Here is a 144,179-nt window from a genome sequence, read left to right as displayed (position 1 = left end):
AGGATGTGTTTTTTAGGAAATATAGACGTTTGGTAGAAATCGCAAGGGTAGAAGTTTAAGCAGAACTGTGCGAGCCTTAGTTCATTTTTGGGATCCAGACTACCGGTGTTTTTCTTTTGGAAGCATAAACCTATGTCCCAATATAGGATGTTGACTGAGTTTCCAAGCAATTTGTATAGGATTTATTTTCCTTTGAGATTTGACAAGATCACCCCCGAACTGTCAAAACTGCTCAGAATTGCCAACTTGGAAAAGTTTTTGGAAAAAGAATGGTACCGGTCTGAAGTGGAGGATGTTAGAAATTGAACTAGAAAAAGGTCAGGATCAGAAATAGAGTATATTTGGCCTTGTGTTGTTCCTAGGCCAGACGAATGTAGTGAGTTTGGAGGCCGCTGTTGCTTATGTAGAGTATGAGAATACACAAATCAATCCAGTGGTTTTTAATTTAGTTGAAACTATCGTGACACTTAACCATTATAGGAAGACCGGAAAAGGAGTAATGAGATGCTGCATGCAGTTGTTGTATATCTAGATGGTTAGCCACATCGAAACAAAAAGGCCTATCTTTAATAATTTTTCGTGGTTCACCCAAAGACCCCTAAAGTTGGTAGAAGAAAAGAATGGGAAGATCTAGGCAACCAGGTTTGGGTTGACAAAGTAGAAGGTTTGCCTAATAGTGATTTCAGTGGAGAGCCCCGTGGGTCACTATAGTGGATGTCTTGGTGAGTTGTGGGCAAAGACGCTGGGTGCTTTTGGTAAGGATCACAAGTTATGAAAGTTATGCTCCTACCCTTGTGGTAAGGCAACTTGGGGGCATGCAATTTGTTCCAAGGACTATAGGAATTGCTCAATTCTTTGGTTTGTTCGAAGATCCCATTGCACAAGAAGTTGTGGAGATCATCAAACAAGATTGGAAGCATCTGGTTTTGGTTGAGATAGGAGGTTTAAAGGATCCAAGTGCAAGTGAAAGATATGCAAGATGGAGAGACTTAGCTGCTTCAGCTAATAGAAGCCAAATCTCCCCAAACTATAGAGGAGCCTATTAAGAGGAAAATGGTCAATAAGGAAGACTAGTGGAAAAGTTTCGGATAGAATTGAGCAAAAGTAGAAAGGATGAGCAAATACAATCTATTGATGCGAGGATAACAAAGCTTGAGTTAAAGCTAGGTGAAGAGAAGATTGCTAGGAAAGAAGTGAGAAGGAGCTAGGAGGGATGAGTTTGGAGTGGATGCAAAGTTGCTTTGAACTTGAAGCAATGGAGATTGACTTTAAAGATTGCCAAAGAAGCATAAAATATACCCAAGAAAAATCTGCACAAGTTCAATTCGAACGGATGGATAGGATTAGGAAGACCATTTGATGGAGATTGTAAAGGAAGAGAGTAAAAGGAAAGGTTTAAGGCTATTGAAGCAAAGTTAGCAGTTAAGAATGAGATAAAAGTTATGAGGATAAAACTTGACAAGGAGCGCGAAAAGGTGAAGTATTTAAGCTAGCAGCAATGGAAAAATACAAGGATCAAATAGACGCTAGCAATGCTGCTTTGAACAAAACCAATATGTTGCTCATAGAAAAGATGACCAAGACGAATGAGCAAATGGACAAAGTTGTTGCGCATGATCGGATTATTAGAATCCATGCATGAAAAGTGGGAGGGGACAGCATTCGCTAGCGCCGAAGCCTAGCTAAAACCGATGCCTTTCTAGGGAAGATTGAGAATCGCGGCTTTGCCTGTTTATCTTTGGCTAGAGAGTTTGTGGAGGAAAGGTAACAAACTTGTCAAGCATTAGGCATTGACCCATCTTCTTATGCAAAATCTGTCTCTTGGTGAACATGATTCAAACAAACGACTCGAAAGGCAGTACTCCTAGCAATGTAACAAGAGAGCCTATGTTTATAAGGTGGTGGCTGTTATTCGTTCACAAGAAGGCTGCATCCGTACCCAATATACAAAGCATTCTTATAACAATCATGCATTATGTCATGCATTTTCTTATACATCTATGCACGCATCAGACCTAGAAACATAGATCCTCCTTCTAGAATGCACAACACTCGATTAAAGAAAAGGATGGAAAATGAAGAAAGGTTACACCCAAAAGCTCAGTACCAAAGAAAGCTTCATGGAGTTTGGAATGATGTTGCGCACCTAATCGGTTTGCTCAAGCAAATGTTTTGAGACAATTTATTTATTTATTTATTTATTTTTTCCTTTAATGAGATCATGCATTTTCAAAAGTTCATCTTGATGTTTTTACACATCACTTTCCGTTTTCAAATCGGATCTTTCAAAACAAACATTTACACTTTACACTGAGAATGAATGGCCAAACTTAAGAAAACATAGTAGCTATAGAAGAGGAAGAAGTGGATGAAAATAGGACAACATGAACAAGCTTGGAAACCCGCCAGAGAGGAATTTGAAACCATAGATGCGGGCAATGAAAAAATAAGAGAAAAATTGAAGATATGGACTATGATCACTCCTAAAGAAGGAGAAGAGTTGATTACTTTGAGATTTTATGGATGTTTTTTGCCTGGTCCTACAAGGATGTGCCTAGTTTGTATATGGTACCACTAGTAGAAGGATGCAAATCGGTTAAGAAAGAGTAAAGGTAGAAATTGAAAAGCAGTGGAACACCGGTTTTCTAGAGGTAGTCAAATATCCACAATGGGTGTCCAATATAGTGGTATTACCCAAAAAGAAAGATAAAATCAAAGTTTGTCTACCACGCATAGATATGTTAGTTGACAATGCAGCATATATCTCCACATATTTTGATGGATTTCTAGGTTACAATCAGATAAAAATGGCGTAAAGGATAAGAAGAAGACAACACCATGGGGAAACTTTGTTATAAGGTCATGTCATTTGGGTTGAAGAATATTAGGGCCACCTGCCAAAAGGGCCATGGTAACTCTATTTCACGACATGATGCACAAAGAGATTGAAGTATAAGTGGATGACATGATTGCTAAACCTAGAGACGGAGAGAATCATGTCCAAATATTGAAGGAATTGTCTTGAAAGACCAAAGAAGTATAAGTTGAGGCTTGACCACACAAAATGTTCATTCGGGGTGAAATCTGGAAAGTTATTGGGATTTATGATGAGTGACGAAGGGGTAGAAGTGGATCCTGGTTAAGTAAAAGCTATTCAATCTATGCCACCTCTCAAGACTGAGAGTGATATAAGGAGGTTCTTGGGAAGGTTGAATTACATTGCTCGATTGATATCCCAATTTATGATCCCATTTTCAGTTGTTAAGGAAGAAGAATCTTGGAATTTGGAATAAGAGTGGAAAAAAGCTTTCGAGAAAATCAAGCAGTACCTACTAAATCTACCCCTATCTATCAAGCTGAATTGCAAAATGGCAAGTTATACTAGCTGAGTACAACATAGTATATATGATAAGGAAAGCCATGAATGTCATTGCCGATCACCTAGCTGACCATGCTAGAGAAGATTAAAAGTTAGATATGAATAGTTGAATATGATCAGTGAAAAGAGATTAGCTGCAATCTGTCATCATCAAAGATGGCCTAATCATATGATAAGAAGGTCCGATCTCGAGGATTCCATGAAGGAGATTTTGTACTGAATATAGCCTTTACCAGAAGAGGATCAAAGTAAAAGGACGCCAAACAATGAGGGCCTTTACATGTTAAAGAAAACATTCTCGAGAGGAGCTTTATTTGTTATCTAGGATGGATGGAGAAGATCTAGTTAAACTTATGAATGATGACTCTATAAAGAAATACTATGCTTCCCAGTCAATAAGAAAGGTTCGGCCATGAATTCTCTTTGCAAGGAACCTTTTTTTTTTTATATATATAAAACATATGATCTCAAAGCATTTGAAATCTTTTACTTAAAAGAATTGTTTTAACACATGACTAAAGAGATGACTCCATCAATTGGAGAGAATCAAATTAAATCTAAACTTGACATATTTTTTGCACACCACACTGGGGGCAAGAAATGCACATAGGGGTCCATAGTTAACCAAAGCCCAAAGATGTATCTGTTATGAGAATTGCTAATTGCATTGAAAGTTTTTATTTTTCATGAACAAAACCAAACCTTTTGAGTTTTCCTTTTAAAATAATAATAAAAGACAAATACTCAATGGAGCAAGAAAGGGCCCCATAAGGAACCAAAGATCTCTTCACTAAAAGAATAGGAAGTATAGCGCGTGGAGTATATTCTGGTTCGAAAAGGACAGAACAGACAAATAAATGGAAACAGGAGCTCAAAGAAGGCTACAACGAAAAAGGGGACCTATGTTTCCAAAATAGGCAACAAAAACATGCATATTATATTGTCATAAACATTAACCTGACAGGAAAGGTGTGGCGAAAGCCAAAATAGTTCCAAGTTTTTGGGAACCGCTGAGATACCGAATCTCAGGTCAAAAGAACTGCGAAGGTGAGTTGTGAACCAGCACTGCTTCATTCCTTGAGGTAAGATGATTTCTTTTGAGATTCAAAACGGGCAGGTCACCCGACATTGAGACCGCTTTTCAGAAAAAGCATGGAGTTTTTCTAAAAATCTTACAACGGGCAGGTCACCCGACATTGAGACCATTTTTTAGAAAAAAAAAAGCATGGAGTTTTTCTAAAAATTGTACAACGGGCAGGTCACCCGACATTGAGACCACTTTTAGAAAAAGCGTGGAGTTCTTTTTAAAATTGACCTTACCTCTGATAGCATAATGAATTGATAAATCACCTATAAATTCCTTTCAAGATAAAAACATAGATTATCCATCCTAACAATGTGCATTTTAAAATGAGAAAACTTCATTATCCCTTCACTCTCTAAAGAGTATATCGTTGGTGGTCCCATTTGAGCCGGAATGAATTTCTTCTTTATAAAAACCCGGACTAGGATCACACCCCACACTGTGGCAATAAATTATATTTCATGAAAAGTTTTACGTGATTTTAAAACGAGATGAGAGCCCGTAGATTTGAAAAGATAAGTTAAAGCATTTGACAAAAGCATGACAAAGAAGACAATGACAAGTCATACATTTTGAAAAAGCTACTTGTAAAAAGTCGAAGACTTCTTCTCAAAGATATGATAGGCAGCACGAGAAATGAATCCAGCATACGACTTCAAAAGCAAGCTCATATCAAGAGAGAGTTTCATGAAATAGAAGAAGATGATGGGGCCTATGTTTCAAAACCAGGTACAAATGCATGCATGGCATCTAATCATAAATCATTGCATATATGTTTTTTGGATCATTACAGGAGGAGACCTTAATGCATTCCAACAAAATTGGAGATGAAGAAAGAATCATTGAGTTGATTCTAGAACAACGAGAAGAGAAGATAATAATTTTCAAACCCTGCCATCAGGAAGAACGACATCGAGCAATCGGTTAAAGGGAATCGCCAGATGGGATTCCAGGTTGACCGATTTACAAAATAGATTTTTTGGTTTTTGATTAAAGGAGATCGCCATAAGGGATCTCATTATTTCAGCTTCGAATAAAAGGAATCGCCAGATGGGATTCCAAGTTGTTTGAGATCGCCAGAAGGGATCTCGTATTTCGATATTGGTTAAAGGAGGTCGCCAGAAGGGACCTCATATTTCATATTGAATAAAAGGAATCGCCAGATGGGATTCCAAGTTGTTTGAGATCGCCAGAAGGGATCTCGTATTTCGATATTGGTCAAAGGAGGTCGCCAGAAGGGACCTCGTATTTCAGCTTTGAATAAAAGGAATCGCCAGATGGGATTCCAAGTTGATGAAGGTCGTTAGATGGGACCTCATATTTCATGTTGGTTAAAAGGAATCGCCAGATGGGATTCCGAGTTGATTAAAGGAGATCGCCAGAAGGGATCTAGTGTTTCGCTATTTGGAGGTCGCCAGATGGGACCTCGTATTACATGTTGGTTAAAAGGAATCGCCAAATGGGATTCCAAGTTGTTTGGATAAAGGAGATCGCCAGAAGGGATCTTGTATTTCGATGAAGGTCGCCAGAAGGAACTTCATGTTTTAGCTTTGGTAAAAGGAATTGCCCGATGGGATTCCAAGTTATTTGAGATCGCCAGATGGGACCTCATATTTCATGTTGGTTAAAAGGAATCGCCAGATTGGGATTCCAAGTTGATTAAAGGAGATCGCCAGAAGGGATCTCGTGTCTCGCTATTTGGAGGTCGCTAGATGGGACCTCGTATTACATGTTGGTTAAAAGGAATCGCCAAATGGGATTCCAAGTTGTTTGGATAAAGGAGATCGCCAGAAGGGATCTTGTATTTCGATGAAGGTCGCCAGAAGGAACTTCGTGTTTTAGCTTTGGTAAAAGGAATTGCCCGATGGGATTCCAAGTTATTTGAGATCGCCAGAAAGGATCTCGTACTTCGACATTCATCAAGGAAGGTCGCTAGAAGGGACCTCGTATTGAAACTATTTCTTAGAAAAGCATGGAGTTTACTAAGAATTCTTCCCCTTGGGTAGGTCACCCATACAATGAGACCATTATTTTTCTTGGGTTCGTCACCCATACAATGAGACCATTATTTTTCTTGGGTAGGTCACCCATACAATGAGACCATTATTTTTCTTGGGTTCGTCACCCATACAATGAGACCATTATTTTTCTTGGGTAGGTCACCCATACAATGAGACCATTATTTTTCTTGGGTTCGTCACCCATACAATGAGACCATCATTTTTCTTGGGTTCGTCACCCATACAATGAGACCATTATTTTTCTTGGGTAGGTCACCCATACAATGAGACCATTATTTTTCTTGGGTTCGTCACCCATACAATGAGACCATTATTTTTCTTGGGTAGGTCACCCATACAATGAGACCATTATTTTTCTTGGGTTCGTCACCCATTTTTCTTGGGTTCGTCACCCATACAACGAGACCATTATTTTTCCTGGGTTAGTCACCCATACAATGAGACCATCATTTTTCTTGGGTTAGTCACCCATACAATGAGACCATCATTTTTCTTGGGTAGGTCACCCATACAATGAGACCATCATTTTTCCTGGGTAGGTCACCCATACAATGAGACCATTCTTCATCTTTTTTTACCTGGGTAGGTCACCCATAATAATGAGACCACTCTTTCCTTTTCCCATTTGGGCAGGTCACCCGTCATAATGAGACCACATACGTGTTTTTGTATTTGGTTATGGGTAAAGGAATCGCCAGATGAGATTCCAAGTTTTTGGGGTTAAAGGAGATCACCAGAAGGGATCTCGAGATGACTAAATTTTGATCATAGTTTTTGGGTTAAGGAGGATTGCTGTAAGGACAAAGTTTCAGAGCAATCGAGCTCCGACTAGATCAGTTTCGGGAGCTCAGTTTTGGTTTATCTTTATAAAACTTACTGCGCAGAACCTCTGCTCCGTAAGCTTTATAAAGAGGGGGCATCTGTTGTAACCTATTTTTGGGTCCCCAAATAAATGAAATAAAATAAATAGCCAAAGGAGGTTAGAAAAAATAACAGGAGGCAGAAGCGCTTAGAAAATGGTTGGAAAATTGGTCAATGAGGTTAAAAATACAAAGATTGGATTTTTGACAGTATATTCTTGAAGGAGGAAAAAACCTGTTGAGAAGGAAAATTTGAATTTTTAGGAGAAAAGCCCAAATTTGGATGTTTATGGACTTAATTGGATTTTTAAATGAATTTATAGGAGATTTGATTGTAAGAAAAATTGATTTTTAAGTCAATTTGGGTTTTAATTAGAAGAAATTTAAGTTCTGGGGCCAAAATATATTTTTTAGGAATTTATTAGGTCAAATCAGGGGCTTAATTGCATAAATATTGAAGTTTAAGGGCCAATTGGGGACTTAATTGAGAAAATTCGAAACCAGGGACCAAATTGGAAGAGGCGCGTAAATGGAGGGGCTGGAATTAATTGATTCAGGGGCCTAATTGAAGAAATTAGAAGTTTTTTGATCAATTAAGGGCTCAATTGCATAAATCAGAGGCCAAGGACTAAAGTGAAAAACGCGGCCAACAAGAGGGGCGGAGACCGAAATTGGCAGGGATGCAATTGAAGGAAAAAAAGATGATTGAGGGCTGATTTGAAATTTGGCGCGTTCTGGCGCCACATTTAAATGAAACGACGCGTTTTCTCCAAAACGACGTCGTTTCATACATTCAAAAAAAAAAAAAAAAAGAGCAGAACGGTGTCGTTTTGAACGACACTGTTCATCTTTCTTCTTCCCCCCCGAACATGCAGCGGGGAAGAAGGAAAAAGGGAAGCTTTTTTTTGAAATTTTTGCCGGCCACTCTCTCGCCCGGAGCCCACCGACCGGACACAATGGCTGACCACCCACCGCGCACCTGCCAGAAAGCCGGGGAGGGGGGCCGAGCGTTGGCAGTCGCGCCCAATGGCCGACCGGCCGGCTGCTCCCCATGCTCCACAGCGAAAAGCCACTCACTTGGCTCTATAAATAACAACCAACACAGCAGCAATGAGGAAAAGAGAAGAAAACAGACGGGAGAGAGAAGAAAACAGACGGGAGAGAGAAGAAAACAGACGGGAGAGGAAAGGAGAAAACGAAAAAAAAACAGAGGAGAGAGAGAGGAAGAGATAGAACGAAGGAGAGAGAAGGAAGAGAGGGGAATGAAAAAAACAGAGAAGAGGAACGGGAAGAGAGGAAGGACCAGCCCGAAAACAAAAAAAAAGCAAACCGAAAAAACGAAGAGAAAGGGAGGAACGGAGAGAACGAACCAAGCCGTCGGAAACAGCCGCTGCGCCGCCTGGAGTCGCTGTCCGTGAGCTACGACACCGCCTCCACCGCCAGAAACGCAGCAAGCCACCGCCTTCGCCTCCGCGCCAGGTAACTCTTCTTCCCCCTCATTTCCTGCATTTATTTTTCTTTTCTTCTCTGCATGCAGAACGAATAGCGTTCTGCATGCAGGGGTGGGGGGAAAATAATTCCCCCCGCCCGTTTTGATTGCTGGGCCAGGCGGATCCTGGCCCAGCCCAGTCTTCTGGGTCGGGTCTGGCCCAGAAGAGGATAATAGTTTTTTTTGGGCCGAGATCGGCCCAATCCATTTTGGGCCGAAATCGGCCCAACACATTTGGGGCTGAGTCCGGCCCAGTCGGTTGGGCCGGACCAGCCCAACCCATTTTATTTAATATTATATATATTATATTTTGTATTATTTATATATATATATATATATGAAAAAATTATAAAAATTATAGAAAAATATATGTGATTTTGTTGTAATTTTATTACTATATTTTGATTAATATCGGTTAGTTTTTTATACTGTTAAGATACAAAATCCGGTATTAAAATACCCGGTTTTCATCAAAACATCAAAGATTTTCAAAACAAAAAATGTCTTTTGCTTTCAAAAATTTTCTAAAAATATCTTTGAAAATATTGTTGATTTTTCTGCATTTATTTTATCAAAGTGGATTAATATTTGGTTGTATTTTTATACCGTAAGGATACAAACCCAGTATTAAAATACCCGATTTGCGTCAAAGCGTACAAAAAAATACATATTTAAAAAATGTTTTTGTTTTAAAATACGGCCTAGTCTCTCCAATATATATATATATAAATATTATAACATCATTTTTTCATATAACAAAGAAAATTTCAAAACAATATATGTATTAGCATGCATTTTGGCTTTAATAACCAGTTTATTCAAGCCATGAGAACTAGGCCAATATTTCAAAAATTCTAAAAAATCTTTTGGTTTTCTTTTAGTATGAGGGATTACGAATTTGTACATAAAACGTATTCTTGATATTAAAAAATATGTTTTTCTTACATAGACGTTAGAACGGTTAGGTTTTTACCCGATAAGATAAGGACCTCCTTATTGAGGAGGACTTGTCTTGAACCATAGACGGACCAACAACTAGGAAACACAACGAGACCTTGAATTTTATCAGACAAATAAACAATGCAGCTTACCTTAGGTAGGGCGTATTTGGGGTGCTAATACCTTCCCTTTACGCAACCAGTCCCCGTGCCCGATCTCTGAGACCAGTTAGGGTTCCTAGTGACCAAAAAACTAGGTGGCGACTCCCACACCATTTTTCACTGCTAAGAGACAATGAATTCCTTGTCTCCCCACATTGACTAGATATATATCCCCCCATCCCCCATTATTTATATTTTTTAGGGTGGACGATCGCCGCGACATCGCGCACGTGCGACAGTAGTGATGATGAATTTGATGCTTTATTTGAAACACCACCACCTCGCTTGAAGAGGCATCAAGTTTTTTGACAATTTAGGATGGAAAACTGACTAACACATATTGAGATAGATGTGCATCATATTAGAGATACTCAAGTGCATATAGTAGCTAATCAAGAGAATATGGACGATGACTTACATAACATCAAGACAATGATGGCCAATCTTCTCTCTCGTTATCCACCACCCTGGATGCATAGTTATAAAACCTGACCAGGTAGTTATCCCAGTAAAATGACTACGTCATGGGTCTGGTAGGTCAACTCAGGTCAACCCGGATCATCCCAGATCTAGAACCAAGACACATGTTAATATGGTTGTTTTGACATAAAATATCACATTAACATATATGCTAGCATAAGTAACAAGAAAATATTACATCAACATGTATATTAGCATAATTAATTAGCATCAATAGATTAGAAGGTGCATTTGTCTTCAAATAAACAAACCTTTAACATAATTTAAAGATATTAAAGATATGGATAATAAAATAACAAGTTGTTCTAGAGATAAATAATTTAAAATAATAGATATAAGGTGACAACATCCAAACTCCAGTTTGCATTAGAATCCATAAATCAACATCCTCAGTTGCATAAATAAAGCAAAAGATTTTATAATATATTGAACACTTAACACTAGTAGAATTTTAAAAAAGAATGGTAAAGTACAAGACCTCATTAGAATGACCACACTTTTCTAATACAACAACATCTTTACTCTGGTTGAATATAGGCATTGAGTTCTTCAGTGTCTATAGGAGCAAAATTTGAATCAAATACCAATGGAATTGAGCCAGCATTACTAATGTCTATTGAAACATCATCATGCTCCTATGTATCTTCATTATCACAGTCATCTTAATCTCATTTATATTTATAAAATCTATAATTGAAACATAATTAACCAATAAACATTACATATTAAACAATAATTTATTTTCAAACAAAGTTATAACTAAAGGATCAAATCTTCCATTACCTTCATTTAAAGTATCCTGAATAGTCATGGTTGATAAATCACAGTGAAAGATTTCTACTTCTTCGGTTGTTAAAGATGATGAATTATCTTCTCCTACCTAATTTTTAGTGTCATAAAATGCCTCAAAACTAATCGGATCATAAGTTTGTCCTTTTCAATAATTTCTACAAAATCAAAGTTAAGGTATATAATATAAATATTAATGATGCTACTTAATAATATAAATAACTTTTGAAGAATTAGAGAAAAGAAAATACTTTTGTTTTAATCTCAAATTATAGTGGACGTAAACTAGGTCATTAAGCCTATGATGCTCCAATCGATTTCTCTTCATAGAGTGGATGTGCTAAAAAATTCTCTAATTCCTCTCGCATCCTGAAGAACTACATGTTTGACTTAAAACTCATATTGCTAGCTTTTGGAGATTTGGGGCACAAGTTCCATACAACACCTAACATTCATCTATATATAAAATTAATAAGTAAGATTATGTTAAGATAATATTTTTAAATTACTTTGAATATAAAAATAATAATATACCTGGAGGTAAAAGGGTGTGATCATTTCTCGCAGACACTCTACCAAAGTCATGTTCTACATTCCTAAACAACTTCATTTCACTTGAAAGCTTGCTTAGCAGAATTGCATTTCCATTTGCGTACTTCTCAACAACATCTAGAAGTTCGCAAATGGTGTTTATATATCTATCCATTAGATTGATATCATATTGAAATCGAAGATTCAACCAAAATCCTGCTGCATAAAACTTCCTATACAATTATCCATCCCATATATTTGCTAATGATGTCTAAGAAAGGTTGCACCTTAGTCCTTTTCTTTTGAAATCTCCTCAACATTTGTTCCTTTGTAGAATGGATAGCCTCATATAAAAATCTCATAGCAGGTCTATCATCATTATCAATAATTCGTAGAACTTGAACTAATGGTTCGGTCATTCGTACAATTGATGCATATTCTTCCCAAAACGTAGAGTTCAACACACTATCAACAAACTCTTTTCCTTTGTTATCTTTAGCATAAGCAGAGGAGATCCATTCTCTAGATTTCACCATAGCTCTCAAATTATCTTTATCTATTAAAATGCTTTGCAAAGTAATGAAATTAGTAACAAAGCGAGTAGGAGCTGGCCAAAGTTTTTCTTTCCCTCCAGTGAACTTCCTCATCAAATGCAATGGATAACAATGATTATAACTATACTTTGTATTACTAGAAGCATGATAAACAACATAACAAACTGATTGTAGCTTACCAACATCTTGGAGTATCAAGTTGATGCAATGAGCAGCACAAGAAGATCAAAATATTAAAGGAAATGTTTCCACCAACAATTTGCTAGCAGCAACATAAATAGAAGCATTATCAGTTACCATATGCATATATTTTCAAGCCTAACAAATATAACAACCTCTCTAAACAACTTTTGCAACAACACAGCAGTCTTCAAAACCTCTAATGCATGTACTGTTTTTTTTTAAATAGTTCCTTTAAGACAATATGCTAGGAAATTAATTAAGTTCTTCTCTTTTGATTTGTCCATCCATCAACCATCAATGTGCAACCAGTCTTCTTCCAAGTTTCTCGATAACTCTCAACAAAAATCTTCACTTCATCAACCGTCTTTGCTAGATAATAACGAAGAGCATGAAAAATTGGTCCTTTATAACCAGGACCTATGGTTGTCATACCATCTATAGCATATTGATAGTAAACAAAGTTAGTAACATTGAATGACACATATGCATCAATCATCTATTTTACTATAGCAAGATCACATCGTTCGATAACTTCTTCTTTTTTCCAATAACTTTGGAGAGACTTGTAAGCACCATAAGTTGTTCTTGGAATAAAATATGCCTCTAATGTTGCATTTTCTTTCTGTTTTCCATAACTTGCAGTCAATTGTTTAACAACACTAGTGATTTTACTTTTTCCATTATTTGTAACCTTTGGTGGTAACATTTGCTTCTTACCATCGACTTCAGCATCATCATTATCATCGTCATCACCTTTGCAATCATCTTCTAATTGCCTAATCATCCTTTCTTTATTTAGCACTATATGGATTGAAATTTGCTTTTATTTCTCTAGCTCTCTTTTTCTTTTTAACATTCCCCTGAAGATTTAAAAGTATTTGATGACAAACATCCGGAGGACATTTGTGGCATTGTTCCACTTATCCTTTAGTTCCAGCTAAATATTGCTTGAATTGATTAATGCCTTCACCCGCAAAAACTTTGGCATAATATAAGCATACTAATTTGTTTTTCTTACATCCCACACTAAGTTCAGGAGCTTCTCTACAATGATCCTATGCCAAATCTGTTTTTCCTCTTATACCACTTGATGTTGACTTGGGAATTGAAGGTTCAGATGATTGAGCAGTTAAATGATCGTTATTTGGAGTGCTACCATGTTGAGAAGACATTTTAAGGACCTGTAATAAACCAAATCAAACTTAAGTTAAAAACCATGTTGAGAAGACATTTTATGTTTTTCATTTGTAACATAATACTCGGAGGAAATAATTAGTTGTCCTGCGAAGAAACATAATGTGGTAAAGAACATAATGAAATAATTAATTATTATTTCCCAAAATTGGTATATTTCTGAACCTCTAGATACACTCATATGTCTATATGTAGGGTGATTGCATATAAGTTCATTAAAGTCCATGACAAAAATGTAACAAGCCATAACCATATTGTATATATAAGGTGATTGCTAACTCAAGTTATTGATTTGGTACTATACTTGCTTGCCAGAAAATGGAAATAAATCGATATTAATCATGAAATAAATCATTAACAGAAACCAAAAAAATAAAAATAAATTGTTCATACTACTCCATCTTATTGATGGGAATGACTTCTAACCTGCATATATATGTAAGGACTCCTACTAAAATTATCTGAAAAATTATCAAGCTTATAGTAAAAAACTTAATAAAGTCAAAAAAACAATCATGAAATGCTTCTTAAATTAAATAAAATGGAGAAGAAAACTTAGGTAATAAATGTTCAATTCACTTTCAAGCTGACAATAAAGAATGAAAGCATTTCTATTCAATAATACTTTTGGCTCACAAATAAGCTAGCAACAATGATATGAGAATCAAATCTCCCCAATCACATGGTCGTATAAAATGCTCAGCACTCAAAAAGCAAATTTACATAATAATAAGTCTAGTAAACTTCTTGATTTAGTGCAACAAGATAATGTAAACAAAATGTAACAATTGAACTCACCTTTCCTTGGAAAGGATCCAGATCCTCTATCACCAATAACTCTTGGATTCCTAGGTCCAGTTACAACTCTGTTCAATTATGCAGGTGGACAACAAATTCACAATCCAACAAAAAAAATTAGAAAGCATCCCTCAAACAGATTGGAAAAGATACCAGAGGCAAGAAGATTATAAGCAATTGTAGCAAAAAATATAAAGAGCATTATTACCATTGGCATTATTACCATTGGCTAGAATGTATTTGGTTAAGACTTCATCCTCTTAAGCTATCCATCTCCCTTTCTTTAGCTCTACTTCAAAGAAATTAGGGCAGAGACTCAAAGAAAGAAATTAGGGTAAGGACTCCAAGAAACTGGTTGTTTAACTTTCCTTTTGTTGTCAGGGACTCAAAGGAAAATTGATATATATATATGTCGGATCTCGCTCGGGTTTGACCGTTTTTTTACTCTTGCCGGTTTTCCACCTTACCCGGATCGGTCCAGCCACCAGGTCGACCGGGTCCCGGGTTAACCCATCGGGCCAGTCTGGGTTTAATAATTGTGCCTAGATGTTGTATCACAAACATATGCATGTTTTTATGCTTTTATGTTTTTATTCCTTTATTTTGTAATGAATCTTGAATTATTTTTGGAGATTATATACGGTTTATTCTTTTTTATAATTTCCATTATATTTGTGCGTATCTTTTAATCTCTCTATATTATATTTTTGTTGATGCCAAAGGGGGACAAAATAGATATGAATTAAATCATTGCAAAAAGGGTGAATTGCAATTTAATAATATATACATATATTTAATAATACAATTTTATCTCATTCACTTAGATAATGCTAAATTGTTCAAATGTTTCCTAAATATTGCACTGCGAAAGATAGAGGGAGACATGTATTTCATTATAAGTTGCATATTAATTGTTATCATCAAAATGGGAGAGATTGTTGACCTTTAGGTCATACATTTATGTTTTTATATATTTTTTGATTATAACACTAACATGAAAATTGGACTAATAATATGTTTGGTTGAGAACAAGCTTTAAACAAGTTTTATACGAAGAACATATCAACAAGCATGACGGAAATCCAAGAAGGAAGCAATATGAAGACTTAGTTGAAGAATTCATTTTTATTGCTCAATGTAAATCTTTATATTCTACTTAATAGTACAAATTAAAATGAATACACACACTTCACTTTGCATGCATTTAAAATGATTGATAAAACGATTCTAAGAATTAATAAGGATTAAAATTTGAATTTTGCATGAAACAATTAACTATTTGGTAATACCAAATGAACCAGTCAATCACTTGTTCATTCGTGATGAATACCTAGAAATTTTACAGGAATCGATCAATCGATTGTCTTTACCAATCTAAACTGGACAATCATTTTAACTGTTAGATATCATATATCATATTCATATCATATATTTAAGAGAAAAAAACACTTTAAAATCATCAATCCTTAATCATTATCATATTTGATGCATTAAAACTTTCATAATCTTGCATAAGAGTATGCATTCTCATTCTTACAACACTTAAACACTTTCCAATCCATTAAGTGATATCTAGTGAGATATAAAGATCCTCGGATTTTCAATTGTAAAATCCATTATATTGAGAGTAATTCCGTGAAAATAAAATTACATTGTAAACCCTTGAGAGTTTGAAAAAAAAACTCTTGGTATTGGTGAGGTATTGTCACTAAGGAAAAATCTTGTAGAAAGAACATAAAGTGGTGTAAAGAGCTTGGTGTGGATTTATATAGTGACAATTATACCATTTGACTTGTACTAGTGAAGGAATACAATACTCAATTATGATTTGGTACTTAAGGTGTGGATGTAGACTTGTCAAACCACGTTAATAACCAAGTATGCAATTTATCTCCCTTATCTTTTATTTTAAGCACTTTAATTATATTGTTGGTTATTGTGTTTATTGTGTTTAATTGAATTAATTATTTATTAATATTAGTCTAACATGTAATTCTCCCCCTAGGTGTTATTATTGCCTTATACTCAATAAACACCATTAACAAAATTTTAATTGAACATTGAAAAACATTGTAGAAACAGACTCATTTGCACCCTTCGCTGGAACAATGTAGTTGCGTCTTTGTCCTTCCTAAAAAAAGTCAAATATCTTGGTATTGAAGGTATTTAGGTCTCTTCTCAAAACCTATTAGTCATTAAAGGATTGACCAGGGATATACATGTCTTTTTCTATTTTTTAAACATAGTAAAATAACTCAATTACCATCAAAGTCAAAAATTTTAAAACTGACAAACAATGGCATTTATGTCTTTTCACTTTTTGTAGCACAATAAAATTATTAATTTACCATAGAAATCAAAAAAGTTAAAACAAGTGTACAAGGGTCTGTTGGACTTTTCATAAAATTTTTTTTTGTTATTATAGGTTTTATGAAGGACAATTTGGTCTTTTTATATATATTAAATATTATTTTAATTGAAAAAGGTGTTGGTGCGTGTGACGCAAGCGCAAGCATATAAGGGGTGCTCATGCACTTAAGGAGGCACGTCCAACCCCTTTTAGCAGACAAGAATGCCCTTTCATCTTCTTGTTGGAAGCATTATCAAGTCTTCTTCTTATTGGTGCGACAATTTGTCACTACTAGGGCTTACTTTCTTCTTTTTTTCTTGTTTTTTGTCTCCCCCCTGAAATTATAACTTAGTCCTCTTTGTTGTTTGCATTTCAACTTCAGTCTTTATTTTTTTTCTTATTGTTTTTCTTAGCCCTTTTATAGAAGTTTTATTGGTTTTTAATTTCGTTTTTCAATCCCAATTTGTCATGTATTATTTTTCCAATTTGATTCTCACTGTTTTGATATTATTTTTCTTTGGAGGGTCTTTTGTTAAATTGATTTTTTTTTTTCAATTTTGATCCTTATTCTTTTGATTGTTTTTTTGTCCTTTCGTTAAATTGATTTTTTTTTTCAATTTCACCCTTTAATTAAAGATCAAATTTATTTTGTATTTCAATTTTGAACCTCATTCTTTTAATTAAAATTCTTTATTTTTTAATTTCATCTTTCAATATTTGATTGAATGGGAACCACGTTTCATGACTTTTTTTTTTTTTCAAATAGGGTGCTTCTGGTCTATTGATCGGGGTCACAGGTTTGAAAAGTAAACACGAGTAGACATTATATATATATGTGGGCTTTATGATTTTCATCAATTTCTTTTCTATCGGGTTATCCTGATCTCATGACTTGGACCACGGGTTTGATGGAATAGCCCGAGTTGGCTTAGCCCTGATTACTAGGGTTACAGATTTGTCATGCTAACTTATATTGACTTAGGCTAATTTTTTTAGGTCCTTTTTTTACCCAATTTCATCTTTCTATATTTAATAGGCTGAGAATTAAGCTACATTGTTTATCTTCTTTTAAAAAAATATTGTTTCACAGGTTATTGTGATCAATTTTTTTATTAGGTCCATCTACTATCATTATCTATTTTTTATCGTCTAATTAAAATAAAATCAACTTATTTGATTTAGTTAGGTCTATAATTCGAGTCACATATTTATCTTCATTCTTTGAAACACTTTTGCAGTACTTGAGCAACAACTTTCATGAAAAAACATTAGGCCCGCAGCATAGCGCTAATACAAAACTAGTCCTTGGTCTAATCAAGAGGGGATGGAGAATTTTTTGATAATTCCTTGTTTAATCAAGCTAGGGCTTTGGTGTTTAAATATAAACTATAGAGTAGTTATTTGACTCATGCTTTGCCGCACATCGAATAGTTTCTCTCTTAAAAAAAAATTATATATGCAGGCTTTTACGACATGTTTTCGTACATAAAAATCCAAGAGGAATTAAAAAAAAAAGTCTTTGCATACATATAATTAAATAAATTGAGAACTATTTATGCAAAAAAAGAATTATGAAGCTCGATCCCTACCCAACCAAAGTTAACTAGTCAAACATATAATCAGGGTCATGAACTCAATTAGGTTCAATAATTTTTTTTTATCTAAAATAGACACATATAAAATTGAGAAACAACCAAATATTAAGGCAAATGTAAAAAAATCAAACCAAAACAAATAAGTTATCTAATTAATAATCAACCAAATATTAAGTGATGAAATTAAAAAAAAAAAAAACAAGCATGAAAAATTTTAAAAATCCAATTGTAATGGATAAAAATGAAAAGAAAAAAAAGAAGGAAAAAAGGCTTAGGCTCTCAGGCCTGGATGGCCCAAACCTCCTAAGCCTCCAAAAAAGGCCCAGGCTCGGGGGCTTAGGATACCCATGTGTTTGGGCCTTATTTTTTTTTTAATTTTTCTTAAGGGGTGGATGATCATCCGCCTCTTATATAAAAAAACAAAAAAAAAACACAGCATACGACATATTGTCCGTTTTACCCAGATTCCAGCAAGCTCTAGTTGCTGAAAAATCCGTCTGATCTGAGCTGTTTTAGACCAAGAAAAAACCCATTTTTAACCATATTTCAACAAAAAAAAAATTATAAAAAAAGCACTTTAAACACCTTATAAAACATATACATATCCTTTAACAACATAAAAATTAGCTTTAAAGTCCACAATCAACTCGAAATCCAAATTTGTTTTGGGTTTCAAATCTACCATTTCAAACAAGTTTAAGGGGAAAAAAACACTTAAGATATACTCTCTACATCAAAAGGAACCTATTGACACTAAAATCATCCTTTTCCATGGCCGGAATCGGTCTTAACTAAGACTTTCTCTCTACCACCAGAATCCGGCTACTTTCTCTCTCCTCTCTCAAATCATTGACCATATAATAAGAAAAATAAAGTTTGGGATCATAATTGAATTTCATAAATCTTTAGAGACCAGAAGTTTATAATTTGAAAAGTTAAAGAACCAAAGTGAATGTTTAGCTCCAAGTTTAAAAAACCATTTTTTTTCTGTTTTTTTTAGTTTAGTCTTTAATTTTTGAATCTTGCCCTTAATAAATATGTTTTAATTGACCATCAATTTAGACAAATAAAGATATAATAAAATAAAATAAAAAAGAAAAATAAAATAAACTAAAAAAATCATTTTAGCAATGGTGATTTACATGGAATAATATTTTCCCGAAAACGTTTTAGAGTACATGTAATAATCACAATATACGACGCTCTTCTTTTATGTGCAAGAAAAAAGTCTAAACCGTTAAGATTTTGAAATTAAGATGTTTTTTTCGAAACAAGGACAAGGTGTTCAAGTACTCTTTTATCGGCAAGAAATGGGCAGTTGATGAAAAAGACTTCATGCAGAGGAATGGCTCCTTTTGGCTAGGGCCCTCATCATGTCATTTTGTCGTGTATGTCCTTACGAGGTGTGGCCTAGCTCCCCCCAACAAGAGGGTGTGTTCGGAGAATAGTTATTAAACCCGGTCCGGGGGTTGACCCGGTCAAGGGGCCGGGTCCCGGGTTTCATGGGTCAACCCGGGTCCACTCGGGTCAACCCGGATTAATCCGGAAAAATTAAAAAAAATGAAAGTTTTAATATTTCATATGAAAAAATCCATATAAATATAGATTATACATATTATGAAGTTTAAAAGAATATTTTAAAAAGTTTTTTATCCTACATTAAAAAGATATTATGTTAAGCTTTTAAGTTAAAGTGTTTAAACTAAAAAAGTTTTTTATCCCACATTGAAAAAACATAACTTTTTTCTTGGAAACATAGAGTATATATATTAATGAGTTTCAAATCCCACATTGAAAAGATAATATATTATCCTTTTAAGTTGAAGTATTTAAACCAAAAGGTTTTTTATCCCACATTGAAAAAACATGATTTTTTTCTTGGGAACATAGAGTATATAAACTAATGGGTTTCAAATCCCACATTGAAAAAACATGGTTTTTTTCATGGGAACATAGAGTATATATATGAAAGGGCTTCAAATCCCACATTGAAAAGATACCATGTTATCCTTTTAAGTTGAAGTATTTAAACTAAAAGGTTTTTTATCCCACATTGAAAAAACATGGTTTTTTTCATGGGAACATAGTGTATATATATGAAAGGGTTTCAAATCCCACATTGAAAAGATACTATGTTATTCTTTTAAGTTGAAGTATTTAAACCAAAAGGTTTTTTATCCCACGTTGAAAAAACATGGTTTTTTTCATGGGAACATAATGTATATATATATATATATGAAAGGGCTTCAAATCTCACATTGAAAAGATACTATGTTATCCTTTTAAGTTGAAATATTTAAACCAAAAGGTTTTTATCCCACATTGAAAAAACATGGTTTTTTTCATGGAAACATAGAGTATATATACTAATGGGTTTCAAATCCCACATTTGAAAAAAAAAAAAAAACCGGGTCTCGTCCGAGTTCGCCCGGGTCACCCAGGTTCCGGGTCGCCCGGGTTTGGCCGGGCTGTTGCCACAGCCGATCTTTTATTAAACCCGGACCGGTCCAGCCACCGGGTCGACCGGGTCCCGGGCCGGGCCGGGTTTAATAACTGTGGTTTGGAGGAGAGGTAGCTTGTGCTTTTTTTTTAGTAAAAAGCATGTTTTTATAGCTTTTGGAGGTGTGGTTTGTGCTTAAATGTATTGTACCTTTGAAAAAAAGCCACCACACCTCCAACCTAAACACCCTCGCACATAATTTGTTTCTTTCGATGATCCAGCTCTTATTATCAGCAATTGTCTGCAGTCATGTGTGTGTGTGTGTGTGTGTAGAGAGAGAGAGAGACACACGAGATGACATACTCGCACACTGTTGCGGGCTTATAAAATAACTATACTTGATAGTGTTATAATTATGAACCAGCGCTAGATAAGTAATAGAAACTAAATGTATGATGGAGCAAATATTTCATGACAGAAAAAAAAGTTGTGTTGGTGATCAACAACTTAGAGACTGAACAAAATGATTTGTAGCAATCTACAGTATTTTGTGAGAAAAGATATAGTGTTTTCGCCACATGATTTAGCTTTTTTGTTAATAAAAAGCAAAAAAAAATTACAAAGCTAAATTCTCTACCAACTTAATATTAAAAAAAAAACCAACAAAGATAATTTTGGAAGGAAAAAAACCCATAAGGAAAAACGTTGTAGCAATTGACAATGTTTTGTAAGGAAAACTACAGTGTTTTCCCTAATAAAATAAAATAAAAAACCATTTAGAGAAATATTGTAGCAATCCACAGTGTTTTGTGAGAAAAACTACAACGCTTTCCTCATATGATTTAGCTTTATTGTAATTATAATTCTTAACCACGCTCAATATTCAAAAAAAAAATCAACAAAGATAATTTTGGAAAAAATCATATGGGAAAACACTGCAACAATTCACAGTGTTTTTTAAAAAAACAATTACAAAGCTAAATTCTTAATTAGCTCAATATTAAAAAAAAATCGACATATAATTTTAGAAAAAAAAATAACAAAAAAAACACCAAAAAAGGGAAAAAAATCATGTTGGAAACACTATAACAATTCACAGTGTTTTGTGATGAAAGCTACAGTGCATCCCCACATGATTTAGCCTTATTCGTAATGACTTGTAATTGTAATTCTCAAATAACTCAATATTAAAAAAATAAAACTGACAAAGATAATTTGAAAAACATTATAAGAAAAAAAAATCGACGAAGATAATTTTGGAAAAAAATATTACAAAAAAAGAAAACACAAAAGAAATTGGAAAAAAACCATGTGAGGAAAAACTGTATCAATCCATAGTGTTTTGTAAGGAAAAACTTGTATTTACTTGTAATTGAAATTCTTAAGCAGCTTAATATTTAAAAAATAAAATTGACAAAGATAATTTCAAGGAAAAACATAACAAAATAGAAAAAAACCATGTGGAAAAAAACATTGTAGCAATCCACAGTAATTTGCGAAGAAAGTTACAGTGCTTTCCTCACATATTGTAACTGTAATTTTTACCAACTCAATATTAAAAAATAAGATAAAAAAAGATAATTTCGGAAAAAAATCATTAAAAAAAAACCATGCGGAGAAACACTGTAGCAATCAACAATGTTTTAAAGAAAAAAAATTACAAAACTAAATTCTTAATCAGCTCAATATTTAAAAAACAAATCGACAAATATAATTTTGAAAAATAAAAAAAGAAAAAAGAAAAACTATGTGGGAAAACACCGCAGCAATCCACACTATTTTAAAGAAAACAAATTACAAAGCAAAATTTTTAACCAGCTCAATATTAAAAAAATTGACTAATATAATTTTGAAAAATAAAAAAATAAAATAGAAAAACTATGTGGGAAAACATAATAGCAATGCACCGTATTTTACAGGACAAAAATTACAAAGCGAAATTTTTAACCAGCTCAATATTTAAAAAGTAAAATCAACAAAAATAATTTTGAAAAAAAAAAGAAATGCAATGTGGATTACTGTTATAATTAATAGTGCTTTTGGATGTGGGGGAACAATGATTCCCCCACACCATTTAGAAGTATGTATAATTTTGAAAAAAAAAAATAGAAAAACTATGTGGGAAAACACCGCAGCAATGCACAATATTTTAAAGAAAAAAAATTACAAAGCAAAATTTTTAACCAGCTCAATATTTAAAAAATAAAATCAACAAAAATAATTTTGGAAAAAAAATAAATGCAACAAAAACAAAACAGAGGAAAGTTGAAAAAAAAAGGAAAAGAAAAGGGGAAAGCTGGAAAAAAAATGAAAAAATGTAAAAAAAAAAAAAAAGAAGAGGAAAGCATTGTGGATTACTGTTGTAATCCACAGTGATTTTGGGTGTGGGGGAACAGTGATTCCCCCGCACCATTTAGATGTATGTATAATTTTAAAGGAATAAAATTACAAAGTGAAATTTTTAACCAGCTCAATATTTAAAAAATAAAATCAACAAAAATAATTTTGGAAAAAAAAATAAATGCAACAAAAAGAAACAGAGGAAAGTTGAAAAAAAAAGGGAAAGCTGGAAAAAAAAATGAAAAATGCAAAAAAAAAAAAAACAGAGAGAAATGCAATGTGGATTACTGTTGTAATCCACAGTGATTTTGGGTGTGGGGAACAGTGATTTCCCCATACTATTTAGATGTATGTATAATTTTTACCAGCTCAATATTTAAAAAATAAAATCAACAAAAATAATTTTAGAAAAAAAAGAAAAAAAATGCAACAAAAAAAACAAAGGAAAGTTGAAAAAAAAAAGAAAAAAAAAGGTAAACTAAAAAAAAATGCAAAAAAAAAAATGCACTATGGATTATTATTATAATCCACAGTGATTTTAGTGTGGGGTAACAGTGATTCTCCCACACCATTTAGAATATTGTTAATATATATGAACAGAGTATGTATATGAATTCATTTTCATGATTTTTTTTTTTTATGTTCGTTGGAAGTTTCATAAATCTTTATTGTGCCTCTTTATTTTACCCAATGAGGAGTAGTACTTTGTATAATTATTGAACGAAAAATGCATAGATCTGAAGCGATTGAGAGCCGAATCTATCGAATTAATCACTTTTTTTTTTATCAAATGTAAGAATATATTAAGATCAAAGGTAACAAAGCCACAAAAGTAGCAAACAGAAAAAGTATATACAAAGATGAGGGTAACCAGTACCCTAAACGAAAACGGGAACATGCTCCCATTGAAAAGAAACATAAAACAAACATCCCTAAGGCCAGAAGTAGCCACACATATAACAAACATGAGGGACTGAACCAGCCAATCCAATGTACTGCCAGGCAAGTCAATCTACTGCCAGCAGAGCAAAAAACAATCAGCCGAAATCCAACAAAAACATCCAGCTGCTCATCTCCCATGCCGAACCAAGTCAACAACATGAAGCCATCATAATTCAACAAACCACAGCTGCAAAGAACTCAACCCCAAGGGCCCATCAAAAACTCCCCCTGAAATAAGGACCCGCTAACTATGCGAAGCCAACAGAGGATAGACCATGCAGGGGCAAGATAAACGTGCATTCACATTAAACTACCCCAACCAATCCAATCAGAATGCAACATTGTAAGCCAGGGGATTTTTTTCATGAAAATACAATATAGTGTAAAATAGAATCTGAAATTTTCTGAAAACAGCCTCAACCGATTTCCTAGTGTTGTCAAAAATTCTCCTGTTTCTTTCCTCCCAGATCAAATACACAAGAACTGCAAGAGATACTCTTCTCATTTTTGGTTGTAGCCCTTTTTGGGTGTGTTGTAAAACCTGGGTAGCTCTGCTTAAGGAAGGCATATTGTGATGAATCTTGAGCCAGAGTCTGGTCTTTCTCCAAAGAGAAGACGACCAGTCACAATTGAAGAAGAGGTGAGCATGAGACTCATCAGCATTCTGACAAAGAGGGCATTTAGGATCAGGGGATATAAACGGAAGACGATCTCTCGTTCGCAGCTTGCCCAGCATTGCCAGCCATAGGGAGAAACTATGTCTTGGAAGGGACCACTGCTCCCAAACTACATTTGCCCAGTCGACAGACTCAGCTTTATGTCTGAAAAAATCATATGCATTGGCTGTAAAAGGACATTGATCTGAGTACCATCTTGAGAGCAGCTGTTGCAATTGAGCTACCCCTCCACAAAGGCTTAACATTCTGTTACGAAGGTAGAAGATTGACTTAAACAGAGGAGAGTCAGTTTTCTTGGCATCCAAGGACCAAATAGAATTAATCACTTGAATACATATGTGATGGCGTGAAATGCCCTGTAAAGTGGAAAATACAGATGGCGGTCCAAGCCTCATTTATATCTTCGTAGCTATAAAAATTTGATATGAAGAAACAACTGAGGTATTGGGATTCAATTTTTTTATATATAGTAGGGAAATTTGTTAAAGGAATCCGCATGTACAGAAAACCAAAGAGGCAGAAAGGGTCTCGAAAACTAAAACTAAATAAAGCAGAGGAAACTAAACTTTTTATTATTAATATTATTTTCCTATGAATTAAGTAATATAGTGGATAATTTTATACAACTTAGCATACAAAGATTTAAAAAAAAAAAACTCCAAACACAAAAAGACTTTGAAAACGAAAACGAAAACGAAAAAGACTTTGAAAACAATAAAAAAAACTAAAAACTAAAAAAAATTAAAACTCAAATCCCATACAGTTTTTTTTCCCATCTAATTGTTTCTAGCATCATTTTAACAATTAGAATCATTTTATTATATTATTATTTTCTACAATTAGGCTAGTTTTATGGAACCTACATCTCGCCAACACCCACAAAATTTGTGGTCATTATAATAACTAAAAATCTTAATTGGTTTTTAGATTTCTAAGTAAAAAGCTGGTTATATAATAAAAAAAATAATTATCACCATATAAATCTTATATAAAATAAGTTGTATTCTACTAGTTTTTAATGATAAAAATACACATATTGTGATTTTTTTGTAAAAATCTTGTGTGAACTTGTATGTTCATGAAAAGATGTCATGAATTCTAAGATAGTGATTTGGAATTAGGCCTAGCCACCAAGGCTAGTCCTCACTTTGAAAATATAGGCATTGAAAAGTCATAGAAAATTGAGGTTTGGTCAATCTCTTAGTCATGTTCTAAAATGGGTTTATGATCCAGCACCACACACAGTAGACCTTGGTGAGAATGCGTCAATGTAGCCTAACTCATGTTCACATCAAGAAAAATATTTAGACAATAAATTCATGCTAAAAAATCAAATTTAGAAAATTTATAGAACACACACATATAGAACATATATAGTCACCTTAAAGGTAACCTTACCGGTAGGACTGTAGTTAATGTTTTTTGGGATTTGCTAGAAAATACGTCAGCATTTACTAGGGTTGGTGTAGGTATTGTGGACTGCACAAAGGTTGTATTACACAAGGGGACCTGAGCCTATTCGTCCATCCTTTCCTTAGGCTGAATTGTTGCTTGAGTTTGAGTAAAAGTGACAGCTCAATTGAACAGGCCTTCATCAGAGGTATTCCTAAGCGTTTGTTCGAGTAAGCTGGCGATGCGAGTCATGCTAACCTTCATGAGGCCCAACTCTTCTTAGAAATGGGCTGATATGAGAGTTCTTCATCTTCTAAATTTCTCTATTGAAGTCTGGTATTGTAAACTCTGTAAATTTGAGCCTTTCAGGGATCTATATTTCAACCTTCGTATGTATGCATGAAATTTAAACATAAATGCATGTATGCTCATGAATGCAAGTGTATATACAGGTACCTTAAATATGGATTAACCTGCTCAAATAGCTAATCCATGACTTCTTTATGGGCAAAAGTCTGTAGTCTAATTAATCTTAAAAGATCTTTCCAAAGTTCTAATTTTGGTTAAATCCCATACACGTTGGAGAGTACAAAACAAAAAATATGGGTCTTAGCCCCTTTATAAAAATAGACAACAGTTTTTATATGCGGTAATTTCCTGGTCTTGGTCCATGGGTAATTCCTCCAGCTAGTTACATCATCTTAGATTCTTGCGCATATTCAGGAAAAGTCATGATCTTAGCTTAGAAAATCCAACGAAGTTTAGGATTACTGATAAGGTGGCACATACAACCTAAGTATAGTTTCTATTCATTAAATGAGCATATATAGGTTTTCATAAGTCACATAAGAAATTTAATTTTTCAAATCCCAATTCAAAGATTTCTCACTTGTATTTTTTGATCTTATGGCATTTTCTTTCCCATTTCACTAATGAAAATGGGTTCCTCGTGGAGTTTCCATCAAACTAATTATCAAGAAAGCAAATGCCTTAGTGTATGCTCTCATACGATCCCCCAACAATCTAGATCCATAATTCATTCGCCAATCGTACATCTTAATAATATCACAAACATCTTAAACCATTTTGATTTATATCAAAGTTACACCAATCATTCGCTCTTTAATCCTCGTTGTAAGTACACATACTAATCATACCTTCTTCTTTTTTGCTGACTCTTCTCTTAAATTATTAGTCCCTTCTACGCCTATATTCCTTTGCAATCCCTATGTTCCATTATTTGGCTAAAACAAGCCGACAACCTATTACTTCATCTTCTCGCATCCCAGACCATCTTAATAACCCATTTCCCTCTCTTTTCTATGATATAATTTTCATTTGTCTCTAAAAGTTCAAACTATCTTAATAGTTTTAGATCTTCTCAATATTTCTTTAACTCAATTATTCTACATTAGCACGCCCGATGCTATCTTGAAGGCTTAAAAATCCTTCTTTATGAACTGTCATAGCTACTCTCTTTTTTACTACTCTTTCATCATGATCTGGCTTTCCTAACTTCCAAACAAATAGAACATAATTTGTCCATCACAATAACTTATCTAGACATCGCATTTATACCTTTATTTGTGTCACCTTTAGACCACTTTACTAATGTTTTTGCCACCACTTGTATCATATATAAATATCACTCTTATCCTATATAAACTTCCTTGAAACAACAATCATCTACCCATCATACGTGTTGTTTTATCATCACCATTCATCTCCTCATTTATCTACTAACATCTTCTCTAATTATTCTATCGTAAGACATGTCCCTTATCTTAAACCATCTGACTTCCATTGACATCGTACCTTAATCTCCTATAATATCTTTTTTAATAGACCAGCCCTCTTCCTTGGATATATTGTATCCATTTGTGTTTATTTTCTTTTTGTCACTAACCCTTACTCTATTATCCTTATGACCTAATATGAACTTTTTATCCTTAATGACTTTTCCAAATATCTCCAACTACTTAACAATCTAGTTATTAATATCAACTAATACCATTATTCCCTGCTTCATAGAAGATTTGCTAACTATGTCGGTTCATATTAAGCCTTTCACTTTAACTCGGTATTGAATTTTAAAACATGTTATCTATATAGTTAGTTATCATATCATCTCGGCCATTCACATAAAGATTTATCACCATTATCAATAGTGACTTATATATACAGAGCATCTTTCAGTATTTTATTCAATTTTTCCTTTTATTTTCTTTATTTTTTTTCCATTCAACTGGTCCTCTCCATTTCACAATCGATCATTAATCAAATCAATTCAAACTCAACCATCCTTTACAAATATTCCCAACTCAAGTTAATCCTTATGGATACCCATAAATATGGTAATCCCTCATGGATGCCAATAACTCTAATTAACCCCTTTGGTTTCCAACCAATCCGGCAATTCCTTTATAGAATTTCATTTCATTCTTAGTTGCCAACCCATCACAATCCTTAATGACTTAAATATCCCTTATGGATGTCAATAACTCTAATAACCCTAGCTACCTTTTTATTTGCCAATCAGTCCATCTAATATTTAATTTCATTCTTTTCTTGCTTTTTCCCTTTCTACAATACTTTTGTTATCTGAACCCAGACTATACATGTAGAGAAGTTACAATTACAAAATGTTTAAGACTTTAAATATGCAATGAGGTGTCAAACACCTATCTAGAGCTTGTATGCCTAATGCTCTCTGAAGTTGTCTTGTCCCGACAACCTCTTTTGTACCAACAAGAATATCTTCATTATAACATATAAACCACCATAAAAACCTCATTCTAATTTATATTCAATTTATGTTTTTAAGTCAATTAACAAGTGGATTATCAGTGTTCCATGAAAAATCAAACTTATCAAAGTTAGTCATTCCTTAAGTTCCATCCTATCCTTTTTTTAAGAATCTATTTCTCATGCTTATTCACATAATACTTAACCCATCTAAACACACAATTATACCCCATATCAATCAAAGAATTAGAAAATGGCAAATCTTGATTGATTTGGTCTAACCAAACCATAACATGTTTTGGAATTTTGATCATAACTGGAACTGTAAAACACTGTTTAAGTGTGATTTATCTTTTTGTAAAGTTAAGATATAAAGATACAACTTTGATAAAGGGCGATGAACCCATTTCTATCATTTATACATCGAATAACACTTATTATAGTAGCATGTGGAATCTGTCTAACGGGATCCAATTTAAACCTTTCTTCAGTTTTTAACTCTTATATGGAGTTTCATAGCTCCAATTTAAGCAAAAACAGTTGCATTTAAAAGTTAACATCCCTAGCTACAACATTCATAAAGAAACATATTTATAGTTCTCTCATTTACTAGTTCTAATTCCAGTTGAAATTCAAATGGTAAAAATGTCTAGATTTCAATTTGACCTCTCTTTAGTTTTTAACTTATATCTGCAGTTTTATAACTCAAAATTAAGCAAGAGAAGTTTCATTTGAAATTTAACATCCTTAGTTACAACTTTCATCAAGAAACATATTTCAAATTCTCTTATTTACTAGCTCAAATTTTAACCGGAAGGCAGGAATTTCCATAACAACCAAACATATATATCTTCATTTCATTTGCTATTACAAAAATCAACAATTAATTTCAATTTCTCTTAAAATCCTTCAATAACCCTAATTTACAATCCTTTAAAATTAAATATTAAAACTTACTAGAATGAAATCGAAGTAAATCGGGCGACTTTAACAACTTTTTCTTATTGTGTTAATGTCAATTCCACTCCTCCAAACCAAATTTTCCACCTCCAATCTTCATTTTCTTCCAATTATTCTCTCTCTCTCTCTCTATTGTTTTTCTCTCTATGATTTCTTAAGCTTAGTGTTGGATGTTTGCGGTTTTAATCTCTCATTCACATCACAATTTCCATCAATTTCCATGGAATATGTTAACAAGAGAAGAAGAAGATGATGATAATTAGCCTTTTTGAACCTATAGGTCATTTTTTAGGGGGAAGAAGGATAAATTTATCCAAATTGACAATAATGCCCTTAATGAACGTATAAGTCATTTTTTAGTTATTTTACCTGATTGTCAATGTCTTTGTAAAGTTTTTCTAAATCTCGATTGGCATGAAATATTAACCCAAGATACAGTGACATGTTAGGAGGCTACTCATAAAATTTCAGTCCAATCCAACAGTCTGATTGGGAATTATGCATGATAGCGTAAAAATAGTCAGTATACAATTTTACATCAAAATCTGAATTTTCTTATTCAATCCTTGCTGGAATCATATCAATTATCTTACTAAGTCATCAAGACCATTTTCTTACTTCAAAATATATTGACCTTGTCTTTTCATCATTCATTTCTTTTACAGACTTACGATGGTTTTACAGTAACGTTACCGATATTTAACTAGGGTTTACACCAACACTTTTTGGTACAGTTCTTTCTTAACTTTTATTCCTTATTTTTATTATAATTCCTTGAATTAATTTTTCATTTTCAAAACATATTCATTTAAAGTTTCCTAATTTTTCTATCCGTTGAAACTCGTTATCAATTTCGTCGATGTTATGAATTTAAGCTAAAATTCATAGTTCTCACTTTAACTTTAACAATACCTTTAAATTTATTTATAGAGGTCATCCCCTTCATTACACATCATATTTATTTTTATTTCCATCATTTATTTATCTCTTTCCATCCCGAGTTTCTATTACTCGTCGACGTCTTATTACCTTTGGTCTTATATTTACTTCGAGGTTTACATAAATAGTTTGCAATTTGTAGTTATTAGCCATCAGAACACTTAGTGATGATACCAGCCTTCAGGATTTATTTGATTGATGTTCAAAACGATTAAAAGAAAAGGAATAGCATGAGCTTGTAAATAGAAAAAAATTAAATATGATAAAGCTAGTGTGAGACCAGATATCTAATCACCTGCTGCTTACACTACCAGAAATTCGCTAAATAGCAACGGATTTACCGACGGAATATTTCTGTCAGTAATTTGAGGTCGAAATTCCCGACGGACAATATTCCGTTCGTAATTCAGTCGGTAACTACCGACGGACAATTTTCATCGGTAGTTACCGACTGAATTACGGACGGAAACGTTTCCGTCGTAAAAAAAAAATGGGTCACTGACGTGGAGGTTTTGACGGGTTATTTTTTCAGACGGAATCACCGACGAATTCAAAAAGACAGCCCGTACAGCGACCGCCGTTTATATGGTCGATGGAATCACCGACGGATTTGAAATGGCAGATCCGTGCGGTGACATGTCGATTGTTCCGTCAGAATCATCGACGGAATATCTGTCGGTGAAACCATCGGTAAAAGTTAATATATGTCCACTCCACCGACCCTCTCTTCCCCTATTTCTCCTTCTTTTTCCTAATCTCAACTCTCCCCATCTGCAAACAACCAGCCCCCCTCCCCCCCAAACAAAAATCTCCCTCATATCAGCACAACAAGTTATATTTCTTGAAGTTTTGTGGTCACAGCATCCGTGTTCTGATTTACCGAAGGATTTTATCAAATTTTGTAAGTAATTCTTTCTTTTTAACTTTTAACATTTAATTAAATGTCAATTTTATCGTTTTTTTTTTATATGTATTTTGTTAGTAAATGTACATGTTTTATTGTTATTTCTCAAACAAACTTGTAGTATATGAATGTATAATTCTATACCTGTTATGGCTTGTTTTAGATTTTGTAAGATTGTATTTGTTTGTAAACTGTTAAAACTTTATGGAACTACCGAAGTACATGTGCTGTTTTGAAATAATTAATAGCTTACTTAATGGGTCCGTTTAAAGTTTTGTCAATGGTATTGCGGAGTGGTAATTTCTGTAAATTTATATATTTTAAGTTGTATGGACGTTAATAAATGATAATGAATATTTAATATTTTATGAGAAGTTGTGATTGGTTTGTTGGATAATCTCGAGGTAAAGTAATATTTTTGCAAGTTTATTTACCTAACTAAGTTAATTAATACATTATGTCATCATAATTTTATAGAGGTTCGATATAAATCATGGATGATCGTTAATGGATGTATCGAGATTCACCCCAAGGATTGCGGAGGATGGATTATTGTAACAGGGTTCAGGGTTTTATTAATTTTGCAACATCTATTCCTAGAAATTTTACTGGAGGCGGTATTAGGTGTCCATGCAGGAAGTGTCAAAATAAAAGGTATCTGCATCCAGATGTTGTAATGATGCATCTTCTACACAAAGGGTTTATGGAGAATTACCAGTGTTGGTATGCACATGGAGAAGTATTTGTTAGCGAGAGTGAGAGGAGAATGAAAGAAATGGTGGTTGGGTCTACTTCTAGTGCTAGCAACGTGCATGAAGCGGCAAATGACAACACTAATCCTTACAGAAATATGGTTATGGATGCAATAAGAATGAATCAAGGTAATGTCAGTCAATGTCCAATCGTAGAAGAAGAACCTAATAGAAATGCAGCTAGGTTTTTTGATTTGTTGAAAGATTCTGACGAACCATTATGGGATGGCTGCACAAACCACAGTAAATTATCGGCCGTAGCACAGATGTTCACCATCAAGTCAGATCACGGGTTGAGTGAGGCCGGGTATGACAAGATTATTGAATGGGCAAGAAGCATTTTACCTGAAGGGAACAGGCTGAAAGAGAACTTCTATGCTGCAAAGTCCATGATGAAACCCCTCGGTTTAGGATACCAAAAAATTGACATGTGCCCTAACTTCTGCATGTTATACTACCTTGAAAATGCTGAGATGACCGAGTGCATGACATGTGGGCATTCCCGTTACAAACCTAGAACTGGCAGGGGAAAGACTCTAGTGGCATATAAAAAACTTAGATACTTCCCGATCACACCTAGACTGCAGAGGTTATTCATGTCACCAAGGACTGCTGAGCACATGACATGGCACCAAGCACACCATGCGGTTGATGGAGTGATGGCTCATCCTTCTGACGGCGAAGCGTGGAAACGCTTTAACAGTGTTCATCCTCACTTTTCAGCTGAATCAAGGAATGTGCGTCTTGGGTTGTGTACAGACGGATTCAACCCATTTGGGTCATTTGCTGCTCCTTATTCTTGTTGGCCGGTCATACTCACAGTTTATAACTTGCCACCGGGAATGTGTATGAGGCCGGAGTTCATGTTTTTATCTACTGTCATACCCGGTCCAAGAAGCCCAGGGCGGAATATAGATGTTTGTCTTCGACCGTTGATTGATGAGTTGGCGCAGTTGTGGTCCTCCGGGGCTCTGACTTATGATATATCGAGGAAACAAAATTTCCTTATGAGGGCGGCTTTGATGTGGACTATCAATGATTTTCCAGCTTATGGAATGCTTTCTAGTTGGAGCACGCATGGGAAACTCACATGTCCATACTGCATGGAAAACAACAAGGCATTCACGCTAGCAAATGGAGGTAAAGCTTCTTTTTTTTACTGTCACCGTCGCTTCTTGCCACTTAATCACAGGTACAAAAAAAACAGAAAAGATTTTTTTGTTGGCAAAGTTGAAAAAGATGTTGCATCCCCGCGTCTTTCTAGCGAAGAATTGCATGATGTTGTCTCAGAGTACGGTGACATTGTGTTTGGCCTTCAATCAGGTAAGCAAAAGTTTCCTGGTTTTGGTTTGACCCATAATTGGGTAAAGTGAAGTATCTTTTTGGAGCTTTCTTATTGGAAGACCAATCTGCTCCGCCATAACCTTGACGTCATGCACATCGAAAAGAACATGTTTGAGAACATTTTCAACACCGTCATGGATGTGAAGGGGAAGACAAAGGACAACATCAAGGCTAGATTGGATATAGCTTTATATTGTAACCGTAAAAATATGGAGTTGGTTTATGATGAGTCACGGGTCGCAAAACCAAGAGCAAGCTTTGTGTTAGAGAAAAACGCACAACTGTTAGTCTACAAATGGCTTAAGAGTCTGTGTTTTCCGGATGGACATGCATCGAACATATCAAGGCTGGTTAATATAGAGGACTGCAGATTGTATGGAATGAAGAGTCATGACTGTCACGTGTTTATGCAAACACTCATCCCATTAGCTTTTCGTGATTTGTTGCCAAAGGGAATATAGGATGCACTCACGGAGATCAGTCATTTCTTCAGAGATATATGCTCCAGCAAGTTGAATGTTGATCACATTGAGAGGCTTCAAACGAATATCGTCGAGACACCATGCAAACTTGAGATGATATTCCCTCCATCATTTTTTGACTCAATGGAGCATCTCCCTATATATCTACCGTTCGAGGCAAAAGCTGGAGGACTGGTCCAATATAGATGGATGTACCCATTCGAACGGTTATATATTACAGTTGCAATGTAATTCATATATAAAAGTATTTTATATGTTTTTCTTAATTGAAAATACTTGATTAATATTTCAATGCAGGTACTTGTTTAATCTCAAGAAAAAGGTTAAGAACAAGGCGCATGTTGAGGCTTCGATATGTGAGGCCTATATTGTTGAGAAGATCTCAACATTTATCTCGTACTATTTTGAACCTCATCTGAAGGTTAAGAATCAATCGCGTTCCACGGCATGATGATGGCGGTGAAGTGCCTTCCAGTAGGAACTTGTCAATATTCTCCAATACTGGACGACCCACACCTAAAAATGCCGTAAGAGGAAGATATTTGTCGGAAATAGAGTTCAAACAAGCACACAACTATGTTCTATTTAACTGTGATGAGCTGAGACCTTTTATTCAGTAAGTTTATACTAATTAAACTTTGTTAGTAATATACTGTTAATTATATATTGTAATATCATACACTCATTATCACTTGCAGGCAACATCAACAATATTTGCTCTCCAATAACTCACAGTTGACCGAATCTCAGATCTTTCAATTACAAGATGAGCAGTTTGCCACGTGGTTCAGAACACATGTAAGCACTATCACAAACTCATTCTAACTTGCAAAATTACTGTACGTATGCATGTCATTACGAGATTCTCGTTCATTTACTGTTTATTGATGTACATTACATGCAAGGTTTATCAAATGGGAAGGAGTGCACCTAAGTCATTGTCTTCACTAAGCCTGGGGCCTGAAAGAAAATGTAAGTGCTACAACGGGTATTTTGTCAATGGATATGTTTTCCATACTGAAGAATACGGGCAAGGAAGAAAGACATACAACAGCGGTGTTTGTGTTAAGGGATCCACTAGTAGTGAGTTAGAAGTTGACTACTATGGTAGATTAGAAGAGGTTGTCGAACTGCAATATCATAACGAGCAGAATATAGTGTTTTTATTCAAATGCTATTGGTATGACACGACTGACAGAGGAATCAGAGTTGATCTGCACTATGGTCTGGTCGAAATCAACTCAAAAGCTAGACTCCGCAACATAAACGATGTCTTTGTTTTCGCAAAGCAATGTCAACAAATTTATTACACATACACCCCTTCATTTAGAAAGGATCGATCAAGAGTGGATTGGTTGTCCGTTTTAAAAACGAAACCCCGGGGTCGTGTCGAGGTTGTTCAGGATGAGAACGAAGACACAAGTGTGCGAGATGAAGTCTTTCAAGTTAGTGAGGTGGTTGAACCATATCGAGTTGATCCTTCGATTGAATTGGAAGAAAATTCAAATTTTCATGTTTTCGATGATAGTCTTGTTGATGTTGACGCAGAGGAGTTGAATTTTGTTTTGAGCTCTAGCGGACAAGCAAATATCGATGAAGAAGATGATATTTATATTGAAGATTGCGATGAAGGTGATGACAATTCAATTGATGACGAAGAAGAAGAAAATTCTGACTAACTACCAAAATGAAGCCCTATGTAAAACCCTTTTTTTCATGTTATTTAGATTATGGATGATATATTTTGAAACACAAAATATTTATTACTTGAAATAATTAGTTGAAATGCCACAATTACGAAATAATTACTTGAAATAATTATTGATCATGGATGATATATTTTGTAAAATGAAATAATTACTTGAAATGCCATCACATCACCGACGGCCACACCGACGGCCTTAAGTCCGTCGGCATTTCACAGTGAGGTCGGAAATAATTACTTGAAATGTCATCACATCACCGACGGCCTTAAGTCCGTCGGCATTTCACAAAGAGTTCGGAAATAATTACTTGAAATGCCATCACATCACCGACGGCCTCAAGTCTGTCGGCATTTCACAGAGAGTTCGAAAATAATTACTTGAAATGCCACATTCACCGACGTCCATACCGACGATTTATATCCATCGGTACGTTGTCGGCGGGTCAATTTTACCGACAAAATTCCTGACGGACCGCGCGAATTTCAAAGGGTTGTGCATTAAATGCATCTCTGACCGCGTCATATGGCCGACGGATTTACCGATGGACCATGAAAAATATGGAGGGTCATTGAAAAATTTGGTGCGAAATTCAAAATTTACCGACGGATTTTTAACACCTCACCGACGGAATAAATTAAAATAATAATTAATTTTATATCCGTCGGTAAAACTGCAATATAAGTTCCAGCGACCGCTCCTTCAGTTTATTTTTTCTTCTCCTCAGTTTTTCAACTTAAATTTCGATTCTTTTCCTCTCCGTTCTTCAAAACTGACACTTCAATTTCAATTTTGTGAATCTTCATCATCTTCATCAGTTTAAAAGGTATATGGTTCTTCTATTTCATTTTACTTTAAGGGTTTTTTTTGCTATTTTTTTTTTTTGTTATGTTTTTTGTTTTGGTGTATTTTTTGTAATGTAGATAAAGTCTATAGTTTTTTTTGCATAATTCATTGCTAAAGTCTATAGTTTTTTTTTTAATTTATTGAATATTTTTTATTGTTGTATTGGCATAATTATTATTAGTTAATTTGTTGAATATTTATTGTTAATGTTGAATTTACCATAGAATTAGTAATTGAATATGTTGGAATAATTATTAATTTTACTCTATTATTGCATGCTTTGTCTTTAATTTTTTCCATTTATTTTGATTCTTATTCTATAGTTTTTTTTTAATTTATTGTTTTGTTGTATTAGCATAATTATTGAATAATTTGTTGAATTGTAATGCTTAATGTTGAATTTACCTTAGGATTAGTAATTGTAGTATAGATTGGGTAAATTGGTTGTGGCTATTGTTAATATGTGCAGGTTTGTGGATTTGGGTAGTATCCGGTATAGGGGAGGTGCTGTCGAATTTTTTTTTTACATTTGAATTTAATTTTATAATTATTTGTATAAAATTATGTAGATGCGTAGAACGAAAACCAGAGCTGGTCGCTCAAGTATAGTCGCAGCTAGTTCGTCTAGCAGCGAGGATGATATTTCCTTAGGTGCCTCTCAAGAAGAGGCACCTACACCACCTGCGTCGTCAACCGAGGCTGCCTCTTCCAGCGGTACTTCACAGCGCAGAGGCGGCGTGCCTTCGCAGCGAAATCAATTTACCCGCAAGTACGAGGCACAGTGGAAGGACGACCTTTCAATGTAAGTTTGTTAAGGTTTTAGTTTTTTTAAAAAAATTACAACATAATTTATTAAGTAATCACTATTGAATTTATTTCATTTATTTTCAGGTTCACAAACATTGAAGCCGCCCGAGTAATATCATCGGCGTTTAAATCGTCGATGGAGATTCCATTGTTTCAATGGAGTCAGATATCCAAGCATCCTGAATGGATGCCTCAAATCAATGCATGGTTTAACAGGTTTGAGGTTGGTATTAATTTATAATTTTCAGCTTATTAATATAATTGTAAATAAATTATTATTTTTATTTAAACTTGTTTATTTATACACAGCACAAATTCTGCTGGGACAGTGAGCATAACACTGTTGTGAGGAGGGTGTGGGAAAATCACGCGGCAACTAGGTAAGATCGAAAACAATACAAGATTTTTTTTAGACAAAAATTTATGTTTCGAAATGTAATTTTTGGTTGCGTGAAGTAGGATGCGTGATTTTTGGTATGAAGCACAAAAAAAGGCAAAACAAACTGCGAGGGATAGGGGTTTCCAAGGCTGGAACGATGTTGCGGTTTGGAGGGATTTCAAACCGATATACATCCCGGAAGATATATGGTCGCACTATCTTGAGCACGTGACGTTTGAGCGGTTCACACGACGCTCACAGTCCGGTGCTGGCAACCGGAATCGGCCAATTCATGGCGGGGTGACAACGCATACTGGCGGCTCCGTTCCGTTTGCTGCACATGCAAAACGGATGGTAAGATTAATTTAAATGAAATATATCGTTAAATTCAGTTGTTGTTAATATATTTTTTTTCATTGTAGGCTGCGTCTCTTGGACGTGAGCCGAGCCCGATGGAGCTGTTTGTGGAGACGCACGTGCGGAGTCAAAACCGCCAGAAGGGGGCGCAACAGTTCGTTGATAACCATGCTCAACATTTCGTGGTATGTTTGTTCAACCATTTTATTTTGTAAGTTATTATGTTTATTGTATTGAATATGATGATTACTTTTTTTTTTTTTTTCAGGAGACCTATAATGATCGGTTGAGGGAGAGATACGGGGATGATATTTTGACCCATCCGGAATTTGATCCGGATTTGTGGATGGAGGTTGGCTCGTCAGGTGAACCCGATAAAAATCAGGTTTACGGGCTCTCCAACACTACGGCCGACAACTTGCGGTCGACCCGTAGTGTTTCAACTGTTGGGAGCTCCCAATCAATATCGAGCTCCCAATCTAAGGAGTTCGTAGCCTTACAGCAACACACGGATCAGCTCACCGAGAAATACGATAACCTATCAGCGGAGTACGCACAACTCAAAGCGTCTCATGCACAACAAAGAGCGGAACAAAGAGCGGAGTCTGAGCAAATCAAAGCATCTCAAGCACACCAAAAAGCAGAGTATGAACAACAAAAAGCGGCTTATGAACAGCTTCGCGAAATGATTATGAACATGGCAAATAGTGGAACATGTGCGTCTAATCTTTTTTGGCCGTATAACCACCAGCATCCTCCAGGATTTTCTCCTCCTCCACCAGCTCCACCTTTATATTAATTTGTAATAAACATTATTTACCTTTAAAACTTCATTTAATATTTTTCTTGAAACATATTCAGTTTGTAATGAATATTATTTAACTTTGTTTTTTTTTATGTTTAATATAAATTTTATTTGCATAATTGGTTTGTATTACAATTAATTTATATAGTTTTATATTATATATCCTAAATAATTTTTTAAAAACAAATTCAGAAAAAAACTATTACCAAGGATTTTACTGACGGATTAATTCGGTCGGTATTTTAAACACTCATCGACAGACTTACTGACGGAATTAATCCGTCGGCATTTAACAGTAGCTGCCACTAGTACCGACGAATTTACAGACGGATATATTCGGTCGGTATTTCATACACTCACCGACAGATTTACCAACGGTTAGTTTTCGTCGGTCAATCACAATATCACCGACGGCATACAAATCCGTCGGTATATTTCAAGCGGGAATCTTTTTTTTTTGGCGCGCAAATTCTGTCTGTAAAACTATCGGCAAATGATTTTTTTGTTTTTCTGACCGATATAGCGACGGAAGGGGGAATCACCGATGAAAGGAAAGCCGACGGACGTAATCCGTCGGTGATGACGTCGGTAAACAAATCACCGACGAACTTCTAATCACACTCCGATGGAATTTTTCCGTCGGCAAAACTGTGAAATCTTGTAGTGTTAGGTTGATCCCAACTTATGTTATTTGCCATTTGACTTGATAGAACCCTGAAGTCTACCTATTTACACAGCAAACATGTGTCAACGTGTTCACAACAAACCCAACTTTTTTTCTGATGCTTACTTCTTTCGGCTTCCCGGGTTGTATGTTTTATTGCAAATAGAAATCAAAGAATGAATGCTCCCAGAAAAAAGAGATATGAAGTAGCATAGCAGCATCCTACTCTACTCCAGAACTTGGAACTCGAGAATTCTACAATGTGAAGCTTGCAACATGTGTTCTCTATAGAGTTAGTTTTACGAATCCGTTCCACTTGATACTGCCAAATCATATGAAATTTCATTAGTCCCATCTCCAGGCCGTGAACATGTGTCTCAAGAGATTTTACACCACTTTGGGAGCTCATAATGAATCTCTAAATTCAGGAAAAGATGGACAATTGAAATCAGCGAATGACTTTTCACCAGTTCCCACTAAAGTGCTACATTTCCAAGAAAGCATTTGTAAACTATGGGGGCATGAAATAATTGAATATTGAAGGCAGGACTCCATAAAAAGTGGATGGATGGTGGAACGTTGACCCATGGCAAGGGTCTCTATTCAGTAAAGGGGAAGAGTTTACTGTTCTTATTGTCCAAACGTGACGAGAGCGCGTTTGTTTTTGTAGCAGCTTTCACGTTTTGAGCAGAACCACAGATTATATTGTTTGGTTACAAAAGAAAGCTGTGTTTTTATTAGTGGGATCCACCAATAAACTGAGGTCCAACTTTAGTTATTTGCAAGCATCTTTCACTAGCTTTTTTCTTTTTTTATTGCGGTTCACATGACTGTGCTGTATCCTTCTTGTTTTTTACTGTTGATAACCTAAACAGACGAAAATGACCTTCTTCTTCCTTCTCCTCGATTGAGTGACCAGAACAACAAATCAAGCTAGCATCAATAAACCAGAATACGAATCAAAGGTTTTAATGAATCTTCTGTACAAGTCATAAGCTGCATATGTTAAGCCATAAGTCCCAAACTTCTTTTATTACAAAAATCAAAAAAAAAAATCCTAGCATTCTTAATACCCCCAATAAAACCTTCGGCTTCCATAAAATCATATCTTAATTGCATAACTTTAAGCCAGAGGACACAAATTCAAAGCCGAAGGTGATACAAGAAACAGAATCAAATTTGCTCCAACGCCAAGGGAAATTGTCAAGAAATGCTACGCATGAAGAACATTCCTAAAAGAATGAATGAAAAAAATGAGATACCTTTGCATTGTCCAACCGTAATGAACAAGAACAATTTTCATAAAGAGCATGAAAGCAAAAAAAACAAAGCCACAAGCAATTTACAAAGAAAACAAGTATAAATTGTTCCAAATACACCTAATATAAGATTGTACTTACATGCCAGTAATTATGGTCAACTGTGAGCAACTTGGTGATAGAATAAGTACCAACACCAAGAACGATCATTGCATTGATGGTCTTATCAATTAACGTCTCGGATTCCAATTTCCTCTCCATCAATACCAGAACTTGAAGCTAAAGAGAACCCTTCAAAAGAAAACTACCTTCACTCCCTCCAAACCCACTCACCCGAGTAGCCAACTTTGTCCCTTCTCTCTTTGCTTGACTCTCTACTATCCCTTCATGCTGGTCTACATTGTCACCACTTTGTACTGGAATAACATTGAGCTCTTCTTAGACAATAGAATTCAAGTGCCAGCTCTGTTTGTTTCTGGAAAAAAATTGACTCTTTGGTAATTTTGGGTTGAGAAACTGAGGGTTTTGCAGGTTTTTTGAAATGGTTTTGTTGGTTTTTGAAAGAGGAAAGAGACCGTGAGGAGAAATGGTGTGTAAAGCAGCCATTTTTGGCTACTAAGTTGAGGTTGGGTGGGAGGAACTAAGTTGAGTTGACCAAGTTATCAATCTAACTGTTCGTTTCTCCAAGTTAGAGCGTGTGAAGGATTGAAATGGTTTTGTTGGTTTTTGAAAGAGGAAAGAGACCGTGAGGAGAAATGGTGTGTAAAGCAGCCATTTTTGGCTACTAAGTTGAGGTTGGGTGGGAGGAACTAAGTTGAGTTGACCAAGTTATCAATCTAACTGTTCGTTTCTCCAAGTTAGAGCGTGTGAAGGAAGTTAGGTTATAATGATAGGTTACTGATTTGGCATTTTATGGACTATCATATCATGTTTAGGCTTGCCTGTGTTTTACTTTGGTGTACAGCTGTAATGAGGTGTTGGTTGTGTATGGGTAGGGCATGGGGAGGTGATGAAATCCTATTTTGTGATTGACGTTCATGAATCTATCCTCAGCATGTAAGTAATGGGACAATAAAATCAATGACTAATTTTTTAATATACTGATAATCAAATACATATTAATAAAATTGTAAAATGAAAAATTAATATATGTTTTTTTGTTATTTTATTACTGATATTAATTTCAACTACAGTTTTAATCAAATATATATTTTAGTCTAACCACCCACAACAAAATAACTTTTTTAAACTTGGTTTTTTTTCAATCATAACCATAAAAGCTATCACAATATCAAATACACTATAAAAAAAGCCCTCCAACAGGAACATGAGGACCATGAACTGGACGATCAACCCTAAGATACACTCAGCCAAGCCAAAACCAATCATCCAACACATTATAGTCACCTAAAGCAACATAAAAATAAAATTGTTGGGCTCTTGAATAACTCGGTAAAACACACCTTCTCTTTCTTAGTAGTACTGTTGTTAATGATACATGAAAAAACTACACAGTAATATTAATTCCTTGGTCGATTCCAATCAGCTCCAGGTAGGCTTCACCTGACCCATATCAGATACTCGTGCCCCATCGGCTCCAGGTTGGCCTAGCCAAGCCCACCAACATTGGACAACACGGCCTTTGTCTGATTGACCTGATCCTCTTTCTCTGTCATTCTCGTCATTTTTATGGTGTTTTATACAATGTACACATTTTCATAAATATCTCTATAAATATATAAATATCTCTATATATTTATAAGATATTTAAATTAAATATCTTATAACTTATATATATATATATATATATATATTTCTTAAAATATTTATAGTAAGAAAGTCAATATAAATAGATAAATCTAAACTTCATGTCTTTAGACAGCACAAGACTCAACACAAGTCTAAAACAACACAAATCTAAAACAAGACTTAAGGAACATTTAAGACTAGAGAATACCATTTATTCTCTCTTTACATCCAAATACAACTCATTATCTCTGTCACCTATACAAATACTATATTAACTTAAACATCAAAGTGTTTTTTTTTTTCAGATGTTGTCGGGCCCCCGAAGTCCTCCAGATCCAGTTTTATCAACTCATAGAAAACATCCTCAATCTTTTTCCTGGGGATTTCTTTCAGCCTCATTATTGATGTCGTATATGGGAACTGACAAAAAGTTAGTTCATTCTTGTTTCTCAAAAGCTCTTTTCATAACTAACAAAACCCCAACACAGTAGTGGCTATGTCCATGGCTACACCCTATATTGCTATATCAGCGACTATATCTACATCTATGCCGATAACATGCCAACGTCTAAGCCAGTGGTTAGGCCTACAGTTACGCCCACGATTATGCCCCATGTGGCTATGCTAGCGGCTACTCCCTTAATGACCCCTATAGCTACTCTTATAATAACCCCACTCTTCATGGCTATGCTTGTGGTTATGCCTCATATCTACGTCTATAAACAACTTTTATAGTGGCTTGTATACATAAAAAGTAACATTACCCATCGTAAGTATTTTCTTCCCTACTCTTGCTAGGTCAAGTCTTCCATACATATTTGTTTGCAAGACTTTGGGGGCTCTGATGATACATGAAAAAACTACACATTAATATTAATTATTGGGTCAAGTCCAATCGGGCTCCGAGTAAGCTCCATTAGACCCATATCAGAAACTCGTGCCCCGTCAGCTCCAAGCGGGTCTAGCCGGGCCCACCAGCATCGGACAACCTGGTCATCGCCTAGCTCACCTGATCCTCTTTTTCTATCATTCTCATTGTTTCTATGGTGTTTTATACAATGTACACATCTCCATATATATATATATATATATATATATATATATAAAAAAAAAATTTTGATATTTATAGATATATTTATATAAAATATATTAAAAGTAAGATATTTCTTAAGATATTTATCTTAAAAAATTCTATATAAACAGATGTCTCTAAGAGCATAAAAAGGGCAGATCTTCCTAGACTTTATATCTCTAGACAACACAAGACTCAACACAAGTCTAAATACAAGACTTGAACAAGCTTAAGAAACATTTAAGTCTAAAAAATATTATTTATTCTCTCTCTACACACAAATACAACTCATTTTCTATCACTATATTGACTTACGTATTAAAGTATTTTTCTTGCAGGTGTCGCTAAGCCCACCAAGTCCTCTGGCTCTACTTTTATTAGCCCATAAAAAACACCCTCAATCTTTCTCTTATGGATTTTTTACAACCTCATCAACTACACCTCTCCCTAATTAGAAAGCAAACATGAATGAAAATCACAATGAAACTACCTAAATCCATAACCCAAAAGACATGTAAAAAATATAAACAACTATGAAATCTAGCTACATAAACTTCCTACAAAGTGAGTGAGGAAAGACCAAGAGTCCCATCAGATAAGACTAGAATTTAAACAACTCTATAACTCTTGAGATAGACCATTACAAATGACAGGTATAAAATCATGTTAAAAATGTCATGAATTGGAATTGAAGAAACACTGTAAGAAAATGAAAAGCAATGAAAAATGAAAAAATAAAAATGAAAAAGACTAGCAACTTGGCAATAGTAGGTTGAGAAGGGTTTTAAATGTATGGAGGAACCAAGCTAGAGTTTTGGGTGAAATTAAAAGTCTAATTGTACCTCATTATACTCAAGACTAAAGGACAATGCAAATTTAAGGTCAAACTAAATGATTATTGAGCGAAATTGCATAAAATTAAGTTTGAGGACTTAATTAGACTTTTAATAAGCCAATTTGATTTAATCATGAGCCTAATTAAGGATTAATTAATTTTAAGAATTAATTTGGGTCAAATAAAAAGAATTAATTAAGTGCAAAGACTTAATTAGATTTTTAATGGGTCAAATTAATTTTATCATGGACTTAATTGGTGAAACATTAAGTTTGAATGCCTAATTTGGACATAATTAAAAAAATAAAATTTTAGAGGATCAAGTTTAATTTTCACAAGCTCAATTGGGCGAAATCAGAGACAAAATTACAAGAAAATCAAAATTTTGAGGTCAATATGAGGTCAAATTGATAAATTTCAAAATCAATTATCACTTTGTAAAAACACAGAAATTTAAGGGTCCAATCAAAGAAGAACAAAAGTGAAATTGTAAGGAATCCAAAAGATTAGGGTTGATTGGGGATTTCATTACAAATTTCTAAAGATTTAGGGATCAAATTGAAAAATACTATAATTTCACTATTCATCATTTTCTTCTCATTTAAACAAGAGAAAAATTTGACCAGGTATCCACCTTTTAGCCCTAATTTCACCCTCATCCCTTCAACATACCATATAATTGTATGCCAACTTATACCCTAATATTTTTACTTCACTTAAGCCATAATTTCAGCTCTTATTATTTTAAAAACACCTGTCAATTATCTTCCAAAAACACTACCTAGCACTGTTTTGCGAGGAAAAACAGTCTTGTGTCTTTTTTATTAGTTGCAGAGCAGGAGAAGTTTTTGTCCTTAGCTTTAATGAAAGGATGAAATTTATTCTTCAGCATCAAGCATCGAGATCCCATTAAACCATGAACTCTAAAACCTTCCCATTTCTCCCGTAAATATCTTACAAAACCCTAACCCAAAAAACTGGGGGAGGACTACCATAAACACTATCCCATAGCCAGGACTGCATCAGCCTTCTCCTTAATTTTTCCAGCACCCAGAAACAACACCACGCCACTAGCAACAAACACCAGCCGCTTCGCTATTCCAGTTCAAACCAAGCCCAGCTCTTCTTTTCTATTTCCTCAGTAGCCATAAACACAACATCAGTTGGCCATTTAGATCACCTCGCCTGCAGCTTTGTTCCTGGAGAAGAAGATTGGAACACAAAAAAATCTTAACCGAGAGCAACAACAGAGGAAACGGTTATAAGCTACCATCTCTTTACAATCCAAAGACCAGGTTCAGAAACCCAGCAGCACGATTTTCCACTTTTTCCTTCCTTTTTGCTGAAATCAATGTTTTCTACCTCTCCCTCACCTCTTTTAAATGGCAGTCCCTGCAACAAAGTTCCAGAGGTTCCAGCACTGACATCTCCTCCACCAGCTCACATCCATCGGACAGCAGCTTCTTCTTTTCTACGCCAGGAACGGCTGCACTGTTGTCTTCTCAGCCATATATATAGCTCTGCACCAGCGTAGCTTCTCCACAGCAAACAACAGCACAGCCTCCAGCTGCAACTTACCTCCCTTGTTCCAGTAGAGCAACACTAGCATCACAACACAGCACCAGGATCCATATTTTCCTTCTATTCACAGCGACTAAACAGCAACCGATCTCTCCACACCTTCAGCTCCTCTGTCCATAACAACCATGGCAGCACCAGTTGTGGCTGAGAAATCATAGCAGCCTTTAATCCAGCACTACCAGCAACAGCAACATCTAATAAGCTACTTCCAGCACAGCAGACTCAAAGTTCCAGCAGAGCAGTAACACCAACAGGAGTTTCAACACTTTATTTTCTTCATAGTCCAACAACCCATCACATCTTCTCCAGATCCAGAAGTGTGAGCCTCCAGCAGCGTCAGCAGCAGCTCAGATCATCCTCCAGCAAGTCTTCAGCAGCTGAACCGTGAATCTCCACAACCCAGCCCCTGTAGCCGATTGTCCTTCACGCTGACAACCTCTCCAGTAGCAGCAGCGAACCTCTCTAGCAGTAGCAGTTTAAGGAAGAAGCAACTACAACAGATTCATTTCAGGCTGAGAGTAGCAGTTTGAGGGACTCCACCTTTACTGTCAAAGCTGAGGAAGCCTGCCATTTTTTGCAGCAAGATCCACATTTGTTTTTGCAGGTATAAACGTCTCCATCTCTTTCCCTTTGATCATGCATTTCGGTTGTATAAAATTTGAAACATGGGGTAGCTTTCTGCCATAAGTTGTTTTTGGATTTATGATCTTCAATATTTGGGGTTAGACAATAAAACATGCATAGTTAGGATTAAACATTTTTTTTTTGTGGATGATTCTGATGACCTTCCGGACTTTGTGTTTAAATATAGTATTCATTGTGTATGTTGGACAGTAGACAGAGCTTATTTGTATAAGCTCAAACATGGATTGTGTTGTGATTAGAGCATGAGTATATACCTCATTGCTTGGTTTTAATTAAGGATTGTGTGCTTCTCCTCTTCAATGATGCTGAGCCATGACAATTGCTAGAGGGTAATTAATTTAGGTCTTCGTATTTTAAACGAGTGCACCATTGCATGATAAGCCGAATTCTAATCGTGGGCTAAAATGCATTGTTTTAATTTGGTCTTGCTGGATCTTTTTATGTATTTAAAAGATGGGCTTCATATATATAGCATGGAGGTTTATTTTCATATTTAGCCCAAATTTTCCCTTAATTCAAATACCCAAAATCTTAGAATTTTCTTAGAATTTTTTTTTTCTAAATCAAATTTGACAAGTATCTCAAAAATAAATTATATTTGTATATAAGTATATTAAAAAATCACAAAAATAGTCTTTTTATTCTTACATGAATTTTTAGATTTAGTAACCAATTTAAACCATGAAAACTTGACCTATATTTTAAAAATATAAAAAAACATTATTTTGTTTATCTCAATATCAAGGATTATAAACTTATACATAAAACGTATTCCTGATATTAAAAGAAAAAAAAATAAAAAAAATATGTTTTGGTTCTAAAATGGCTAGGTTTTAACCTGATAAGATAATAATTTTTTTACTAAAGAAGATTTTTTAAAAATATTAAACAAATCAACAACTAGAAAACATAACAATACCTTAGTTTATATCAGACAAACAAACAATGCAGCTTAACTTAGGTAATGTATAATAGGGTAATACGTCCTCTCTATACACAATTAATCCTTTTATCTAGACTCTAAAACCAGTTAGGGTTCCTAACAATCAAAATACTTAGTGGCAACTCCATGCTTTTTTTATTGATAAGAAACAAAAATTCTTTATTCTTTTCCCCATCACCAACGAGGTACCGCTCCGAGAAAATGATCATCACGACGCTCCATATGTGTGATATTTTTTTATATTTTTTTGGTTTCCTTCGTTTTTTTAGTTGCTTGGTTACTCTAAACAACCCCACTTGGCATTTGCTGTCAATTTAATTTGATGAAATTAAATGCTCCAATTCTTTTTTTAACTTAAGTCTCAATTTTTCTATCAAATTATGTTATTTTAGGTTCAAACTTAAATGTGAATCAATATTTTTATTTTATTTTTCTCAATCATGCCAAGTGTTTTTGGAGATGTAGATGATTTTTATGTTGAAAATATCTCTTTTTCACATTTTTAATTTGCTCATTTAATTGCATTATAAAAAATATGTAGATAATGATATCATGTTACCTACAAGAAGTTTATGCTAATATGTTGAGAGATATCACATTTATTTTTTTTAGATTTAATGAAATTAGAGAAGAAAGATAGATATTAAAAAAAAATTAAGATTAAGAGCTTATATTAATTGATAAAAAAAAATAACTAATGGAAAAAATTAAATGCCACTAAAGTATTAATGGACCAAACCATATAATACTCCTTTGTGTTTTTTTTTTTTGTTTTTTTTTTTATTATAGTTCTTGTTTTATTAAGAAGGTATCGAGTTGTGTGGTGAAAACTTTGTTGTTGTACTATGGACATAGATTCGCATGGTTTTCATTTTTTTCTTCGAAATTTTTTCATTCTAATAACCAAATAATTTTTTTTTATTTACTCCCACATTTCTTTCATTCAGAAATGAGCTTAATAATCTATTTATATTTGCTTTTTATAGGCTTATTACTATGGAAAAAAAAATCTTTGTATTAGATTGATGCTTTATGTTACAAAATAAAAAAAAAATTATAGAGAAAAATTAAGACTTGAGGGACCAAATTTGACATTGAGCAACACGTTTTTTTTTTTTTTTTACATTGTTGATGCCACACATTTTTGTTGATTTTAGCTTGCGAATATTTTCATTTTCATTTTATGTCCTTTTAGTTTTTGTAGTTTTTTATTTGATCTAAAACTTTATTTTGTTCATTTTCAAATCCATAGGTTTGAGAGAAAACAAAGCCACTGCAAAACAGCGAAGGGAAGAGAAAGTTGATGTTTGACTACTTTCAATGATGAAACAAAACGTTCTTGGTGTTAAAGAGTTTCTTTTGATGAGATGATAGTTCTATTTAGGCGTTTCTTTGCCCTTTATGCTAGAAAAAATAGATAGAGTTCATAAATATTTTTTCTCGACTTGATTTTGTATTTATCGATCAATTGAGGGTGTTTTGAGTTAAGAGATTGATTTTTTGAGATTATTAGGGTATTTATTAGGTCTTTTAGGTGAACATAGATTTAAAATTGTTTTTTCTTATTCAAAAGTAACCCAACTCTATTTTTCAACTACCTCTTCGATGGTCAGGAACTGGGCTTTCAAACGACGTATCATTTATTACTATAGGTGATGCATCATCTATTTTGTTAATCCTTGAGCCAATGAAAAAATAAAAAATCCAGGTGTGCGGGATTGTCTTTCCAGACCCAAGTGCATGGCATTTTTCATTTTAGGGGCTACCGGTTTAAATTTTTAGTCTTCTCTATTTTAGTTCATATACCATTAAATACAACAAATTTCCTTACTAAATGCCTAGGTATAATTTATATCAATGTCTCTTCTCCTCCCCTGGGCCTTTTCTTTCATTTGTCACAATTCTAATAGCCGGCAAAACTCTTAAAAACCTAATAAAAAAAGCTTAATAAATTTAATTTTTTTTCTTTGATTTTATTTGATTGATTGCTTGTGAATATCTATTTTGTGTTTCCTATGGATTCTAAAATAAAAAAAAATTGATACAAGTAAGACCATTAATAGGGTAACGAGTTTCATGGGTTCACTAGGATTTCTCATTTTGATCCCAAATCTGATTATCTAATTATTTTTAAAAAATAAGGTGAAGCGATACCTGTCTTCAAATATTAATTTTTTTAAATCAAACCAAGTCTTGAAATTTTTTAATTGAAAATAATTAATTAAAAATATATTTGGGACTTTATTTAATAAAGCATAACTCAATTTTTCTTTCTTTCTTAATAAGATTAATATATATTTTTTACAAACGCCCTTTTTTTACAATCCTTCATGATTTTTTTTCTTAATTTTTTATTTTGTCATGACCCATTTTTTACTCCTAATTATTATATTTAATTTTATTTTTATGATGATATATATATATGTGTATATATATATATATATAAAAGTGACGCAACCATATTATTCGATAGTTTCACCCATATTTAGATGGTGTTTTGCCTATGTTTTATATATAAAATGCCTTGATATTTTTTGTTTTATGTTTTGAAGGCACTTTTGGATGAAAGATGCAAAAATGAGTAAATTGGAGATAATTGGCAGATTTGACCTTCAGTCGATGTTTTGTGCAGAGCGTGAGCTCTAGAGGTTGAAATGAAGTGATTCTAGTGGCATTAAAAAGCTAACATCCATACCTTTTTGTACATCTAAGGCAAGAAAATAAAATAAGAAAAAGCATGGAAATCGCAGCTTTCAAAGTCAAATCTCGCAATCTGCCAGTGTTGACCTTCAGCCATTCCGACTTGAATATCTGGAGCTACAGAAGTCCAATTGATGCAAACTCAATGTTTTTGGATTCCTGACTCAACATCCTATAAATTCTCCAAATTTCAACCAACAAATATGTCATATGAGGGAGATATGATTTTTCAAAGATGACAACTGAATTCTGCCAGCAAACAGGTTTCGTGAAGAAACAAGTCCAAATTACGTTCCGAAGCATCTAAACCGATATCCAAGTTTTTTTTCAGCAATTTAGCTCCTCAAAGCTTGAAGATTTCATACAAGGCTATTTCTCCTTTTTTAGGAAAATAGTTATTGAAGTATTTAAATGTAAACAGTCTACTTAAGGGAGAACTATTTTGTAAAATAGAGACTAGGGTTTCCTAGGATATAAAAAGAATGAGAGAAGAGAAGGGGGGCAACCAGCCAAGAGGAGAAAAACGCCCCCCTCTAAGAAACTCGAATTTATGCATTATTCCTTCTTTTTAATTAGGTGTTCAACAAACATGCAAGGCTAAACACTTTTTCTTGGTTGCAAGGACACGGAAACCTTCGGATTTCAAGAACTATGAGATTTATTTTACCTTTTCTTTTCAGTTTATATGATGAATATGTTTGTTCTCCTATGCTTATTTTTCCTATGATTGTTTATTTTAATTGCTAGAGCGGACTCTAAGTTATTATTGTAGACAATCTATTGCTAAGTTTGATATCAAAACCGGAGTTGTGGTATATGAACTTGTGAAGCAACTGAGTTTAATAATTGTGGCGGATCTACGTTATTAATCTTAGGGAGAACATTCAATCAAATCAAACATAGACTGCGAACAGTTATGTTTTCTTAATTAATCAACTTATCTAGTTCTTAAGACTGCCATTGAATTAAATTACTAGTGCGGACACTGTGGTTGTTTGATGGTTAGGGTTAGTTATACGGCGGATCCGTTAACTAACCAATGTTAAGAAGAGATAAATATTCAGAATATAAATTGATGTTTCGTTTCCATGATCAGTTCTGATTTCTGTAGGTGGATGTGTGCTTGCGACCAAGGTTTGTTCTCTTGATAATTTTCTGATTTTATTAAATTTTGTTTGATAGTTTTCTATTTTCTTTTGCTTTAGCCTATATAACGTCCAAACCCCCCCCCCAAATTGCATATCATCTAGCATTAAATCCTGACTTGAACCTTCCTCGTGGGATCGACCCCTTGCTTGCTCTATATTATCTTGTGTGTTGTGTTTGAAGCTAGGGTAATTAATTTGTGTGACCGCGACATCGCAACAAATTTTAGCGTCGTTGTCGGGAAAGTAATTTCAGTTGATTCTTGTGCTATTATTTTTATTTTCTGTGATTGTTGTTTCTTTTTCTGAAAAAAAAAAAAGAATTTTTGCTTGCTGCGGTATTGTTCATTACGGCAGCGGTACTGTTCAAAATAGATTTTTTGGTGGAATTAGGTATCAGCCTTTTGTTTTCTAAAGGGAAACGACGTTCTAAACAGGACTAATGGTATACCACTAGCCCCACCCTATCGAGGCCAAATTCCGCTCTTTTCTAGGGTTTTTAGGCAGTTTTAGTTTTCTACTATAGGATTTTCGTACAATTTACATTGTTTTTGATCTGTTGTGTGGTTGGTTTCTTTTGAGTTTTCTTGATGATTTATGCCAGTAACCCGTTTTACTAACCAAAGTCAAGTGCAGTTGGATCTCGAAATAGAAAAAACTTTACGCAGGTTACGAAATGAAGCTCGTCTCAACACCATGGTTGTTGCACGACAACAAACACTCAAGGAGCTTGCTGGTCCTAACGTGGAAAATCAGCCATTGTGCATAAACATCGACAATAATGTAAACTTTGAGCTCAAATCTGGTTTTATACATTTGCTACCAACATTTAATGGTCTTGCAGGTGAAGATCCTCATACTCATCTCAAGGAGTTTCATATGGTTTGTGTTGGCATGAAACTAAATGGAGTTGACAAAGAACAGGTTAAGTTGAAAGCTTTCCCTTTCTCTTTAAAAGGGGCAGCAAAAGCATGGTTTTTCTCTATTCTCCCAGGTTCCGTTGGAACGTGGAATGCCATGAAGAAGATTTTCCTTGAAAAGTATTTCCCAGCATCTCGAGTTGCCAACATAAGGAAAGAAATATGTGGGATTCGACAATCTCATGGAGAGACACTTTCCGAGTATTGGGAAAGATTTGAGCAACTGTGTATTCAATGCCCTCATCATCAAATACCCGATCAGCTGCTCATTCAATATTTCTATGAAGGATTAATGCCTACTGACCGTAGTATCATTGATGCTGCAAGTGGAGGGGCATTGGTAGAAAAGACACCTGAGGCTGCACGCCAATTGATCTCAAACATGGCAGCCAACTCGAAACAATTTGGAATGCGTGGAGACTTCGCAAACAAACAAGTAAATAAGGTAACTATTTTTAACCTTGAAAATAAAGTTAATGATCTTACTTCTCTTGTGCGTTCTTTGGCTTGTGGAGATGTACAGCAGGTGAAAGTTTGTAGCATATGTTCCTTAAAAGGACATACCTCAGATATGTGCCCAACAATGCAAGAAGATTACATTGAACAGGTTCATGCAGTTGATGGAGGATTCAACGGACAGTCCCAACGTAAATATGATCCTTTTTCCGACACGTACAATCCCGAATGGAGGGATCATCCAAACTTATGTTATGGGAACCCACCTCAACAAGGCAATCAAGGCCGACAGTTCCATCCCAATGGATTTCAGCCCCAACAGAATTATCAAGCAAGACAACCCCCTCCATTCACAAACTCCAATGTTCTAGGGTCGTCATCCAGTGATGATCTTCGTGAGATGATGAAAACTTTGGCTTCTAACACTGTGACCTTGCAACAAAATATCATGTCTTTTCAACAGGAAACAAGGTCAGGTATTCACAACTTGAAAAAGCAAATGGGGCAAGTAGCTTCAAGTGTGGGGAAATTGGAAGCACAAATAAATGGAAAATTGCCCTCCCAAACATTGAATTCAATAGAGAATGTTAGTGTGATCATGCTGCGAAGTGGGAAAGAACTTGAAGAGAAAAGGTCGAAACAAATTGAGATGGAGGAAGAAGAAGAGATAGAAACCGAATTGAGTACAAAGAAGGAACATCATCCTCCTCTACAAAGTGTTTTCTTTTGCTTTAGCCTATATAATGTTCAAACCCCCCCCCCCCCAAATTGCATATCATCTAACATAAAAATCTGACTTGAATCTTCCTCGTGGGATCGACCCCTTGCTTGCTCTATATTATTTTGTGTGTTGTGTTTGAAGCTAGGGTAATTAATTTGTGCGACCGCGACATCGCAACAAAAAGAATTGGGCAAGTAGCTTCAAGTGCAAAGCAAATGACCTTGCAATAATATGATTGGCAAAATTATTTTTTCTAGTTCAGTTTTCTTATTTAGTAAAGGATCTCATGCAATATAAATAGAGGTAAAGATATAAAGAGGAGAGGACACACAAAGAAAAATTAAGGGAGAGATTCTTGCAAATAAAAAACCTAAGCAAACAATAAAAGAAGACAAGGAAATAATAAAAATTTAAAACTGATAACAACGTAAAACAATCCAGCACATCAGCAACTTTTCAGTTTCTGATATTCTAGTACCGATGGAGGTGGTCAACATTTCCCACACAAAAAAGATGAGGAAGGATTCATGCATGTTGTGGGGTGGTCCGTGTGCCTCCCTAACCTAATGACACATACAATTGATGCTTGCAATCTTGACTGGTCCTTCTCATTTACAGTACATGAGCCAACACTATTTTTTTAGCACACTATTTCTTTTCATTCCATCCACTTTGGTCGAGTTCCAACCAACTCTCATGACTCGTGAAGGTCAATTTTGAATCCCAATATGTAATTTATTTATTTTTATAACAATTTTTTATTTGTTTGTTAAATTTCAAATTACAACGTTTGTTGATGATGATTTGAATAAATTTACGATGTGTTCATGATTTCTTTTCGCATTTGATTATGCTCATTTATATTAAATAGATTGGTTCAAATATTTGTTGTTCATTATGGTTTGTCATGCTTGGTGAATAATTAGTTTATGGTGGGTTCATATAAATTGGGTAATTAAAAGAAACGATTCAAAACTTAAGTCCCCATTTATTATTATTTCAAATTTTCCCCCTATAATAAAAAAAAAAGTGAGGATTAAGTTTCTTTGTAAAGCCTAAATCTAAAATCATTATCCTTATAATTTTTACCTCTAATAAGCATGTATTTAGTTTTGGTGAAATATTAGCATGTATGCACAATAGATATTTTTATTATTAAAATCAAACAATAATGTAGCTTACCTAAGATGGGATGTTTTAGGGTGATTATCATCTTCCTTTTAACATAATCAGTCCCGTACTCAAAAATCTCTAAAAGACCGGTTAGAGCTTCTAGTTACCATAAAAGCATGTGGTGACTTATTTTCTTATTTTTATCATATTTCACATAATCAGATGGTTGAGATATCCATGCGAGAGAATGGCGACTCCACTGGGAATTAGAGCTAAGCTTTGTTTGTTTAATTTTGAGGATAATATGTTTGATGTGCTTTGTACATATTTTATGTTGGATTGCCTAAACTATTTACTATGGGTTAATTATTTATGATTTATGTGTTCTATATATATACTATGTTTTTTATGTCACATTCCATACATCATTCATCTTTGTTGTTGCTCATTTTTTACCACACATAATATATATATATATATATATATATATATATATATATATATATATATATATAGGTGGAGGACCAAGATGACAAGTGGAAAAGTTGGAGGACTAAAATCTATAAGATGGGCAAAATTGACAACTCAATTATGACTGACAAAAGTCCTAATTGGTGAAAATATTTTTATTTAGGGTAAAGAAACACAAATTTTGGTGGGTAAGGACTCAATAAGAATTTTGAAAGGCTTAATTAATTTTATTGAGGACTTAATTGCAAGAAAAATCAATTTTTGGAGTCAATTTAGGTGTTAATTGGAAGAAATTGAAGTTTGGAGATTTAAATTAGACTTTGGAAGGTTTAATTGGTTAAATTAAGGGCTTATTAGTGAAAAAATAAAAGTTTATAGGTCATTTTGCAAATTTCCAAGACGAAAGACCAACCTGTAAATGGCGCACATTTTTGGGGGTAGAAATTGGTGAAATCAGGGGCCAAATTGAAAGGAATTGAAATTTTGGTAGTCACTTAAGGATGAAATTGAACAAATTAAAACCAAGAACTCGTTTATAAAAGGCACTGAACTTTGGAGCTGATATTTAAATTGTATGGGGGTGCAATTACATGTAATTATAAGTTGGGGGACAATTATGGGTGCAATTAAAAAGAAATGGAAGAGTAGGGACCAAATTAAAATTGGCCAAATCCTAAATTAAAAAACCCTGATTTCTACGGTTTAACTTAAACAACGTGTCGTTCACCCATTATTTATCTTCTTATTTAGCAATTTTAACTAGTTGAATAGACATCTTCAGGTGAATGAAAGTGGCGTTTTTAACCATCTTAGGGGTTGTAACCAGCATCATTCAATTGAGAAACACCCCCTCTACAACCCCGTGCCCATGAAATTAGACATTTACATCTCAATTCTTTCATAGAAGTCTCCAACATCTTGTCCCCAATCAATTTTCCTTGGATTTTCAAATTTTTGATTGATTGAGTTGACACCTTTGGCCAAATGAATGTGAAACTATAGACCTTCAAATTGAGCAAAATTGGATCCAAATGAAAGGTGTGCACCTTCTCTGCCAACTTTAGGTGGTCTCTGACAATGTTGAAGTTAAAGTTGCTCTGACAAGGCCTTGAAAGTAGTCAATTCAATCAGTCATGACTATGACACCCATTTCAAAAAAACCACTGACTTTTTCATGTGTTCACACTCAAAACTTTCTCAATAGATTCTTATCAAGGGTTGGTCGTATTTCTCTTAAAATCAGAAGACCAAGAAACAGCTCCCTAGTCTTCAAGTTTGGCAAAACCACTAAAATCCCCAAAACCAAAACCACCATTGCAAAACCAGCCTAGTACAGAGCTTTCAATTGTTTTTTTTTTTTTTGTCCAAAACCCTTCCATTCTAATCAAAGGGCCAAGATTGATCAATCATGATTAATCTTTGATTGAATCCAACAATTAAAAAAAAAACCCTAGTGAAACCCTATAAATAACCCATGAAAATCAAAGCTAAGAATAAGAAGAAAATGAGGAGATAAATATTAAGAAAATATCCTATTTGTGAAGGTTTATGAGCCTAACACAGGAGTTTATTCAGTTTTGAAAGGGCACTAAGTTTGTGGAAGTAAAACTTTACAAAGAAGAGCAAAAAAGACAGTAGTTGTTCTATGGTTTCGAAGGTATAGTTTATAACCTAAAAGTAGAGTCCATGTGGCTTGTATAAGGAGATTTTGGTTGTCATTTGGTCTACATTTATATTTACGAAGATGGCTATGTTTTTTTTTGTGATTTTAATTATAAGGTTTAATGTTTGTTTTTAGGGTGTGTTTGATTGTTTAATGTGACAAAGACTTTCTAATTAGGTTAGTTTTGACAAAAACAATGTTTTTTTTGTTTTGTTTTGTTTTGTTTAGTTAATGCATTGTGAAGCAATATTATTGATCATGAATTTACAAGGCTTGCTCAAGACCAAAATAATTTTAGGGAACTAAATTTGAATCCAAATTGTATAGATTTGTAGGCTGGATAAAATTTGACAGTTTTAGGAATTGAAACTTCATACATATTATTGATGATTTGATGTTATTTGTTAGTTATTTGTAGTCAATTATGCTTGGTATTAGTAATATGGTTTGTGATGACCAAAAGCAGTGTGCTTAGAGACCTAGATGGCCAAAACTAGGTTTTGGCAAAAGTTCTTCAATTTTTTTTTAGAGGCACATACATGTTAGCTTGTCATATTTAACAATAATCTAGGGTTAAAAACGCATCAATAACACGTATTCATGCATTTATATTTTAGGGCTCTTTCGACTACCCAAACATATTTTGATCAAATCATGACTTTTAAGTTTTAATCGAAAAAAATGGATGCATGATTCTTGATCTATGCATGATTACGAATAAAACTTTACCCTTGATTGTATGAAAACTTATCTGGTTTGTGATTTGTGTTTGTTGGGTTTCAATTTGAAGGTTTAATCATATTCTTCACGTTCTTGGTGTTTGATCTATTTTTGTCAAAAAAAATGTTTTTTTATTTTTTAGTTTTGATCTGTTTTTGGTTTCATTGTTTGTTTTGCTTTAGTTTCAGGTCAAACCATTGTTTTCGGTTTGGTTAAGGGTTGAACTAGTGTTTTCGAGTCAACCTTATTGGTTTTGTTCAGGCTTTGTTTAGTTGGTTACTTTTTTATTGAGGAATTGTTAGCCTAAAAGGTTGTCTGGCAAACACACCTTTAGGCCTATTTTGATAGTTTTGTTTTAAATAAAAATGTATTTTTTGCCAAACAGACCCCAAATAAATTCCTAAAAATTCTAAAAAAAAATCAAGAATTTTAAAATATTTTGGGTCCCTCACACATTTTTCCAGCAATTTTATTTAATATCGGGACTGTAGACTTACATTGTAAGATACTGACCTGGTATTAAAATACTCGCTTTTCGTCGAAATCTCAAAATTTTCCAAATTTTCAAAAACAAATCTCATTTAAAAAATACAAAAATATATTTTATTTGGTGTACATTTGACCAAGTCTCTCAAAAGATAAAAATCAGATCTTACTGAACAACAATATATAAACATATGGTATGATTTAATATTTTTTATATATACAAAACAATTCAAAAAAATATCTTTACATGTATTTTTTATTTAATAATCAGTTTATTGAATCCATGAGAACTTAGCCAATATTTCAATAAACCCTAAAAATTTTAATTCAAGAAAATTAATGGTCAACATTTTGGTATAAATGTTGGACCTACAAGTAGGTTGGCATTTAAACACCAAAATTTGACTTTAAAATTCCCAAAATTATTTTCAGTATTCACCAATTTTAATCAGAAGATTTTTTCACCACAACATACGAGTTGTGGAAAACTCTTTCACCTTCTAAGATAGGTGACCTATGTTAAAGCACCTACATGGATTCTTCCCACAAGAATTTATTTAGAGATATGAGCCCATAATGAATTTGAAATGTCAAATTTATTCATAAGAATAAATATTTATTCTAAGCCATAGATGAACTATCGGTTAGAAACTCATCACTACCTTTAAGCCACATCTAGACCACACAGTGCAGCTTACCTCAAATAAGGTGCGCTAGGAGTGTTAATACCTTCCTTAATCACAATCAGTCTTTTACCCTAGAATTTCATATAAGACCAGTCCACTCGAGTCTTTTGGTGACCCTGAACTAAATAACTAGGTGGCAACTTCTTGACTCTGACGTCCCGCCATGCGGCTCGTGAGAAAGAATGGCGACTCCACTGGGAACCTTCTGTTTTTTACCATATTGGACTAGGCTTTATGTGTTTTATATGGTTTATGTGATTTGATGTGTTTAAATTTTTGCATTTGTCTTACCTTTTTTTTATTTACGCTTTAGCATGTTTTATCCTACTCATGCTTGTATGTTGGATATGGACAAATTTCTTCATGCATTAGTAGTTTATTTGTGATATATCGCTTTGGAATGCACACACGGGAAACTCCAGGTTAAGTGGAGGAGTAATGGCTTATCTTATGACTTTCAGTTAGGGTTTAAGTTCGTGAAACCATCCGACTATTTCTAAGTGCTTGAACTGGTAATGATTGATATATATACCATCTCACTACCAATTGAGCCCACATATAACCTCCATGAGGGTAATCACTAGGACAACAAGATACCCTTTTGAGACCAGATAGTGCTTACCTCAATGTCTCACGTAAAAAGACATAGAACCTGCTTGTATGATGTATGTTCCACAAATAAACTTTATTGCATTAAGACATGCTAAACCCTAAAAAGTATCTTGAATTGCGAGACTTGGGGCTGATAAAATAGCCACCATTAAAGAGATGATCTTTGTTGAATACAAGTTGGATTCTGAATCCCTACAGCTATTAGAAGGTGATTGTTTGAGACTGAATGATAGTAAATTGTCACCCATCAAAAATGTGAGTTGCTCTAGAAACAACTTAAAGAAGGTCATCTCACACTTAAATCCCACTACGGTGATACTAGCAAAAACTATCTTGATGCTCAACCATTGTAGGAGGGATGACAATGGATCAATAAGATGCTGTGAAAAGTTGTTGTACATATGGCTTATTAGCCATATAGAAACCAAAAAGGTCGGTATTTAACAACTTCTGGTGGTTTAGTCAAAGACCATTGGAGATAATTAAAAAAGAGAAGTGGAAGGACCTAAACGAGAAAAACTTAAAAGTAAAATTGCAAGGAATCCTGTAAGGAGAAGTGAAGTGGAAAGCCCTATAGATGAGAGCAACAAATTGCTTAATAAATTCTGGGTAAAGACGATGAGTGCCTCTAATTGGAGTAGCTGGGTATATCAACTACGCATCCATTTGGGTTGTACGTCAACTTAGAGGCATACAGCATGTGCCAAGGACAGCCAGGATATCCCAATTCTCCGGATTATTCAAGGACTAATCTACTTTGAAAGTTGTGGAAAACATCAAGCAAGACTGAAAGGTTCTGGTATTGGTCAAAAAGGAATCATATGATTGAATAGATCCAGTTACTAGTGACATGTATCCAAGGTGGAGAAATCTATCACTAGTCACCAGCTTTTAAAAACCCATAGAAAGTCACAAAAAGAAACCCAATTAAAAAAACAAAAAAAAACCTAATTAAAAACATTAAAATTTATACAATTGAATAGATTCTTGTACATCAATTACAAGGCTTTAAAAAGCTCATATAAAGTCATAAAACGACCAATAAAAATTAAATTGGTTTTTTTTAACAAAATAAACAAACTAAAACCGGTTGGTTTAAACTGGTTTTGATTTGGTATTGGCTTTGAATTAAAAAAACAATGTTCTTGTTATTTTTTTAAGTGAAAATCAAATCGAATCGAAAATGCTCATCTCTCCTTGTAATTCTTTGCTTTCCTAACGAGTTACGCAATGCTTTCCTTGGCTCCCAAATAGAATCCCAACTAATGGGAACCCAATGGATATAAAAATTCAAGAATTCATAGTTAAATCAACCTTCTCAAGAAAACTAAATTTAAACTTGTAATTAAGTTTGACACAATGATAATTTGTACCAAGACACTAAAACTATAAGTAATCAAACCCCCAACCAACGCCTATAAAGAGATGCGAACGAGAAGTATACAAGTCGCTATGAAACTATGTCAATTCTTTGATAAGTCAAAGTAGTTCAATGAAGAACTAAAAGTATAAGCAAAACCTCACACACAATAATAATTGCTGAAATCAAAGTATAAAAAAAAAATTAAATACAAGCTAAATAACTTTATTTATAATAAATAAAAATATCATAAATAATACTAGAAAAATATTAAAAGAGTTCTAAATAAAATAAAAAAAAATCTTAAAACAACTAGAAAACTAATACAATTCTCGTACAATAGCTTCTTAACCTTATCATAAAGCCTTTTCAATGTTTGATTGCCTTAAAAATTTAATCCAATATAAAACAAGATTTCTATAAATTTCTAGCGAAATTTCAGTTCAATCCAACAGTCAAATTAAAAATTATGTTTTTTAGAGTTAAAGTGTGCATTATAAAACATAAACCGCTAACAACCAAAATTACTTGGCCAATAAAGTAGTAATATATAGATTAAAGTAATCAAGATCTAAAGTAGTAATATATAGATTAAAGTAATCAAGATCTATTGTCATCACTTTATAAAAATATAGTAAACTCATTAAATACATCTTTTAAGCATCTTCCCCTTACCCTTCTTGGGTATTAACTCATGCTGGTATCTCTTTCATGTTAGATGAGAGAGGTCGTGATAATATTTGTTTGATCTTCCAGGTCCAATGGCCTAATATTTCGCTTCATAGCAACAAACCTTTCCAAAAAAAAAACACTTTTCATGTTTGCGTTTCTTACTTGTAATATTCAAACCTCACATTTCTTCTAAATAATGCCCCCTGATCTAAGGCCAAAGATAGAATGGCCTGGCAGAACTGCAGACATCTGTTGTGTAAATTAAAAACAAACATAATCAATAAATGCCCCAAATTGCTTGAATTCAGACAATCAACATGAGCTTAGACTGCGGACAGATAAATGTGCTTCCCCTAAAATAAAATAGAAAATATAGAGGTTCATTTACAGTAGCCCTCTAGATGGATTTGCTGAGTAAGACTTTCTTCTATGGCTGGCCTCGCATTCAAAATCTACACTTCGAATTTTATCCGAGGCAGACGAGAGGTTGGAATTTTGATAACTCAAGATTTTATTCACTTCAACTGTTGTTGTTACAAAAAGACAAACAAAACGGTGATGAAAAAAGGATCTTTTCCTTCTCTTACATATAAAAACTGAACCACCCTCAGGCAACTTTGCTCCCACTGATTATATTTTTGCAACGCTTCATGTGCTTTTGCCAGCAGCTTTGCCCAAGGAAGTAAAGTTCAACCTGTCAGCACAGGGAAAGTAAATATATTTTCAGTTTGCCTTGCAGGTCCCGGCAAAAAACTGGTCAAATATCAAAACCAACAGTCTAAACTACAGCAACTGCCTTCCAATTAAAATTTTGTTCTCACAATTAGATTTTGCTTTTTCCATAACATTGAAATGCCAACCTGATAAGTGGTTTCGGTTGTGCCACAGGTGGAGCTGAAGAGATTCCGTTGAACAATGGTGCCATAAGTTCAGCAGGCTTCAAGAATAAAACAGACAAGAAATGCAAGAACAGTGTCAGATTTCAAAACAATTTGGTCAATCCAAATGCAGAATGGCAAAGAAAATAAGCAACAAAAAGTCAGGGAACTTCCATCAAAAGATAGGAGACATAAAAAGTGTTATGCAGCTCATTATATCAAACAAGTATTCTTGTACCAAAATTTTAATTTCCCTAAAATTTAATTTAAGAAATCTTTCAGCATACTAAAACTATTTTATTTCCAATTTGCATGACAACCATGGTAAATGGTGATGTTTGTTATATTGAGAATAGATGTTGAGCCTTTCATGTATGATAAACAACCAAAAAGCAGGTCTATCTCTGGTACCATTTCCCATAAAGGTAATTGTAGAATCACAAGTTTCAGCTTTTTTCTTCACATGAAATGAAGAGGAAGAGAAGAAAAATGCTACAGTTATATAGCACACAAGTGATTGCAATCAACCACAACAAAAATAAAACATTATGTTCTACTCGGTTGTAGACAGACGATACATATTAGGGGAAAAACAGAACAGACCTCAAGCTCCTCCGAGCCACCATTAGGGTACAAATAAGCAGATGGACCAGCTCCATTGCTGCATGCAACTGCTGCTATAGATTCATTTGTTTGTTCTACTGCTGTATTTGACAATGAAGATTCCACTGGGCTGCCTTTTGCAGCCCACTCTGAACCCTTTCCCTGATTTGTATATACAAAGTCATCTTCGAGCTCATCGAGTTCTTGTGGTAAAGCTTGGTGGGCAACATAAGGACCAGACATTATTTTATCAATTGCCAGCTTCTCAGCCTCTTTAGAACTTGAAGTATCATTGTTAGCTGGCAAACCTTTGTCCGGAAGGTTACATCTCAATATTCCATCAAGCTCACCATTTTGAGCAAAAATCCCTGCTAAATTTTGTGAATTACTTAAGCTTTCTGTTTCATTGTTGTCAGCTTTCTCCCCCTTCAATTCCCCTAAACTGTTTGTAATTACAAGGTCACTTTGTGTAGAGCAGGAACTGACATTACCAACAGGAGGACTGCCCTCATGAACTTCCCCACCGGAGGGAGGCATGGCAGCATAGCCCTTGGGATTTCTCAAGTTATTTTCTGTATCCTCATCAATTCGCTTTCTCTTCTTTCCCTCATCTGATCCATCAAGAACTCCTTTGCCTTCAATCTTATCTGCTGAAGAATTATTAGCAACCTTGGCTTCTGAACTCCGCCTACCATCCCAAGTTGCCTTTGATGGACGAGAAGGACGAACCCCACTTGGAAAAACAAAATTCGGTATGTTCCTCTTTTTTACATGAGTTACACGGATCTCCATCCCAGGCTTCCATAATGTGTACATGTTGACAGAGTTTTTGAATTCATCAACAGTTATCCTTATATCAAACTGTTCACCTTCATTTACAGGAACTCCTTGTTTACGTTGCAAGCCCATAAAGTAAGAGCAATGTAAAGGTCTAGATTTGTCTGAAAACTCGCCTGGGTGGGGGTGACATTGGAGCATGTTGTAAGTGTGCCTCTCAATCTACATTAGCAAATTACCATTAGAGATAAATAAAGGATCAAACCAGAAAGAGAGAAGAACACAACCAAACAAAAATAATAATTGGTGCTTCACCTTCAGGGTAAGTTGACGGAGACGGGATTCAACCCATCCCTTCCACTGTCTTAAATCATCTTCATTTTCAGCACTGATGTCTATCTGTAGATAATTCTTATATGCTTCAAAGAATGAAAATGGCTCAAAAAGGGTGTCCCATTCTGCCTTGCTCACCTCCATAGCCTGCAACCACCAGAAGCCATCAAATTAATGCAGATAGTACAGACATCTCTGAGATATGAGCTAATGCAAAGAAACAAGACATATCAGCAATGGTTATATCCTGATCCACATATACTAGTGGGGGGGGGGGGGGGATAACATGAAACATAGAATCATACCTCACAAATTTCATTTCCTCTCTGAAACTCTTCTGTCATTATACGCAGTGTGCTCGAAGATACATTGTAGCTAGAATTCATTGAAGGATAAGCAGGAGTAATTATAGGCATCAAATGATATCTGTCCTTTGGATTTCTTCTAGGATCCCAAACAGAAAGACCAAGGGATCCTTCTTCGATAGCGCATAGCATAACTGGGTTTGGCCAACGCCACTGAGTGTACACCCTGAAGAACCGAGACACTAACATATTTGGGAGTGCATTTGGAAATAGCTGGCATATGCGAGCAACAAGCAACGCCCAATTTATACCACCAAGAAACCCTGAAACCTGCAGATGAGAGATAGGTCAAATACTTTGACAAACAAAGAAGAAAGATGGTGAAAAACATAGCATAAGATTCAATGCACCATCTCATACATTTGAATATACACCACGACGCTTTGCCCAAAACCTCATGCATCGCAATGTTGTGCGGAAATTCTGCACTTAATGGGGAAAAAAACAATTAGAGACAGTAGAAGAGTCAGAAAGCATCAAATCAGAAAACCAAAAGAAGCATAAATTACAAAGAAATGCCACTTGCCTGAATATTTGGCACCAAACGTAAAATCTGGTCAGTAACTCGGCAACCATTGAGACTTCGAACAGTCTGTTCATCTGCATTATGCAGCATCGAGTCTTGTGAAACATCTAAATCCTGTGACAAATCATTAAATTAAAACAATTTTATCCAAATAATCAAAAACTTGCCACATAAACAAGAATGAGTTCCATATAGGTAGAATTTGTGAGTGGAATGCCATGTCATGTATTTTGCACACTTTTTCTCAAACTAACCCTTCTCCTTCAAATGACTATTATGTTCAACTTTAAAAAAAATAGAAATCTAGATGCTATTTATGGGATCGAGGATTAAAAACTGAGAGGATTTTAGTGTAAGATGAGAATAATGACTTATAACAACGGAATAAAAAGAACCTGAACCCTCATGATAAAACTACTTCACTCGATTTGTGCATTCAATATAACTTCTACATGCTAAGTAAAGTATATCATGTCATTTGGATTCCACAGATTATACCACCAGGTCTACAAAGAAACATCATATTGGGTCAAGCATGTCATTGATTTTGACCACAGCGACAACAGAGATTCACAGAGAAAAAGAAAATAAAGCATGTTCATAAATAAAGTACATATAAAACAAACAAAAAAATGTCAAGTTAAACTGTCACTTACTTCAGGAATAACCCAAAGTGACAGTTTAGCATAAAGAAGATCAATAGAAACACCCTTAAATTTGAATCTCATCACTGGAACATGAGCATCAGGCACAGGGTGCAACTCTGTTACTTCAGGCATCTCTGACAACATTCTATGTAACTCACCAAAAAAATCTTCCTGCAGGCAAAGTTTGTAGTATAGTTCCATTAATTGAGCATCACCAATTAAATCATACTAGAATAAAATTTGTTGCCCTATAAACAGGTAAGAGCTGATCTCACTTCTCTTGTTGCATGTCTAGGTCCCACGCAAAGAGTATCTATATCTGCACCAGGGCCATGCACCTAAAAAAATATATAGATAACAATGTCACAAACTGTTACTCAAACGAGTTACAAGAACATAAAGTGGTGAGAGTCTTTAGATCATTAATCTGCACATTCGCCAGGCATCAATGAAACATTACACCATTTGTTTCCTTTCCATTTTGATGAACAGAAAATACAAAAGAAAAAAAAATGGAGACCATCACACACTCTTATATTTTTTATCAACTTATTTTTGTTACAAAGACAAGTCATTCAATACAAAAGGTTCTTTTCTTTCCATTGCTCTTAGATAGATGAGTATTTACAATTTTAAGCAACACAAGCAGGCCACTTATTTAGTTCAGCTTCAGCATTATACAAACTAAGGAAATCACTACGAAAAGAAAACGTATAATGCAACTCAGAAGATTAGATTGAAAAGATTAATAACCTACCCCTAGGCGGTAAGAACCAAATGTGAAAATCTTAGCATTTGCTTCTTGCACCAGTTGCTCATTCAACCGTTTAGCACGGCTAATTACTTTAACCCAATTCTTCACAATCTGTTCCATTTTGCAGTCAACATGAAACATTAAGAAGCACTCTACTAAATTACTTAAAATAAATGCTGGAGTATGCAGTTCTTATGCAAGGAGCCAAAACAATCAAAAAACAAGATGCAAACTTTTCTGGCAAAACATAAGAATAAAAGAAAAAACTTCAGACCTGGTCAAGTCTCCCAAGTACTTCCTCTCTACTCACAGCTTCCTCCTGACTTTCATACAATCCCGCATCTTGCAAAAACTAAAGCAACACTCACATACTCAAAACTCAGAACTTACAGAGCAAGAATTTATAATTTAGCAAATCACAAAAACAAAACCCAGCAAAGATCGAACCTTTTCGAGTTCACGGGTCTTTGTCACATCGTACTCTGTTGGTCCACCCAATGAAATTGGTTCTGTAATGCCTAGTCTCTGCTGCTGCTGCTGCCCGTTATTTCGATTGATTAAACCTGGGCTCCCCATTGCTTTTTTTTTATTACCTCAATTTTTTTTCTATTCTTTTATGCTTTTTTTCTTTTCTTTTTTGAATATGGGGATTGTTAGGCACGATTTTTTTTTATTATTGAAGATAATCTAATGAATATACCTCAAAAATAAACAAAAAAAATAAAGAACAATTAAACAGAAAAAAATAACAATGAAGCAGCAATGATCGTTGATTGTACAGTACTTCTTGACTGATTAGAGCTACAATTAATTAAAAGGGGCGAGAATATAACAACCAACCTTTAAAATTCAAAACTTTAAAACCAAAACCCTAGATTTCAATCGAAATATAAAATCGACTACAGTACATCACCAAAAAAAATTATTAGGGCAAAATCAAACTCCTAACCCTAATTTCGAATTCAACAAAATCAAATTGATAACATCCAAATACACCTCCGCGATTACGTCCCTTGCTAATCAAAATCTTCAATCGGTTGAACCTCAACCGCTCCAATTTTGGACACTGGCACGATTATCGAGGAGAAAATATAACAAGTAGAAGTTTAGAATCATTGATATATTCTAGAGCGAGAGTGTTAGAGAGAGAAAAGGAGAGCTTACACAGGGAAGGACGTAGATAATTATCGTTATCGTGATTATTTAGCAGAAAATTTTTGAGATTTTGTTTTTCTCTGTTTTCTTTTTAGGAGGGAGAGGGAGAGGGAGAGCGGGGCCCTGTGTATCGTGTATGTGTACATCGCTGGCGGTGGATATATATATATATATAATGAAATAGGTAAACTGTGTTTTACCCACTATTTTTGACAAATATTTCAATTTAGATACTATTATTTTTAAACTATCTTTAAGATTTATTACTAACTATAATTAAAATTATCAGTGTTTCACCGTAACGTCGGCTATTATGCATTGTGAGTGAATTTACTGTAAATTACATTGTTTTGCACTGTAACACAAATATTATGTATTGTGAGTGCTCTTATTATGGACGGCACTGTTTGATGGGGGCATATGTAAGGCTGCAGCTAGCAGACCCCAAGTGTCAGGAGGCACGCTCCCTAAGGTTGCAGACACCTGGCACTTGGCTGTCAGGCCTGGCCGCTGGGCAGGCCATACCCCAGGCTACAGTCACTTGGCACTCGGTCTGCCCAGCCTTGGGCACTTGGGCTGCCTACCTGTGTGCTGGGCAGACTAAGCACACACGTGGCGCTTGGGCAGATGCCTATGTGAGAAATATTATTAATTTATTATAATTAATAAAATTAATAAAATAATTAATAAATTTGAAAGAAAATATTATTAATAATATTGAAAACATATTATTATTTATATTATAATTTTTTATGATATTTTTTATAAAAATAAAAAGTGAGCCCGCAGCATAGTATTATTAAAAATATTATAATTTTTGTTGTAAATATTATTATTTTTCTTCTAATACAAAGTATTCATATAAAAAAATATTATTATTTTTTCTACGATTCAAAGTATTCATATCAAAATATTATTATTTGTATTCTAAATATTATTTTTTATATATAATTCAACGCATTCATATTAAATATATTATTATTTGTGTTATAATATTATTATTTTATAATAATTCAAAGTTTTAATATAAAAAAATATTATTATTTTTGTTCTAAATATTTTTGGGATTAAAAATAGTATTATTTGTGTTATGAATATTATTATTTTTACTATAATCAAAAGTATTAATATTAAAAATATTATCTTTTGTGTTATAAATATTATTATTTTTATAATAATTAATATTATTAATAAAATAATTACTAAATTAGAAAAAAATATATTCTTAATATTGAAAAACAATAATAGATTCGATTTGAAAGGTAAAATTAAAAATTACTATTATTATTATTATTCTTATTATCATCATTAAAAAATTTTAAAAAATTTGTTATTACTATTAAAAAAACCACGTGGGGACACATGGTGCTTGGGCTGCTGCCTGTGTGCGGGGCAGATCCCAGCGCACACGTGGCGCTTGGGTTGCAGCCTGTATTCTGGCAGACCATGCGCACATGTGGCGCTTGGGCTGCGCTGGGCGTGAGCCATGCCCGCGTCCACTTGGGGACACATGGCACTTGGGTCATGGCGCTGGACCCAAGAGGAATGGATCCGGCGTCAGGACCCAGGATCAATGGGTCTTGCGTAACGATCCAATTCTATTGGATCCTTCATCAAGACCCAAGGTTCCTAGATCCTACAATTCTAAATATTATTATGTGTTTTAGAAATATTATTATTTTTATTATAATTAATATTATTAATAAAATAATTAATAAATTTGAAAGAAAATATTATTATTAATATTAAAAACATATTATTATTTATCTTATAATTTTTTATGATATTTTTTATAAAAATAAAAAGTGAGTCTGTGGCGTATTATTATTAGAAATATTCATCTATTCTAAGTATTAATATAAAACATATTTTAATTTACATTGTAAATATTATTATTTTTCTTATAATACAAAGTATTCATATCAAAATATTATTATTTTTCTTATAATTCAACGTATTAATATCAAAGATATTATTATTTGTGTTATAATATTATTATTTTTATAATAATTCAAAGTTTTAATATGAAAAAAAAATTATTATTGGTGTTCTAAATATTCTTGGAAATAAAAATAGTATTATTTGTGTTATGAATATTATTATTTTTACTATAATAAAAAGTATTAATATTAAAAATATTATCTTTTGTGTTATAAATATTATTAAAAAAATAATTACTAAATTAGAAAAAAATTATTCTTAATATTGAAAAACAACCATAGATTTTATTTGAAAGGTAAAATTAAAAATTACTATTATTATTATTATTATTATTATTATTATTATTAAATTTAAAGAAACTATTATTACTATTGAAGAAAAACCACGTGGCGCTTGGGCTGCTACCTGTGTGCTGGGTAGACCCCAGCACACTCGTTGCACTTGGGCTGCTACCTAGGTGCTGGCAAACCAAGCACACACGTGATGCTTGGTCTCCTGCCTCAGTGCTGGACACACCCTTGCGCACACATGGCGCTTGGGCTGCCTGCCTAGGGGCTGGGCATGCCCAGCGCACACGTGGCGCTTGGGCTATACCAACACCCAACTATCCTAGGATCCCGCATGCTGCAGAACCCAAAATAGCCTTGGGTCATTGGCTGTGCAGGACCCAAAATACACTCCAAATAGCCTTGTGTCCTGCCAGCGTCAAGACCCAACTTTTTTATAAAAATAAAAGGTGAGACTGCGGCGTAGCGCGGGCCACCTAACTAGTGTTTTAACTAAACTTTAAAATTACCTAAATAACTTCAAAGGTTTTCCATTGGTGTTATGTTTAATTTTTATATTTTCTTCACTTTTCATTCTCTTTCGAAAAAGAGAAGGTTGGGAATTACTTATTTAGTTTATTTTTATTTAGTTTATTTTTACCAAAAACTCATGTTATGTGAAAAGGCCTCTCATTTATTTAACTAAGTCATCGATACTAATTTATCATATTCAACTAGCAAACCCATTTAAATAAAAATAAATATTTTTTCAATAGATTTTTATATTTTATTTATAACATTATTTATATTTATATTTATATTTATATCAAAATCAATTGTTCATGGTCATCCGCATAATAACAAAAATAGAGAAAAATTACATCTAACATCTTAAAGTTTAGTAAAAATTGCATTTACCTATTGAATTTTGAAAAATTACAGTTTGCAACCTAGGTTAAAGCCATAATACACCTATATATTATAATAATTAGAGACATCAAATTACTCATCGTTTCTCTTTCTCTTTCTTTAACTAACAAACAATGTAAAACTTGTGATTTCTCCCCAATCAAACAACAAAATTACTACTAAAATCGATTTCTCGCATGAATTTATATTTCAACGTAGTTGTTTGTACTGGGTTTGTGTTAAAAGGAGTCATGTTCATGTTTATGTTAAATCTAGTTCTCTATGTATAAATTTTTATTTACAACAATAAACAGATGTGAAATCAAGATAAGAATTTTTCAAAGTTAGAAAGTTTTAACTGAAATTTATTAATATTCAAATCTTTGAAAGAAAAAAGAAAACTAAATCGAATAAATCTATTTGTTTTTGTATTCAAGATTCTTAAAATCTGTTTGGTTTCTATAGATTCTTGTTTCTTAATTGTGGAATAAATGTTTATATCATGTTGAGTTGAAGTATATTGAAAAGAAGAAAACCCTGGATAGATAGCAATGGGTAAAAATAAGATTGTTATCTCCATCGCCACCAACAACAATGGTAAAATAGAAGATGTGCAAAAGGGGAAAATATCAGATATAGCATCACTTGAAGAGATTAGTGAAGAATATTTTAATAAGTAAGAAGTTATTGTAGTTAAAGGTACTCCTTTGAATGAAGATGCTTTTGAACTCACCAATTTTAAACATGGTTTAAGTCTATTAACTTGTCTAACTATTGTCTTTATGTCCGAACCAATGATCTCTTAAATATTAAATGTTAGCTTTAATTTGTCTTATTATTAAGTGTCTTGTATTTGGTTGTCATTGGATTGTTTTGGTATTTTTCTTTTTAAATGTCTTTATATATTTTTCCCGATATATATTCCACTTCACAACTTGATTGTGAGAACTTATGTAAAGAATGTGTATGCTCTAGTGGTCTTATTATAACAACCTTTTTGTGGGGAAATAAAGAGCCAATGTTTGGCTGATAACCTTTATTTTCCATGGAAGATTTTAAAACCTAACACCAATTATTAGCATGGCATGGACATTAGTTGCTTCAAATTTAGCACCACCCGGTAAATGGTGCAAAAACTTTCATGGCTTGTTAACTTAGTTATGTGTCCACCATTCTCCTTTTCATTCAAAATAGGATTAAACAATAACAACAAACAAAAAAAATTAGATGGTAAGAGATATGTACAAGTATCAAGTTGGAGGTGGATACATTTTGGATTATATAATCTTTCTTAAGAATAAGTTGTTCAAAATAAGCCATTAAATAAGTTGTTTGTTGAGGTACAAGTAGATGATAGGTCCAAGAAATCTTTGGTGTCTTCTATGAATAGTAGTAAAGAAGATAAGAGATGAATGTGGTTAAAGTTATTCATATTGAGAAAGAAGAACGAGATTTAGGGAAAAGGGAGATTGACTTGGATTTAGAGGTGAAAAGTGAGGGAGGAATGACGAGAGTGTTGATGTTAAGAAAAGGGTGAAGTCTATTTAGAGAGTGTTAGTGTGATTAAAGATAACAAGTAAATGTGTGATCTTACTACTAAAAGCTTATATAGAAATTAAGATGATGATATTTTCTCTTTTAAAAAAAATTTAATATTGTGAAGTGTTAAATGAGGATCTAGATGGACGATCTAGATTTAGATTTTAGGTGGAGGTGAAATATGGGCATTTGTGGTATTTTCATTAATTTAACACAATAAGGGCTCTTTAGTCATCAAATGAAAAATAATGATAAACATGTAAATAATCAAATAATTTTTATTGACTTTTTTGGCATGCCAGGTACAAAATATAAATTGTTACATGTACACCAAAGTTTAGGATGCAAACCGTAATTTTTCAAAACTTAGTAGGCAAGTGCAATTTCAACTAAACTATAGAATGTCAGGGGTCATTTTTCTCAAAGTTAATTATAAGAAAATAATAAGATGATTCAATAATTGCATACATTGTTGATGTGAAAAGATAATATAGTTGTAATATCTATAAAAAGTAAGGAAAAATTGTTTTATGAGGTATTTGGGACAATGGTGACAGTTGTTTTTCAAAGTGTTTTTTGTTTGAAAATGCATCAAATTAAAGTTTTTTTATTTTTTAAAATTGATTTTTAGATATTAGTACATCAAAACGATCCAAAAACATCAAAAAATTAATTTCAAGCAAAAATAATTTTTAAAATTCCTATTGAAACACCCTTTTAGATAGAAAGGATGTATGAACATGAATATTAAGGATTTGCTTTTGCATCAAAAGGAAAGAAAATAGTGAAAAATGGATGAAGTTTATGTTTTCATAATAAGGATTAAATATTTTATACTTTGAAAAAAAAGTATACATTTATATAGAAAATAAAGATCGACCCTTAGAATAAAAGGTACTAATTGCTAATGAAGCTATTTAAAATTTGTTCACAAAACACAAACAATTAGGGAATTCTAATTTTTAAGGGTCAAAATGAAATATTTAATAAACGATAAACGTTATGGTTTATTTTTCTCTCATGATAGTTATCACATTCATAATGGACAGCCTTTGTTATTTGGTTAACCGAACTTGCATCAACATTAACGTTATTTATCTCTTAAAATGATAAATAATCACCAAATAAAATATTCAATTTTTATTTGTTATTATTTTCTATTTCATATTAGGAGAGTAGTACTTGAACCAAGACATCAATCACTCAAAGTTGTCAATATTGGTTTGGTTGGTGTTTTGTTTTTCTTATTTTATTTTTCTTGTTGAAACGATATATTTCAGTTCCAAATCATTTTAGTATGTTGTTTCGGAGTCGTATATTGTACACACACACTAATTCAACATACATAATTCCAATTCAAATCTAAAAATAAATTAATTTTAAATTATGCAATATAAATACAATATCAAGCATCAAAACATAATTTTAGAATTTAAAACATTTGTAGTAACTCAACACAAACAAAATGTTAAAATATTGAGAAACTAAAATGTTGATCTTGATCTTGTGGTGGTTTGTAAGGAAAGTCATCAACCAAATATTCTAAAAAATAATCATTTTCACTAAGCTTATCCTTACCATCAAAACAAATATCTTCATCCTCTAAAGTCAAAGTAAACAAAGATACCTCAATAGTTTCTCAATTTATATCATCTCCATTAAAAAGGGTAGGTTTTCACAAATCCACTTATTTTATAGTTCAATGATATCAAGGCTAATGAGATCTAAAGCATCTCTTATTTTGCTCAAATTCTCATAAAGTACAAACATGAAATAAAACAACATGAATATAAACCATATATATTAGTGATAAATTTAATTTTTTAAAAAAAATAATATAAATGTTAGTGAAAATAGTAATAATCATTTTCAATATTATTATTAATAGTATGATAATTGTCGCACCCTAAACGCAAAGGCATGATGACACTTTCCAGACGGTGTTCTAGATGGTTTTTAGTTTCATAAAGAAGTCGTCACCTAGTATTATGGTTACTAAAAATCCTAACTACTCTTTTAGATACTCTAGGCAAGTGGCTGATTGTGTAAAGGAAAGTTATTAACACCCTTAGTATGTCCTACTTGAGGTAAGTTGCATTGTTTTTTTTTCTCTTTCTTCATTATAGTTTAATGGTGTTTTTATTCCTATTAGTCTACTATGACGGGTTTTCTACGATGAACAAACCTTGGTTTCGTAAGTCAAGAACTTGGTTTAAAATAGTGAAATGTCCTCAATTATCATTAAGGCTTCTTTTGGGGTAAAACTAGAATTTTTGTTGCTATATCATTCCAAATAATATTTCAAATAAAATTTCTTGCGGTTTTATCTTTATAATAGAAGTGAATGAGTTGTATTATTCTCAATAATATTTTGGATATTAACCTTATATAGGTTTTTTTATCCTTATATTAAAGGTCAGTAATAAAAATTTATTATCCTTAATAATATTTTGGATATTCACCCTTTTTAGGGTTTTTTTTATCCTTATATTAAAAGTGAATAATATTTTCTTGACAAAAATAAGCTTTTAATGTTTTTTTGAAAGACTTGGTCATATGTTATTTAAAATAAAATCGTATTTTTTAAAGAAAGGTTTTTCTGTTGTTTTTTTTTTTTTAAGGGAAAATGACTTTATCAATTCTAAAAAAGTGTTTCACGTGTAGGTCATAATTTCAAATATTACATACATGAGGGTAAAAAAACAAAAAAGTAAGGAATTCAAAATTAATTGTAAAATTGTCTTTCGAACATTAAACATTTATTAAAACTAGACAAAGATCGTGTTCGACAAGATGCAAATAAAATATTTTTATCAAAGATAATTTTACCACGATATCAATTCAAAAATAATTATTGTTCATCAACTCAAAACCGAACAATGCCAAACATCCACACAAGTTTTATTAATTTCACTTGCTTTGTTCAAATTTCATGTTAATCCAAATAAATCAAAATAAATCCACACATAACTCATGCACCAACGTAATGTCCAAAAAAGAAATCTTAATCCAAAAAAAAAATCTCACAATTCAATACAAATAACCACAAATTTCAAAAAAAAAAAAACACACATCAAACCAAATTATAGTGTCCATACAATCCAAATATTATACAAAATAATAAGCATTTGGTTTCAAAATTTCACAATTGTATAGCAATTTGTCTAAAAATGATTTGTGTTTATAGATCGACCTTCCGAGACATTTGAAATGTCCAAGATATACTGAAATTGATAAAGAAAGACTGCAAGAATAGTGGCGACGCGTGTATCACGTGCCATCACCACTATCGATGCGTTGATTCACATACCGCTACTTCTGGAGGGGAGTGAGCTGGTGGATCTAATGGTGATTTATCTCATCTTCACCTCTAGACTGGCGGTGACACCCACCGCTCTCAAGGACAGAGATTTGGACTTCCAAAGCTTTGGTTTTCTATTTCTTCCTCTTTCTCTCTTTCAGCTCACTCTCTCTCTCTTTGCTGTAACTTTTCTTTCTTACTCGACTCCTTTTTTAGCTTGAATTTCAAATCCATGACCCGAGTCATAAACCTCACTAAGTTTAATAACTTTGTGTCTTTAAAAGTATTTTTATTCAATTATATAATAACAAAAATAGTCATTAGCAAAATTGAGTATCAACTTACTATCGAGATATTTGTTTGAAACTACAATACTTTCTTTTAAAAAAAACCAAAATAAATTATGAAGTCTAATTCTAAATTAACCTAAGTTGATTCGTCAAACTTCTGATCCGGGTCATAAACTCCACTAGGTTTAATAACTCTGTTTTTTCTGAATATATTTTTTATTTAATTATACAACAATAAAAAATAGATGCTCGTAAAATTAGGCACCAACTAAATATCAGGATGTTTGTTTGAGGCCATGATAAACCTACAAAAAGTAAACTAAAACAAATTATAAAGCTTAATTCAACATAAACAAAATATTAAAGGATCAAATTGAAAAAAATAAATAATCAAAGAGGAAAAAAAAAAAAAAAGGTCATGCACACATGTGTGGGGCAGGCCTGCAAATGAGGACTGTTTTTATTTATTTATTTATTTTTTAAGGGGCGTGTGGCATGTCGTTAGAAATTTTAGACCAAAATTAAATTTAGAAAAACTAAAGGAACAATAGAGAAAGAAAAAGAAAAGTAAATGGATTAAATAGAACTTTTTCACTCGAATTTGAGATTAGCTATATGGTTTCTCCTTGTTTTACCCTTTAATCATTTTTTTGTTGAATTTTGTTTTTCTCAAACAAACCTTATCAAACTAATCATTAATATGATCATTAGAAGAAAAAACAACTAAGGGTGAAGGAGAAATTACCATAGCCCAAGAATAAGATTACTATTCATTGGAATAGAAATTCGATGATATTGCTCCTGGCTCAAAAACCCTTTCAACTTAGCATTGAAGACAAGGTGGTCTTTTTACCATGATAAAATTGTATTTTACAAATTGTATGGGGTTAGATTGGTCACTTCGCTTTCTTTTTTTTGCATAGTAAAAATACAAATTTAACTCTATAATAAAAAATATATATATATAATGTCTATTACCCAAGGATGTTTTGGTCTTTTTTAATTTTATCAAAATAGTGTAATTATTATGATGTCCTTAAAAAATAACTCTCTCACTAGGGGTTTTTTTTGTCATTTTAAATTGGTTTTATTGTAAATTTGAAGGTTTCTTAGAGACTTTTTTGTAATTGAAATATATTAAATATAATTAAAAAAATGGTGGCTTGTGCATGGCACACGCCAGCATTTAGACATATGGAGGGCGGTCCGACAATCAAATGCAGCCTTCTAGAGTAGCGTTTGAAAGGTCTCAACATCCATGACCCAATAAGGCAGAACATGTTCCAAGATTCACGGTGGTTTGACGTCGGCAATCATTTTTTTTTTCTCCCTTTTCTCTCCCCACACCTAGATTTCCGCGTTATCCCCTTAAAAATTCAAGAACAATTCTTTAATTTGTTGATTTTTCAAATTTGGTCCTTTTTTTATTATGATTTTTTTTATTTTGAATAATTTATAAAATTGACATGTCTTTTCAATTTCATCCCTCTACTCTTTTTTTGTCTTTCAAATTTGGTCCTTATTTTTTTTTTTTATCAATTTTTTGTTTGAAATCATTTTTCAAGTTGATTTAGTTTAACGATATCACCCTCCTTTGGACTTTTTTCCTATCAAGTTTAATTCTTATTCTTTTTATTGCCATTTTTTTTCTTTGATATGTTTTAAAATTTGATATTTTTAAATTGGTTCATAATAAACTTTTTAATTGGACTCGAATCTAGAGTTTCACGGGTTACGAGTTTTTATGATTTCTTTTATAATTCCATCCCGTATGGGTTTTTTTTCTATCAAATTTGATCTTTATTCTTTTTATTGCTATTTTTTTTTTTTTTTTGCTTTTGTGAGTTTTGAAAATTGATAATTTTTTTACGATTTCATATTCAAAATTAAATTGGTTGAGAGTTAAGTTTCTTAATTCAACTAGGGTTTAAGATTTCATAGGTTGCGAGTTTTGGACATTCAACCATAGAAAGTTTAATCAGGTTTGCTTAGTTTTTTTTCTTTTAAGCTGATTTTGTTTTACTCAATTTTTTAGAGTTTTGCTTTGTTATTTTTTTCGGTTTGACTTATATAGAGTTAATCTTAGATTCATAACTAGAGCCACTAATTTTTAAGGTTAAATTAAGTTGACTTTAGTTTTTTTTGTTATTTTTTAATTTTATTTATTTAAATTTCATCATAATTTAATATATTGAAAATTGACCTTTCTTGCTTTTTTTGTCCTTTCCTTATAAGTGGTTCTTTGTTTCTTGCTTATTTTTTTTTATAAGATTATTCCAATTTTTTATCTATTATCTATTGTTACAAAGTTTGTGAATTAACCCAATTTAAGTGAGTTTTTTTCTTGTTTTTTTTTTATTATTTTCACCTTTCAATATTAAATTTTTTATAATTGCTCATGTTAATTTTATTTTTTGTTACCTTTTTCATTATTATTTTTTCTTATTGTTATATTTTTTTTATTTATTTTATTTAAATTACCAATTAGTTTAGTTATTTTTTTACCTTTTTCATTATTATTTTTTCTTACTGTTGTTATCTTTTTATTTATATTATTTAAATCACTAGTTGGTTTGATGACTAGGTCTTATTTTTTTTCCCTTAATATTTTTTTACATCAAAAAAAGAAAAAAGATTTAACCAGTCTACAGTAAAACACAGGCCAAAATCTAAGTAGAAAGCTATAATTCAAAAAAAAAAAAAACATGAGGTCAAAATTTAAAATTAAAAAAAAAATTATTACAATAGATCACGTTTTGGTATATTTTATAATTACTTGAAAGGAGAGCAAATATTATTAAATTAAAATCTTAAAATTTCAAAATAACTATTGCTGTCTAAAACAATAAGGGTAGAAAACATTTCCCTTTGAAAATACAAAATTTACTCCAAAAATTATCTCATATATAAATTTAATTTCTATCTTCATTTTTATCTCTTCGTCTAAACATGTTTATGTTTTTTTTATTTAAATCATGTGGCACTAACCAAACTAAAGAGATAGCTTTCCCGCTGCTAACAAAAATTTTTTGGATCCATGATGCTAACAGAATTAAAATTGCCAATCCACACATGACTGAAAATAAAGCTACCCGTTCAGTTCAAACACCATGCTGATGCAAACCAACGGACCAGAGAACCTGCAGCTATGTTCACAAAGTTTCACTAAACATTTTGTAAATGATCAAGTTAAAGAATTATTGACAGAGCTAACTGTGGTTCCAAATAGCAAAGCTAACCCTAAATATGGTGCTAAGAACTTTTAATTATGATCACTGATCAGACTGATCCTAAATCTTTTTACAAAATGTGCAGGCATACTGCTATCAGCTACAAGCAGATTCATCTCATGCACTTGACATAATTTGTACATACAAGTTACAACCAAGCTGGAGCACAAAACTGAACTTCTAAAGGTTACCAACTGCGGCGCTTTGCATCCAGAGCTGCACAAGTCTACAATTAACAGAAAAAAACTACAACTGAAACAACTTACACTACGGATTCACCATCCTTCCTTAGCAACTCCTGCAAAAGATCAATTTGTTTAAGTATTAATTCAATGCTTTAGTCAAGCATCTCTCTCTCTCACACACACACACGCACGCATGCACACGCACGAATACAGACAAATGCATGTGTGCATGTTGCAACTTGAAAAACAAAACCTTTTTCAGTTTTGAGTCTCTTCTAGATGCTATGGTGATTTTCATCACCAGTATACCATTATTTGTATAGGTAAATGCCTATTTCTTTGGAGGCTCAGGGGTTTAGAAAAGTCAGACAAAGTACCGCTATTCCCTCTGATGTAATGTCCAAGGAGGTGATCTGGATATGATAATAAACATCAGGCATGTTTATTTATCTGTAGTGTATGGATTGCTTCTTTTTATAACCCTGTCCTATTTATCAGAATTGTTTGTTGCATATATTGCTCATGCAAGCATCACCAAAACCCAGAAATTGCAGAAATGAATTAGTTTTAAGACTAAAATTACCGATTTAGTAGCAGCAATGGATGCCCGTTGCCTTTCTTTCTTCTCTCGTGAGCACTCTCCACACCAATTCGAGAAATCTTTTTGATATTTCTTCATCTCTCTGAAGACTGAACTGTATAGAGACAACACAGCGTATTTTGAAGAAATAAATACCTTATAATTGCTAGGAAAAGTAAAGTTCAATGTGAGAAGCAAATTACTACTTCAATCTCATATTTACACTTGCCCAATTCCTTTCTGAAATGCCTCAATTTATCTGTCTACTTTCCAAATGAAAATATATGGTAATCTATGACTTTACAAATTACTCTTGGATATCTAATAACATCAACGATTTCAATTAAACATAAACATTAGGTGTCTCTTTAAATAGTTAAAAGACCAGAAGGAAGAACTATTAATGGGATCGAGGAAGTACATTTAGCATAAGGAAATAAGCATCGTAAAAAAAACTATGAACCCAGTAAGTTCTCATACAAATAGATCAAACAGAGGCTAATAGAGATAGAGGTCAAGCAAAAATTTACCTGAAAAGTGTAGACAATATAAGCACAAAATCTTCAGTGCACCAAAAAACTTTGTACATGCACATAAATTTCCTAATAGGTCTCAATTGAATCTTCCAGAAAACCTTTTCCAGGAAAAAAAAACAATGGATGAAATATAAATGATGCAGTGGGAAATCTAAATGTTACTAGACTCATTGATTAAGAACCTTTCCATATAATCCCAGCACACTTAGCAAGGTTTAATGAAAGTCAGTAATGCTAGGGATACTAACACTGATTTACTAAATATTTTTACTATTTTCCTTTTTTAAGAATAATCCTTTTACTAACTGCAGTGTCATCTTTATTAGGATGGCTATTAAAATCATGGTGGGATGGATCATAACAATTAGTGCAGTACTTGCCATCATTAAATTACATGCACCAACTGCAAAGTGTCATATCACTTGGAAAGAAAGTCAGTAAGAACTCTTGGCATCTCTTGAAATATTTTGAAATAAAAGGAGCAGCAAACAAGAAAAGAACAGATACATACAACACCAAATGAGTAGCAATCAAATTGCTGGTGAAAATGCTAGAGGAAAAATGGTTTGATGAAAACTAATGATAACTCACTATGCAAAACATGCTTAATGAATGACCAAATTATTCTTTTCCTGAAGTCAGGCCATGTAAGATTAACAGGCAGTGAAAGGAAATACCTTCTGCACCACAGGAGTAAATTGATCCTATGACCAGATGTTGTGGCCCTAGCACCATGCCTATGACGACCAAGATGAAGCACAGCTCGTCCAGGAATATGAGAGTAATCAAATATTTCCTGCTTTCAAGGAAAACACTCCATAAAAAATACAGAAAAATATAAAACTTCAAAAAAAAAAAACTAAAGCTATTAACATCACAGTTTTGCACGAATTCTACAATATAGAAACCATATAGCCTTGTCGTACACAATTGATTTAGAAATACTGGTTTTATGGGATTGTAAGAATATAAATACCAGATGACACATTATAGTTTCAAAATTCAAATGAATGTTAGCAATTTAATTAGCTTAGCCATCTACATGGCAAGTGGTTCTCAATGGTCAAGTAAAATAGAAGTGCCCACAAATCTAAGTTTTCATACCAAAAATCTGAGTTTCCAGTTTCCATAGAAAGGGATTTAGAAGTTTTTGGAAAATGGAAGGTAACACCTTTTGCCATCTACCTGACAAATTGAAATAAATAGTTTCTGGGTCCTTAAAGAATCTAGTGTTCTTATACTGATTACAAATCAAAGATCTCAACACAGAGAATTCAAAATGATAGCAACAATAGGCCTAGATGACAAGAACTACAATCTGGAAAAGCTGTAAAACATTCAACAACTCGCTAATCAAAGAATAGTTTTATGATTGAAAACTTGTACATGTGAACCAACAAAATTATTTATATGGTGATTCATCCATACAGCATACAAACATGGAGAAATAAAAATAGAATCCACTGGCTCTCTGCACAAAAGCATAGATCAAAGGAAAGTTTTCCTTCTAAATATAGATAAGCTCAAGTCTTAGATCTGTCTTGTGCTAATCTGCTTGAAAAATATTCCACATTAAAGACTAACATACCTCTGGCTGACTTCCTGTATTTACATGTTTATCACACCTTGTGCCCCGGAAAAACAATTCTCCGCCAGAAAATTGCTTACCCAAGCAAACATTCAAAGTTACTTCAGAGTCATCCACATGAAAGCCTATAAATATAAATTATATATATTTAAAATCCGGAATTGACAGATTGTGCAATCAAATAAAAGGTGTGTCCATGCTGTCTTTTCTATTTTCCTTCCTTTGTGTGTGTGCGCATGTGTAGCTATAATGACTCATCAATGAAGTTAATATAGAGATTTTGACATGGATATATTTATCTGAGTAGAATATGAATAAAGAAACAGAAAAGGTGAGTTATATTTCCTATTATCCACCAAGTACCCATCCCCTCCATATAATTCACAATTTCTAGGAAGCATCGGCAAAAATTCATGCACCTAATTTACAAGGTTGGTAAGAGACGTAAACAAATTCATGGATGGTAGAAGGAAAAAAATCACTAACTAAAATATTCAACATAATAAGGAGAGGGGCATGACAATCTTAGTGTCAACCAATGTCTAACATACTAGTGCAAATGTATCAGCTAAGACCTAATATAAGCATCATTACAATATAGACTAAATAACCCTGAAAATGGTACAAGTGAAGACAGCATGCTACACAGATGGACTAGATGTAGACACTACCAGCACGTTATTCATAAAATAAAATAAAAGTACAAGCATACACAGTACACCAATTGATGTTACACACAGATGCAAGCATGGATTTTGACTAGACAATAAATAAAGTAGAATACAGATTGCAGCTAACATAGCCACAGTACAGCCCATAGTCATGTCATGCTTAAAGTCACAATATCATAAAATTTTTCAGACCTACAAGCCATAAACCGCTTGGTGGTGCATAGTTAAAAAAAAAAGAGGGAATAGAAATAGAAACTCTTAAAAAATATTAATTGCAAAAGGAATGCATTAAAGCACGCACCTAAGTCAACATCCCAATCTTTGCCATATTCAACAACAAAACCATGATGAGAATCCAGAGTTGCCCCACCAACATCAGGAAAAAAAACTGCATGAGAGGGAGAAGAGGCAAGGTAAATGATCATACAATTTGTGTTATTTTGGACTAAAATAGGAAAAAGAAAAATCTTCTAGTGAACATATGATACAGCTTATCTAATATCAGCACAAATGTATCACCTTTAGATATAGGACGGATAAAACCATCCATAAGCTTGTCAAGCATTGTTTCAAGGCCAAAATCATCCAGAACAGCTCCGTATTTATTCATCGTATTTGGTCGCATGATTCGAAATTTTGTATCATTAACCCATGCCTCAAAATTTTCAACCTGGAAAATGACATTAAATAAGAGAATGCAAAAGAAAAAATAAACATCTGGATGTAAAAGACTTTTTTTTTTTGTGGGTTCAAGAGTACACACAATTACATGTGGCAATAAAACATAAGATTCACCTCTGCTACTAGCAATTCACAAAAGCGTGGCTGAAGCATCTCAAATGTGAGCACACCAGGAGAGGGTTCTGATATTATGCTTCTAAGACTGTCCTCTGTATTATCATTGATTGCTTTCATGAAGGAGGGGACAAAGAAAGTAACAGGGTGCATTGTGTATAACTCTCTTTTCAAAGGCTGCACAAATATGACAGAGCAAATGAGCAAGGCAAACAGATTGTTACTTGATTGCAGCATTCATAAAATATTAGCATAAAAACAACTCCCAAGTCCCAAACTTCATTTCTTCACAAGACTGAGAATTTGCACCTTAGACAGAAAACCAAATGAGATTACATATACAATAAAAAAAATATCTCTATCTCTACACTTCACATCTCCACTACCATCTTGAGACAGACCTAACCTCTCAACATTTTCATTGCTATTCCTCATAACCTGTAGCATTCTATATGGCAGATAGAACTAATTCAACCATGCGGAAGTCTCAATTTTCATAAAAAGGCTCCTTTATTTTTTCTAGAATGGGGGACGGGCAAAGCATGCAAGTTTATAAAAGGAGACTACCACCAAATGACCATTTAAAAACTTCTTGCAGCTTTGCTTCCAGCCAATCAGAACAACACTTCAGTGTGGAAAACAGGAGAAAAAAAGGTAAACATAGAACCCCACTGTCCTCCACCTCCACGCTAGTAAAGTAGAAAAAGTAACCAAATGTTACAATGTCTCATACCTTATAATGCGATATTATCTTCTGCCTGTATTCTCTATGTTTCTGAGCCTGATAAAAACATCAGAATGAAAGTTATGCAGTATTGGTAAGCAGTTGTCTACCTCTCTTTATAAATGACAAGTACAGCGAACCATAACAAAATACATCATGCCATTACAATGCATAATCCCCTGTTCCCAAATCAACACCCCGGAAGAGAGGAACCCTTCCCAACCTTGCATAATAGATATTCTCACTCATCCCAATCTCCAAGGAATCCTGGAATTACAAAATACTAATCCCAAGTATCAGCATCATTTTATCAAATCAGTAGAGTCCTGTTATTAGGTTACCTTCAGTTACTACCCAGCCAATGCTGAACCTTGTTATTTTCTTTAATTTCAATGACTAGAAGTGCTTGAAATTTTCAAAAAAACTGATAGAAAATATACGCAGAAGCTGTCCACATTTCTTAGGTCGGCTTTATATATTTTTCCATGGTTTATTTTGTAACAGAGGAGCACCCCAGAGGCTACAGGCTTTAAGCTAAGTGAAGAAGAAATGGATGGGAAAACTTCCATAGCAACTTTAGTAATGCCAAGAATAGTAAGGTGCTCTTAATTTATGTCCATGCAACTGTAAAGTTCCTAGCAAGTTTTAAGGCAATATTACGAAATTGTAATTAAACCTGGGCATTAAAAAGTAGCATGCTCATTGATAACTTTAAGATAGACAAAAGCGTGAGACATAAGATGAGTATATCCACCTTCTTTTGCAATTAATACACACACAAGTTTTTTTTTTTCCTTTTCTGTCATTTTTTTAGTGAAAACTAATTTCAGAAATTACAAAAGCTCTTCCTAACAATACCATATATGATGATGCCATGCCACTAGAAATAATTTCCATTCTCTCTTGCTAACTTCATTCCAAATTTTACCAGAAAGCAAGCAAGAGTCTAAGGGCATTTCCGTCATTTCCATAATGATATGTCCGTTAGAGAATTGAAAAGGAAGAGCAAGCAAAACCCTAACAATGCAATTGACTTACCAGGAAACGAAACATAATTTTCAACGAAAAAAAATAAAAAAAATCTGAAGGCGTGGTAATTTGAACGTACTCTGGTTCGCTCTCCATGTGGCAAATACTTTAATAGAATATCTCTCATGAACTTCACTTTCTCTTCTCTACTATCATGAAGCATATTCGGCGGCAAGTATTTCTCCAGCGAGCTAAAAATCGAAGGACAAAAATCCAGTTGCAGATCTTCATAGCTCTCCGGCATGTGATCCTTGTTAGCGTGTAGTCTCAGCCTCTGACTCGGCACAATCACTGGAGCTGGTTTTTTCTCCGGTTCAACCACACCGTTTCCTCCTCCGATCACCGGAGGTGATTCCCGGCGATCCCCCGACATGATGAAGGTCAGTCTGTAGAGGTTTGGAGAGTGTTAGGGTTTTGCTTCACTGCATTGATTGAGGATGAAACGGTAATATTTTTCAGGAGAATTAGGGTTTTGTTTATGTTTTTTCGGGAATTCTGGTAGTGTTGGTTGCGAGCGTGAAATGAGAGTTTTTGTTGTTGCAGTTAGGGTTTGGTCAGAAGGTTATCGTATTTTTTATCATTTTCAGAGCACAAGTGTTAGTACGCGCTACTCTTGGAGCGTAACAAGAACGCGGATCTGGAGTGGGTGGAAATTAGACCTGCGATCTCTTATTATTTTTTCCAATCCAGCGCGTGGCTGTGGTTGGATGATTTCGGTGTTAAAATAGACGGACGGGATAAGTATACTTATCCTCCAACTATCATACAATTCTCAATTAGGTAAAAAAAAAAGAAGAAGAAATTAACCCATTTATTCTCGCCTTAAAAGTTTTTGCCTTCGAAATTATAATAAGAAACAAGGACCTCGTTCACTGTTTGGTCATAAATTTTTAATAATGGATTAAAGCAATGTTTGATGGATCAAAGATGTAATTAACGTTGGTTTTTTTTTTTTTAAGTATCTAGTTAAGAATCATGTAATAATTTAATTGGGGGACACTATATTCTTTTGCTGGGATTTGAATTAAATTAAGTTAGTGTTTAGGAGTATGGTAGTTATTGTTTTTTAAAATATTTTTTATTTAAAAATAATATTTTTTTTATTTTTAAAAATTATTTTTGACATCGGACATCAAAACAATTAAAAAAAATAATTTCAAGCAAAACAAAATTCATAAAATCATAAAATACGGTTTCAATCACAAAAACAAATAACCTCTAAAACCTCGTTTGTTTGTTGAAAATTATTTTTTTAAAATGATTTATATGAAAAGTGTATTCCTAAAAAGTTGGAAAACGTTTTCTAGTATTCGGTTATGCCATGGAAAATAAGCTGAAAAACAACTTATTAATATTTTAATTTTGTTTCAAGTTTATTAAAAGAATAAAGATCAAATCTAATAGATAAAGAGGTTAAAGAAGAATGAAATAAAAAAAAACTTCAATTTCACAAATCATCTCAAATCAAATAAATAGCAATTAAAAGAATGAAAATCAATTTTGATAGATAAAAAAGTTAAAAAATGATAAAATTGAGAAACAAAATTTTAGTTTCATAAATTATTTCAAATAAAATAAATAACGATCAACAGAATGAGAATCATATATGATAGATAAAAAAAATTCAATTAAGAAAAGGATAAAAAAAATAACAATCAAAAGAATAAGGATCAAAGTTGATATATAAATCAAATTCTAAAAGATGAAATTCAAAAAAAAATTCAAAAAAAAATTCAAAACAAATTGTATAGTAATTAAAAGATCAAGAAACAAATTGATATAATCAATAAATAACAAAATATTTTAAAAAAAATTTACAATTTCTGAAAATTGTATTCTTCTAAAATAAAAGGAATTTGTTTTTTGAAAACCAAGCCAAAACTTTTCTTTAACTGAAAAGTATTTTTTGTTGATTAATTTTTCTAATAATAAACAATCATAAAAAAGTTTGAAAAATAATTTTTAGAAAACCACATTTCATCAAACAAACAGGGCATATCTTTAAATTAAAGGGGTGTTTGTTTTATGAAAAATAATTTTCTAAAAACTATTTCCCAAACTTTCTCGTATTTGTTTGACAATAGAAAATTAGGGGGCATTTAGCAATGTGTTTAAAAAGCGCTTTCAAAAAAATTTGAAATTTTTTTTTTTGCTTTAAATTAATATGTTTTTGATATTTTCAAATCATGTTGATGTGTTGATCTCAAAAATAATTTTTAAAAAATAAAAAAACATTATTAGCATACTTTTTTGAGTGAAAAACACTTGAAAAAACAACCACAACCACACTCCCAAACATAGTCAATGGAAAACACTTTCTATTCAAAGAAAAATTTATCTTGATTTTTATAAAAGATTTTTCTTTTATTTTCATTGAAATACACTTTCTAGAAGTTGTTATTTTTTTTATTATTATTTGTTTTTCTCTTATATTTTTTTAATTAATTTTTTTCTTATCTATCAGACTTGGTCTCGTTCTTTTATTGCTATTTATTTGATTTAAAATAATTTATGAAATGAGATTTTGTTTTTTAATTTCATCATCTTTCAAATTTTTTATCTGTTACATTTGATCTTTATTCTTTTGATTGCTATTATTTTATTTGAAATAATATATAAAATTAGAGTTTTTTTAATTCCATCATCCTTCAACTTTTTTATTTGTTATATTTGGTCCCTTTTTTTTTAATAAACTTGAAAAAAAATTAAAACATTGATAAATTATTTTTCCAACTTATTTTTCATGGCATAGTCAAGCACTGAAAAATATTTTTTAACTTATTTTTTATGATACTACAAATCATTAAAAAAATAAACCACATTTTAGGAATTCACTTTTTATAAAAATAAATTTTCAAAAAAATATTTTTCTATTAAACAAATGAGCCTAGGTAGTTTTTATTTTACTTTTATATATATCTTCATTTTATTTTTTCAGAAGCTATCATCTATATTTGTATGGCTTTCCATTGTCAACATGAATTGATGTGCACATAGAATGTGCTTGGTATGAGGTTAATGGAGTTAAGATTTATAAAAAGTAGTTATCCAATTACCCAAAGTAATGTGGTAAAAAAAACTAATAAATAGATAGGTATAAATTTTGGTTTTATGAACTTGTGGATATAACAACACTAACAAAATTCATAATGTGAAATATTAAAAATCAATATTAAAAAATATATTAAGAAATTATAATTTGGCTCCAATGAAAAAAAAGATACCACCATTAGATTTGAGGAGAGGTATGATGTAAGAAAACGATTGTGTTCATGACTTAATAAGTGAAACATGCATCACTAGTTTTCATATCTTGTGTGCTATTCCAAGCAACCTTATAAAATATTTTTTGATATTTTAATTAATTATAAGAATTTAAGTACATAAAATTAAAATCAATGAATATTATATGTGTAAATTCTTTAATTAAATATTTTGTAGCATTTAATATCATGAGTTTAAACAAATCAAGAAAAGAAATAGACAAGGAAAATTGTGTAATAATTAAGCATGACAATAAGGAAAATTGTAATTAACTTGTACAATTTATAAATTTCCTATTTTAAAATGAAATCAGACTACTGCTACTTTATCAAATATTTCTTACGTTTAAAACCATTTATGATCATAAAATATTGTTTGAATTATATAAATTAAATTTTAAAAAAATATTACTAATCTTTTTGTCAAAATATTTTTCAACAACTATATATTCTAGATTACATAACCCATTCATTAAAGTTTTTTTTTAATCCATGCAACATGTAACCTTATATCATTTATTTTAATACATATAATATTTGATGAATATAAAATGTTTTAAGTCATTTATATTGTTACGGGAGATATCTTGGTGAATTATTAGATAGAAAATGGTAAAAATAGAAAAAAAATGCCTCATAGTTTTATAATAAATAGGAAATTCTAACTAATCTTCTAGAGGTTGATTATATAATAAGTAAGGGGTTGATTATGTAATAGAAAAGATCATAATTACTTTATATATTATATCTAAGATGAGTTGCTTCGTGTTTGTTTTTTATGATAAAGTTGTCTATTATGCTTAAATATTAGGAGTTTTGTCTAAACTGGTATATGTTTGTTTATTATTAAAAGAAAAAGATTATTATAACATAAGACATTAATTTGAGACCTAGGTTTGGAAACATGATTCAATCCTCGCTTTTAAAACACGTGAAATGGACTTGTAGTTATGGTGGGCAATTAATAGGCATAACTCATTCAATATTATATTGATTGAAATAGACCAAAAGGCCACTCACATTTATTTGGTCTATGTAAGATTATATTGATCTAGCTCAAATTCACTAGTAGTATGAAAAAAAGATGTCTCAAAGACAGAAATATAAGAATAAATTCACATACTCATCAACACGAAAATAGAAAAATCAAATTCAAATAACAAATGCATATTTACAAATAATTAAAAAATTAACATTTATGTTTTACAATAATTTACATTAATACTTTTAAAAACAATGTTGTAATCATAGCCTCATAGCTGACTTCGCTTCTTGAAGGTAATTGACTGAATAACCGAAATAGTAGTTCAAAACATTTATTATTGTTTTTTTTATTTTGCAAAATAAAGAGTCATGATTAATCATTTCTATTATCCATTAAGTAACATCCTAAGACAATATCCAATAATGGTTCATATATCTTAGGTTGATTAACAAATAATAAAAACAATTAATATGTAACAAGATTTGTAAGAAAACATGATATCTTGAAGACATCTTGAATATAATAAAGGCGTGTATTAGACAATTTTATTACCCACCCATTAGTATTATTGGGAAATATCTAGTATTGGTGGATCTGTGAATAATAAAACTATTGATACACGACAAAATCGCAAGGAAGAGTATTTTGAATATATAATGATGTAGTGTATTAAGCAATCTCATTACCATCCAATCAACATGATATGACAATGCTCAATGATGATTCATTTATCCTAGGTTTATATGTGAATAACAAAACTATTAATATACAACAATAACGTGAGAAAAAAATATATTTATGAAGACATTTTAAATATAATAATGTAATGTATTAAGCTATCTCATACCCACCAATCAACACTCTAGGACAGAATAACAAAATCATTAATACACAACAACATTATCAGAATAAATATTTTGAAGATATATAATATTATAAAAGCCTAATAAGAAATTATATCATTAATATTACAAATATCATAAATTTTAACATTATGATTTATTTATCCTAGGTGTATATGTGAATAACAAAACTATTAATACACAACAATAATGTGAAAAAGAAATATTTATAAAGACATTTTAAATACAATAATGTAATGTATTAAGTAATATCATTACCCATCAATCAACACTCTAGAACAGAATAACAAAACCATTAATACACAATAACATTGTAACAAAAAAAAAACATTTAAAGATGTATAATATTATAAAAGCCTAATAAGAAATTATATCATTAATATTACAAATATCATAAATTTTAACATTATGATTTATTTATCATATGTGAATAACAAAACTATTAATATATAACAATAACGTGAGAAAAAATATTTTTGAAGACATTTTAAATACAATAATGTAATGTATTAAGCAATCTCGTTACCCACCAATTAACACTCTAGGACATAATAACAAAACCATTAATATACAACAACATTGTCAGAAAAAATATTTTGAAGATGTATAATATTATAAAAGTCTAATAATAAATTATATAATTAATATTACAAATATCATAAATTTTAACATTATTTACATACCAAAATTACATTGCAAAGGTGTTAACAATTCAAAATTACATTTTCACTATTTAAACAAAAGAGATCCTTAATTCATTTTTTAAACAAAAGAGATCCTTAATATCTAATACTTTGAACAAGGCTATAATATACCTAAAATTGATTTAACACGTGGTATAAATAAAACCACATAATAAAAACATACAAAATAATAAATCAACCTCAATAATATATCATGGTCTTAATTTATCTTTTCAATCAATTATATGGTTCTATTGAACAATCTTACTAAGTCATACATTCTTATCATTAAATGAATTGATGGCACTAACCCATTACCGGACACTAGCTCCATTACCAGATAACTAATTTCATCTCATTATTGGGTAACTAGTTTCACCGCTCATTACTGGGCATCAACCCTATTATCAGGTAGCTAGTTTTATCACATATTACTTTACTGGGCACCCACCCCATTATTGAGTAATTAGTTTCAATGTCCATTACCGGGCACCAACCCCATTATCGAGCAATTAGTTCCACCGTCCATTACTGAGCATCAGCCCTTTTATCGAGTAACTAGTTTCATCCCATTACCGAGTAACTAGTTTTGCTATCCATTACCGTGCACTAGCCCCATTACAAAATAATTAGTTCCACACATATTACAATTGAAAAAGTAACACACCACAATTGAAGAATTTGCAGTTGCTTAACTTAATAAATTCGTTAAATACAAGAGTCAAGGTGCCAAGTATCTACATGATGTCTGACCTTTAAATGGACTACCCTATGGTTGTATCACTCCGGCAACGTCTCTTGTGTCAACATGAATTTTAAATATTATACTCTATCAAATCATTATTGGAGCCTCTTTTCAAATTCAAGTTTCATGCATATTCATTTCTATCCATAATTTCACTACATAAAAAAAGAAAAAGAGATAAAAAACGTTATGCTTAAACACAATCTCATAAGTATTTAACTTATCCATTTTAAATTTTGTTTTCTCATGTCTTGACCGAAACATGCAAATAAGGAGGAAACATGAGTTTTCTTCAATCTTCCAAAATCAATTCTTTAATACACAACTTTCATATAAAAAAACAAATGTTTTTTTTTAAACAACACATTTCCCAATATATATTTCCATTGAATTACATATTTAGTTAAAGTTTTACACCAATTAAATTAGCCAACCCATCCTTTTTATTTTTATTTTTCTCATTAAGGCCAAATTCCATCATCAAACAATAGGTGTGTGTGTGTGTGTATATTATTAAAAGAAAAACAAATAACCATTATCCATCCATTAAAACTTCTTTTGAACACAATCTAACATATTTTTAGGCCAAATAAACTAGTCCATTTAAGTCCTTTATTTTTTCTAGTATGGCCAAATATGGCATCAAGAATACTCATCCCAATCCTTTTTTTTTTCAATTGGCACTTTACCCATACTTTAACCCTTCTAACATAATTAAATATAATCTAACTCTCAATTCAATAAAAAAATCTCATTTTCATAATTGCTAAACCAGATTTTTCATTAGAAAATGGTTAATTTTTGTTTTCAATTGTTTCAATTCACACAATATCCATTCTATTTTCATGTTAAAGAACATCATAAAATCATAAAATAAAACATTCAATCTCATGAACCCATTTTTATAACTCAATGCAATAGGATTAAGCTTAAAAATCATAAACCATCATGAATGATTTCTTTAGTGAAGTTTATTACCTTTTATTTTCAAGAATTTGGAAAAATAAAAGTAATACAAATAAGTTTCCTTCACTTTTTCTTTTTCCCTACTAAACCTGCTACTATCAAGTCCCTAAACCCCAAGAGGTTTATTAACTCTTTCATCTTATATTTAAGGATGATCTTATTTATTTACTCAATTTAGTACTCTTAACTTTGGCTTTAACTTAATTATGGATTTCATTAACCCATTTATTAATCATGCCCATGCTTTAAGAATTTATAAATTCACCAATCCATTCCAACAATCATTACGACTTATGTTTTCTCTCAATTGTATTCATTATTACTTTTCAGTACTTGTACTAGTACTTTACATCTATTGTATATTTCTCGATCTAATACGATGTTTGAGGCTTGTGCTTACATCAAACTTACACTTATTTATCAATTTTGTCAAGTTATAGTCCATGTTATACATTACCATGTTCATTGACTTGTTTCAATAATCTTGGTTTGGTGCTTCAAGACATTATCTAGTCCCTCTCGTTTCAATTGGCTTAATTTCTATAATAACCCATATCATTACACCTGACTCAGATTTTTAAAATGCCCCCTACTCATGTAGCCAACTCTAATTCATATAATTAATCTTATCCAGTATAATTGACTTTAATTTAAGCAAAAAGTCTTTGTCACTATAATCAACTTTAACTTTGTTTAATTTGTCCTTGTTCATATGACCAACTTTGATTTAAATAGTTAATCTTCGTCTAAATGACTAATTTTAATGTATATAATTAGTTTCTATCCAAACGACCGACTTTAATATATATAATTAGTCTCCATCCAAATAGCCAACTTTAATATATATAATTAATCTTTGTCCAAATGACTGATTGTGTGTCTATATATATATATATCATATTCAATTTCCCTTAATGCATGTCATTTACTCACTTTTAAATTGTACATGTGTTATCATAACAAACTTTCTTTACACATTTTTACATGCAATTAAATAAAAACATTTTCTTTATTAAAAAGAGGGAGGATAAAAAAACACCTACCTAGAGCTTCTATGAATTATGCTTTTTTGTGAGCCCCATGTCCAGTGTCCCTCCTAAAATTCCAAATAACTTATCTGGAAATCAATACCCAAGCTTTTTGGTCCATTTAACACACCTATTCACATCATCATATATTGTTACATTTACTTTAAATGTCTAAACACTTTATCATTTATTTTCTTAATCCATTTAATGTCTAAGTTTTTGTCAACTATTTTCATATTCAAATTCAATGTCCAAACTTTCCATCGAATAATTTCAATGTCTAACTTTTTATCAAACATATGGTGAGCATTCAATTTAATCATCAATTTCATAGAATTTTAGTATACCTAATCTTTATAATACACCAACAATGGATCAACACACCACAAACCAAATTTCAATGAACACAATCAAACATGTACATCTCTAACATCATTAAAACATTAAAACTTACATAATTCCATCAATTTCCGTACTTTTATTTTGTCACAATTAACAAACATAACCAATACCAAATAATTTGTTTTACATGAATCACCATCATATCAAATACACTACCATCACTATACCAATCAAGTTTAAGCAAGACAACATCATTCAAAACACCAAAAATCCACCCAATTTAGCCAAATTTTCACATTTTTATAATCCCATCATGTAACAAAAAATAACTAAATTCTTAGCAATCCATCTTAAAATGTTAGAAACTAATCTCAAGCATTCTCCAACATCATTAAAGCATCACAACCAATCCAATTTAATCAAATTTCCAAATCCCCAAAACCCCTACCCATGGCCAGCCACCTTAGATTTCATAATTGGTTTTTAATTTCTTCAATTAAATTCTTAATCATGTCATCTAAGCCAATTAACCAATAATTACACAATTTCACATTTTTCATGCACAAATACACATAAACCCCAAATTCTACATTTTGAGGATTTTCAACCCCCCCAATAAAAACAAGAAGAACAAAGAATTTAATGGGAAGAGAACATCTTACCATCACCATTTAACCCAAATTAATGGGTCTTTTATAGAAATTCCAAGAATTCCCTTCATCTGTTCCAATTAGTAACTTCATCCCTTCATTTCCCAAGCTCCCAATCCCCCCCCTTAAATTTTCAAGCTTGGGTTGTCTTTATGTATGGAAAATCACATGAAAGCACCACCATGTCATCTCAATTGATTTGAAAAAGAGAAAAAAATAAAGAATTTTGTTTTTGCAAAAACTCTCTATTCCTCTGACTCTTGATATCGTCGACTTTAATGGAGGAGAGGAGGGGATTCTTCTTTTTATTTTCAAAAATGCCACTCATTTTACGTCCCATTTGTTGTTTATGTCTAATCTCCAATCATTGGTATTTTTCACGCATAACTTTATATTGTTTCATTCTAGGTTTCTCGCTAATTTTTTCCTGAGATTTTCTACCTCCTATATTAATTTTTTCCTCTAAATGTATTATTATTATTTTTTGTTGGGAATTACAACATTTCACACGAGGTTTACACATCCTTTTAATTTCATCTCTGACAAGCTTTTTTTTCAAATTACAAAATTACCCTTTAATTCTCTGCCATACATGTCTAATTTTTGTGGAGTCTTTCAACCAAAAATATTTTTCATATACAAACTTATTATTATTTTCAATCAGGTTTTACATTGTTTTATTAGGGTGTTTAATACCTTGATTCCTAATATACATTTACTGTTGCATACTAATGTTGTATAATATAGGAGGAAGAAATATTTATGTGAGTTATGCCGATGATAAGAGACAATCACAACCTTACATGGATATATTGTAATTTTCTATTAGTGATTTCTTATAATTCCGAGTTTAGGTGGAAGTTTTTTGTTTGATGCCTTTTTATTTGATACATTGGTGGTTCATTTCTAAACTTCGACTCTCAATTCAACATGGAGGCGATGAACACACTCATCTTTGGCTTTGATTATAATGATAAATGATTAATTGATACAACCACAAATGGTTGACTCTGTATTACATTCTTTATGATGGAAAGAACTAGAGAGGATTAAACCTTTTTGGGGCTATACAATTAACATGAATGCACTGTAATTTTCTTGGTCTGATGCTTTAGGTAATCATGGTTTGTTGCTTCAAAAATCTTCTTGTACTAACTTCTGTTAATTACTTTGATTGTAATTACTTTTATGGTTTGTAGTTGCTGATGTTTTGTGCCCCGAGAGCCATGTATGATTTTCATCATTTGAAATCGTGTTTTTTTAAATATATATATATATATATATATATATATATATATATATATTATTGGATAATTTTGATGCGATGATATCAAAGATAAATTTTAAAAACAAAAAAAAAATTATTTTATTGCATTTTTTTTTACCGAAAAACACCTTAAAAAACAAGTTACAAAATTAGTACAAATCCCAAACATGAAAACAATACTACAAAGACTAATCAACAATCACAAGAGAAAATTACTACAAAGCCCCTGAATGCATAGGTAAGGTCGTAATTTTACTATTCGACCAAACATGAAAATACAAAATTGTCCTTATGTAGAAAACATCAAATTATTTTATGTCAAGGATAAATTTGTTATTTTACTATGCATTTACTAACATAATTACTAAAATAACCCCACACAATTCCCATAAGACATTTATGTCATGTGGAAAAGACCATCTTACCCCCGAAGCAAAGGTAAAAGAGAAAATGACCATGGGGCAAGACAATAATTACACAATTGAAATGAATAGTAAATTATGTCTTGGAGCACAATAATATCACCAACAACTTTAGCTTTTTGTTAATATTTTATGCCTCGAGAGCCATGTATGATTTTCATCATGGATTGTTTTTTTTAACTGAGTGTTATGGGATATCAAACAAAAGGTAGTTCCTTGCTTTAAGGTGGTTTAACCTATAGTTGGACGTGTTTGATATCGTGTTTTTTTTTAAAATATTTTTTTTAAAAAATATACATATATTTTTTATATTTTTTTATAATTTTAATGCGATGATATCAAAATAAATTTTAAAAAACAAAAAAATTATTTTATTGTATTTTTTTTTACCGAAAAGCACCTTAAAAAACAACTTACAAAATTAATACAAAGCCGAAACATGAAAAAATTACTACAAAGGCCAATCAACAATCACAAGAGAAAATTACTACAAAGCCCCTGAATGCACAGGTAATGTCGTAATTCCACTGTTCGACCAAAAATAAAAATACGAAATTGTCCTTGTGCAGAAAACATCAAATTATTTTATTTCAAAGTTAAATTTGTTATTTTACCATGCATTTACAAATGTAATTACCAAAATAACCCCACTGAATTTCCAAAAGACATTCATGTCATGTGGAAAAGACCATCCTATCCCCAAAGCAAAGGTAAAAGAGAAAATGACCAAGGGGCAAAACAATAATTACACAATTGAAATGAATAGTAAATTGTGTCTTGGCATACAATAATATCACCACCAACTTTAGCTTTTTGTTAATATTTTGTGCCCTGAGAGCCATGTATGATGTTCATTATGGATTGTTTTATTTAACCGAGTGTTATGTGATATCAAACAAAAGGCAGTTTCTTGCTTTAGGGTGGTTTAGCCTCTAGTTAGACATGTTTGAAATCGTGTTTATTTTTTAAATATATATATATATATATATATTATATTTTGGATAATTTTAATGCGATGATATCAAAAATAAAATTTAAAAAACAAAACAATTATTTTATTACATTTTTTTTTTATCGAAAAGCACCTTAAAAAACAACTTATAAAATTAGTACAAAGCTGAAACATACAAAAATTACTACAAAGGCCAATCAACAACCACAAGAGAAAATTACTACAAAGCCCCTAAATACATAAGTAATGTCGTAATTCCACTGTTCGACCAAACATGAAAATACAAAATTGTTCTTGTGCAAAAAACATCAAATTATTTTATTCCAGGGTTAAATTTGTTATTTTACTATGCATTTACAAACGTAATTACCAAAATAATCTCACTCAATTCCCAAAAGACATTCACGTCATGTGGAAAAGACTATCCTACCCCTGAAACAAAGGTAAAAGAGAAAATGACCAAGGGGTAAGACAATAATTACACTATTGAAATGAATAGTAAACTGTGTCCTGGAGCACAATAATATCACCACCAACTTTAGATTTTTGTTAATATTTTGTGCCTCGAAAGCCATATATGGTTTTCATCATGAATTGTTTTATTTACAAGTGTTATATGCTATCAAACAAAAGGCAATTAATAATAATTACACTATTGAAATGAATAGAAAATTGTATCTTGGATCACAATAATATCAACTTTAGCCTTCTGTTAATATTTTGTGCCCCGAAAGCCTTGTATGTTTTTCATCATAGATTGTTTTATTTATGAGTGTTATGTGATATCAACCAAAAGATAGTTCCTTGCTTTGGGTGGTTTAGCCTCTAGTTGGAAGTGTTTAAAATCGTATTTTTTTTTAAAAAAAAATTTATGTTTCTTAAAATTAATTTTTTATATATATTTGAATAATTTTGATGTGATGATATTAAAAATGAGTTTTTAAAAATAAAAAAATATTTTAATGCATTTTTGACCGAAAAACATATTATAAAACAACTTTGCCATGTTCTTAAACACTCCTTTAGTAAAGAGCAAAGATAAAGGAGATTGAAAACTGGGATTGAAATTTTTTTTATATCAAATAAAAAAGCAAAAAAATAATAATATAGACAACTGTAATTGATTTTTTTACATAAATAAAAAATCTCATAAAAAAACCCAATCACAGTAATATATGTTTTGCTGGTTTGACACAAAAAACCGAACCGAACTGAACATTCTTTATCCGGTAATACAACACTCGTTAGTAGTCTAAAAACATTTCAAGTTAATTTGTTTTTAATATAAAACCAAACATCATTCTACACGCAGCCCTAAGAGTGTGTTTGAAAGTATAGTAGCGGTTAGGGATGAACAAAAAAACCGAAAAACCAATTAAATTGAGAAAACCATAAAAAAATAACTGAAAAACTGAACCGTGAAAAAAAAAACTGATTAGAATTTTGAAAAAACTGACCAGTTCTATTTCATAAGCCTGCAACTGAACCGAACCCAAACTGAAAAAAATCAGAAAAAAACTGAGCAAAAAACCGAGCCAAACCGGAAAAAACCGAGCCAAATCAGTTTGAACCGGTTTTTTCCCAATATAACCGAACCGAAACCGGTCGGTTTTGGTTTCTTTTTTTTTTAAAAAACCGGTTTTGGTTACTTTTTTTGATAAAACCAAACCGAACCGAAAATGATCACCCCTAATAGCGGTTGCTTTTCAAAGTGCTTTTCGTTCAGAAATGTATCAAAATAACAATTTTTTTTTAGTTTTAAAAATTTAGTTTTGATATAAACACATCAAAATGATATAAAAACACCAAAATTTATTAATTTAAAAATAATTTTTTTAAATTTTTTTTCAAAAACACTTAAAAAAAAACCTTTATAGTTTGTTATTATACATATAACTAAAGGGTGTGGGGAAATCACTGTTTCTCCAAACCCAAAAGCACTGTGGATCAACAGTAATCCATAGTGCTTTTTTCTTTTTTTTTTTTGCTAACTTTTCCTCTTTTTTTTTGTTTTTTTTTTCAAAATTACTTTTTTTTTCAACTTTCCTATTTTTTCTTTTTTTTTCATTTATTTTTTCTTTTGTTTTTTCCAAAATTATTTTTGTTTATTTTGCTTTTTAAATATTGACCGGGTTAAAATTTTTACTTTGTAATTTTTTTTCTTTAAAATACTCTGGATTGCTGCGATGTTTTTCCACATAGTTTTTCTATTTTATTTCTTTATTTTTCAAAATTATATTTGTCGATTTTTTTTTAATATGGAGCTGATTGAGAATTTAGTTTTGTAATTTTTTTTCTTTAAAACATTGTTGATTGCTACAGTGTTTCTCCACATGGTTTTTTTTTTTTATAGTTTTCTTCGAAATTATCTTTTGTTATTTTATTTTTTAATATTGAGCTGGTTAAAAATTACAGTTACAATATGTGAGGAAAACACTGTAACTTTCCTCGAAAATTACTGTTGATTGCTACAGTGTTTTTTCCCACATGGTTTTTTCCTGTTTTTGTTATGTTTTTTCCTAAAATTATCTTTGTCAATTTTATTTTTTAAATATTAAGCTGGTTAAAAATTGCAATTACAAGTAAATACAAGTTTTTCCTCACAAAACACTATGGATTGATACAGTTTTTCCTCACATGGTTTTTTCCAGTTTCTTTTGTGTTTTTTTTTGTAATATTTTTTTTTCAAAATTATCTTCATCGATTTTTTTTTAATATTGAGTTAGTTAAAATTTAACTTTGTAATAAAGTTTAATCATGTTAGGAAAACATTGTAGTTTTACTCATAAAACATTGTGGATTGCTACAGTGTCTCTCCCGAAAGTTTTTTTTGTTATAATTTTTTTCAAATTATCTTTTTCAATTTTAGTTTTTTAATATTGAGTTGTTTGTGAATTACAATTACAAGTGATTACAAATAAGGCTAAATCATGTGGGGAAGCACTGTAGCTTTCATCACAAAACACTGTGAATTGCTACAGTGTTTCTAACATGATTTGTTTTCTTTTTTTTGGTGTTTGTTTTGTTATTTTTTTTCTAAAATTGTCTCTGTCGATTTTTTTTTAATATTGAGCTGATTAAGAATTTAGCTTTGTAATTATTTTTCTTTAAAACACTGTGAATTGTTGCAGTGTTTTCCCATGTGATTTTTTTATGATTTTTTTCAAAATTATATTTGTCGATTTTTTTTTAATATTGAGTTGGTTAAGAATTATAATTACAATAAAGCTAAATCATATGAGGAAAGCGTTGTAGTTTTTCTCACAAAACACTGTGGATTGCTACAATATTTCTCTAAATGGTTTTTTATTTTATTTTATTGGGAAAAACGCTATATTTTTCCTCACAAAACATTGTCAATTGCTGCAATGTTTTTTCTCATGGGTTTTTTTCCTTCCAAAATTATCTTTGTTGGTTTTTTTTTTTTAATATTAAGTTGGTAGAGGATTTAGCTTTGTAATTTTTTTGCTTTTTATTAACTGAAAAGCTAAATCATGTGGCGAAAGCACTGTATCTTTCCTCACAAAACATTGTAAATTGCTACAAATCATTTTGTTCAGTCTCTAAGTTTTTGATCACCAACACAACTTTTTTTTCCGTCATGAAATATTTGCTCCATCATACCTTTAATTTCTATTACTTATCTAGCACTGGTTCACAATTATAACACTATCAAATATATTTGTTTTATAAATCCGCGGCAGCGCGCGAGCATGTCATCTCGTAATAACTAATATTGCATGCAATTTCTATTCATTATTCTCTCACCCAGGCGCATCCTTATCCCGGCTACAGTGTACTCTGTTCTCGTTTACAAACACTCCTTTTCTTTATATATAAAAAAGTAAAAAACTCAAATGACAAGGAAATCCTTTTTTTGTTATTCTCTGCAACCAAACAGACTCCAAAAAATGAGCGAAGGAAGCACAAATCCAGTCACTGAAACAGAGACCTCAAATCTGAAGCGCGAGAACCCAATCATCATCGAGGAATTAAATTCAGAGTCAAAGAAACAAAAAACTGAAGCTGAAGTATTGACGAGTGAAGAAAGCAAGCGAAACGACAGTGGAACAGAAGAGAAGAAGCAGAAACAGCAACAGATTGCGGCGGAGAAGGAGTTTAAGATCGAAGCCAATGCGGCGGAGGATAAAGGATCGAGACACTCCATGGAGGATGCTTGGGTTGTGTTACTAGACGCTAGCTTGGACTCTCCTCCTGGAAAATTGAGGTTTTTTAGGGTTTTCTTTCTCATTTTTTGTTTCTGATTTTGTGTTAAATAAATAAATAAATTAGAAAAGCAAAAATAATAAAAAAGCTAATTAATTAATTATATGCAGATGCGCACATTTTGCAATATATGATGGACATGGAGGGAGGTTAGCAGCTGAGTATGCTCAGAAGAATTTACATAAAAACGTTGTCTCTTCTGGCTTACCACGTGAGTTGGTGTGTTTTTAGTTTATATTTTGTTTATTGCTTCTTTTTTTTTTTTTTTTTCTCCTGGGTTATCATAATCAGTGTGGCAATTCATGAGAACTTTTTTTTAATGGGAAATTATAATGATTTCAGACTCTTGTATTGCATTGTTTAATCATGACTAGAGAGTAGCTTTTGAATCAAATATTCATTTGTTTTTGCTGTTTGATATTTTCATTTCCTTTCAATTCTAATATCTTCTTCATTGTTTGGGCCTGCTTATGAACCATCGTTTCTTTTTCTATTTTTTTCTATTTTTTATTTATTTACCTGTTGCCTTTGTAATCTGATGATTTTTCTTGTTGCCTGATTTTCTGTGGTTAAAATATTTTCCTTTTGCATTTAAAAATGATGGTGTATGTTTTCCGGTGCTGCAGTTGGATGTGAAAGCTGCCAAAAAGGCCATTCTTGATGGTATGAATTCACTTTTCATGTCTTCTACTGCATATTTTCTCTGCAATATTGTTATGCAAAATCTATTGGACGTGAAGTTTGTCTATGTTTTTTCTGTATTTTTTGCTTTTGTTTTGAGGTATATTTTGTTATTTTTTCTTTTTTGTGATTTAGGTTTTCGGAAAACTGATGAGTCTCTCCTTCAAGAAAGTACTTCAGGTAAATTCCATGATCAAGTCTCTGATGTATTCATCCTAATCCTTTTTCTATTTTAGAAGTAATGTTTTCTTTTTCACAGTCCATTGTTTGGGAAATTGGAAAATTGAATGAGAGGAATTATCAATACACTGCAAGTATTACAACCACTGCTGAATATGTTGAGTCACGGATGGCGTCAGTGTATAAATAATTAATTATGACCCGTGTGCATTCTGTTTTTCAGTTATTATTTTCATTGCCAAGATAAAGTTGGTTCTGAAATTATGTACTTTGAACAATTTCCACAGTTTTTTATCCAAATATTCTGCTTTTGACCCCGAAGAAGCATGGTCCATACTGCTTGAACTTTTGACCCGATAACATCACTCCATTTCTTTCAAAAGATCTATCCCTTTCTTAAACATGTTAGTCTTGTACTTTCGTTTTCGTGGATTGCTTTAACACACAAAAAAAAATGTCTTGTACTTTCGTTTTCGTGGATTGCTTTAACACACAAAAAAAAATGATGTCATGGGCTTCTTTCTTTACTCATGATTTTTCTTAGATAAATGTCTTGACTGTTTGCTAATTTCTAAATTTCTAAATTTGCTCATTTCCATTTTTCTAATTATGGATTATATAGAGCAGTAAACATGCTAAGTAAATGTTTCAAGTTTCACCAAAGAATTCACCAGTTCATTTATAACATTCTTTTAGGAGGATGGCAGGATGGTGCTACGGCTGTATGTGTATGGGTATTGGGACAAAAAGTAAGTTTGCAGCCCTTATCAAATTTAAGTTTGCCATTGTTATTTAAAGCTGAACCTATAGTTAAAAAGGTGCCTAGCAGGTTCTCATTATTTTTCTAAGGAATGGTTCTCATGATGCAACATTATCAGTCACATGACAGAGTTAATTAATATAGTTCTAGTGTATGCTAGATGGAGATGCTAAAAAATAAGTGCTGCAATCCTACAGTGAGATAATATTATTTGCATAGACCTTCACCTGGAATATAGGTCTGATTTTGTGAATTAAATTCTAGTTTTTTGGTTTAACTTTTGTATACTTTCCTTCCACAAGGATATTCCTTCCTTTCCTTTGCCTTTGATTGTTTTGTTGCTGAACATTCGTATAATTAGCATGAGACCTTTGGGTACAAACAAAATTCTTTGATTAATTCCAAATATTTTCAGTTACCATTATTTATTGTTATTGACAGCATGAGCAACAAAGAGAATTATTTAAGAGAATTGTTGCAGGATTTATGACTAAACTTTGTCTTATGGGAGATTTGTCTTGGGGAGTTCGGATCAAGTTTTTTCAAGAAGGTCCTCTCCTTTGTGGTCCTTAGGAATATTGAAATCACTCATCTTGTGTCATTATTAAACATTTCATCTCATTCCTTTATTGGCCAATGAAACTACTGAGACTATATTGTTCATCAACCACAAAGATTAGTGATTAAAGGTGACTTATATGTACTCCATAAATACTCTGTCATTTTCCTTCCGAGGGTGTGTAGCTTTCTTCCATTTTTTCTAGAAACACTTCTCCCTTAAATTCCCTCTCCAACTCTCACAGATTTCTGCTGGAACATTCCTGTCTTTATGACATACCCAGCTATGATAATCTCTATGAATTTCTCATGTCATTTTGAATTCTTACCTGCCTCAATATATGAGCTCTTCTAATGCTAGCTTCTTCTTCCCTACCTGCTCTATCTCTATCAATACTTGCATGCGCCATCTAATATACCAAATCTTTTATTTGCAAATACGAGACAGAGGACACATCACCTACATTTATAGCATTTCTCCTTGTCTTTGTTTCTTCTTTATCATATTCTTCTTTCCCTCCTTGATACATATCAGCTTTTGATATCTGAATGAAAATTCATATTAAGTTACACACATTAATCATACCTGTGTTTGCTTATGGAATCTAGTATTGCTAACTTAATGATTAACTTTTGCATTACTTTTGGTTATTATACTCCTGCATCTCTGATGAACTTTTATTTGACTTGCCACTACCAAACGTGTCTTAGGTTTTCATTGCTAACATAGGGGATGCAAAAGCAGTTTTAGCCCGATCATCCATTATTGATGGATCACAGAATCACCCAGATGGAGTAAGTCCATTGAAGGCTATTGTTTTGACAAGGGAACACAAAGCCATATATCCACAGGAACGTGCTCGAATACAAAAGGTAGAGACTATAATGTTCAAATTATAGGTACTCTAAGCTGATATTGTGCTTCAATTCTTTATTTTCTCTCTTTTTTTTAAATGAATTTTTTGATAATGAGGCCTAGTAATTATATTTTCTGGATATCGGTATTGGAGGCATCAGTCTTTTGATGCAGTGATTCAAATTATTTATTTGCAAGATAAGTCCTGGAGGCACCGTTGCCCTACAAAATGATATAAGCTTAGAATGATATAAGTTCTTTAGTCCCACTTTTCAACTTCAACCATTATTTTCTGATTTTGGATGATATCTTGATTCTATTGTTGAAAGAAAAAGAAAAAGGAAAAACATGAAAAAAATAAAAAATTGAGGCCGATCCAAGCTGAAAAGAAAAGAAGGAATCCTATATGGACGATGAAATTATCACTGCTTCTACTTTTTTGATATTTGAATGAATTTACTAACTTTTAACTCTTATGATCTGATATTTGTGCTCCTGCAATTTCCAGGCTGGTGGAAGTGTGAGTTCAAATGGACGATTACAAGGTCGCCTTGAGGTTTCTAGGGCTTTTGGAGACCGCCAATTCAAGAAGGTTCTTAGTGATTCCATCTTGCACAGTTGACACTGTAGTTTCATGTTTTCTATTTATGTATGATGACAGCATTTGTATATTTGTCCTTGTTATGTAGCTGGAAATGAGACTTGGTTCAAAGAGAAATATAATGCTATAGCTTGTATGCAGGCTTATAGATCTAGAGATAAATTGAAACGTGGCAATCTGAATAAATTTCTATAAGCAAAAGTGTGGTATATCCTTACCAAAAATCAGAGTTGGAGCTCAGATTGGTATAATTTTCAATTTTCTCGATGCTAATGTAATACCATTAGGATTCAATAATGCTTCCTGTAAACAATTGAGAGGTCAGAGATGGTTCTTTTTAATAAAATGGAAGATGTGAACCATAGAGAAATAAGCAAATGATTTGGTTGCAGCTTTGATAAATATATGAAAGTGCCAGGTGCATTATGAGTTCATCAATTATTTCATGTCCTTTCTTTATTATCAAAGCCATATATACTCATCATCCTGCAGTATGGAAGTTGCTGCAGTCATTTATGGTATTCCCTGAACTTGTGAAGAGTTTTGCGCTGTCATATCATAAATAGTTTTATAATACCTTACCTTGTTTATTTTTCTTCTTAATCTGTCTGTATTTATTCTGTGTTATTGTGCTCTTCAAATACAAGTATTGATCTATTCTGGGTGAAATTACTTTTTGAATCAACCTGCAAGGTACAATGTGTTTGCTATCTGAAACAAGTGTGGGAAATGCAGGTAGGTGTTGTGGCAACCCCAGATATTCATTCCTTTGACCTCACAGACAGAGAGCACTTTATTATTCTTGGTTGTGATGGCCTATGGGGGGTATGGCTTCAATTTCTCTGACATCTTTGCTATTATAGTTAGTCCATGTTTTTTTTAATCTTCTTTGAGCTCTACTTCTATACGTTTGAAAAATAACGCTACACATTGAAGTTCTGTATTTGTTTCAGGTATTTGGACCAAGTGATGCTGTTGAATTTGTTCAGAAATTATTGAAGGTAAAAGTACACCTGTTTAGTAGTGAAGCACTATTTGACTCCTTGTAGAACTTGAATAATTAGTTGAATTTTGTCCATTGTGCTATCCTTCTTGATTTAGCTGTTGAAATTTACCTTGTAGCAGAACTTAAGGAAGGGTGGCAGTTTAATGGAAAATTACTGCATCTTTGCAAGCTTTTAGGACGCGAAATCCTAATTGCATTGTATTATTCAAATAGAGCATTTGATGGATTACGAGTGCTAGTTTTATTTCTTTGCCTTCAAGTACATACAAAGCAAGTAAATAACCTGTATAGAATTCCATTTAGAAATGAGCTATAACCTACTTGCGAATGTCACTATTTTAGGTCTATATATAGGATGGTGTGCAACCTAGTTTCATTGAAATTGTTATATGTACCTTTCCCATGCCTAAGAGCTCCTTCATCCTTGATTACTGTTTTTTATTTCTAAGGTAGAGGAAGCTATATTGTTGCATGGGAATTGGTACATGATATCTGATACAAGGTGCTTATATCTAGGCTTACTAAGTTCCTATATAATATTTAATGCTGGTGCATGGATGGCAAAGTGGTCCGGCTCATTAAAATTAGAACTTGCAATATGGCTCATTAAAATTAGAACTTGCAATATGGCTCATTAAAATTAGAACATGCCTCATGAAGTACTTAAAAGCTAGTCATAAAACTAGCTGAATTGCGTCTACAAAACTGTAGCTAAGGCATTACTGTCGAATTTGAACATGACTTTCTATCTAGATATTGAAAATTAATCTCTGTGTTTATAGAAACCTCTAGGATTACCATGCTCCATGTTTTGAATTGCAAATTACTTTCACACCAATAATGTATTTAAGCATTGATTCTGATTCTTTTTCTTTTTAATTAGACCCCTACATCAATTGATGACTTACAAATTAGACATGTTTGGCAGGAAGGTTTGACTGTTGCAGCTGTGAGCCGCCGTCTTGTAAGGGAAGCTGTTCTTGAGCGGCGCTGCAAAGATAATTGCACTGCAATCATCATTGTTTTCAAGCACGGTTAACACGGAGGGCCACCGATGTTCATTCCACTGGAAAAACATCCCAGCAGCTGGCCATCAGTACATGGAGGTCTTGACACTTCTTTTTCTGTAAGAACTGCCAAAATATTGTTTCTTGGTTCATCTCTTGTTGGCAGTACATTAGCTTGACTGATATACTCAGACGTCTAGAAACGAAGCTATGCACTACTGCGTAATCAGTGAAATATGTAGTGATGTGGTAATGCTTGCGGTTGCTGGTCCTGTAACGATTGCTAGATGTTTGAAGATACCGTTCCAATAGTACATTCACTGCTGTAGCCTGGCAATCTTTACCTTGTTTTCTCTGCACTCGTCTTTCCTAATAGGTAATAGTGATTCAAAAGTCTTATTAGTATCCTCCTATATAACCATCGACAGTTTTGATCTCATTGAAAAATAGATAAATTGAACACTAGCAGAGTATTATACCTAAAGGCTAAAAGAAACCCAACTTTTTATTTCATCCAATAATAACAATAACAACAACAATTCGAACCCTGAAAGCTCAACTGATCAGGTTTTAGGTTTGTTCCTTAGAGATTATCAGTTCGAGTCTCACAAATCTCAGGGTCATTGAAGGCTTATATGATTGTTAATTTTAGGGCCCTTGAGATTAGTGAGATGTGTGCAAGTTGAACCGGATATTTATATTAATAATAATATAAAAAAAATAACAACAATTCGGAGTATGTGAACGTTGTTTTGCTAACATCTGAGGTGTGTTTCTGAAGACCAAAAAAGAATGGTTTAAGATTTTGGGAGACCTTAAACCCTGAGGATAAAATTTGAAGTTTTCGAAATATCTTGCTGCTCAAAGTTAGGACTAGTCTACTGTTCTTGCAAAAAAGTGGCTTAACATTTGTGAGCAAACAATTCCTTCTGTTTGTCCAAACTCCGAAGTACTTTTTGTTTGTTGCTTTATTAATTATCCTTTTTTTATTTTTTGGGTGAAACAGGTAAATTGGAGAAACATAGATAGGAGGGATCTGCATGTGTGCTTTTTGCTATTTTTTCTAAAATATTATTTTCCATGAACATATGCTTTAAATTAAACCTTTTCAAGCCACATCAAGTTCAGCATTCAAGGTATAAACAACTCCATGTTGCTCCTGTGATTGGGCCTTCTGATTAACAAGAATCTCAATTTCTTTTACATACTTTCAAGGTATGATGGACAGAATTGGATACAGACAGAGTGGAGAGCCAGTGTTTCCACCACTTTCCTGTAACTTGTTTCGTTCACCATGCTGACAGGTGGTTCGTGAATGTAGACAGAAAAATTAAAAAAAAAACCTCTACGCCCTTGTCGCGGCTCAAGAGTGCTAATTTCCCATGTGCCCATGAATTTACCCTAACCAAATCTTCCCAAGTCTCAAATTAGATACATTTGTCTAGTAGAGAAAAATCGCATGTTCAGTTCTGTCCTCAAGTTATAGCCATTGTGTTGATGCTGGGGACGAATGTAAATGGCGTTTATTAATTGTTTTTTAAAATGTTTTTTATTTAAAAATATATTAAAATATTTTTTTTTATTTTTTAAAAATTATTTTTAATATCAATACATCAAAATAATTTAAAAACATTAAAAACTACTAATTTTTTTTTAAAAAATTTAAACTTTTTAAAGAATATTTTTAAAATACAAAAACAAATATATCTTACTTAAACTAACCACGATCCCATTTCAACTTGCTAAGAAACAAGAAATCGCACCACATTATCCGTTTAAATTATGATGATTAAAGATATTGATTCGTCAGTGATGGGTAGTTGGTCTCATGATCTTTGCTCTGAGCCAATCAAAGAATCATTGGAGAGAGAGAGAGAGAGCTGTTTGCTGACAGAACAGAACAAGAGCGGCAAAGCAGCACAAAGCATTCAAGAACATATCAAACCATTGCCGCATGGTTTTTTCTCCATCTTGTTAAGCCACATCCTCTGTTTGGAAAGCCTAGTGCAAAACACCATCCCTGGCTTCCCACATTGCATTTGTGAATTTTCAGGGGGGGGGGAATGAAGAACAAAACTGGCTTTACTACTGGCTAGGAGAGGTTTTCTGCTGTGACAAGCTTCAATCCTAGGAGTAGTAACACATGACGTGATCCATTGTAAAAATTGCATGTGTTCTGTCTCTCTCAACTTGTTGTTTTATACATAAATAAATGGGACATACCCAAATCATATGGAGGACCACATGCATGCTGCAACCAGCGATTCTTTGTCCCACCTTCTGCACCTATAAAAATTCACAATAACCACCACCACCACCCATAGCATAATTTTCAGCAAAATTATTATTTGTTGAAATAATTAGTATATCTAGATGACAAACTTGCCTTTTGGTATCAAGTTTAGTTATATTGCTAGCATTATTGTGTCTGCTATCAATTCACAAAACAATAATGCTATTGACCATGCTTTACTAAAAACATTTGGTGGGTTCATGATTCATGATCCACTGATTTAAAGCCGGAATTCTCACTCTCTAATCACCTGGCCAACATGCTTAACCTAGACGTTGTCTCCCCAACAGAATTCAAATCGCAAGTCAACTAGGAAATAATATTTGAGGCAAATGCATGTCATCATCACCAGTTGCTTATGCATGTAAGGTGAAGGTGGCTTGATACTTCCTCCATGCAACATCAACTAGTATAAATATGTTAACGGGCACCAGCCAAAAGGAAAAAACACATGTACCTTTATGTACACGTAACTATATAAGCAACTTCAGATTTTGTGATTGTATAACATCCCGAAGGCCAAGCAGGAAATAAGGAGGGGGGAAATATGGCAGATAGGAGTGTTCTCCCTCAGAAAATGAAACTTCTTCTGGCCTTAGTTGCTCTACAGTTTTGCTATTCAGGGTTTCATATTGTTTCAAGGGTAGCACTAAACATTGGTGTTAGCAAAGTTGTTTACCCAGTTTATAGGAACATCATTGCATTGCTTTTATTGGGACCTTTCGCTTATTTCTTTGAGAAGTGAGTCTTCAGTTCGGTGCTTGCTTTTCTGTTTCTGTTTTGGTAGTCTATATATACATATATACTGGTTTGGATTGGCATTTACCCTTGTACTGTATCTTGGATTGACATTTTTCAGGAAGGAAAGACCACCTCTTACTTTCTCTGTGCTGGTTCAACTCTTCTTTCTAGCATTATTGGGGTGAGAAGATACATTTGATATCTAAAATGTATAATGTGATGGTTTCACTACTTTCTGTTGTTTTAACTTGTCTTTTCTCTGTTTCCAGAATCACTGCAAACCAAGGGTTTTATCTCTTGGGATTGTATTATGCATCTCCAGCTTTTGCTTCAGCAATGCAAAATTCAGTTCCTGCAATCACTTTTGTCATGGCTTCTGCTCTAGGGTAACACAGACTCTCTACGTTGAACTTTCTTCTCTTTCTCTTCAACAAAAGAAACATTTATTGAACTTTTACCTTTCTCCTCAGACTTGAGAAAGTCAACATTTCTAGGAGAGATGGACTAGCAAAAGTTTTAGGAACCATTGCAAGTATAGGGGGTGCGTCTGTCATTACACTCTACAAAGGCCCTCCTCTACTGCATCAGATAACACAACAAGAACAAGGAATAACATCTGAAGAAGATATGTCTTCAAAGAAAATGCAAAACTGGACATGGGGATGCATATTCCTGTTTGGGCACTGCTTATCATGGGCTGGCTGGATGGTCTTTCAGGTAAAGCATATTTTGTCACCACCATACAAGTTGCATAAGACCACAGCTATGAAAATCATGTGCTAATCTGATCTGGATTGCTAAAAATTGTAGATGGCACATAATTTACTACTGACCTTATGAGCTAAAATATGAATTAATATTTTGCAGGCTCCTGTGTTGAAGAAGTATCCGGCAAAGCTCTCTGTCACTTCTTTTACATGCCTTTTTGGATTGATCCAGTTCTTGGTCATTGCAGCATTTGTAGAAACTGACGTCAACCATTGGAAAATCCAATCAGGAGAAGAACTATTCACAATCCTATATGCTGTAATTAACTTAAATTTCAGGCTTCCTTTTATTTTTCTGTCATTATGTATTGAATTTAAAATGGATTCTTCAATTTCATTCTTGTTTAGGGGATTGTGTCCTCTGCTATAGTCATTTCCCTTCAAACATGGTGCATTCACAAAGGTGGTCCTGTCTTTGTTGCTGTCTTTCAACCAATGCAGACAATTTTGGTTGCTATTATGGCTTCTCTAATACTTGGTGATCAGTTGTACTCTGGAGGGTATGTGAACATTCCAAAGAAAAAAAAATAACATTCAAAATTCATGGAATTCTTCAATTAGCATATAAGCAGAACAGGGTTATGTTTTGACACTATAAGCAGAACAGGGTTATTTTTTGACACTAACTTTCCTACTTTACATTTCAGGATTATTGGTGCAATTCTTATCATGCTTGGTCTCTATTCTGTTTTATGGGGCAAAATTGAAGAGAAAAGAGTGGAAATTCAAAACAGGGAAGAGACCCTGACAAGGAACCTTCTTGAAGACAAAAATAAAGACAAAGAAGAGGGGCCTTGTATTGTCTGACATCCCATGAATATCCTGCCCTTTATTTATTTATTTATCTCCAAGACTGAAGATGTTCTGAAAACGATGGCTACTCTTAGAAGAACAAGCAGTTCTAATGGTTTTTAGATTAGCCCAGCATCTCAACATGTATGTATATTTATGGGGTTTGGTTTCTCACAGATTTCCTCTTTTATTTTGAATCTTGAGCTAAGCTGGCTATAGACTTGAACTCCATTCAGAGGAAGTGAGGCTCTTCAAACTGTACCACTAGTAGTCTGCAACTAACTCTGTACTTAAAAATGATTCTATCTGAAGATATAAAGCCATGAGAATTTCAATGCTATTCTGAAATCTTGCTTTCCACACACTGCCTTGCTAATGATGCTAGATTATACAACAATTACTTTATAGGGACAAATTGAAAAACATGTATACGACCCAGCTTAGAAAAGCTCTGTCCCATCTCATACTCATCAAATTGGTCGTCAGGAGCACCATTAATCTCACTCTTTGAAATATATACAGAAACATGTTTAGTATTCCAGCCATCAAGAATTTGTAACAAAGACATTTTCTTAAGTTGTTCTTGATCAACATCAAAATATATAAGAATCACCCCTTTCCCTACTCCAGTGAAGAGCACCATTATAAAAGACCTTATCTGATAAAGAGCCAGTTTTTGGGGAGTAAATCTCCTATCTGACAGTCTGAACTGGTAAAATCATCTTACACTAACAACTTCGTTGTCAGGTTATTTCGAAGGATCGGAAGTTAACTATGTTATAGGGAATCGATGCATATGGCTTGGTAGGAGGATTGTAAATAATGTTCTTACAAGCCCGTGAAACTTTCACTCAATATTGTTCCAGATAAGAGAGAACCAGTGGTTGGATACACACTTAATTTCGTGGGCAGTCAGAGAAGGATTTTGATAAAGAGGTAGTAGTTGTTGGCAATGATATCCACAGATATAATGCATGATATAGGTGTTAGGATTGTTGCCATTATGTGCAGCAATCATAGAGCATTTACAGCCTATCTTCTAGAAGAAGATGGCTGCCATTGCCATTGTCAAAGAGGGCTGCTAGGTGCAGCCACCATTGTTGAAGAAGAGCTGGAGTTGGCAGCCACCTTTGTTGAAGAAGAGCTGGAGTTGGCAGCCACCATTATTGACCAAAGAACAAATGGAGAAGCACCATGGATGCCTATAAATAGAGGCATACGGTTGAGAGCAAAATGAGAGAGTGTGTAGAGCCAAAGATGTGAGAAATGTAGGAGAGAGTGGACTGCCAAGGCAGCCAGCAGTAGCTGCCATTGCAGCACTGAAAAGAGAGAAATAGAGTGAGGTTGAGAGTTGCCAAAGAGGGGATGATTCCTCCTCCTCTATTGTTGTAAATCTTGTTCTCTCCCTATATAATCAAATGGCTTCTCCCGTGGATGTAGGCGGTTTGCCGAACCACGTTAAATATTGTGTCAGTGTGCTTAGCCTCCAATGGGCAAATATCAGAACATCACCGGTCGGAATTCCCTACAATTGGTATCAGAGCTTATGGTTTGAAGTGGTGTTTGATTTTTGCTCAAAAATGAAAGTTGTCAAAATTGTGTTTTGACCATACCACCGTGTAGAGGAGGACGAGACAAAGCCACTGGTGAAAACGACGTCAAAATCGGACGTCGGACATGGCCGCACTCTCCATCACTCTCCGGCAAGGCGTTTGCCCACGCGCGCAGACGCGCCCCACGCGTCTTCTTCACCCGGATGGGTTGCCCGACCCGAATACCAGATGACCCGACCCATGTGACTGACCCGGATATTGATGATGTCAGCATGACGTATTTGTGACATCATCATGCACAGTAGGCATGCCATGTCAGCGACCAGTCAGCTGCCACGTCAGCACAATGGAACCCACCTGCCACATCATCAGCCGCGAGCCGAGCCAAGTCGAGCCGAGTTGAGCCGAGCCGTTGTGAAACCGAGCCGAGCCGCGAGCCGAGGGATAAGATTCTGTGCAGCAGAGTCTATGTGCAACCGGATCTGAGATTGAATCTGGGCCGTTCATCAGGCCAGAATTGTTTTGATCAAATCTTAACCGTCTGAAATGCGATTTGAACGATTTCAGACTTGTTTCCAGCTAATTTAATCGTTCCGGATGCAATGGTACGGTCCGATCGTTGAGATTTGAGACCGAAAATGGTAGTGGTGAATTATTGAAAGAGATTGCCCGATGAAGAGGCATCTGAAGGTCATCATGGTGGTCGATGGAGATGAAGAAGAAGAAGGTGCACATGTTTACCCAATTACATGTGTTGAACTGCTAAGTAGGGAGATTTGAATTGCCTTGAGGGAAGGTAAAATTGGGACACTCTAGACACCCAATCAAGTGGACAATTTGAGGTGGAGAGTGGAAATTGATGAAGACCAATCTTGATGAATCTAAGAACTGGTGGTCTCGCCAGATGTTGAGAAATCAGGTATAAAACCGGGATACCCCAGATCACTTGTAAAGGAAAGCCGCAACAAAGCTAGCAAATGGTTGTATATACGAAAAGGCAGTACGGTGGATAGATACGTTTTAAGAAGTTCTGTCTAGGAGATTGGGTTTTAAGCGGGACCAGTGTGACCCCTCCAAATCTTTCCTGGGAACTTGCTTAGTTGAAGGATCATCCACACAGTACTATTTTTGTATATGTAACAGTTTGTAATGAAACTGTTGAAGACTAGCAAGATGACGGCACAAAGGAACAGTTGGGTTCCGTATGTTCAAGGATCTGATGGAGTGGTGATTTCTTCAAAGAAGTTAGATTCGGTGACTGTAATTTCTCGAAGGGAGAATTAATGAAGACCCTGATAATGGAAGAGAAATACAGCAAGGGGATAAAGATTGGCACCCTATTTTGACTTGGATAAATGTTGTGTCAAGATGAGCTGCTGTCAAACATAAAAGCAAAGAATAGGGAGAAATCTGGAGAACCGAAATTGCACGAGAGCACACGGAGATTGTGCAGGAGTACCCGTAGGATCCAACGAGGTACTGTAATGAGACGATAGGTGCAAGGAGAAGAAGAGTTCCCAGATGAAGCTCAGAGCAGAGACTGTGTGAAAAAGTTGTACAACAGGAAGTCTCTTGTGCTCTTGATAAAGGCAACAAGCGAGGACCTTTCCAATGCATGCAATGATGGAAAGATGAGCTGTTGCAGAAGCACCTAATTAAGGGGGTGCGACTGCCGATGAAAGGCGAAGACACCAAAGAGAGTTGGTGTGGGTGGAGCTATCAAGCAGAAAGGCATAGAAGCTCCAAACATAGAAATCGAGATGGAAGATTGCGAGGAGTATACCGCAACTTTCTCTTTCTATGTGATCAGTGGCAGTGATCTCTCCCAAGTCCACATGGTGGTAGAGAATCTTAGAGTCACTGGAGACATCCCCGATGAAGGAGGATGTGACCGCTTCATAACGGACGGAGACACCTCAGGCAGAAGGTGTGTGGGCCATGAAACGAGCCCAAATACAGACCGCCACATGACAATGAGCGGAGACACCTCAGGCAGAAGGTGTGTGGGCCATGAAACTAGCCCAAGTAGAAACTGCCGCATGACGATAGGCAGAGACACCTCGGATGGAAGGTGTGAGGACCATGATATGAGTCCAATTTTCAATGCCTTTGCACCGTAAGCCATGACATGAGTCCAAGATCAGACCGTCTCATGACGACAGACAGAGACACCTCCGGAGAAGGTGTGCGGACCATGATATGAGTCCAAGTTCAGACCGTCTCATGACGACAGGCGGAGACACCTCAGGAGAAGGTGTGAGGACCATGATATGAGTTCAAGTTCAGACCGTCTCATGACGAAAGGCGGAGACACCTCGGATGGAAGGTGTGAGGACCATGATATGAGTCCAAGTTCAGACCGTCTCATGACGACAGGCAGAGACACCTCAGGAGAAGGTGTGAGGGCCATGAAAGGAGCCCAGTTCAGAACGCCCCAAAGCCGATGTGATGGCTGGATATAAGTGGACAAGTGTATAGCCAATGAAGTGGCTATGATGAGTATGAAGACAAATGCAGGATTGACTTTCATGGATATTGCCCCCATGCTAAAGATCAATGAGCTAGAAGACATTTACCTTGGAAAATAAGTGGATGACTTGTGGAGCATTAAGACGCGACTGCTATGAAGGAGCAGAGGGCATGCGCAGGTTCTGGGAACAAGTTGACTCTTGTCAAGGTGGTGAGCTCGGTGAAGGCATATATGGATCAACCTTTAATGGGCTGCCCCATGGTTTAAGGTAGAGAGCTACCTGGACTCTTGAGACTAAGAGCGGGAGACTCACGGAGAAGTAAGGCGTGGTTTCTAGGGAGGAACAGAGGGCAGACGCAACTCCGGGATGAGTAGACTCTTGGAAGAGTGGTGAGCTCGAGATCACATTAAAATACTCAATGACTGTCGCACTTGGAAATATCCGTTTGAGGGGGTGTTGTAAGCCTTGGTGTAAGGCTTGATAAATCAGTCCGGGCCAAGCATGGTTGATATGCTTGAAGGGGGATGTTGTTCCAGAGACAAGCGTTAAACACTCTTCAGATGAGATATGACAAACCATCTGGTTGAAGTGATCCTTTGGAGTTAGCAAAGGGGTGCTTGGATGACTCTGGTGATTGAAAGGTTTGGCAAGTACCTGGAAACTTGGCCAAAGACGCTCTCGGAATGGTAAGCTTGGAAGAGCTGCAGAATGCAAGCATGTGCTGAAGAAGCAAGAGGACAATTGCCCACATGAATGGCAAAGGGGGTGATTGTTAGGATTGTTGCCATTATGTGCAGCAATCATAGAGCATTTACAGCCTATCTTCTAGAAGAAGATGGCTGCCATTGCCATTGTCAAAGAGGGCTGCTAGGTGCAGCCACCATTGTTGAAGAAGAGCTGGAGTTGGCAGCCACCTTTGTTGAAGAAGAGCTGGAGTTGGCAGCCACCATTATTGACCAAAGAACAAATGGAGAAGCACCATGGATGCCTATAAATAGAGGCATACGGTTGAGAGCAAAATGAGAGAGTGTGTAGAGCCAAAGATGTGAGAAATGTAGGAGAGAGTGGACTGCCAAGGCAGCCAGCAGTAGCTGCCATTGCAGCACTGAAAAGAGAGAAATAGAGTGAGGTTGAGAGTTGCCAAAGAGGGGATGATTCCTCCTCCTCTATTGTTGTAAATCTTGTTCTCTCCCTATATAATCAAATGGCTTCTCCCGTGGATGTAGGCGGTTTGCCGAACCACGTTAAATATTGTGTCAGTGTGCTTAGCCTCCAATGGGCAAATATCAGAACATCACCGGTCGGAATTCCCTACAATAGGAAACTTGTCTTGTTACTTTTATTGGGAGAACATTGAAGGTGGAAATTGCTTTACTAAACTCATGTGCAGTGCTTTCCGAGACTGACAAGAGCAAGAGCCAGGATTGAATTAAAAATGGGCTCTACTGCAATCCCATTTGAAAAGGAGAACCAATTGATTTGAAATCCCAGCTTAGATCAGGTCAATGTATACCAAGTTTCTAAGAACTGTTTTTCCTTAGAAGACTAATCGACTAATGCTAATCGACTTTTTTTTGCAACCCTGGCTTGTCAGGAATTATAGCATATTTCTTGGTAGGAGGATTATAAACAAAATAGTTTTGTATAATTCGATTCAATGAGGCACACAATAATAATCCATTACAAGATTGAATGATTTTAGCCGCAGACTTACCCCGCCATTGTTTTAACAAAATACAAGGTCCTAAAGAGAGCATAGTGGAGTCATGGCTGGAATCAAAACAGACAAAGTTGTAGTGATCAGGGCATTGCACTAAGAGACCACAAGGGTACTTAACGTCTTGGTTTAGGCAGCGAGTGAATTTAGGGCTTGAAACAAGAGAGTTCCAGTGTTTAGATACACACTTGAATCTGGGGGTGGATTAGATCGGACAGGGATTCCTGTCTAGAGGTCATCATTGTCAGCAATAGTATCAAACCACGTTTCTAAAATGTATTTTTGACAAGATATAAAAAATATAATATAAATTTGAATTGTAAAATCATAAAATGATTTTTCAAGCACTTTAAAATTTATGATTCAAATAAAAATTTATACATTGTTTAAGTAATTTTAAAATATAATACAATTATTCATGCTCATAAATTTTATCAACTAACAATTGACAAACTTAAAACAAATAATTTGCTGGAATGTCATGTAAACTAAAATTAGCTTTATTGTCTTCATCTTCCTCATTATTCCTCGTACATTCATCAATATCATTTTCATCCAAAGAATTATTAGTGTCGCTATTAGTACCAACACCAATATTATGAATATTAGCGCTCCTACTAGTACCAACACCGATATTGTCAATGTTATTTAACTCAAAACTCCTTAAATTCTCTAGATTGTCATCAATTTGAATCTCCAACCATGATTCTCCATTTCAGCATTGTTGTCACCCACTTTTGACTCTACAAAACAAATCAATAAAAGAATAAAAAAATATAGAAAAAAAATCCAAAACACAATAAGATATACATAAAAGTTGCCTAAGTTGGTGGTGAAATACCAAAATATTATGTGGAAAAGTTGGAGGACTAACACGTATAAAATTAACAAAATTAACAACCTAATTATGATTGACAGATGACACGTTTGGTGAAAGTATTTTTATTTAGGGTAAAGAAATATAAATTTAGATAGGTAACAAAATTAACAACCTGATATATTTTTAAAAATAATAATAAAAGTAAATAAATTGTATGAGGAGAATAAAATAATACAATGATTACATTATATGAGATTTTTTTAGAAAAATAATAATGGTTAAACTCATGATTTTTTTTTTGAATTCGAGGAAATCCTATTTCCTGGAAAGCGTACTTTGTGGGTCTAGGTGAGCGAGTAAAACTCCGACTATTCCATGCTCTTACAAGAGGTGCACGTCCTGACTCAAACTCGAGACCTGCTGTGCAGATTTCAAGTCCTTTGTCATCACGTCATGCCCCTTAAAGACGTTAATATTGATGTGAATATGATGATTTATAAATTTGTTTAATGATAATTCTTGCTTGTGATTAATTATTTTTATTACTAGTAATATATTATGTTAAAATTTTTTTGTTAGAGAATAAATTCAAATAAAATTTTAACTCTAAAAATAAAAAAATAAATGGATTCAATTTTAATTTGGCATGAAATATATCTATTAACCATGTTTTAAAACAAATTTCAAACATTTTTTTTTAATAAACCAACTAAATCATAGGCATTTATTTATTTTGAAAAACTCTGTACATAAGGTTCTACAAAATAGGAAAGGATTATAATCCCAGGACAAAATCATCTTAATTCCTGATATAACGTGTGAATTTTTTACCGTAAAGCTTTATGGCAATTGTTTTAAACATAGTACTGGCAAGAGCATATTTGTACTGGTTTTTTTTTTATATATATATATATATAAATATTCGAGTCAATTTTAATGTATTTTAATTAATTTTATAAATTTTAAAATTAATAATTATATAAGTTTTTAGTAGTTATATAAAAAACTTGAAATTATATGAAAAACAAATTTATTGGCCGAAACTCTTATTACTTCCTTGAGTACTTGGAACATGGTTGATAGTGTGGTAGCGGTTGCTTTTCAAATAATTTTTTGTGTCGAAATGCAAGTCAATGATATTTTTTTATTTTTTAAAAATCATTTTTGATATCAGCATATCAAAACGATCCAAAACATATAAATTATATTAAATTTTAATAAAAAAAATAATAATAAATTTTTTAAAAACACAGTTTTCAAACAATTTCTTATTACATGATTGTACTGCTTCTCTTCTGATTGTACTAACAGCGCACACCTCTTATATGTTTCGTACAAGCAAGAGGCTTGACAAGAAAATTATCCAGTTGCGTCTTTGAAAGGAGAACTTTCCACGCAACCTTCTGTCATTGTCCATCTGAGTTCACGTTTTTGTTGATTGTTCTGTTTTACCCGTTTATTTTGGTGTCTGAAAGCTATTTTTTTTTAATTTAAATTTTTTAAAAAATTAATTTTTTTTAGTAATTTAGATAATCTAAAAATACTTTAAAAAATAACCCTACTGTAATTTCAAACACTTTTAAATAAAATATTAAAAAAAGTACAATTGAACAAACAAATTGAAACAAAGGTCATGTCCTTTTCTGTTAAAAAGAAGTCTTTTATTTTTAAGAGTTTCCTTGACATTTCCTCTTAAGAAAATATGCAAAGAGAATGAAATGTACTACAGACCAATTCAATGGACACAGTCACTTCCTTCCTTTCCTTGGAACCATCTCCTTCTTTTTGTTGCTATTTATCTTTTTTATTTTTTTTGCCATTTATTAATTTAGCATCGTCAGCATTGTAAAGAAAAACTAATAACCAAACTTTTTTTAAAAAAATAAATAAATAAATCCACCATTTCCTCCGAGTTTCCATTTTTTGTTTGACATCAAAGAAAGTTAAATAATATTTGGATCTTTGTGCATGGAATCTTCTTTTGCTTTCTTCGATAAATTAGTATTGTAAACCTCAATTTAGTATTAAACTTGTACACTCATTCTTATTTAAGTCCCAAACCTATAAGTCATTTCGATTAGGTCCTAAATATTTTTTTTTTATAAAAATCCTGAATCAGCTCTTTTTTTTTTATATTATTAAAGCTCATTAATATTTGTATCAAATTTCTTCAAACTGATGTTATTTAGTTCATAAATGTGCACATTAGATTGAAGATATTACTTGCTTTTTCATCAAACTTTCTTCAAATTGACATTGTTTTAGTGTATAAAATATGCAAATTAAATTTAAGTTGTTAAAAGAAATTGTCAAAAAGATATGGTTGATAAATGTAGTAGATATTTAGGATTTAATTCATAAAATTTGTGTCTCATTAGCGGGTCCAAAGAAAACCTGAATGACCTGTAAAAACATAGTTTGAGTCAAAATAAATATTTAAGATGATATTTTTTTAATAAATATTGAGACGACAACATATTAGATTGATTCAGGTCAACCCAAGTTAACTTCTCAATTCACATACGAAGTTATGAGATCATGATAACCTCATAGAAATTAAATCAAAATAAATTAAGAAACTCAATTTTCAATATCTAATATTAAATGATGAAATTGAAAAAATAATAATTAAAAAAGAATAAAAAAAACAACCTGAATTAACCTGCCAAACCCGGGCCTCGAGTCATAAAACCAGGACAACTCAATAGAAAGCAAATTGAATCAAATTATAAAGCTTAATTCTCAATCAATTTAGTGTTGAAAGATGAAATTGTAAAAAAAATCAATAAAAAAAGGATACAAAATATAACTCGAGTTAATCATGGTTAACTCGCCAAACCCGTGATCCAAGTAATGAGATAAGAATAATCCCATATAAAAAGCATACCAAAGCAAATCACGAAACATAATTCTCAATCAATTTAATGTTGAATGATAAAATTGATAAAAAAATAATTAGAAAAAAGAAAAAAAAAACCTTCGAGTCAATAGAGTTAACTTGTTAAACCCATAGTTTGGGTCATGAGTCTGGAATAACCTCATAAAAAATAAAATGAGAAAAATTATGAAATACAATTTTCAATAAATCTAATATTAAAAGATAAAATAGAAATTAAAAAAAAAATTAGAAAAAGAAAAACCAAACAAAGGGAGAGAAACAAATATTATTATGGTGAATAGTGTTATGGGAGGAGATAGAAATCCCTTTCTCTTTAGTTTTTTTGTTAATAAATTTAATATTAAAAAAAATTGGAAGAAAAAAACTTGAGATAAATGATTTAACATATTAAACTTGTAATCTGTGTCATGAGAGATATAATCCAATAAAAAACAAATTTAATATTAAATAAAAAAATAATTAAAAATAAAAATAAAAAAATTCTAATAAATAAAGTTTTGTGAAAAGATATACAATAAAAAGCCCTTCTCATTTAGTTTTTTTTTTTTTAATGTTAATAGTTAATTAATTAAGTTGCTATGGGTTAGTAAATTACTATATGATCTGAGAAGGATAATTGCGTCATTCCACGTACTTAAAAGGAGAAAAAAGAAGTGAAAATGTCAAAATGGCAATTCCTATTCAAAGTACTATAACTACCTGTCTTCTCCTCCTTCCATCATGTCCATGTCCAGACCAACAACCGGGAAGTAAATCAAAGCAAGTAAGCGAGAATTTCCGCTATCCCCAGTCCTTCCCGCCGGAACATTTTCCCGTAAACAATCTCCGGTGACCCCCCACCCAAAAAAAATCACGACTTCATTCATCCTTTGGTCATCAATCCCATTCATTTCTTTTACGTTGACTTTTTAGTTTCAGTTGATCGATCATACTCAAATTTTATACATAAAGCTTTTGAAAGCATATTTTTGTGTTTTCTTTTGAATCAGTCTCTGAAAGTTTTCTGGGCCTTCTTTTATTTATTTATTTATTTTTATTAGATGATGGGTTTTGTTAATCACTACTGAACAAGTATTATTTTAATAATCAGGTAAAAAGAATTGAGAGAGGGAGATGGGGATGGAGAGGGAGAAAGAACAAGAGTTTGAGTGGCTTAAAGCTCAAAAGATTGAGATAACTGTGGATCTTTTGGCTGCAGCAAAACAGCAACTTCAGTTTCTTGCTGCTGTTGATAAGAATCGTTGGCTTTATGATGGTCCTACCCTTGACAGGGCTATTTTCCGGCAAGAATAAATCTAACCCCATCCAATTCTTTGGATTGATTTTCTTTTGCTTCAATTGGCTCACCTTACCTTTACTTGTCTTCGGACTTCAAATCTGCTGGTTATTCTTTATATATATATATTGGTTTCTTTCTTTGTTGTTGTTGTTGTTGTTACTTTTTTTTTTTTTTGTTAATACATTCACTTGGGAATACAGATATCTGTGTGTTTGAGTCTGCTTTGTCATTTTATGGATTATAATTATGTGAAAAGAGCACTAAAATCAAAGTGAAGAAGGTATCTACCCTTTTTTTTTTCTTTTTTCTACATGCATTCTAGGAGGATTTGAATCTGAGTATTTTCTGGGGTTTAGTCATAGTTTGTCTCTTCAGTGTACCTTTCATATGGAAGTTCAATCCCTGCACTCATCTATCAATTTTATGAATGTTAATCTCAATTTTCAGGTACAATGCTTGCTGGCTTCCCTTGCTTGCAAAACATTTGGAGTCGCCAATTTCTGAAGGACCATTGGTGGTGCCTCTTGATTGTGAATGGATTTGGCATTGTCACCGGCTCAATCCAGTAGGTTACCAACTACGATATTGTTGCCTTGACTTTTTACATTTAGTTGGTAATCATTGTTTGTTGGCTTTGCTATCCAGCTACGGTACAAATCTGACTGTGAAGAACTTTATGGAAAGATCCTCGATTACTCTGATGTTGTATCTTCTGTCAATGGAGTTTGTAAAAGGCAAACTGAAGAAATTTGGAATAGATTCTATCCACATGAGCGTTATGACTTCGATTTGGCTTTCTCAGAAGCTGTCAATGAAAAAATTTCAACCCTTGAGAAATGTACGAACTATGATTTGGTGTCGGCAGTTAAAAGGCAGAGCCCTTTCTTTTATCAGGTAATGAAAGGATAATCTTGATCGCTTATGTCACAATCTTTGAATTTTTTGGCAATCATATATTTTTATCATTTGAAGTGAAGATGACATATGGCTAGAATAGTTTGGCTGAGATGCTACTTTTGTCGCTGTCTCATAAATAAATGTAGTTAGTAGCCTGGTAACTGCTAGGGTTGGCACTTGGATATGGAGAATAGCGATAAGATCAGTTTCTTACAATTTAAAGTCACTAATTGATTACATAAAGAAACAATCGTGGAAAGTTTTCTTGAATTTTTAATGTTTTACAACTGTCTTTTTTCCCCGAGTATGATTTGGAACAATGCTTCCTACTATTCAGAAATGGTGGAAAAAGAAGCATCTTTCATGAAAACATTCGTATTCTTAGTTCCATAAGGGTTGTATGGCATCTCAAAAACTTCACATCATAATAAATCTGTAAGTGGTGGAGAGCCCTTTCATGATCTTTCTGAGGTAGAACCCCATATTCTATAAAAAACTAAACGAACTTAATATTCTTAATTCCGTCAATAAGTGAGTGCCAGCAGCACAGTTTAAAGTTAAAGAACCATCCGTTTAAAGTTATCTGGTTTGCTTTTGTGATTATGAACATGTGTAAACTCTTTTTACATGGTTAATTACTTCATACGCTTTCGGCACGCACATGGAGTTATGTGCAGCTCAAGGTTTCTGTTGCCCTGGTGCCCTGGTCTTCTATTTTTGTTTTTATTTTTTACATTCCCTGGTTTATTTCTCTTTCTCCTATTTGTGACAGGTTTCCAGACCCCATATGAACAATGATATTTTCCTTCAAGGAGCTATAGCCAGATATAAAGGGTTTTTGCATATTATCAAGAGGAACTGGGAAAAGTCCATAAATTGCTTTTGTGTTCCAACTTACGACATTGATCTTATCTGGCACACACACCAGTTGCATCCTGTTTCTTACTGTAAAGATGTGAGTCAAGCACTTGGCAGGATATTGGCGCATGATGACATGGACTCTGACAGGTCTAAAGGGAAGAAGCTGGATGTTGGATTTTCTGGAACCACCAGGCATTGGGAAGAGACATTTGGCAGAAGGTATTGGAAGGCAGGTGCAATGTATAGAGGCAGTGATCCATCTCCTCTCACAACCATTCCGTTCCAATCAAATATCTTGAGCAAAGAGTTAGAAAAATCAAATCAAAACAAGAAGATGATTGAACTTTCAGAGCAGAAGATTGTTGAGGTAATTTCTGATCACTGTTCTTTTGTCCTTCCCCGAGATTTATTATTTTGTTTATCATTGGTCAATTTGAAGTTCTCAGAAACCTCTCTTTCTTCCTGCTCCTATCCACTATTTTTTTTAGTGTGACACATCAATATATGGGCAATGAATCTAAAGTTAGGACTGTTATAGCCAATGAGCTGTAGTTCAACTGACATTAGTGTCACCCCACCTCCCAAGAGATCTCAAGTTCTAACCTCTAGTTTGTAACAAGAAAAAATAGGAATGTTCTATTTCTTATGCAGCCTAGAAGCTTATGAACCTATACATTGAACCTCCTTTCTGATTTATCAGTATCACTTAGTGCAACCACTAAAGTGCCTTCAGTTCCCTTTCAGTTTGGCGCTCTACATATGCCAATTGATTATATGTGCTGCCTATTTTACTGTGACCAGAAACATCTTACATTCTTATTTTTTCTTCTTCTTACTATTTAGGTCCTTTTGGAGATTGTGGGAGTCAAAAACTTACCAGAGAGGCACAAGGGAAACCTCTTTGTGATGTTTAATAAAAAGCAACCTGATGTATTCTATAATGTTAAGCGGAAACTTACTATCCTGTCAGAATCAGGAGACAAACATGTTGCTTCTTTCCAATGTGAACCTAAGGGAGAGCTTTTCTTTGAACTTGTATCATATTCACCTTCCAACTTACCACTAACCAAGGTGTGTAAAACAATGGGCACTACCTCATTCTCCCTGGAAGACTTTCTGAATCCAGTGTCTGAACTTTCTGTGGAAAGATGGGTGGAATTGCAGCCTACTTCTGGAAATATGATCTCAAAGCCAATCTGCCTCCGAATCGCTGTCTCATTTAGTGTTCCCATCCAAGCACCATATGAACTGCACATGATTCGTTCCCGAGCACAGTCAAAAAGTTCTTGCTTCTTCCCACTTCCTGGAAGGGCACAACATCCTAATATCTGGACTTCTGTAGTTGAGAAAACTGATGCTGAGATTATTAGCCTACAAATGAGGTATGCTTGTATCCACATATCATGTCAAGTTTAAAACTGTAATTCCAGCCTTTACATATGCAGTAAAATTATGGCCTATATCAGAATGCTATTACTTCAAACACTCAACGCCTTGCATCTGAAGAACCTTAAATTCATTAATCAAAGAAATACGTGTTCATATGTTATATTGTAAGCGAGTGTAATGAATCTTAAAAATGAACAGCACCTGTAGTTGCACCAAGGATTATGCTAATAGATAATTTCACACTTGGTCTCCAATAAAATATGTTTTGGTTATAGTAACTCTACATGGTAATTTAGTTTTCTCAAATTTGGAGATTTTATTTGTTGGAATATCCTGCATTAACAGAACCTGTCCTTTTCTTTCAGTGTGATAGTAGAATTTGTTCGAGTTGTTAGAAACTTGAGATCTTTTGGCAGTGTATGCTTGTCAAGCATCTTTCTGTTGGCATGTGACATGATAGCAGGACCTTATTATATATTCCAAAGCATTATATCATTTTCTGGCTTTAATTGTACTTTAGGAACTCAACAAAGGCAAAGGAGAAAGAAAGAAGCATTCTTAAGCAGCAAGTAACTGGTGTTATGAAGACTGGTGAAACGTGTATTCTTGCAGAGTTTGTGGGGACTCGGTGGTGTTTGATGGATTCTCAGTGGTACCTTGAGCCAAAAAAGAAATCCAATGAAGATGGTCATCTCTTTGAGCTCATAGGCTGTCGGATGGTAGTCATCTTATACCTTTCACTTTTTTCTCTAAAATTTGTTATTTTGATATCCTTCAAATTCTTTTAAAATCCATTATTCTTTACGAATTTCCATTATGAACAATCATTCCAAATAGCCAGAACATCTCTAATAATATTGATCATCTGTGAAAGAACTGCATTTTTTTTTTGTTACTTCGCCATCGAATCTTTAACAAGGATTTTGCAAACCAACATAGAAACCAGTACAATGTGCCATATTCAATAGTTTCGTAGTACTAATTTAAGGTTGAAGTTTAGCTGAGTTGAACTAATCGGGGTGAGTTGAACTAATCGGGGTCTTCAACCTGAATAGGACTGCATTCTCACCCACATGGATCATGCTTTCACTCTATGTATCGTCCTCCATGGTTTTAGAGTCTTAATTTTTTAGCTAACCACAGAACTTGCCATCGTTTCAGAGTATCTTACAAAACTTGTGTTGAATTTTTCTCTGGCCAGGTAAAACTTTTCCAGGGAAAAAAGCTTGATTTTGAGCCTAAACATTGCGAGAAGAAGAGAAGTAAACAAGATTTTATGACTGCAGTTGAATTTTCTGCTGAGTATCCATATGGAAAAGCTGTGGCATTGCTTGATTTAAAGTCTGGATTTGTCAAGGTACATTACTGCTCATCACATTGACTAGAATGCTATTTACATATCCCAAATTGCATCTGATTTAAAACATATTAACAGGTAAAGGAATCATGGTTGGTGTTACCTGCAATCATATCAGCCTTCATACTTTCTGATATTTTGAAGAAGGAAGGATATAATGGCTTCACTTCTAACAGAGAAAATCTGGAGGTAGATAGTTTAGTGGAAAAGGCCAAAGGCTTTCATGAGGAACCTGAGCAAATCAGCCTGACTGCTGCTTCAGAAGGTAACATGGAGCTGAATGTGGACGTGGCTAAAGGAAGCATAGTGAGGAGTGGAAATTGTGGTGGCGGTTGTGGCGGTTGTGGCAGTGGATGCGGGGACATGGTGAGGAGTGGAAACTGTGGTGGTGGTTGTGGTGGTTGTGGCAGTGGATGCGGGGACATGGTGAGTGGAAACTCTGGTGACAGTGGGTGTGGTGACACAATGAAGAGTGGAAATAGTGGTGGTTGTGGTGGATGTGGCGGTGGATGTGGCGGTGGATGTGGCAACATGGTGAGGAGTGGAAACTCTGGTGACAGTGGGTGTGGTGACACAATGAAGAGTGGAAATAGTGGTGGTTGTGGGGGTTGTGGTGGATGTGGTGGTTGTGGCGGTGGATGTGGCAACATGGTGAGGAGTGGAAACTGAGATGGCCCATGCTTGTGGTGGCTGTGTAGTTTGTGCCGCAAAAAAAAAAACGTACCAGGCAGTGTGGTAAGATCCTGCAGTGATGGTTGTCCTAGGAATCACTCATCCAGGCAAATGAGAAAGGGAGTCGCTTGCCACACCTATCCATTTTAATAATGAAGGCAAGGACTCTACCAGTCTTAATAAGGTTTCATTACCAGAGGAAAATAATAAGATCAAGAGATTGTTAATAGGCAAGGTTTTCATCATCATATCAAGTGTGGTGGAACCTCTTATTATGTACAGTGTCTATTACATTCTTTCCCCATCTCTGCATACTGAACAGAGTATGGCGATTGCTTCTATTTCTGTTTCGTCAATTCTCAGCTCCAATGCTCATGCAAGTTTGACATATTTCTGCTTCGTGTCTCGTCATGCCACTGTAGTTGTTGATGCCCCACTTCAGTTTGGGTATGTCATTGAGGTTGCCATGCGTTCATTGAAATTATCTGGCAATTCATTATGTATATTAATTTCATGGTGCTGGCTATGTTCGAGGAACCCTAAAGTCCTTTTGATTGATTTGAAATTCCCCTGAAATCCTGCTGTTTTTTGTGTTTTTCAAGAGAAAATTAATTTTACCCTCCTGTCCTCGATCACTTTTATTTCTGAATTCTTTCACGAATTACAGTTTAAGTTTATAATTTGATAACACTGGAAATCTAAGGAAATCCACCGAGGAAGGAATAAGAGCCTCCCTTCCCCAACTGCCTCCTTTTCCAGTCCACCACCAATACTGGAATTTTTTCATCAACAATACTAGTCCAGTGCTTTTCTTCTCTCTCTCAGCCACTCATAAATCAATTTTAATTCAAAACTTCACTTTCTCTTTTTCACTGTCACTTTCTCTCTTCTTTACACTTCTACTCTCTCCTTGGATCTTTGGTACAGCTTCTAGATGTGGGGTCATATAAAAAACAATTGCGGATGTGGGCTGTGGTGGTCAGTTTGGGTTGTGGAGATGGTTCGGGCAGTGACTCACGGTTGAGAGGCTGGGAATGATTTTGATTTTTGTTTGGACTCTGTGAAGAAGGATTGTGATGGTGGCTGATTTGTGAGTAGATGAGAGGATGGGTTTGATTGAAAGAGAGGGAAGATTGGGATCGGTTTTGAGAAGGTGGGCTGGAAGATCACCGCTGTGTTGATGGTGGTTGTGGGAAAATGATTGGTGATGGAGGAGTTGCAGCAGGCAGTGGATGGTTGTTGTGTTCGATTGTGGCAACTGGTTTTGTTGATCGGCGGTCACTGTGGGTGTATTGATGGCCGGTTTGTTGCGTGGAGAGAGGCTTTGTTTGATTATTTATTTGAAGTTATCCCATCCCTCCTTGTCTCTCATCTTTTTTCGACAGTGGTTGATTTGGAAGATCGGATGTCTTTTCATTGTAAAATCTTGGTTTTTTTATTTGAGAAGAAAAGCTGAAGTTATTGGTTGTGTTTTTTTTAATTTGATGGATCAATTAATTCCTCTTAAATAGGTCGAATATTCATTTCAAAATAGCTTGAATCATTTGAGGATTGGTAGCTCTCTTTTCCTTAGAAATCACATGACTCGTGTACTTGATTTCATTGATATAGAAAACACACTTACTTCTCTTAGCAAACAAACAATGAGACTAAAATAGTTCAAACATTATCTCCATGTTTCAAGTGATATGCTAAAAACTTACTATAAATAAAGATATAATTAAAAAACACTAATATAAACTTTTCAAGATATACTTCGAGTATTTTATTCATTAAATTTTAAAATATGATAGGAGCATTGGTTAAGTTAAAAGGCATGAGTAAGAACTTATAGCAGGCATTATGAGTCTTGAAAGTAGTATTAAATATATCCTTAAGAGTCATTCTAATATGATGATACTTAAACCTCAAATTCACCTTAGAAAACACAATAGAACCTGCTAGCTCTTTCAATAACTCATCAATTAATGGAATAAGAAGCTTTTCCTTGATAATCAATATGTTAAGAGTGATTATGTTAAGAGTCTTATAATCAACACAAAGCCTTCATGAATTATCTTTCTTTTTAACCAATATCATTGGTGAATAAAAAGGACTATTACTGTGTTATATTATGTTTAACTTGATCATCTCATAAATAATTTCTTCTAAAGTATCTTTCTGTAAGTCATAGTACCTATATAGCCTCAAATTGATAGGTTGGGCTCTTTCTTTTATAGGAATATTGTGATTATAAGTCCTTATAGGTGGTAAGTTTTTAGGTTCCTTGAAGATTCCTTGGAAAGACTTCATTAGGGCTTCTGAAGATGAATTATTTTTCTTCATTGGCACATAAAACAATAGTCTTGGAACATGAACCCTTGTCACTTTTTTTCCACCATTCTCAAATTGCGTAGGTTAATGTCTGGTAACCTAGATGCATTGTTCATCAAGCTATTAAATTGCTCAAATCCTATAGCTTAAAGTTATGCAAGTTCTTCCCTTTTAAGTAACACCTCTTGTCTATGCTATTAAAATGACATCCATATTTTTTTTATAATTGGATACAATGTCACCTAGCATGGCCAACCATTGAATTCCTAACACCATGTCATAGTTATTTAATTCAACATTGAATACATCAACCATAAAATTCACTTCATGCATTTTTCATTTGAAATTCCTACACATGGTTAAGCAAATCATAATCCATCTATTGGCAGCTTTTATTGTTAAAGGTGTAATAGTTGTAAAATTACATTGTAACTTATTAGTCACTTTAAAATTAATAAAATTATAAGTGATGTCAGAATCCACAATAATGAAAAGTGAATATTTATCCACCTTTCCAGTTACTTGAAGGGTATGAACCCATTAACACCCTTCAATGCATTGATGGATATATGAGGGGTAGTAGTTTCAAAATTGAAATCATTGTCTCTTTCCACTGTTTCTTATACATCATCATCATCTTCTACAATATACAGAGTATAGAGTTTTTTTAAAAAAACCTATGACATGACACAAACTTCTCGTTACACTAAAAGCATAACCATTTAGCTCTTCTCTCATCTAACTCCTTATTTTTTAATGACATGGATGGTTTGGTAATTGATCTGTTAGTGAAATTCTAAGTAGGTGTAGTTAACAAGCCAGGCTTGTGTGAATTTGGAGTATTAATAGTCATGGAGCATTTGTTTTTGTTGGGGGTAAGATGTTGATTAAATCTAGATTGACTAGTTTGGGTCATGGTATATGTGGAATGTTTAAGGTTGTTGTGGTGGTTTCTATGATAAGACAGGGTATTCTTTTGTAGACGAGCCAAATTACAGGTTTGCTTCAATGCTTTGGGTTTTAATATTTTAACCATACTTTTAATTTCCATATTCAAACCACCCATAAAGAATAATAGGGCTTGCTTCTCACAAATCTCTGCCTTATTCCATAAAATATGATAATCCTGAATATAAGCCTCTAGATTTCTATTTTGCTTAAGATACTTTAACTCTTTTAAAGGATCTTTTTGTCCCTCAAACCTATAACATAAAGTTTGTTGTTCAAATATTAAGGCAACTTAACATATAAGAGGAGGGTGAATTTGGTGTATCACTAAATTTTACACTTAGATAAATTAATTCAAGTAAATGTAATAATCAATAATGTAATTAAAGTACTTAAAGCAAAGAGTTAAGTAAGAGAATTTGCATACTAGTTTTAATGTGGTTCGACAAATCTACATTCACACCTCAAGTACCAAATCGTACTTGAGTATCGCATTCCTTTATTGGTCTAAGCTTAAGAGTATAATTCCACAACAAACTTTTTACACTACTTGAAGAAAATCCATCTTCAAAAGTTTGTCCATATGAAGATATATCCTCTTCAATATTTTTTTTTGTGTGAAATTCTCTCAATAATACCAAGAGTTTTTACTTAACTCTTAAAGGTTTACAATAATAATTTTGTTTTCATATCAAACTCTCTCAATAGAGTGAATATTATAATTTGAAGTTCTAATATATATATATACCTCACTAGATAACACTTATAAGATATGAAGGTGTTTAAGTGTAATGACAATGAGATTGCATACTTTTTATGCTAGAATATGAAGGTTTAATAGCATAAAGTAGAATATGTTCATAGATTGATGATTTTGATGTTGTTTTAATCTTAGAAGTTTGTATATCATATATGTTCGGATTCTTTTTCTAATTTTCCAATTAGACTAGCTATATATAAGTTTCTAAGAAAAACTAGTTGTTTATAGCCATTACAATCCCACTAACAGTTAAAATGGTCAACCGATTCCTGCAGAGTTCCCAGATTTTCATCACTAATGAATAAATGGTCAATCAGTTGATTTGGTAACCTCAAACAGTTGACTAGTTCATGTAGAATTTCAGATTTAATAGTTTAATTTAGGTGAACCATCTAACTTAAATTTATATAATTACTATTAATCTTTTAATACATGTAAAGTGAAGTGTATGTGTTCATTTTAATTGTAATATCAAGTAAGATATTAAGATTTACACTAAAGCACTAAAATGAACATTTATTATGAGTCTTCACTTTGCACCTTTCTTGGACTTTTGGATTGAGTTCTTCACGTAAGAGGCTAGATTTACACTGTTCTTTTTCCTCAACATCATGCTCTTCTTCAACATGTATTCCTATTTGGTCCTTAGAAACTCAAGCATCATCCTTATTTAAAATATATTTCATCTTGGTGAGAGTCATATTATTTATCTCCATTAGTTTTAAATATGGTTTCTTATCCGTAATAAAATCTAAAAATGCTCAAAGATAGAAGTTAAAACTTGACTATAGGAAAGAGATTTTTGTTTTTGACCATGTGTTATGATCATAGTCCTTATCATGATATATGGAAGATTTATTGGTATATCACTAATCATATAATCTATTAAGAATATATCCATAAAGGTTACATCAAAATGCCCTTCTTTGGCAACATATTATGTGTTATAATTTCATGAAGAATTCTAGGTCTTAAAAAGTAAATATTGACTTTTAATCTTAGCACCTAGAGCAAAATTATATATACCAATGTGCATAACTATTGTTTCATCATAAACAAACCTTTAATTGTGGGAATTATTTTTATTTCAAAAACCCTACGACCATCATTAGATATACCCAATATATCAACAAGCATTTGACAATTAAATTCAATGAGTTTATCTTAAAAACTACTTGATATCCTAGGTTCCATTGTAATCTTCATATTTGCAAAGAACATCTTAATTAACTTAGGATACGTAGGTTTCTTCAAATCAAACAAAGTTTTCCAACCCATTTTATCAAATATAGTATCTATACCAAAAGGACTCAAATCATTCTTTAATCCTCTTTCTACATCTATAGCTCTATTAGAAAAAGAACTTTAAAATATTTAAATATTGTCACCTTGATAAGATGTAGGATCATTGACTCTTTTGCTTCTTGATTTGACATCTCTTGAATGTTTTTTGGGTGCCATTACACTTTGATCTACAAGAAACACCTAAAAAATATAATCAATTGAGTGCAATTTGGTGAAATTTTAAAAGAGAATCGGGAGTTAGGGTTTTCAGTGTTTTTGCTCTTGGCTTAATAATGACAAAATAGTTACCTATATTGCCTCCCCACCACCAAGGCAACATGCCAAATCATCCTCGTCGATGATTCTAGCTCCTCAATTGAACCCATTAATGTAGTTATACTGTCGAGCAACGGGTCAACCGATTGTTGTAGGTTAAGTTCAACCGGTTGACCAGTTGAAACCCAAGTTGAGAATTTTCCAAAATTCTCTTTTGATCCTTTCTATATAAAAATTATGTCCAAAGATCAAAGAAATTAAGGGGTTAAAAAAAATCAAAATTTAGCAAGCAGCTTCACTATCAATGCTCTAGCACAACTATCAGCCAGTTGATCCAGTTGTATAAACTGGTCGACTGATTCACACAAAAACCTGAATTTTTAAACTTTTTTCCTCAAAATATGTTTTATGAATCGAAATACATCAGTTTGTCCAACTTTTAGACTAAAAAAATAGTCTCCAACAAAAAACTTAAAAAATTATTGTTCACATAGTAGATGTCCTTTGTTTTTTAGTATCAATTAGTCGGCCGGTTGAACTGACCATTACGAACCGGTTGACCGGTTTGTCTCAAACCTAGATAGACAATAAAATATGCAACAAAATAGGTTTTTCATGGTATTTATACTTAGCAACTATATATTTTTTCACTTAAATATGTCCAATTTATTTTTATTAATGTGTACACATAAAATCAATACTTCAAATATCTTTAGCATGAATAAAGCTTATGTCATAACCCATTTTTGGGTTATCCCCAAAATTCAATTTTTTCTTCCAAAAATAAAAAATATATATTCGGAGTAAAAAAAACAAAAACAAATCCAAAAAAATAATAACAATGAGAAAAGGATGCCAAAGCGCCCAGAAAATGACTAAAAATTAGTTGAGGAGGTTTAAAAATACAAAGACTGGAATTTGACAGTATTTTGTTAACTAATAAGAGCCCTATTGACAAAGAAAATTCAATTTGAGGAAGAAAAGTTCAAAATCAGATGTTTATGGACTCAATTAAATTTTATTGAAGGTTTAATTGAATTTATGGAGGGTTTGATTGCAAGAAAAATTGATTTTTCAGTCAATTTAGGCTTTAATTGGAAGAAATTAAAGTTCTAGGGTCAAATTATAATTTTTAAGAGTTGATTTGATCAAATCAGGGGCTTAATTGCATAAATATTGAAGTTTGATGGCCAATTAGGGACTTAATTGAAGAAATCCGAAACCAAAGACAAAACTGGAAAAGGCGCGTAAATAGAGGGGCTGTAATTAACCAAATCAGGGGTCAAATTGAAAAAATTAGAAGTTTATTGATCGATTGAGGGTAAAATTGCATAAATAAGAGACCAGGGACTAAAGTGAAAAGGCCGGCCAACTTCAGGGCCGACGATTGAATTTGGCAAGGATGCAATTGAATTGATTTTTAAAATTAAAATTGCAATTTAGGACTTGATTGAACAAATTACAAATTGAAGACTGATTTGGACTTTGACACGATTTTGCCACCATCTCCTTTTAAATGAAACGACGCCGTTTCGTCCAAAACCGTGTCGTTTCATCCACTGTTTAAAAAAAAAAGCCCCAAACAGTGCCGTTTTGAACATCATTGTGGGTCTTCTTCTTCCCCTAGACGTGTGAGGTAGGGGAAGAAGAAGCTTTTGCTCCCCTGCTTTTCTCCTGTCCTTCTTTCTCCGAAAGCCCCAAAAAGACGCTGACCAAAGACCCCCACTTGCCTAAACTCTGACCCGTGGCCTACCACGGGGTGAAAAACAGAGGTAATGTGCCCCTCGGGCGGTTCTGGGGTGGCTGCACAGTGCCGCCCCTACCACCCCACCCCTATGCCAAGACTGGACAGGGGTAGTAGGTCTCTCCCCCCCTGTTTTTTGCCTATAAATATAGGGGATAGAGAGAAAAAACAGAAAAATAGAAAAAAGAAGAAAACAGAGAGAGAAAGAAAAAAATAGAGAAAACAAAACAGAGGAATAGAGAGAAAGAATAGAGGAGAAGAACAGAGATAGAGAGGAGAGAACCAAAAGAAGGAAAATAGAAGGAAAAAGAGGAGGAGAAGACACAGGGATTGGCACTTCTGTACGGGGAAGAAGAAGAAAAACAGCAGCGCCACCGGGTCTAGCCACCATCTCCGCCACCGTAAACCACCGCAGATGACAACAAACACGCCCCTTCACTCTAAGTAATTTTCTCTCCTTCTCTGCCCCGTCTTCCCATTTCTTTCATTTACATGCAGAACGTGAGCAATTCACATTTTGCAGCAAATGAAAATAATTAGTTGGTTACTGTGTTGTGCATAGTAACTAGTTAATTATAAATTGTTGGGCCGGTGCTGGCCCATTTTTATATTGGGCTGGTGCTGGCCCAGTTTTATGTTGGACCAGGTCCAACCCGTTCCAATTAAAAATATTTTTTTCAAAAAAAAACATTAGTTATGTTTTTGCGTATTTTTCTATCCATTTTTGTTAATATCGATTTATATTTTTACACCGTAAAAATACAAATCTGATATTAAAATACGTGGTTTTCGTAAAAATATATATTTTTTTTGTTTTCACGCATACGACCAAGTCTCTCAACAAAAATTCATATTGTATTTTCATATAACAAAGAAAAATCCAAAAACTGTTTTAGCATGTATTTTGGCTCTAATAATCAGTTTATTAAAGTCACGAGAACTTGGCCAATATTTCAAAAAAAAAAAAAAATTATTTTGTTTTTCTTTTAATATCTTGGATTACGAACTTACACGTAAAACGTATTCTCGATATTAAAAAGGTAGTTCTTTATAGACTTTAGAATGGTTAGGTTTAACCCGATAAGATAAGAATTTTCTTACCGAAAAGGATTTTTCTTGAACCATAGACAGACCAACAATTAGAAAACACGACAAGGCCTTAGTTTTTTATCAGACAATCAAACAATGCAGCTTACCTTAAGTAGGGCGTATTTGGGGTGCTAATACTTTCCCTTTACGCAACCAGTCTCCGTGCCCGATCTTTGAGACCAGTTAGGGTTCCTAGTGACCAAAATAATAGGTGGCGACTCCCATTCCATTTTTCACTAATACGAGACAAGAATTCCTTGTCTCTCTATATTTTGCCAGATAGACATACATTTTCCTGAGGGTGGACAATCGCCGCGACGCAGCACACGTGCGACAGCTTAAATTCCTTTTTATTTTACAAAAGCGATCTTTACTTAAAGGCTTTGCAAAAATATCTACTAGTTGTGTTTTGGGCTCGCAAACACAAGTACAATATCTCTTTTTACAATATGATCCCTTAGAAAGTGATGTCTTACTTCTATATGTTTTGTACGAGAGTGTTGGATACGGTTTTTAGAAAAACTAATTGCATTACTGTTGTCACACTTTCTGAGTATATGATCATATGTAAGTCCATAGTCCTTTAAGGTTTGTTTCATCCATAAAATTTAATTACAACAACTATATGCTTCTATATATTCTGCTTCGGTGGTTAGTAGGGTTACAAAGTTTTGTTTCTTACTAACTTAAGATACTAGAGATGATCTTAAAAAATGACATGCTCCACTCATACCCTTTCTATCAACTTTACATCTGGAAAAGTCTGCATCCAAATAACTTATCAAGCTCGACTCATTTCCTTTGGAATACCACAACCCTAAATCTATAGTAACATGCAAATAAAAAAAAATGTTTTACAACACTAACATGTGATTCATTAGGGCAAGCTTGAAAACATGCACATAAACATACATAAAACATAATATCGAGTCTACAAGCAGTTAAGTATAAGAGTAATCCGATCATACCTCGATAATTGGTGATGTCTATATTCTTATTGTTTTCATTCATGTCAAGCTTTGTTGATGTTTATATAGGTGTGTTGACTACTTTGATATGTTCTATCCTAAATATTTTTATAATATCCTTTATATACTTGCTTTGGTTAATGAAGATGTCATTCTTTGTTTGTTTGATTTGCAATCCAAAGAAGAAGTTCAACTCTCTCATCATGCTCATTTCAAATTCATCCTACATGCATTTTGTAAAATCCTTACAAGGAGATTTATTAGTAGCACCAAATATAATATCATGAATGTAAATTCATACAATGAAGATATCTTTGCCTTTTCTTTTTATAAGAAAGATGGTGCTAATTTTACCAATGTTAAAATCATTATCAATAATAAAAGACTTTTGTTTATCATACTACCCTTGATGCTTGTTTAAAATCATATAAGGCCTTTTTAAGCTTGAAAACATGATTGGGAAAATGAAAATTTTTAAAACCTTATGGTTGCTTAGCATATACTTCTTTTATTATAAATCTATTTAAAAATACTCTTTTAACATCCATTTGGAAAAGTATGAAGTTAGCATGACAAGCATAGGCTAATAGCATTCTTAATGATTCTAGTCTAGTTACCGGTGTAAAGGTTTTCTCATAATCCATACCTTCTTTTTTATTATAACCTTTAACAACTAGTCTAGCTTTGTTTCTAACTATGGTTCCATGCTTATCAACCTTATTCCTAAACACCCATTTTATTCCAATTATTGATTGATTATCAAGCCTAGGGACTGGTTCCTAAATATCATTTCTTTTAAATTGATTTAGCTTATCTTTCATAGATAAAATCCATTTTTCATATTGTTTAGCTTCTAGAAATGATTTAGGTTCTATTTGAGAAATAAATGCAAAGTGAAATATTTTTCAGTGAAACTCTAATAATTGTCCCTTCAAAATGATTATCGATAATTAATTTAGAAGGGTAAGAGCTTACATGCCTTAGCTCTTTTGGGGGCACACAATAGTTACTTCCAATCTCTAATTGATTGCTTGAACTTGATTGATTTTTTTCTATGCCTTTGTTGTTTGTCTCTATAAAGATCTTATTATTAAGACTCAGATGTTGAACATTTTCATTCATGTCATTTAGAATCTCAAAAAAATTATCATTTTGAGTTTCCTCAAAGGCAACATGCATGGATTCCTCAAGACAAATTGTTTTATTGTTATAAACTCTATGTGCTTTGCTAGAAAAGGAATAGCAAAAAACAACTCCAACATCATATTTTGAATCAAATTTATCTAAATTATCTTTAATATTAAGAATAAATCATTTTGAACCAAAACCTTTAAAATAAGAGACATTGGATTTCCTTTCTCTCCAAAGCTCATAAGGAGTATTTTTCAACTCTAATCTCAAAATAATACAATTTAAAATATAACAAGAAGTGTTTACAGCTTCCGCCCAAAAACATTTAGGTGTGTTAAATTCTTTTAACATAGTTCTTTTCATTTCTTGAAGAGACCGATTTTTTCTTTTCATAATTCCATTTTGTTGGAGAGTTTTAGAAGTTGAAAAGTTATAGTGGTGTTCTTTTTCTTCATAAAATGTTTGAAATAAATCCCTTATAAATTCACCATCATAATCACTCCTTATGTTTATTATAGAAAAACCCTTTTTATTTTCAAATTTATTTGAAAACTTTACAAATTCATAAATTGTTTCATCTTTAGATTTCAAAAAACAATATCCAAGTATATCTTATAAATCAACAATTGAAACACATATCTATACCACTAATACTTCTAGTCCTAATGGGTCCAAAAAGATTTATATGTAGTAATTCTAAAGTTTTTTTTTTTATTAAAATGTGATTGTTGCTCTTAAAATAAGTTTTCACTTGTTTACCCATTTGACAAGCATCACACAACTTTTTCTTTTTAAATGCTATACATGGAAAACCTTTAATTAGTTTATTTTTAACTAGATTAGAAAGGATGTCCATGTTAATATGACCTAGTCTTCAAAGCGAAAGAAAACTATCAATATACTAGCAACAAGATAACTTTTTATTCTCATGCATGCATTAATTTTAATCTTGTAGACATTTTCTTTTCTATTTCCTATATATATTACTTTATTATTCTCGATAATTAACCAATTTACATGGTTAAAAATAATTTTATAGCCTTTATCACATAATTGACTAATGTTAAGCAAGTTGTGCTTTAGCCTATTAATAGGAAAAACTTTTTTCAATGGAAGGAGAAGATTTACCTCCAACATTGTCAACTCTAATTATTTTTCCTTTTGAGTTGTCTTTAAATATAACATTTCCTCTATTTATTTATTTTTGTAATTCTTGAGAATAATAAGTCATCTCTAGTCATATATCTTGAGCAAACACTATCTAAAAAACATTCCTCATACTTCCTTAATTCTAGCTCATAAAAATCAAGATGAGATTTTTTATAACCATACTTTCTTAAGTCCTTTGTTGTTAAAGGTGGTTCATTTTGAAACCCAAGTCATGTTATAAACTTTGTCCTTTTTAATAGGACATGCATAAATTAAATGACCTATAACTCTACAATTGTTACATTTATGGTTAAGGTTATAAGATTGTTTAGCTTTAACAAAATAGTTCTTTAAATACTTTTGGTTTTTCTTATATTGATAACTTAAACCTTTTTTTGTTAAACACATATCTTTGGCTTGAAAGCATTGTTTCTAGAATTTTGGAGCCTTGTATGAATTTTGTTAATGTTGTATTCAACTTGTCTACCTTTTCTTTTAGCAATTTGTTTTCATCTTCAAGATGATTTGCCTTATTATTATCATCAATCACAATGCAAGCTTTCTTTTCTAAAGTAGGGTTGGATTCATCATCTGAAGATTGTACTTTATTTTCACTTTTGATTTCCATAAAACACATGTTTGCCACATGTTTTTCTTCATCACTTAAGCTTGAGTTTGAATCATCACTCTAAGTAGCTTTCATTACCCTCTTGTGATGATGACTTTTCTTTTTATTTTGAAGAAGTGGATAATCTACTTTAATATGACCTATTTTGTTGCATTTATAGTATCTTAGGAGTTCTTTGCTTGAATTTTCTTTCTAATCTTTCTTGTAGTTTGAGAATCTCTCCTTGCATTGCTTTTTCCACAGGAAACTTTAGAAATGCTTTGTGATTAAGGTAATGTCATCTTCAATGTCCTCATGATCATCTTCAGCATCTTCAATGTGATGAATGATTTTGAATATCAAGTTCTTCTTTGGCTTTTCTTCTTGTTCTTTCTTATCCATAGTGATCTCATAAGTCATCAAAGAAATAAGCTCCTCCAATTAAAGTTTGGTGAGATCTTTGGCTTCTCGAATTATCATCACCTTTGCTTCCCAAGTTTTTAGTAAAGACCTAATATTTTTTTCTCATAATTTCAGCATTAGTTTGTGTTCTACCAAATGCATCCAAACTATTTGTAGTGGTAGTCATTCTATTAAACATACTAGTAATGGATTCACTAGGAAGCATTTTAAACAATTCATATTGATGAACTAATATGTCAATTTTAGACTCTTTAACTTGGTTAGTTCTTTCATAAGTTACTTCTACAACATTCCAAATATCTCTAGCATTTTTACATGATATAATTCTATTGAATTCACTTATACTTAAAGCACAATATAAGGTGTTCATGGCTTTGACATCTATGAAAAGCAATTTCTTATCATTATCCATATATTCACTTGTAGTTTTAGGAATCTCAACACCATTTTCAATTTTAATAAGTCTATGAGGTCTATTTTCTATTGATAACCACAAATCAAAATCAATAGATTGAAAATAAATTATCATTATAGCTTTTTAATATGCATAATCATTACTATAAAAAAAAATATGGCCTAGATGTGGATGATCTTTTATTTTGGAGATTAAACAAACTTTATGTATAAGAACTAATCTCTGATACCAATTATTGTTCAAGAATTAAGGTAAATTAACACCTAAGATGGGAGTGAATTAGGTGTATCACTAAATTTTACACTTAAGACAAATTATTTCAAATAAATGCAATAATCAATAATATAATTAAAGTACTTAAAGTACAGAGTTAAGCAAAAGAATTTGCAAACTTGTTTTAACGTGGTTCGACAAGCTTACATCTACACCTCAAGTATCAAGTTGTATTTAAATATTATATTCATTTACTAGTCCAAGTTTAAGAGTACAATTTCACTCTACGAACCCACTCCAAACTTTTTTATACTACTTGAAGAAAACCATTTCTCCAGTATTTTTCACTTGAAGATATATCCTTTTTAAGATTTTTTTTTTCTTTGGTGAGATTATCTCACCAATACCAAGAATATTTACCTAACTCTTAAAAGTTTACAATAATGATTTTGTTTTCATATCAAACTCTCTCAATATAGTGGATATGACAATTTAAAATTCTAGTATCTTTATATCTCATTAGATAATACTTATAAGATATGAAGGTATTTAAGTGTAGTGACAATAAGATTGAATACTCTTTATAGTAGAATATGAAAGTTTAATAGCATAAACTGGATTATGATCAATAATTGATAATTTTGATGTTGTTTTACATTTAAAATAGCTTATATATATCATGTATGTTTAGATTCTCTTTCTAATTTTGCTATTAGATAAATTATATATATATGTTTCTAAAAAAACTAGTTGTTTATAGCCATTATAGTTCTATTGACAGCTAAAATGGTTGATTGGTTAAGTCAATCGGTCGACTAGTTCCTGCAGAATTTTTAAGTGTTCATCACTGATGAATAAACAGTCGACCGATTCATGCACAATTCTAGATTTAATAGTTTAACTTAGGTGGATTCTTAGAATCATCTAACTTAGAGTTTATATGATTACTATCAATCCTTTAATGCATGCAAAGTGAAGTGTATGAGTTCATTTTAATTGTGCTATCAAGTAAGATATAAATATTTATATTTAAGCATTAAAATAAACATTTATTCTAAGTCTTCACTTTGGTCCATTCTTAGACTTCCGAATTGAGTTCTTCACGTAATCCATTATACTTATTGATATGTTTTTCATATAAAACTTGCTTAACGCTTATTCGTAACCAAGTATATTATTAGTCCATTTTTCATTTTTATTGTTATCATTAAAATATATAAAACAATGAATGTGTGACTTTAAAGGTCAACAAAGTCTCCACATACTCACCCCAAGAGACCTTTTAACCTCCTAAACTCCTTATAAAGTTTTGATGATAATAGAGGGTCATATCATCCAAGTAATAAGAGGCTATTTTAAGTTTTTTGAAATCATCTATCTCCTTTATATCAAATTATTGATTGCATTTATAAAGTCATTTATGTATATCATCACCATCAACGCATGGAAAATCCCTTCTAGGCTTATGTACCTTATAATAGTGTTGTCCTTCTTCACATGTCCAGCAAGGTTTTAAAGCAAAACCTCCACTATAAAGGTCCTGGGAAGCTTTCATGGGACTATATTCAACAGTAGTTGATTGTAGCTTCTACAAAAACAAGCCCTGTTAAAAAGAGAGCCCATTAATGAGGTCTTTCTGATCTTCTATTATGGCATCATGGTTAGCTTAAATACTTTCTAGTTTCTGCCTATATACTTCTAGTAACCTCATTAATTGCTCATATTTTTATGTTTGTTCCTTGTTAATAGAGTCTTTTGGTTTCTTAAGATCTTAGGACTTTGTGCCAGATATGCCTAGTGTCTGAAGATCTAAGGTTTTGATACCACTTGTAGCAAGTGAAATGGGAATAGAACCAATATTAACAATCTCCAGATGTTATGGAACCAACAAGCAACTTTAATATAGATTGTTTTAATGGTGAAGGTAGAGAGAGAGAGCATCAATTCATCATTTAGTCATCATGAGCAAATCCTTCTCTCCCATTCTATTACATATCCTCAAAAATTCTAGAATCATTTCCATAATACACTACCACACTACACTTGGCAAGCTATTCAACAAAAGAAAAAAAAAAGATTTATTTAAACGGTGTGTTTCTTAAAAAATACATAGTGTTTCAATGGTCATAAAATGTTAACTCTCCCTTCTTCTTAAATTGAATCAAACCCCTCTCTTCCATTTCTCTTGTAACAAATAGCTAGTTATTATTAACAAAAGCTAAAAGAGGTTGTGCTTATTGTGGACCAATTCACAAAACACTATTTATTACAATGGTTTTTTTTTTTTTACCTTTGGTTTTTTTTTCCCTTTAACATTTGGTTTATTGAAAATTGAGATTCATGATTTGTTACAGTTTTCTTTTGATGTGGTTATCCTAGTCTCATTATTGGATCAAGGGTTTTATGAGTTAACCCGAGTTGACTCGAGTTATTTTTTTGTGTTTTTTTAATTGATTTTTTTTTCAATTGCATCCTTCTACATTAGGTTGATTAGGAATTCAGCTTTATAATTTATTTTGATTTAATTTCTACAGGGTTGTTCTAGTCTCATGACCTGGTTCGTGGGTTTAGTAGGTTGACTCTGGTCATTTTTTTAATTTTTTTTTTTCAATTTCATCCTTCAATATTGGGTTGATTAAGAATTGAGTTTCATAATTTATTTTGATTTGTTTTGTATTGGGTTATCATGGCCTCATGATCTAGATTGCGGATTTGACAAGTTGACTCAGGCCGACTTAAGTCAATCCAATATGTTGTCTACTTAGTATTTTTGTTTAAATGATATTATCTTAAATTTTTTTTATTCAAACTATGTCAAGTCGACCGGATCATATCGAATCAGGCTTCACGTGGTTTAAATTATATTTTCTTCTAGAAAAAATATTAACAACATTTGAATGTTTTTTTTACATTAAAAAAAAAAACCGCTGCGGGTCAACAATATAGTAATGATCTATATGTGATCAACACCTTTCCATACCCATTTTATGTAC

General features: G+C 33.0%; 6 protein-coding genes and 1 long non-coding RNA gene across 16 annotated transcripts; 4 read left to right on the top strand and 3 right to left on the bottom strand.

Annotated features, from left to right (window-relative positions):
* Positions 1-40,828: 40,828 nt before the first annotated feature.
* Positions 40,829-42,095, bottom strand: LOC18105552 (uncharacterized). The gene is made up of 2 exons (XR_002978111.2): positions 41,286-42,095; positions 40,829-41,117 (listed from the first exon to the last, which is right to left on the bottom strand). It is a non-coding gene; the product is annotated as an uncharacterized LOC18105552 (long non-coding RNA).
* Positions 42,096-45,532: 3,437 nt separating this feature from the next.
* On the top strand, positions 45,533-54,006 carry LOC112324338 (uncharacterized). Of its 4 annotated transcripts, none has more exons than XM_052447427.1 (3): positions 45,538-46,095; positions 46,190-46,985; positions 50,522-54,006. In XM_052447427.1, exon 3 carries the CDS (start codon positions 52,412-52,414, stop codon positions 53,984-53,986), a length of 1,575 nt encoding a protein of 524 aa, XP_052303387.1. In that variant the 5' UTR covers positions 45,538-46,095; positions 46,190-46,985; positions 50,522-52,411; the 3' UTR covers positions 53,987-54,006. The 4 variants fall into 4 exon arrangements, 3 of the variants coding, with proteins under 3 accessions (XP_052303387.1, XP_052303389.1, XP_052303388.1); XM_052447429.1 differs by having other exon boundaries at positions 45,538-46,985; positions 50,522-53,179; positions 53,342-54,006; XR_002978140.2 differs by lacking the exon at positions 50,522-54,006 and adding an exon at positions 49,222-49,457 and having other exon boundaries at positions 45,533-46,985.
* An 8,011-nt stretch (positions 54,007-62,017) lies between these two features.
* LOC7453892 (nuclear poly(A) polymerase 1) lies at positions 62,018-67,885 on the bottom strand. Of its 2 annotated transcripts, XM_024586610.2 has the most exons (13): positions 67,742-67,885; positions 67,025-67,643; positions 66,852-66,929; positions 66,581-66,688; positions 66,099-66,161; positions 65,833-65,994; positions 65,177-65,290; positions 65,011-65,073; positions 64,591-64,920; positions 64,268-64,432; positions 63,176-64,174; positions 62,555-62,631; positions 62,018-62,388 (listed from the first exon to the last, which is right to left on the bottom strand). In XM_024586610.2, the coding sequence occupies exons 2-13, from the start codon at positions 67,151-67,153 to the stop codon at positions 62,343-62,345; spliced, it is 2,334 nt and encodes a 777-aa protein (XP_024442378.1). In that variant the 5' UTR covers positions 67,154-67,643; positions 67,742-67,885; the 3' UTR covers positions 62,018-62,342. The 2 variants fall into 2 exon arrangements, with proteins under 2 accessions (XP_024442378.1, XP_024442379.1); XM_024586611.2 differs by having other exon boundaries at positions 67,025-67,885.
* Positions 67,886-79,125: 11,240 nt separating this feature from the next.
* On the bottom strand, positions 79,126-85,922 carry LOC7453893 (2-oxoglutarate and iron-dependent oxygenase domain-containing protein CP2). Of its 3 annotated transcripts, none has more exons than XM_002322039.4 (9): positions 85,396-85,906; positions 84,297-84,344; positions 83,564-83,740; positions 83,288-83,438; positions 83,070-83,156; positions 82,098-82,222; positions 81,187-81,305; positions 79,977-80,088; positions 79,126-79,506 (listed from the first exon to the last, which is right to left on the bottom strand). In XM_002322039.4, exons 1-9 carry the CDS (start codon positions 85,687-85,689, stop codon positions 79,471-79,473), a joined length of 1,149 nt encoding a protein of 382 aa, XP_002322075.2. In that variant the 5' UTR covers positions 85,690-85,906; the 3' UTR covers positions 79,126-79,470. The 3 variants fall into 3 exon arrangements, with proteins under 3 accessions (XP_002322075.2, XP_024441725.1, XP_052303675.1); XM_024585957.2 differs by having other exon boundaries at positions 79,464-79,506; positions 79,977-80,083; positions 85,396-85,922; XM_052447715.1 differs by lacking the exons at positions 79,126-79,506; positions 79,977-80,088 and adding an exon at positions 80,123-80,607 and having other exon boundaries at positions 85,396-85,917.
* Positions 85,923-101,340: 15,418 nt separating this feature from the next.
* LOC7453894 (probable protein phosphatase 2C 8) lies at positions 101,341-107,701 on the top strand. Of its 2 annotated transcripts, XM_002321462.4 has the most exons (10): positions 101,341-101,710; positions 101,820-101,928; positions 102,336-102,372; positions 102,526-102,570; positions 103,267-103,319; positions 104,600-104,761; positions 105,253-105,336; positions 106,081-106,170; positions 106,299-106,346; positions 107,280-107,701. In XM_002321462.4, the coding sequence occupies exons 1-10, from the start codon at positions 101,394-101,396 to the stop codon at positions 107,388-107,390; spliced, it is 1,056 nt and encodes a 351-aa protein (XP_002321498.2). In that variant the 5' UTR covers positions 101,341-101,393; the 3' UTR covers positions 107,391-107,701. The 2 variants fall into 2 exon arrangements, with proteins under 2 accessions (XP_002321498.2, XP_052303642.1); XM_052447682.1 differs by lacking the exon at positions 102,336-102,372 and having other exon boundaries at positions 101,820-101,920.
* A 1,411-nt stretch (positions 107,702-109,112) lies between these two features.
* Positions 109,113-112,291, top strand: LOC7475658 (WAT1-related protein At3g18200). The gene is made up of 7 exons (XM_002321463.3): positions 109,113-110,392; positions 110,511-110,573; positions 110,662-110,778; positions 110,863-111,109; positions 111,260-111,418; positions 111,508-111,659; positions 111,807-112,291. Exons 1-7 carry the CDS (start codon positions 110,199-110,201, stop codon positions 111,964-111,966), a joined length of 1,092 nt encoding a protein of 363 aa, XP_002321499.1. The 5' UTR covers positions 109,113-110,198; the 3' UTR covers positions 111,967-112,291.
* Positions 112,292-122,061: 9,770 nt separating this feature from the next.
* On the top strand, positions 122,062-128,442 carry LOC7475659 (glycine-rich domain-containing protein 1). 3 transcript variants are annotated; one of them, XM_024586937.2, is made up of 9 exons: positions 122,062-122,174; positions 122,502-122,694; positions 123,138-123,255; positions 123,336-123,584; positions 124,360-124,815; positions 125,292-125,830; positions 126,358-126,556; positions 127,039-127,194; positions 127,273-128,442. In XM_024586937.2, exons 2-9 carry the CDS (start codon positions 122,525-122,527, stop codon positions 127,861-127,863), a joined length of 2,478 nt encoding a protein of 825 aa, XP_024442705.1. In that variant the 5' UTR covers positions 122,062-122,174; positions 122,502-122,524; the 3' UTR covers positions 127,864-128,442. The 3 variants fall into 3 exon arrangements, with proteins under 3 accessions (XP_024442705.1, XP_024442707.1, XP_024442708.1); XM_024586939.2 differs by having other exon boundaries at positions 122,077-122,239; XM_024586940.2 differs by having other exon boundaries at positions 122,135-122,283.
* The last annotated feature ends 15,737 nt before the right edge of the window (positions 128,443-144,179 follow it).

This window comes from Populus trichocarpa, chromosome 15 (genome assembly GCF_000002775.5).
Source record: "Populus trichocarpa isolate Nisqually-1 chromosome 15, P.trichocarpa_v4.1, whole genome shotgun sequence".
Lineage (NCBI taxonomy): Eukaryota > Viridiplantae > Streptophyta > Magnoliopsida > Malpighiales > Salicaceae > Populus > Populus trichocarpa.
Note: the sequence above shows the minus strand (reverse complement) of the source record. Positions and strands in the feature narration are given on the sequence as shown.

Excerpts from the sequence above, each read along its gene's own strand:
- LOC7453893 (XM_002322039.4), bottom strand. The coding sequence starts at position 85,689 with ATGTCGGGGGATCGCCGGGAATCACCTCCGGTGATCGGAGGAGGAAAC. Across the intron at positions 83,157-83,287 it reads TATCCGTCCTATATCTAAAG|TTTTTTTTCCTGATGTTGGT; the intron begins GTGATACATTTG and ends CCTCTCATGCAG. Across the intron at positions 81,306-82,097 it reads ATACAGGAAGTCAGCCAGAG|GAAATATTTGATTACTCTCA; the intron begins GTATGTTAGTCT and ends CCTTGAAAGCAG.
- LOC112324338 (XM_052447427.1), top strand. The coding sequence starts at position 52,412 with ATGCCAGTAACCCGTTTTACTAACCAAAGTCAAGTGCAGTTGGATCTC.
- LOC7453894 (XM_002321462.4), top strand. The coding sequence starts at position 101,394 with ATGAGCGAAGGAAGCACAAATCCAGTCACTGAAACAGAGACCTCAAAT. Across the intron at positions 102,571-103,266 it reads CCTTCAAGAAAGTACTTCAG|GAGGATGGCAGGATGGTGCT; the intron begins GTAAATTCCATG and ends ACATTCTTTTAG. Across the intron at positions 104,762-105,252 it reads AACGTGCTCGAATACAAAAG|GCTGGTGGAAGTGTGAGTTC; the intron begins GTAGAGACTATA and ends TGCAATTTCCAG.
- LOC7475659 (XM_024586937.2), top strand. The coding sequence starts at position 122,525 with ATGGGGATGGAGAGGGAGAAAGAACAAGAGTTTGAGTGGCTTAAAGCT. Across the intron at positions 124,816-125,291 it reads CAGAGCAGAAGATTGTTGAG|GTCCTTTTGGAGATTGTGGG; the intron begins GTAATTTCTGAT and ends CTTACTATTTAG. Across the intron at positions 125,831-126,357 it reads ATTATTAGCCTACAAATGAG|GAACTCAACAAAGGCAAAGG; the intron begins GTATGCTTGTAT and ends ATTGTACTTTAG.
- LOC7453892 (XM_024586611.2), bottom strand. The coding sequence starts at position 67,153 with ATGGGGAGCCCAGGTTTAATCAATCGAAATAACGGGCAGCAGCAGCAG. Across the intron at positions 66,689-66,851 it reads TACTTGGGAGACTTGACCAG|ATTGTGAAGAATTGGGTTAA; the intron begins GTCTGAAGTTTT and ends AAAATGGAACAG. Across the intron at positions 64,175-64,267 it reads TCCGTCAACTTACCCTGAAG|ATTGAGAGGCACACTTACAA; the intron begins GTGAAGCACCAA and ends TTGCTAATGTAG.
- LOC7475658 (XM_002321463.3), top strand. The coding sequence starts at position 110,199 with ATGGCAGATAGGAGTGTTCTCCCTCAGAAAATGAAACTTCTTCTGGCC. Across the intron at positions 110,393-110,510 it reads TTCGCTTATTTCTTTGAGAA|GAAGGAAAGACCACCTCTTA; the intron begins GTGAGTCTTCAG and ends GACATTTTTCAG. Across the intron at positions 110,779-110,862 it reads GTCATGGCTTCTGCTCTAGG|ACTTGAGAAAGTCAACATTT; the intron begins GTAACACAGACT and ends CTTTCTCCTCAG.